Below are 121896 nucleotides of genomic sequence, written 5' to 3'. Positions count from 1 at the left end.
AGGCTGGCAGCTGGCTGAGTGTGCCAGCTCACCGCAGGGTTAGATTTTGGTGTAGGGGGGGACATTCCCTGGCAGGGACTGGCTGTAGGAAGCATCACGCCACACGCACACCCTTTGAGTCACCACTCCTTGGGGTTATGCTTTCTTTTTTCTTCCCCAAGCCCAAAATCATTTACAAGGCAAATTATTACATTCACTCCATTCTGATATACACTGAGTCAGGCTTACATGCTCCTTAGCAAAGCTTGGACCCTTTTCTCCCTCATAGCCGCCTCTCTCTGCTTGCTCAGCCACGGAACAGGTCCACAAAGGCTTCCACTTGCTTGCATCCATCCCAGGCTCTTCAAGCTCATGCAGGGCAGAGGGTTGAGCCCAGCTGTGCTGTAGGGCTGCACTGAGTGAGAAGGCAGAACTCCAGCCCCTGCTGCCGACAGCCAACGAGGCGGCTGCATCGTGCTGCATGACATCTTCTTTGGTGGACTGCAACAAAACCTTAATGTTACTGCAGGCACTGAGTAAAAATTGGGAGTTACAATCATGTTGTATGGCAGCAGGAACTTTGTATTCACTCACAGCTGAGTGCATAATTTTGGTCCAGCCACTTTGTGCACAGCTTGGACTTGGGGCCAGAAAAAAAAAAAAAAAAAAAAAAGGTCCGAGTCCAGCAAGGTCATATAAACTTTGGGTCCATCTTAAGATATGCCCTGATTCCCATCCTCCTCCAGAACTTAGTCTACGTTTGCACCCAAGCGTAAGCAAGCTTGGTCTCATGTTTAACTGTGAGCATAGCATCTCCTAGTTTTTATTGTTTTGTACTGGTCCTCAGCTGGACATCCCACGTGCTGCCTCACTAGAACTGCTTTAACAATATCTCTGGTCTAAGTGTTTGAGCAGACTTTGGGCTGTTCACTAGGAAGGTCACTGGCTACAGTCTCTACCACATCCCGCCCATGCCCGTCTGCTTCAATGCTTAATGCTTACCTGGAATTCTCCGAAGCAGCCAAGGTGGAGGTCTAGTAAAGAAGCAGTTGGGGTTACATGAACACCAGGCTGCACAGTGGGTTTTTTTTAACACTGAAAACTAAAAACGGAGACCAAGGCTGTTTTTGATCAACCAAGAGAACAGATGTTTCAAATCCAATAGTTAAAATCATTGCAATTTAAATTAATGCTCCAATGAAAGTTAATGAAAGATAAACTTATTCTGAATGATACAAAGGAAAAAATGGAGTAATTACTTAGCTAAGATGTAATTTCATTCACTGTTATTAGGTGGATTTAGATTACTCGCTCACTTGAGATTAGAGATTTGAAGTACACAGCTGAAATCCTCTTTCTAATCCAGAATTGCTAAATCCTTGAATATTTCTCCATTATCATGCTTTGCTTTGCATCTATGTTCATGTTTGGGACATAAATTCAGTTCCCTGCGAAATGTTTGTTCTCCTCCACTATACATACTCCCCTATTTTCCTGATAGCAAATACCGCAGATAAACCACCAGCACCAACTCCTCCCAGGTTCCCCAAGGCTCCCAACACTTCATACCTCAGCAGGGTGCTGTAATTACAAACTTCAAAGCAAACGATAATTAATTTCATTGAAACAAAAGACAGAGCAACAACATGAAACCACTTGAAAAAGTGATTTTTTTTTTTTTAAACTTTAAAAAACGTATGCAGAGACAAGCGTTCTTTTTGGACTGCTGCTACCAGAAATTAAATCTAACCCCTGTGCCTTATTGCTCGGTCCTTTTGGCTTTGCCTGGCTGAGAGCTGCTGCTGGGTATGTGGATATAGCAAAGGAAGGAGGGAGGGAGACAGACCTGGTGCTCCAAGAAACAGAAGCAAAGCCTCAGCTGATCAGCTAGGGTGGTCCTGGTGGTGTCAACAGCTATGGCAATTTACGGTAGGGAAGGGCTTGGCCCTTCATTTTTTGGAAGGGGGTTTCTAGACACTGTTCCTAGTCGTTCTCATATTAACTCATTTCCCTCGGTGGTATGGGTACTTGGGGAACACCACGAGGTGCTGCCTGTCTGCCCTCATCATTGTTAGGGGAAGAGGTGAATTAGCTCTGGGTGCTCCTGTGAAGTGGAGTGAACTCTAGATGAGATGGAGTAGCTGGTGATTTCAGTTTGCACAGTCAAGGGGAAAAGCATCATGTCCCCTGATTCTGCTCACTGATGTTCAACCAGTGGATTAATTCAGGATAACAAAATGTCACTTCATGTTCTTTGCCACATCCTAGCAACTGAATCTCACACCAAGACAGGGAGCAAGGAGTTAATGAAGTCTTGTGCTCAGAGACCTGCTGTGGGGGACAGTGTTTAGGCAGCTCTTGAGCTGTGGCACTCACTAGTCTGCCCATTAGTGTTGCTGGAAAAGGCATCCATATTTTCCTATGAAAAGTAAAATAAAAAAGAGAATTGTACAGGGGAAAAAACCCCCATGCTTCACCTACAAAAAAACAGTTTGGTGGAGTTCCACCTCCCAGTTCTTTTGGTTTTTCATGCATTTAAATGGTCAGGGTGCAAAGGGAGTGGTTGGGTGCTGCCCAGAGTTGTAACCACACTAGTTAATTTTTCAGTGTTCAGTCACGTCTGGTTTCTAGCTGTTACCTGCTCTCACTCAACTGATTTTTAACTCACTCGGCATTTTCTGTGCGTGTGAGATGTTTGATTAGATCCCTTATGCTGCGTGTGTGGAAATAAAAGGCCAGCTAAGAACAGACAAGCGATTAGGCATTAGGTGGGGTATAATCCTCCCTAATCACATTTTTAAACCTGGTAGTTGGAGGTAGGATTAGAGTTATTAACATGCGGACACTAAAGCATATAATTTATTTAACAATTACTGGCTCTTTGTGAAGGGGGGTATGCACAAGCTGCAACCTCACACTGGTTCCTCCATCTCGTGCAGGATGAAGCTGCAGTCAGTGACAAAGCTAGCAGATTCGGCTTGCTGTCCGCTGGCAACGGCAGCAAAATAGGGGTTACCTTGGATATAAGCAGAAGCAAAACTGAAATCCCCTCGCAGGACCCCTATGCAGTCCCATAGGAACATACCTGACATCGAGATATTAAGCTGCATAAACATAAACAAATAAAATATCAAAGGTGAAAAAACTTAGCCAATGTTTCTGAGTCATTTCTTCCTGGACACACTGTAATACAAATGTACAATAGTTTAAAAAGCTGCAACTTGTAGGATGAAGAGCAGGAGGCAAAGGCAACAACTGGCAAGTAGTGATGTTGTGCAAGAGCAGCAGGGAAGGGAATTCCAGAGCTCCTGCATCAAACGCTGTCCTAAGCTTGCCATAGTTTTCCCAGCTCAGCTGGGCACTACAGTGTTACACCAGAGATTTACATGCCAGATAGGCATTCTGGTAGTCAACAGATTTGTATTTTAATTGTTGGGTCTATCATGCCAATGTACCTGTCTGCCTTTGGAGAATTAGGGTTTGATCTTGTGATTGTGCTGAGGATGTTTTGGAACAGCAATGGGTTTTTTTTCCCAATTTGTATAAATAAAAACAAAATTCTGTGCCCCAGCCTGTTGCCTGGAATGCATTAACCTACTGAAGGATAGTTCCAAGTTGCTCTATGAAGGATGTCTGGTCTGCTTGGCTGCGGAAGGATAGAATGCCAAAGCGTGGGGCAGCTCAGTCTGATCCCAGTATGTAGATGCATGTGGGAAGTCTCAGGGAAGCCCATCACACAGAGCTCCCTTGTCCGTGCTTTTTGTTTGCCACAGCCCCTGGCAAAGGCTTGGCTCTGAGCCAGTTGCCATCTTCCAGACAAATCTTGGGCATGGTTTGGGATTTACATTAGATCAGGGACCATCTGCAGCAACATTTTTGATGTGCCCGCCCTGTTTTGAAAGCCGGAAGTCTAGTACTCTGGGCGTTGCTCATTCCATGCCAGTCAGCATCTCTGGCTGCAGCTAGTTGGCTTGGTACGTACACCGTGCATTGCTCTGCACTGGTGTCCCAAATGTGCTCACCATGCTGCGTGAAAGAGAAAATGCTACTGCCATGGTCAGGTTTAGACCAGGTTTATACCCTACAGGTTTAGGCCTTGCATGCTCTGCTGGGAGTCTCAGGCCAGGTTTGTAGATCTGAAGCATCCTGAGGTATCTAAAAATTAAGAGGCTCACTTTAGTCAGTGTAGAATAATAGGAACTCTGGGAGGTTATTCATCCCACTCTAAAACAAGCTCTAAAATAGGCCAGTTGAACTGTCCTCTAGGCAGACCTCTTTTCCTTATGGCTGTAGAAAGTTTAGAGTGACTAACTTACACTTTGACATCTAAATTTTAACATTTGGTGCATCCAACCATCTGTCTGCAAGGATAAGGGGCCAGTGGTGGAGATAGCCTCAAGGCACCCCTTAAAAAGACACTACAGACCTAGCCTGTAAATCCCACAAACACCTTTTCTTATATATATTGTAAAGCAAAACCATGTTCCAAATACTCTTTTCTGGGACTGTAAGTACAATGGCACAGCCAGGGAGGTTGACCCTCTTTCTCTGATCTCCCTTCTCTAGGCTTTGTTCTTGCCCCAGACAGTGGCCACATGATGCAGCTCCTGGCTCCGAGCATGGAGCTCTTTCAGGTAATGCACTTTATGAGCAATCTGATGGCCTTGCCCAGGTTTCCAGCTGTAATCGGGCCATGTCACCAATTTGAGTCATATCAGCTGCTGTTAAGTCAGCGTGCTCAAAAAAGGGTAAAAAGTCAGGAGAGGGGAATGGCAGGATCTCTTCATGGTGACAATCTTATCTGTCTGAAATTGTAAATGCCCTGGGATGATTCTCTTGTTCCTCCCCACACCCCCAACGGCCCGCTCGGTGTTTTGCTGAGAAGCAACCTAAGAAGAGAAACTGATGGTCTGTTTCAAAAGAGATGCTTTTTCCAAGCCACTAGCCTTCATTTTTAAATGTATGCAAGTGTAAAATGTCATGGCTTTTCTTCTGGCTTTATCTAGCAGCGGGAGACCATTATCTACTGACACTACCTGTTAAATAAGTGCAAACTACTTGTAACTGCAGCATTGTATGTGCCTGGGGAATTTATGTAAGCCTGAGCTGATGGCAGAGATGGACTTCAGAAAAAAACCCTAGAACACCTTAAAGAGGCAGAGCTGATTAATCAAATCATGTCTTCATCTGAAAATGTTGTACATGTCACTGACACAAATAACCTCTGAGATGATGATTGAAAGAGGATTCACGGGGAAAATATTCTCCCCTATCATTTTGTTAACTTTGTGCATTTGACAGCACATCACTGTGTCTAGACAGTTTCACGGGTAGGCTGACAATCAGCTGTCTGGCACTGACACGTGGTAGGTGAGATGCTACATACGCTTTTCCTTCGGATCGACTAGAGGAGAAATAACAGGAACATCAGCTGAAGGATGAGAAGATAGCAGCCAGGAATGGATAATCAGAAAGAAGCCCAAGCACACGGGCTGTCATTTCTCTGAGCATTACCAGGAGGGGACAATTCATTCCGGGAGCATCAGAGCTGCCAGTGCCCATCAGCAGAGTCATTAGTGTTTGTGCTGGGCATTTTTCTTGGGGGCAGAACGACTCCTGGACTCAAAGCCTGCTCCAGGCATGTCTCTGTTGTGTGTCTTAAGAGTGGACAGAGTTCAGACTGACATTCCCCAACTCTCTTCCTCCCCAGACAGTGTAGTCACCTGTAATGCCGAGTTTGATGCATTGCAAAATTCACCCAGGACCTGGGTAAGCAGCCCGCCCTGAACTCTGTGTTGCTCTGGTTATGGCACTTGCAAACCCTGAGCTATTGAGTTCAATCAAAAGGTTTTCAGCTCTGGTCAAATTATAGACACATCCTGGAAAGGGTTTTCCAGACAATTCTTCTGTTGCCTTTAACTTCAACAGGGCTTTTTTTCTCACTGGTGGGCCAGAGGCAAGCTCAGCTTCATACACAAAATTTAACAGCAGTAATTGCACCCAATTCAAGGCCCTTCAGGGCTTTGCATTGTGATAAAGTCACCCATCAGAACCAGTCTGGGCTTCACAGGGCCAAAACTGTCAGCCTCTGCCCTGCAAAAGCACAAGCATCTATCACCTGTGTTAGCTAAGGAGAAGCCTATGGTTACACTCAACACGATGAAGGTCAAAACTACACACAGAGGGCAGCTGGGTCCTCGAGTTTAAAAATAACTGCCCAAACTTGCCTTAAATCCCCACCATCAGATGTAGCTTTTAAGTTTGATTGAGGCATTTGCATTTGTTCTGCAAAGGAAGACACAATGTCCTTGGAACATCTCTAATGTCATGTCTTGCCAGTGCTTGAGGTGCAAACTGCTTTTTTTTTTTTTTTTTTTTTTTTGGGTGGTGCAGGGGTTGCTTTAATCTTCAAGCCAGTGGACAGGGAGCAAGACATTGCTTCTGAGGGAAGTTACTGTTTGTCTTCACTTGCTGCAGATTACAAATTGCTGCAGATTACTCTTTCTGTAGACTTGGAAAGCAATTTATCTTAGAATGAACACATACAACAGTATTACTGGATATTAGCCTCTCTCATTTGTTTCTTGCTCTTTGCAGACCACTGCTTCTATTTCAGTTGCTGCTTCTATTTATTTGTACATGGTGTGCATCTTTGATGTTTTCTAGGGCTTTCCTCTTTCGTAGCTCTTTCTTGCCCTGTTCCTTGCTGTGACATCTATCAACAGGCTGATTAAGTTCTGAATCTGACTTTTGCAGCCTATGTGCTGTGTTTTCCTTATCTCTGGTGCTTAAAACTATATGATCTGTAATATGTTTGCCTGCAGTTGTGTCAAACCTGCATGAAGAAGCTAACTGAGCTAGACTGCATTTTCAGCTTTTGTTTGGTCACATCTATCAGAAGACATACCTCTCTATTTCCATTTTCACTAGCAATACTACCCTAAAGCATTTAAGATCTCATTATTGTCTGACCTTTCTTCACCTGTAAATGCTAAGGTCTGAAAAATCAGAAGCTTGCCTTGCCTGTGGCTGTAAGCTAGGAGTCTTTTCCTACTGCCATGTTTCATAAATATTGACAAATTACTTTTATAGACCAATCTGCACAGTGCAGTAAATGTAGTCACTCAGATGGGTGGTTTTAAGACAGCTGTCTCAAGGAATCAAGGCTGCACATCTCAACTTTAAGAGCAGGGACTGCGTTTTGGGAAGCAGTGACTTTAAGAAGGATTTACAGGTCACTGTTGAAAACACTGTGAGTATATATTCCCTTTTTACATAGTAGCTGAGAGGAAATGGGGCCTCTGAATGCATAAATAGAAGGCAACTGAATAAAGGCAGAGAAGTGTTCCAACACTGTAACTGTATTAAAGCACTGTTGATGGTTTCAGTGTCCATACTTCAAAAAGGAAGTTGAAAAGATGATTTGGGATAAACATGGAGGTTTGGAAACTCTCCTTGCAGAGAAAGCCGAAAGAAATGCAGTTTAGTTTGTTTATTTAAGCACAACACAGAGGGGCAATTCACTCCCAGTTGCCAAATACACATACGCAATAAAGATTTCTATGTAAAGACATGGGTCTAGCAAAACAAAACCAACAAAAAGGTATAATGAGATCTAATGGCATGAAGATGAAGTTGAACAGATCTCTTACAGATAAGAGAGAAAGGCTCACATTTTCACCACACCAGCTCACCAGGCATTCGGTGCATCTCTCCCACCATAGGTTTGTAATTGGAGTCAAGCTGCCTTTTCCCTGGCCGACATGCAATAGCTCAGAGCTGCAAATGTTACAGGCTCAAAGAAGGATTCTGTGGGGGAAAGTTTTTGGCCTTTGAAATTAATTACATAGAGTAGATGTTTGTAATAAATTTGACGACTCTAGTAAAATGCTGATTTTTTTAACCTCTCAGTGCCTCAAATCCTGCAGCCACAACATGGCATCAGGACAATATCCTCCCAAATACTGGTGAGAAGCCCACCTGTATTGTCACAAAGGCATTTTCTAAGTACAACAGGGCAACCCTTACTTTTGCCAAGAGTCGATTTTCCTTTGCTGAGAGAGGACATCTGCCCAGCACCAGCTTCTTGCACCAGCTTGATCCTAAACTGGGGGAAGACAAAATCAGCTGACTTTTACACCAAGAAGAGGCAGGGATAAATCCTCGCGTTCTTTCCAGCATTCTCTGTAAACACAATGGCTGTCACAGTGTCACGCCAAGGCTGTCCAATGCAAAAAGCTCCTTCTTGTGTCACCCCAGTCGAAGAAATCAGCCTGCCTTCCTGGTAATGTTGGAGTGCCAGGGATGGAGGCTCTAACACAGACTTCCCTGTGGATTACACAGAAATAGCTATCAGTTAGCTTCAAGCGTTGTTAGAAGGATAGAGATTTTTTGCATCAGCTATTCATCACGATAAAATGCCAAGAGCTGAAATAAACAACATGACAGTTTTGTAACGATAAAGTCCCGGTATATTTTTAAAGCCTAATTTTTTATTATGGCAGCATTTTTATTTGGTGATATCTTCACCTGCATAACAGTAATATATGTTTTATATCTCTAAATAAAACCAAGCAAGAAAGGATTTTTCAGGTTCTTTGAATTCTTGCTTTATTTGTTCTGTCCGTCAGAATAACAGTAACTTTTAAAATCATATTGTTGTAAGTCACTAGTTTTTGAAAGCACAAAGAGAATGTTCAAAATCTGTAACTAAAGCTTTGCAAGACCAATAATAGCATAAAGAAAACTTTTACCTCAAAGGATCCTAAGCACTTCTTCAGCTAATACAGACAATATATACAGAGATCACTTCCAATTCGGCTACCAATCTTGCACAGATGGTGTAGAAAACTGGGGTAAATCTCATTGAGACTAATCTATACAAACATATGCTTAATTAGCATAGTGCATCTTACACAGTGTAAAACAGAAACAGACTGTATTGCAATAACTGATCACAGCATAAATTGGTTTATTTTGATCCTTCCTAGGGAGGCACAAACTATTTTTTTTTTATTTTGCAGATTTCACTGTAATGAATTAGTTTCAGCTTGCTGAAAAAAAGCAAACAGAAAAAGGAAATAAGGTGATAGAAAAATTATTCATATCAAGGTTTGCATTTATGCTGAATTTTGTTCCTACGACTGATCCCACCGCCTTCAGATGGCTTACTCACTGCATAGATTTAAACACGTACACAAATCCTTGCTGGACCGAGGCCTACCATTAATTCAGAAACAACGCTATTGTCCCCAGGCCTACTCACAAACTACACTTGTTTATTTAAGTCAATAAAGATATACTTGTGTAAATCTCTTTGTAAACAAGGCTATTTCATTTTAGTGATGGCTTATTTGGGGTTAGCATAAATGTGTTTCTAATCAACTAATCCAAAAGAAAGGATGCAGGCAGATGAATTGGGCAGTATTTGGAGTAATAAGAAAGGACAGAGAGAGAGCCTGACGAACAACAGAAATGCTGACAACATAAATTTTTCTAATCTATAAAAATCAGGAAAACAGATGAAGGAAAAGCCACTTTCAGTGACTACTGACAACTGAAAGCAGACGTCCCATAGCTAGCAGTGAGTGGAGGGGCTATGTCCAAGTGGACTCCCAGGGAGCTCACACGAGGAGCCCCTGCCCCTCTCGAGCTCAGGAGGGAGCAGTGAGGTGCGGCTGGACCTGTGGCAGGTCCTGCAAAAGCATCTCGGACGCTCGGCAGCCTGCTTAACTGCAACCTCCACTGCCAGCCAGGCACAATCAAAAACCATTCCCAGTTCAAGCAGTGTGAGACATCACTGTTCCTCGGCGCTGGCTGACCACACCTAAACTTAGGCGTAAAACTGCGGCTTTGATGTCAGGGGGCTAGTATGAAATTGAGTTCACCGAGCTTATTATATCCATGATTGCATCTGAGCTACCAAGCTCCTCAGATGGACCCAGGTCTTCGGGATTTTCCTGTTGTGAGATCTTACTGCCCGATTGCACGAATGTTCCTGATCCATTTCAGCACAAAGTCAAGCAATTTAATGCAGCAACGGAATTCAAAATTCAAGCGTTTGACTATGCCAAAGCTGTCTCTCCCAGCTCGCTCTGCTTTTGGTTACTCAGGGCAACTGGGTTTATGTGCAAATAGACACTAGGAATTAAGATAAGGTAGTTAAATCATTTACTCCTCAGAATTATACAGTGTAAATGAAGAATGTGAGCAGATATTTAGATATTCTTATGCTATGTATTACTTACAGGAGATGTCGCTTACAAGGATTACTGTCTAACTCCCTTCCATCTGATAAACGTAATGTACTTTGTAACACAAACACTAACCAGTTTGTACTAGGATGGGTCAGAAAGGCATATCTTCGCTTTTCGTGCATTATTTTGAATACTAGTTATTTCTTAAGTCCACTTTGACAAGGGTATAGGACAGACACAGTAGCTTTACATCAAAAGCTGTCAATTCTTTTTGCACTGTGGGACCATTTCCTTTCCATTTTTTTGCTTTGCTTTGAAATCTCCTAACAGCCCAGTCTGAAATGACAGTGATTTATGTAATACTGGAAACATACTTCTGCATTTCAGAAGAAGTAGTGTACAGATTTGAGTTTCAACATTTCAGAGGAAACTCAATACTGGAAAGATAAATAGAAGAGCAGAAATATGAAATGCCTTTTTATGTATTTTGCTGTTACTCCCAGCCTTCAGTCACAGTGTTTTTTAAAGTTTGAGGAGTACTTGGCCCTTTGCACAAATTTAATCTACTACATGATGGTATGACTGAGTAGAAGTTTCTATTTATTTTGGAAATTTTATGCCTTGTGCAACAGCCTTCTTTTCATTTATGATATTGAAGCTCTCCTCCAGTCACTTTAATGTAACGCCTGTTTGGCCAGTACTCCAGCAGTTAGTTGTCTAGAAAATCAACCGACATGCTGCTCATTATGTGATGGGAAAAGCAAAGTGGAGTTTCCTCTTTAACCTTCTTCAGGCTGGCACACGAAGTGATACAGCATGAAGCTGCTTACAAACTTCATGAGATATAAGGAGAAGAGGTTTAAGCCTGTATTTAACACTCTGAGGCTGAGAGAGATATGATCTCAATCTCAGAGATTTTTCATGCTGTTACCTACAAGGGGGGAAGTTTTTCCAAGTGTTGGACTGTTTGCCCCTGTGGCAGGCACTCCTGCAATGAGATGGAAAGGCTGCTTTCATGCCATTTGGCCATGAAGTAATGTGGCATGAAAAGGAATCTGTCCCTTTCATAGTTTCCAGACCCAGCTTCTCTGTGCACCATTCTTTCATAATCTTTTGCAGATTTGTGGAAGATGAAAGTAAGTTTAGAGAAGAAATAACATGCTCAAATGGCATTTACAGTAAGCAGGGAAGAAGCACTGCAGTCACTAATGTAAGAGACAAAGCACTTACTGAAGTATATGCTAGTGCTTCAACAGAACAAGCTACGCAATCTGCGACCATTTAGCAGTGGTTCTCCATGGATTTATGGTCATTTTTGTCATACATTATTTCCTGTCTTGAATGTCCTGGCTCACCTTTTTTATATTGGAACTCTGTTCAAAGCTCTTCCTTTTTCTTTTCTTTTTTTTTCTTTTCTTTTTTTTTTTTTTTCTTTTCCAGTTTAACAGATCATTTTGACATGTGGGTAATAATGACCTCAACACAAAAACTATCTACTCTGCCTCCAAGCCTTGCCTTCCTGGCATTGCACTTCACACTTGTCTCTACCTTCACATAGTGATATCTGATAGTGTCAGGTCATTTAGAAATCCTAGGTGTCTTTGAAGTTATCTGATATTGGTGGTGTATTTCTTTTACCTCTTAGGGATCTGGGCACAGCCTTTGGGAAGTCAACATGTATTCTCTGTGGCATAGCGCAGCCAGCTGCTATTTCATCATGTTTTCTTTAGATCTTAGATTATTTCCCTTGTTCTTTCTAGCAGACAGGTGGCTGTGAAATACCACTGTGCTTTTCCTGTCTCTCTGTACAATAAAGCCATTTTGAGGATGTTGATCCCTCTGACCCATGTTAGCATACCTTGTGAGAGATGCTGATGCTCAGATTCAAACCCAAATGGGACTGTCAACCACCCCTACCCAACCGCTAACATCCAAAATGTGCTGAGCTATGCGGTTTAGTTAATAAGGCCTAGCAATATCCAGCTTTGGTATCAGGGACTGAGTTTTGCTGCTTGTTTTAACAAATGAAGTATTATTTCTGCAGTTGCAGGTGTGTGGCTAGGAGCCCTTTCTAGGCCAATATTAAAGCTGCAGACACACACTGCCTGGCTTCTCTGTGGCAGCCACGCTTCTCAGGTAACTTCTGGGCTCTGTGGTTTGCAGCCCTGATGCTGCTTCCTCCATTTGCTTTATTTCTACTGCTGCTTGCAGTTTCCTTTCCTAAAGAAAGGAGGTTTATGCAAATGTTGGGTTTTTTGTGTTCGGACTCTCCCGCTATAAGCTTGTCAACCTTCTGACCTATTTCAATCAAGCCTAACAGAGATACAGAACTTTTGGAAATACAAGGTCTGTCAAGTTTCAGGGCAAACAGGGGCTGCATTAGAAAAGAAAAACCTTGTTAGTGAGAAGAGAGTGCCGGGGAGAAAGGCAGAGAGAGCTCAGCCCTTATCAGCACTGTTTGGCTTCCTTCGCAGTAAAGAAATGGTGGGCGGCTGGCCAACCGGTGCGCACATAGCCCTGAACCAGCCATAACGTGCTGCTCTGTGCCCAGACGGCAAGGCAGTAAAAGTAGGCTGGGGACATGGAGGGGAGCTTTGGATATATCAGAAGTCAGCCTCACAGATAGAAAAGGAGAGGGGGCTGTGGATTTATTGCAGCAAAGAAGTGAAGGGAACACCTGACACAGATCCACAGAAAAAATTGAGCTTAATTAATTTCTGTCCATAGAAAAAAAAAATCCTCTCTGAATGCAGTGAAACCTCCACAAAGCAAGTGCTGTGCTGGCTGAATAGCCTGTATCTGTTTGCAGGTACAACATGCCTGGAACACCTCTTTATCTTTCAAAAACATGACGGTAATCTGTTAGCAGCTCTGCATTGTCTGCAGCATGTGTCTTATCCATTTTACTTTTGTGTTTATTTCATGACCAGCCTGAATCTCAAACTGATGGCACTGGGGGAAAAAATACAAGAACAAGCCTGAATAAGCTACATGTCTGCTTCCAGCTGGGAAAATTCAAGCACAGACAAGGCAAGAGGGAGATTTCTGTGAATCCGCATCTATCATTCTGTCAGAAGGGCTAAATGATGGGAGGGGTGCCTCACCTGGCTCCTGAGAATACCAAGCCTGTTGAGATGGGACACGTGCCCAAGATGCTGAATCATAACACCTACGTCACCGGTGCAGAAACTGTTTCAGTCTGGAAGAAGAGCGTATCTCTGGAAAGCAAGCTGGTATGTTGGTGAGATGTGACCTCACATGTCATAGAAGTAGCTTGGCAGTCAAGATATACGGAGTGGGGAATAAGGAAAAGAATCAAAAAGTGGAAGCGGAAAAACAGAGTATCTCCAACAGATGTACAGCAAACCAGGAACAGGCCTTTTCACCCAAAGAAATGCCGTTAAACTCCCATCTTGTGGCTTCCCACTTGTGCATCAGAACCTGCAGCGGCAGCACCACAAGGAGCTCTGCAGGCAAAGCAGCCATGAGTTTCGTAGCCAAGAGGTCCCTGGCCGCCCAGTTGTGGGCAACTGGCTCTGATTTACTTGTGGTGAGCCTGGGCATTTACCTCGGTGCAGGAATTTGGTTATATTATTACACCATTACCACACCACAGGTGGTTAAAGCTGCACAGTCTACTGAAGGCAGTTGCTAGAAGAAAAAAAGCCAAACCAACAGGAGGGGGAAATTGTTCTCTGGAAGAGGCGCTGGGTGTGAGGGGGCAGCCCCCAGCAGGCAGGGGGAGGCCAGGCAGCCTACAGGGCAGCCTTCCCTCAGCCTCACACCTCAGGGGCCACCAGGATGGCAGCAGCTCCTCAGGACCCGTCCTGGAGCTGTTGTGCCATCACAGGAGATGGAGCCTTGGGCAGTTTAACTCTGGCTCAGGCTGAGATCAGAGAAGCAGGGCCATGCTGACCGCACTAGGGCTGTGGGGACACAGCGGCCTTGTGTCCCCTGAGGGGCCACCATGGCCTGAGGGAAGGGGCTTCACCCTTTGCCCAAGGAGCATTTAAACTTTGATTTAGTTACGCTTTATTGGCTGCTCGAGGACAGCAGGCGGCGGTATATCCTCGCCGGACCCGCCACAGTGCCTGAGGTAATTTCTGGCGGGAAGGAGCGCACTACTTTTTCTCAGCTCCCACCCGGGACCAGCGCGGAAGGCTACGGCAGTCGTCAGCTGTGAGCGCTCACATTGCCAGTGCGGCTGCGCACCTGCGGGTCACTCAAACCTCCGCTCCGCGTCGCCTTTCCCGATCAACCGCCCCTAGCGGGCGTGTGGAGCCAGGAGTGACAGCCGGCGCGGCTAATGAGCGGCGCCGCCCCGCCCCCGCCGCGCGGGGCACGCAGCACCACCCACCCGGCTTCGGCTCCTTTCGCCTCCCGTCTTTTTTTTTATTTTTCTCGCTGTATTTTTTTTTTCCGCCGCCGGCAGTCGATTGGTGGCTCAATCCGCCAATCGACGGCTCGGGCCGGGCCTCGGCTCCCGTTACCCAATCCTCACCCGACGTTTCTGCAGTGACGGGGGGCCGAGCCAATGTGCCGTCTTCCCACCCACTGCCGGGGGCGGGCAGAATGGGAGCCAATGGGCGCGGGGAGGGCGGGCGCGCAGGGGAAGGCAGCGCTGAGGGAGGAGAGCGGCCGCGCAGCTCGCTGAGGAAGAGGTCGGTCCTGGGGCGGTTTCGGCGGGCGGCCCGGCCGCGCCGCGGGAGGGGAGCACAGGGTGGCCGCTCCTCGGGAAGGGGCGCCCCGCCGGCTGTGTACGGGCTGGGGGGGGCGGGACGGGCCTGGTCCCGGCGGGGGACGGGGGCGCCTCCCCACGCCCTCCTCCCCCTTTGTTGTGGGACGCGGCCGGCGCTGAGGGCGGTGGGCGGCCTCGGTGGGCCCCGGCGGCTTCCCGGGGCTGGGGGGCCGCCTGTGCCGGCGGGGGGGAACGGCCGCGTGGGGCGGGGGGCGGCTCCTGCCGGCCGGTCGCTGGGGCTGCGGGAGGGGAAGCGGGGTTGGGGGGAGGGAGATCGCTGTCACACCCCCCACCCGCCCTCCACGCGCCGCAGTAGCCCCTGACGCGGGGCGGGTAGGGCTGGGAAGGGCCGGCTTGTGCTCTCCGGCCTGTGTATGGGGGGTGACGGGAGGGGGGGACACCCACAAAAGTTCTGCCTCTCCTTCCTGTCCCCCTCCCTCTCTGCCCGGTCTTTTTTTTCTTGCAGAGATTAGGAGTGCAAAACTTCGTGCCGGGGTGGTGGAGAAAGTTAGGAGCAAGTTGCACAGGAGTGTTTAGGATTGCAAGTCTTTGCTTCAGCCAGTGCCCTTTTGTCTGTTCCTCTCCTAGTCCAGAGCCATGGATGTGAAATGCACACTGCCTACACCAGAAATGCGAATTGAGATCAGTGGTTTTCTTCATGGCATTAGTTTTAATGCTGTAGCTATCAATGCATTGTAAGATGTAAACAATCTGTTCAGTGTTTCATCTACCTAGATAAGCACAGGGGAGAAGCTGTGTTGTTATAATAGCAAGTAGTTGGTGTTACTGCACAGTTGTCGAGCTCCTATTTGTAAATTTTTGTGGGGAGTGGAGAGGAAGAGAAGAAGTGTGACACAGTATGGTCTTTCAGTCTTCACTCAGGGGAAATAAAAGGAGAAAAAAAAAAGTGGATGAGTGAAGAGCCCTTGTGATAGTCTTGGAGAGCTGTTGAATTGAACAGCTGGGATTCAGACTGCAGCCTAGTCTCATGTCTTTTTTGTTGTCCGCCACAGTTTTTTGACTAAAAAAATCCCCAACACATGTATGTTGTGTTCTTTTCAAATACTTTAGAAACAAGTGGATGGCATGAAGAAAAAGTTGTTTGCTGGATTTACCAGACAAGTATTTCTGAAAATGCTGCTAGCAAATGCTGCAACCTGTATATATTGCTTGTAGAGCTCATGTTATCACAGTTCATGGTTATAAACGAGACAGATTCCATCTGTAGCAAGAAGTTTATAATGACAGCTTATTAGGAGACCGCACATAACAGCAGGTTTGCCTGTTCTTAAGTGTTCCTCTCTTAGCCTGGAGAGCTGTACTTTCAGACTGATTCATGACATTATTTCTGTGGGGGCTGGACTCTGCAGTGAGAGACTGATTAGTCTTTGCTCTGTTCTCCGGGGGAGGGGGGAACCCACCCTCTTGTTGTTGTTAAGGTGAAAGACTTCTCTTAGCAGAACAGGGTTGCTGTTCAGACTTTCCTATGCTTTATCACCGTGTTGGAGTTCTGCATGGTGCGTGAGTAGATTATTTGTGTGTTTGTTCCGAGTTGTAGCTTTAAAACTTGCAGTGTTTACAAACTAGTGAATGGGGGTGTGTGTAAGAATGTAAGTAAAGAGAATTTTGAAGTCCCTTCCCCCCATTTGCTTAGCACTATCATGATGAAAGGTAGTGTTAGTTACAAATCCCTTTAAAAAGAGTAAGGGGAAGATCTCATTTAAGGTGATTTAAACTTAATTCAAATATGAGTCTAAGCACATATTTAACAATATATTGGGATGTTTAATAGAGTAACCTGGCAGTTGATTGTTGTTCTGCAGTTGTGTGGCTCAGACTAGGACTGCACTGACAGTCAGAGAAGCGAACAAAAGTGTTTGAAGATCCAGTTTTCTTTATGAAAGAAGCTGGGCGGGTGTAATGTAATCTTGGAGAAGAATTTGTCAACTTTCCTGAGGTTCTGTTTGATGATAAAAAGAAGAATGCAATTGAAAAAAATGAGGTTAAAAAAATTGGTCTCTTAACTGATCTGTTCTTTTCCTCCACACAGAATCTAGATTCACAAAATCAGACAAGCTTGAATTACACAGGGAATCTCCAAATGAAAGGCCCTCCTGGGTCCTCCCATCTTCCTGTTCCACTTGATCTTTCAGAAGTGTTGAGCACCAGTTGATATAATTGAGTTTATTAGAGCTCAAAAAAAATCTGCTACTAAGAGGAACCTTAAAAAAACAAAACTTTTTTCCATCTCTCTAATCCATTTCCCACAAGTACTGGGAGAACAGGCTTTGTAGTAGGTTCTGGATAACAATGAATCTGAGCTCTGCTTGAGACTGAAGAGAATTCCTAAGTTTTATTTATATAGAGTACGCAAAGTTTTAATTATTATGAAAAATATTCTAGTGTTTTCAAATTTATTCAATGCTGCCTTAATGGTTGTGCATGTAAATGCCCTGTAATTGAAAGCATCCATTTATGGGCCTGACTTGCTAAGTGAGCTGTAAATTCTGCTTTTCAGATTGGATTTAATGACTTTTATCATAAAGCCATAAACTGGTTGTGAACTGTGCCGAGAGACAAACAATACCTAAGCTTACTTTGCCAAAATATTTGTAATTGTTGATTTGTTAAACTGAATTGCTGCAGGTCATGCGATGGGATTAGTTTTTTGTAATAGAATGGAGAGTACAGGCAGCCCTATGTTCAATACTCTCTGGGCTAGAAGAAATTGGCTACTGCAGAAAACCTTCCTAAACATTGCTCCACTTCTAGCAGAGAAACTGCATTACAAATAGTAAGGCTTTGTTCCTGATGAATTTTTATTATGATGATGCGTCTTTGATGGCCATAGTGTGAAGTAAGACCAAGAAGAGACTGCGAGGGAGAAGTTCCTGAGTCTCCTATCAGTTTAGTCTGGGGCTCGAGCTAGATTTAATTACAATGGAGCAATATGAGCTTACCGTCAGACAATCTGGTGCAGCATCAGCTCTGCTTATCAAGGAGCTGTGGGGGCTGGCCTGTTTGAAGAACATTTAACTTTAGGCCTGTATTGAAAATGAACTTGCAATAACTACTTGTAAATGCAATTGTTTGTGGCTTAACAAAGTGGAGAAGCTGCTGAGCCGTACAAGTAAAAGTAAGAAGGTACCTCATAACCAGTACTGTGACTGTTCCTGTCAAATTTAGCCCAGTATTTATTTTCTAAAGTGACAAAACTGTTATTTGTTACATATGGAAAACTAGTCAAAACAGATGAGGTGAGAAGAACTTAAAAGTGCTGTGGTTTGGAGTGGTTATTTGGTGCTTTTGTGGAGCTATTAAGGCCTTTTAGTTTTAAGGAGCAGTACTGTGAGGTTGTTCATAATAGTAAGTGGAAGAAGTTTCGTGCTTTGCAGAGACAGGTGGATTGGCCGACTGCAGTTGTAGTAATTTTCCTCTTTTGCAATTCTAGGAGAGTTGCTAAAATACGTTGTTCCTATTAGTAGCTTAATCGAAGGTCAGCAAAATTACTCTCTCTTCTTTTTCATGTCTCCAGTTGCATGCCATTTTAGTGTACTATGAATGCCTGTGTGCTAATTTTCTAATAGGACTATAGCTTTTCATTACTACATTTGTCTGTAATTTGCAGCAGTCCTTAGTAATTGAAGAAAAACCCAGCTTCTGAAGCTTTCATAACAATATGATCGTGCTTAATTTAGTCCTGGGTATGAGAAATATGAGTTTTCTCATTTGATTCATTATCAAACTTCACAAAGTGAGTGAGAGGGAAAAAGTGTACTTTCAAAGTGGGTGGGTAATTGTTTTCAGTGAGCTATATAAAGATACTACTGTTATGCAGTTTCAAGATGCATTGCAATACCAGATAATAATAAACTTAATTAATGTGTAAATTGAGTCTCTATGTAGGCATGTTTCAAATTCTCATTCTAAAGCTGACCCAGAGGAAGAATTTTCTTTGCTTCTGCTCCCTCCCCCATGGATCACAAGCAACCTGCCTTGAACTTCATCAGCTCATGTCAAAGCTGAACCAGGACCTTGGCTTTACTTCTTGGAGCTTTGGCCTGTGAGCTGGCCAGATGGAGCTGTGGGCCAGATGGAGCCCCTTGGGAGGGAGCTTGTTAGAGTCACTCCCCACTGCTGGCCTAATTGGCTGAAAAGCTGAACTGGGAGGTGGATCTGAGGGCATTGCTCAGTAGGGCTGGATTCCCCTTCCCCCAACTCTCCACCCCCACCTTCCCCAAAGCAAAAAATCTTAAAACACTCCAAGAACAGTAAGGGAATATCTGAAGCTGTCCTACTCTGACCTGAATATGAGGAGAGAGGGATAGGCACCATCTCACTTTCTCATGTGCTTCTTCTTCAGAAAAGTATGTATGTGGCAGTAGGTTTGAGCTTCTCCAGTATGACAAAACAAGGTGTCTCATATGCATTTGTAGGGGAAGAAAGAATTAGCCCTCCTGGAACCTCAAAAGGCAGTTTTTTGAGGGGTTGCAGGTGCAGTAGAAGTAGTGAAATGTCTTCTCGTGTCTGTTCCACTGAGTGATTTAACTAGAGTGTATTCTATCTGAAAGGGAAAAGACTGGCTTTGATTTTCATTTGAGCTTCATAGAGACTTCAGGTTTCCTGCAAGTTGAGGTTATTAATGTTGGGGAGAACTTTCTCAGATTCTGCTGAGAATAAACTATCTCCTTGTTTGGAACTACACAGGCTAAAGGATCCAGAAGCAGGTCATAAATTAGGTTTGTTTTGCTTCTGTTCAATGCAAGATTAAATACTTATTCTATCGTTTCTCTTAAGTCTTAATGACTTTGGCTTAATGTAGGAGGCATATGCAGTACTGCATAAGCTATGCCCTTTAGAACTTCAACTCTCAGTATTCTTTAACGTAACATAAGGTCTTGATGCTGCCTTAAATAGTCTCTGCTTCAATTAATGATGCCTTATTGTGAGGCCGGTACTATCACAGGGGCACGTGTGGAGGCAAAGCGTGGATAGTCTCTCATCTTCTAAAAGATTTGAAACATTATGCATTTGGTGAAATTGATAAAGAATCTTGTCCAAATTCCAGGATTAATGAAAAAAACATCGCCTTTTAAAATATCACAAAAATGGGAATAAAATAGGGAGGCAATGAGCTTGTAGACTTTCTCTCAAATACCACAAATTATTTTCCTCGATCGTCTTTCCTCAGGAGCTTAACTTCTGTCCTCTTTATTCCAGAAGAGCTCTTGCAAATGAAATTCCTCTAAGCCAGAATACTTCTAGTAAAACCATGAGAGATCAGATTTCTTTATTTCAAGTTTAAGATGAATAAGCAGACTGATATGAAATATGTTGCATAAGGCTTTAGAATAAATTAGCCAGAAATCACTTGATATTTTTGGTAGCACCACTGTGTTTATAGTATGTTCCAGACACTCAGCAAAGGAAAATTTCCCTTGAAGATTTCAGTCTGCTAGCATGTTACCCTTAACGTTTTCTTCATTTCTGTGCTTAGTTATTGCTGGGATCTTGGGCTTAATATTTAATACTTGTTCCAGAGAACCACAGTAGAATGGAATAATAGCAGACATGACTCAAACTGTGACTTTAAAAGTTGCCAACTATGACACTGTTTGACCAGCTATAGAAACATGTGTGCATCAGGAAGCAGAGATACAGTACGGGGGCAGAGATGAATCAAATACCACCAAAATTAGGCAATTTGTGAATTTTCCAGTGTTAATCTGTTGGGAATAACAGCACGTGCACCCTGTGTTCCATCAGTCTAAAGAAACACTCGTACCTCTCTGGGCAACAGTGAGTACTCCTTGAGTGTTCAGAGCTGCAGTTTTAAGGCACAATCCAGAGAAAGTGGAAGGGGATAAAACAGTGGAAGTCTTCTGCTATGTATTGCACTGCTGCCTTGATAGTAATGGTTCAGCTACAGTTGAGCTCAGAAGGTGGTCTTGAAAATCTCCCTGCAATTACTTACAGAGTCTCAGGATGTTGCTGTGTGGTAGTGAAAATCGGGAATAGTACACAGGAAGAAAAAATATCAGATTTGGGCTATGGTGTTGGGGCTCAATAGAAGAGGGTGAGTAAAGGAGAGACAGCACAAAGAATAAGCGATGGCAAAGCATGCTTAAGGTCCTTAAAAACAAAGACCATAAATGAGTACTTAGTCTTTGGAGATGATTGGAGATGATAGACTACAAGGAAATTACAAAAACTGTTGCATGGAAGAAGAGGCATTACATACTTAGTGTGTACTTAACCTGTGGCCATTTTAGTAATGTGGAAATGTTTCTTGCAGTGTTGGCAAAGATTGTTTTCCGGTTGTGTTTAGGGGGGAAAAAGCATTTTATCATTTTTTTTTGTGGATGGAGAAAGTGTACAAGGAAAAAGATCAGAGGACTATTTTTAGCAGGAGGCTAGTGTCAACAGTGACAGGGTGTGAGAGAACAATTCTTTAGGAACAAAGATCAGAATTCCTGGTATCAATTTGAAGGCAAAAGTTACAGGTTATGGAATGGGATTTGCTGGTCAAAACTGAGCTGCAACAGTGACTCCTAAACCCATTAGTATAAAGATGGTATCTGAGACTGTCTGAGGTGGATACAGTTAGAATCCAAAGGAAATGTAGGCCTCCTCACTTTTATTTGAGCTGCTGCCAGGTGTTCAGCAGCAGACATATACTGCCTGCCTTCCATCTCCAAATTCCTCATGAGGTGTAGATTTTTGTCTTTGTACTATTTTAATTATAATGTTGAGAGCTTTTAGGATATGACCAAAAAGATACATGGAAAGATAACTGCAGACTGATAAAATTTTTCTGTGGTCTTTAGGTCAGTCCTTATGCAGTATCTTCAAGTACTTGTAATTTAATTGAAGTAGTAAAGCTTTCAGGCTTGGCGTCTGCCCAGGGAAGCTTCCCAAACTGTATGAGCTGCGTTCAGATGCTTGCTTTGTGACAAAAGGCTGATAGCCCTCTATTTGGGGGAGGCATGTGATTCAAATGTACGGAATCCTGAAGCTTGTGGATGAGATAGAATACAAACAGTTCTTCAGCAGAGCTTGCAGTGGTAGAATATGAGGGGCTTTCTGAAACTAGGAAGAGAATAAATTAAAATAGCTAGAAGTACTTCTTTCAACAGTGGGCAGTTACATTCTGGTGCTGTCTGCCACAAGAGGTTGTGGAGGCAGATTCAGAAAGTGGTTAGATGAATTTGTGGACAGCAGGTCCATAAATGGCTGCTAACGAGAATAGGTAGGAATGTAGCCTTCAGTTTCCTGCTTTAACAGTTTAAGATGCTGAAGAATTACGAGGAGAATGAGCTACAAACTGCCAGGATCATGTGCTTTGAGTAGGGTGTCTTTTGCCACCTTTGGAGACATCTAGCCTAGTGCTAGATGCACCACTCTGACCCAGTAGAGTATTTCTTATTAATTTCTTTATTGCTGCTTTTTTCTTGCATAATGTGCATTTATCCAAATTGCTTATAGTTCAACCTAAACATGCCTTGCAATTTGCAGTGCCTCCTCCAGGCTGGGAGCAGAGTGCCACTTCTGCGTAAATTAAGGTAGCTGAAATATTCTCCCGTGAGTACTCATCACAATCAGCTGAAGTATTAAGCTGAATGAAGTCCTGTCCTACTTGTGTCACATTCTCTCTGCTCACCCTTTGAAAGATATGGGGCCACTACTGGAATAACTTAGTGAAATTCCTGCTGATTCTTCTGGCAAATGCCTGACATGGCAAAACAGTAGCTGGAAGGAAGAAGTTAGTTTAAGCCTCACAGACTTTTAGTCTGCAGCTGTGGTGTATGTTGTGTTGTGTGTGGTTTTTTTTTCAATAGCTGCTAAGCTGCAATAATCATTGTAATAAAGGGCTCTTTAAATTGTCCCTTTGCGGTATTTAGGTTGTTTTTTTAAAAAAATAATTTTCACAGGGATAGCAGGTCAGCCTGTGCTTTTTGACAACTTCTACAGAAGCTGGATGAGCCTATGTCTGTAATGGAACTGGTTAAAACTAAGTGTAATAGCTGGAAATTTCTGATTAGTTAGGTCTGTGCTTACAGTCTTGGAAATGGGACAAGAAAGATTGTTTTTTGCATCTGATTATGTCAGCACAGTATGAGTGTTCAAATATAAAGAAAAACTGAAATGTATGGGGTTTCTGAATTCTTCCCTGCTGTAAGACTTAAATGGCTCAGTGTGGATTTGAAGCAGAAAGGAAAGTCTTAGTTAAAAAAAAAAAAAGCACCAGAGAATATAGATAATGATATATAGATCAGTGTTACGTCTTAAGGGAGAGAATACTGCAAAATTGGACACATCATTACAAGTAGTATTGTAAAGCTGAAAAATTAGATAAAAGCTTTGAGAATATTTAGAGAGCCTCGAAGAACAGGCAATTTACCTTGGTAAATGAGACCCCACTGAAGTGTGTTGTATAAGGCAAACAATTAAAGGAGTATGCTGGGGCATTGAAAGGTGTCAAATTTGAAGCCAAAGAACAGGAAATACGTGTATTATGTGTTAGTGAGCTCCAGGAGAATTGGCGTGTGGATAAGTGATGGTAGTTGTACTTGGTTGCCTACATCTGTCAGCATTGAATGTAATGTTCAGATATTACACCATCAATTGCTAGTGTTTAAAATATGATCTTTGAAGCAAAAGAGGCTATCTTCTTTGATTTGGTTGTCTTGAATTTCTTGTGTATGCCTCTGAAGCATTTAATGCTGGCCTTGCTCAAAAGCTGAAGTCTTTTTATAAAGCTCAGTGACTGCCGTTCCCTCTTTCAGAAATCTAGTGTGAGAATTTCTTAGAACAGCAGAGGCCTTACAAGCCTCCTGTTTCATCTCTGGAGCTAACTCAGTCTACTGTATTAGGGGTCTAATGTGTTTCACTCTCAGGTCTGCAGACAGTTCAGAACATGTGGAAAGGGGAGTGTAAGACTGCTTGATTTGGCTTTGCTGCCAAAATAAATGATCTAAATTAAAGTACGTGCCCAGGTTGCATTTCCAGTGCTGCAGTCAACACTAACACCACTGTTGAAGGCTGGGGCTGGAGTCCTGACTCCGCACTCCTGTAACCCAGCTGACATCTGCCTGAGTACTGAGTAGTACCATGTGTGAGCTGCTGCAACTTCTTAGCCTGAAAGAGAACTTGGCAAAAAGAAGTCCAGCTTGATTTTTACTTGTTATCTAGCTGCAGTGTTTGTGGAAAGGTATTAGCACAGGTGCCGAGGCGCTAGTGGTGCCACAGGAAAGAAAGGAAGGAGACCTGGGCTTCCTGTGGCAGGAAGCTGTTGCAATGGCTTGGCTCCCTATGAAGCTGTACCCTGAGTGTCCTGGTCAGGGTTTAATTTGAAAATGCTGGATATTGAGTTTATTTTTCTTGTGTTTGCTGCAGCCAGGGCTCCAGTATGATGCTTTTGCAGTCTGCAAAACTTGCGGTCTGAAATATTTGGGACAATTCTGTAATAATTTAACATTATTGAAAGAATAAAAGTTCTTTTCATATTGTTGTCTTATGTGAAAATGAATGTTTTGACTTTTTACCAGGGCCTCTACTGATAGGATGAGGAGCAATGGTTTTAAACTGAGAGTAGATTTAGATTGTATATAAGGAGGAAACTTTCTACGATGATGGAGGTAAGGCACTGGAACAGGTTGCCCAGAGAAGCTCTGGATGCCCCATCATTACAGGTGTTCAAAGCCAGGTTGGGTGGGGCTTTGAGCAACCTGGTCTGGTGGAAGGTGTCTCTGCCCACGGCAGGGGGCTGGAACTAGATGATCTTTAAGGTCCCTTCTAACCCAAACCATTCTCTGATTCTCTAATTTAGGATAGATTAGTTTGAATGACTTGCATAAAGTTACAGTGTTAATCTTGAGTCCCTGTTAATTGCAACCTCTGTCTCCTCGATCACAGAAAACTGTAGTTGCTTTGGTCTTATTTTTGAGTGCTCTCAGAAGTTGTTTTATGGACATATAATGTAGTTGAAACAAATGTCATTCCAACTGAATCTTCTGTTTTGTGGAAGTTGAAAAGTTATGATTTAAAGTTACCTGTAGAATGTAATGTACCATTTGATGACTTGTTGGTCCTCTCTGAAACTGCAAAGACATGGAAAGGCATAAATTAGCCCTGAATACTGTAGCCTGAAGTATCCCAAATCAACTATGCTGTTTTGCAGATGGAAAGTTTCAGTAAGATGAAGTTGGTGTATTTTGGATAGAAGTGAGGATGTACAGGATGGAGAGGCATGTAAGCTGCCTTGAAAGCTCAAATAGAGTAGCCTGAAGGTAGTGTTAACTCTTAGCTAAAACAAGGTCTTTTTGGCTGACTGAATCAAGTTACACAGCTTGGAAATATGGCAACTTTCTGTACTTCACATATCCAGTTGCTGCCTCAAAATAAGACTGCTTTTGACTTCAATGCCATACTTCTATCCGTATGACCTTTATGTCCTCAAGCAATTTCTAACAGCTGTCTGCCTGAAATAAGATGGTTGATTCGGGGCCTATGTTTTAATACCTAAAACAAGCCTAATAAAAGCTGCAAAAACAAGGTCTTTTTTTCTAAATGGCTATCATTTCTCTTTTAAATGATTTGAAGTGTGAATTGCAGTGAATGCTGAAATAGCCCAAATTTCAGCACCCTTCTAATCTTTCATTTTATATAAACATCCTGATCATGTAGTTGATCCTGAATTAAAGGCTATCAAAATGAAAAGAGACAATTCTACTACTCAGGTGCCTGCAAACTAAGATTTTAAATAGCCTTTAACAAATTTTGAAAGACTTGATTATTTTAAGTACTGCCAGTTGAGAAGACTCGTTATCTGTAGGCTGTTGAACTCTAGATGGAAAGGTGGCAATAATCTTATTATCAAACTTCTGAGTGAATTTCAAATTGGTGTCCCCAGTGGTACAAAAATTGGTAGTTATGTAAAACATGACAAACAAAATGAAAATAGGCTTCTAAAATGGCTGGCTGTTGAAGACTTCTGTCCAACCATAATGACTAAATGACATTCCAAACACAATTTTGCTTGCAAATTAATTTGGAGATGGGCAGAACATACATCTACGTGTATGCAATTTGTCAATCACTTGTGGAAAAATGTAATAAATGATGAAAACAAGCCAGCCTAGGTGCAAACCTAGACTCAAAATTCTGTTTTCTGGAGTTGACTTTATCCAGGAAGGGCTTAAGGAAAAATTAAATGCCTAATCCAACAGTAGCCTTAGTCTGCACTGTTGATGAGTCTGTAGTGAACATGCATTTGAACTTTATCAAACTACTTCTGAATTGTTACTTGACTTGGCTTTAGGATGCAGTGCCCTGTGTCATTTGGTAATGAAAGGTCCTAAGCAAGGTATTTGTCTCATGTGAAAACTCAGTGCTAATGTGTCTGTTTTGGTTTGTGTTTTTAGGGATCAGACGGGAATCTCTTAATTTATTGCTTGCTGGGTGTTCTGTCTGGTGAAAGTCATGTCATCCATATTGCCATTCACTCCACCAGTTGTGAAGAGACTTCTGGGGTGGAAAAAATCTGCTGGTGGCTCTGGAGGGGCTGGTGGTGGTGAGCAGAATGGTCAGGAGGAAAAGTGGTGTGAAAAAGCAGTGAAAAGCTTGGTCAAGAAGCTAAAGAAAACAGGACAGCTGGATGAGCTTGAGAAGGCAATTACCACTCAGAATTGCAATACAAAATGTGTGACAATACCAAGGTAAGTGCTGTTGTGTTTGAAATGTACAACCACTTAAGAAATGACTAAATGGATGTTTAGGCTATCCTGTGAACAAATGACTAAAAAAATCAGTTGCATGCTTTTGATTCTTCAAAAATTCTTTAAAACCTGTTTTGGTTTTATATAGTGCTTGCTTATGAGTGAATCGCATGCTTTAAAGTCACAATTTCTAATAATATCCTTACATTTCAATTTTCATTACTACATAGATTCCAATTTGTGTGTATTCTGGTGGTGCCTAGCATAGCTCTTAGCTTGTAGCACTGCCTGTGCTTTTATTTAATAACCCTGTCTAGAATCAGAGGGGCATACTTGAACCTACACTTCCACTTAAAAAAAAAAAAAAAGATAGTTTTTCCTTGGTCAACACTTCAGTCACTTAATATTTTCAATTGTATCTGGTAGTTTTACTTAGATTGTACAAGCTGCATCAGTTCTCCCTTTTGAAGGGAAGTTTTATTTTTGGAGGCAGGTTGTCTGAAGACCAGTTTATTTATTGTAATTATTATTTGTTACTGGTTAATGAAAGTGTTTTTTATTTAATAACTTTGAGTATTTCTAGAACTGCTCTTCTGCTCCTGACACGTATATACATGTAGGTGAACGACTTGCATTCTACCCTTTTCACTTTCTCAACTTAATTCATAGCAACTGCTGTGCAAGAGGCAAGGGTTGTGTTTGTAAGTATAATGCAGTCTGCTCTTGATTCATGTTGTACAGAAATCCCACAAAGGTGCCTGTGCAAGCCTGTTATGTGTGACATAAGTATCAAATCACTTCACAGGTGTGTGTTTTCTGTAAAAACGTTAAGAGGATCTGGTGGCATAGGAATATTCTGGGCCCTTAGCCCCTTGACACTTAAAATAATTTCTACGAGAGAGAAACTGCATCTAGTTTATGACCTTAATTTCTGTATTAGCACATTCATCCCAGCTACTTTTAAACTTTGTATTAATCATAGTGCAAAATAGATTTGACTGGTGTCAGTAATGATTTCCATATATCCCATGTGTAATAGCTGATAATGGTTTTAGCATTCTCTTCTGGATTTGACACAGGTTTTGGGGAAAACCATGATTATGCACAGAATGAATGACTACTTTAATTCTGTTCTTTTTTCTGTTCACCTTTTGTTTTTAGTGCTTCCCTCTGCTTCTATTTTCTTCCCTAGAGCAGTCCCAAAATTCTCTGGGTTTCCCTTCTGCTTTCTTCCTTTTGCCAGCTGGAAAACAACCAGAAATGAAATATTGCAGCTTTCTTGTCTTTGTGTATCAATAGACTAAGATTGGAACTTGACATGAGATGGCTATGTGTTTAGCAAGTATTTAACACGATGAAGACTAAAGGCTTAATTGGAAGGAGTTGCATATGACAGAAGCTAAATATGCCGTTCAGAGATTCACTTGATATCAAATGTGTATCTAAGTTTTAGAGCTCTTTTAGAAGCTCTTAGAGGGACTTCCTAGAGTTCTCCTGCAGGAGTACTGGAGCAATAAATATTGCTATTTCAGAAGAATAGTTGTCTAAATTTAATTTTGTATAAATTTAATGTATGAAGAGACAAACAGTATGCTAATATATCATTGTTTTCTTAGCCTACTTTGAGTATATCCTCCTGCTTGCATGACCTATTGTTTTAAAGTCGACATAGTAAACTCTTTAAAACAGAATAAAACAGAATCTGTTGTACTCTGTATAACAACCTCCATGTTGTGAATGGACCAGCAGTTCTTGCTGGGCTGTGAGGTGCTGTTCTCATCTATCTTCCAGTCAACTGTAAAAAGGACTGGACCTTGGTGTTACTTTTCTTCACTACCTTAGGAGTAAGCTGGCAGCTAGAGAGCTTTTCAAGTGATGTTGGCTATTATACAAGATTTAATTTTAAACCAAGAAATGGCTTTGGTATTACAGGATGAGATCATATCAGGGTTGCCAGCAGTGCTATACAGATTTCTTGAGTTTCATAGTTGGCTTTTAGACTGTTGATATTATTTCACTTTGACAGCAGTAGTCTGGGTTCCCAAGAAAGAACAAATGTCAACTCAGTACTGTAATGACTTGTGGAGATTCTTGTTCTTGGATTTAGTAAGCTAATGAAACTGCTGCTTGAGACCCGCTTTAATGAATGTCTTAAAGATCTGCAGATCAGCAGGGATAAATAACAAAATGCTGAATTTGAAACTTTTTTTCCTTCCTAGTCAGCAGGAAGCTTGAGGTGCTAAGCTGCTGAGATGCAGTTCTGATGTGACAGCTGGGCTAACTTTCCAAATGTTTGTGTGTGTGTGCATGGGTTTTTTAACTACCTTTAGATTTACTTACACTGTTTAACTCAGTGTAGATATTAAGTATGGGATGCTTCTGTTTGCCACTGTTGCATTATTCCCTCAGCAGAAGTTTCAGTTGTGGTTTTACAAGTTTCTGGTCCCCTTGGAGATTTTCAGAGAGTTTGATTCAGTAGTTTACTATACTTTTTCATCGTTAAAACCTAAAGCAACTGAACACCTACAAGCTTTTTCTCAAAACTGAGACCAGCTTGGACAAAAGTTGAATTAAATTGACTTTTCAGAAATCCATGTATGCTTTGTCATCGGTAGTCGGGCAGCGATTAGCATTGTATTGTTTCTGTGCTGTTCGTCAAGATGCCTATGTACTAAGTGAGGCTGATAGCGTGTGTACTGTGCAAAAGCAGCTCATGGTACTTAACACAACTTCTTACACAGACTAATAAGAGGTTCTGAGAAAGCAGAAGCAAACAGATGGAGTGGATGTTGGCATCGCACAGCAGCAGGGGTGCTTAGCTCTTCATAAGTGGGTCAGTAATCTAGAGCAGAGGCTAAATAAGTACAGAGGTCCTTTTGACACTAGCCCTCTAAGTAATTTGTAGTTATCTTGCTGAATCCTCCCAGCAAGCCAGTGGGATCCTAATCGCATAATCCCTGTGTATCCTGAAACATGTTGGCACGTAAGTTCACTTTTCTAAAATATGTAATGAATTTGGTAGAATTAAAGATCTTGTCTTTATGCACTTCCTTGCAGTTTTGAGACAAATGGGGCACAAGAAGTAGTCGGTGAAGAAACAACACGAACTTCCCTTCATACAAGGCGTCTTCTAATGGAAGTTTCTTCCTTATTGGCATGGATTGTGCTGATGAAATAAATACTTTGTAACTAGTGATAGCTAAACTCCAAGCCTTTAACAAACCAAACTGTGCCATGGAGGGAGTAGTCAACTGACATGTTATCTTATTTACAGAGTTTCCAGTGGTGACAGTACAGCCTATTAGAATCCAAAGTAGGGAAACACAAACCACTCCTTTCAGTGTCCCGGTATTTTGATGTGATCAGCTGTGTGTTTTTTCTGTCTTAAAAAGAGCATAGATATACTTCATGCTCTTTTCTTGCACCTTTTAAAAAAGACTTACCAAAATGCAGTTGCTTTTGTAAAATGCCTGATAATGTACAACTAGTTACAGAGTTTAGTTGTGGCAGGTTTGGGGTAATGTTGACCTGGGCTGTTGTAGCTCCTATGTTTTCAAAATTTAAAGAAAAGCTAGGGGAAGGGAAGCAGAACTGCGTCCTTCCTGAGCTGTAACTAGATACATCTGTAGTACATGCTGAATTCTGCTTCCATGCCAACATTTGGGTAATGTGTCAACACTGTTAGGTCTTTATCTTATGTGAAGGGTGAGTAGTAACAGAGATGACCTGCCTATACAGAATATTCCTCAGGTACAGTGGTAGTCCTCATTTGTTGGATGTTGTAATCTGTTCAGTCTTCCACAGAAGTCTCCATCTTGCACCGTACTTTTGCCTACCTGTTGTTGAACCCACAGAGCACTGCTGTGCCTCATTTCCTTGCTGGCAGTTTCCCTGTTCCACTGCTGGCACAGTCCACATGATGCAATGCTGAACAGAGGCATATGAGAACACTCAATATACGGGTGCACCTTTTTTTTTCCTTCCAGTATATGCGGAAGCATAAAGAGATACATGACTCCCATCGGACTTGTCATCTCTAGCTTTCAATCGGTTTAGCTTTGCATAGTGACCATATCTTTCATGTGTGCCCTGACAAAGGCTATTTGTAGTTGGGAGTAAGGGGGCCCCTAAAAGAAAGATGTGTCGGTGACAGTATACTTCTGTATTATCTTCCAGATATTTGTGTACTCATCTCAGTACAGTGTAAGTGTTTAATACAGCATCAAAATGACTTCCGGATTGATACCTTAACAAACTTTCTTCTTGAACAGTTACATTTTTTTGTGGACATTAATAGTAGTAGTTATATTACACTTACTATGTAAACTTGCTTTTGATACAGTGTGGAGCAGTACTTAACAGGGCTCAGCTTTAATGGGAGGTCCTGAGTTTCTGCAGAGGAGGTGAATTTTTATCACTGTTTTGCATTAGAGGAAACTACAGCGCAAAATAGCGGTGTTGAATGTTGGTGAAAAGTGATCTGGCAGATACTAGCTGAAGTAAGGTTTTAAAACTAACTTCCTTAAATCCCAATCCAGATATTCTTTGCTGGGGTGCTAGTAACTTGTGAGTGCTGTAGTCTTTGGCAAATTCCAGCAGTTCCTTCCAGTGCAGAGAGGAGGCTAGTACTCCTGTCAAACTCTTGCTTTAGAGCCTGCTGTGCCATTAGAGCTTTATAAGGTATTATCTGAAAAATGTTTTTTCTTGCTTAACAGTCAATATGTATGTAAAAAGATGTAGTGTAAATGTGCCCTCTTTCCTTCTTGCTTAACATGAGGATAGCATCCCTGTGCTGTTTCCAGATTTTCAGAAGCTTATTTTTGCTTTTTCTGCAGCCTCCCAATTCTGACTTAAGTGAGAGAGATAGTGAGAGGGGATCAAATCCTAACATTATTTTTTGAGGAATGTAGCTGATTTGTGGAATTTGTAGTCAACAATTAGATATCTGAAGCACCTGGTTTCTGCTTTAAATATGAGATGAATTCTGTATTTTTGTACCATCCAGAGGTAAAGAAGAAAACCCTGCAATGGGCTCCATGGTTTTGGTAATATGGAGAATTTTGAAGGGAGTGTTGGGAATGCAAAGCAGACAGCTGTAAGTGAAGTGGTTGGCTAGCATTGAAATTAGGAGCTACTTATTGACCAACTTTGCTAACAGCAGTGTTTCTTCGAGCTTGTTAGGATGAAGTAGTAATATTTTAAAGCTGTATCTGTTGTGCATCTTTCACTTCAGCCAGTAGTGAAGGTTGGGAACTTTTGAAACTGCTGTCATGGAACCAGTCATACGCTGATTCTCCTGTGGTAACAACGTGCTGATGGTAATTAAGCTTTACATTCAGAATACCTTTCTAATACTTTTTTCCTTAAGAAAGCAAAAATGTGTGGTAGTGCATATTGACTGCTTCTGAAGCCTGTAATGCTTTTGGGTTGTTTGTTTGTTTTTGTGAAGCAAAAATCTATGTATCCAGGAGTTTCTTTTCCATGTGACTTGTGATGACAGAAGCCTAAAAGGCTGCTCCTGATGTTAAAGTGACTAATGCTATTGACACAACTTCTTTTCTTATACTTGCTTACAGTGTCCAGGACATAAATCCAGTACATCTCATATATATATGTGTGTGTATATATATATTTCTGATGTATTCTATGAGGATTCAGCTACTTAAAACTGCAGAATCTGGTGAAAGTTCATCAAGCACATGAAGATGAAATTCTCTGAAGAAACTATTGATTTCTTTATTATGCTAGTGTTATTCCTTCACTTAGTTGTTTTGCAGCCCTTTCTTCATTCCCTGCAGTGAGTTAGGATATGGTATGCATAAGATAAGCAACTTAGGCACAGCTTATGGCACACATCAAAATTGTTTTCTGAAGGTTGGCTCTCTGTATTAGTTAGTATGAGCCTCCATACATGGAACTTAGTAGTGCTGATCACAGTGTGTACAAAGGATTTAACAGCAGAAATAAAGTGGGGGTGGGGTGGGAAGACCTGTTTAAAGATGGGACAGCTGGCTTGGAACTGCTGTTTGAGAGCAAACAAGCAAGAGTCTTTTAAAATTATGACACCTTGATGCCTTTTTTGTCTCCTGAGTAAAAAATTATGACACCTTGATGCCTTTTTCGTCTCCTGAATAAAAAGTAATTTCTAATTTAGGTGTAAAAGGCATGGTTTTTCTTGAATATAATCCATGCTACCAGTTAGCATGTTTTTTTTAATTCCTTGGAAATATTTGTCAGGAAAGTGATCACACAGCTGCATGCAGTAACCTAGTTTTAAGGATGTTTTTGATCACCAGTAGAGCAGAGTTGTCAAGCTAATGCAGCTTCCAGAATTGTTTTCAGGTGTTAAGATCTTTCCCCAAAATAGGTTACTTCAGAGGACAGCAATACAGAAATTTCTTTGTTCTTTGTCAAGTTAAAACCATAGAAGATAGGAGATTTCAACAATTACACTGTGGGGGAAAGGTTCCTCTGGAAACTGTTTTAGGAGAGTTCCCAACATCTGCTGCTAAGCTCTGAGTGAGTTAGCCAACAGGACAGCAGCAGGGAGTTGGATTGGCACAGTAGATCCTAAAATAACACTGCTATCCAGACAGAGGTGAAGTCTGTTTTCCCAGAAACAGAACTTGGCACTGTTAGTACGAGAGCTGGGATAATTCACTATTCGAGTTGGGGATGGGCATTGATTCTTAATCATAGCTCACAAATTGCAAACTGCTACGTGTAAAGGACATCCTCAAACCATGTAGTATATTTGTCTGAATGCATTCACTTAGATGTAAATTGGTTCTATAAATGTTTGAAGCCTATAGTTGAACATCTTAAGCTTTCTGAAATAAGTATAGATACTTAAAACAGTACATCAGAATACACTAAAGCACTGTTTTTATTGCTGAGATTACAGGAAGAGCGTGCTTGTAAATTGTTTGTTGATAAGCTGACTACTTTTTCTCATGACAGGATTACTGAGGATGAAGCAGAGCCCCCTCTGCTTTTCTCTTGTTGGAATTTCAATAAAAGTTATGCTTTAGAACAAAGCCAAAGAGATCCTTCCTGGAAGTGTGGCAAGAGATAGCTGAGAGTTTGCGGAGTGTTGGCCAAAATTAGCTTCAAAATCCCCTGATCCTTGTGATAGCTGGTGCTGTGCAGACATTGAATGTGTTCCACTGGGAAGACGTGTCTAGCAGGAGGATGAGATTGCCCTTGCTCTTCTCAGTCCCATAAATACAGTGGGACTTGAATGTTGTATCTACATGCCCTGTGAAAGACTAAAGCAAGTACTTGGTGTTTAAGTGCATTGTGCCAGGCTCTGGCCTCTGCAGGGCAGTGAGGACAGAATGATGGTGTGCTTTGCAGTGGCTTCCTGTTGTGTGTGACATCTCTTCGTCTTGGTGTTGGCCTTGTGTGTATGTACTCCTCTGACAGCTTGCTGTGTATTAGTAAATGGTGTTGTGCAGCCTAAATTTCAAGCCTAGGAAACAGCCAGGTAGCTTGCTAGGTGAGTAAAGTCCACCTGCACTGCTTGAACATAAAATGTGAGAAGATGGTCCTGCAAGAGGAACAGTCTGTTGATGAAAGTGGTGAGTGCAAAGCAATTGACTTCAGGGGTGGTTTTATGATATTTTGGAGTGCCTTTTCATGTGTGGAGAGTTTCTTTCAATAACTTCATGATGATAGCTTTCAACTGGTCCATGTTCCATAGTACTGTATTGTGCAGTCTGGGTGAGTGTGTAGAGAGAGAAAAAGAGAGTTCTGTGAGATTGCACTAATTTCCTCGGAGCCTTTCTCAGAGCTGGGGTGGCAGAAGCTGGCACCTGGTTTTCCAAGGCAATCTCCTGCCCAAAGATGAATGGGTCCAGTAGCTCTTAGTTTTCTAAATGTTCAGGATGTTGTGCTTATAGAAAAAAAAGATACTAGCCCTAATTACTTATGTGTAAAGCGACATGTTTGAACACTGGGTTGCAGAGTGCCTTTAGATGCTTGCGTGGACACATAACGGGGAAATAAAAATTCATGTCAAGTTTGACTTCAGGTCTCTATGAAACTATTTCTAAATGAGGTTAGCAATCAGTAAGACAGTATTGGTGACATTACTTGCATCTGTTTCAAAGCTACTCTTATGCATTCTTTTAACTACAAACCTATCTTAAAAATTAGTTTAATTAGTGTTTTATCACAAAACTAAACTTAAAAATGAGAACTGGTGGTCACTCACAAATTTTTCAGTTTCTCTTAAACTGATGAAAGAGAATGAAGTCTGTTCAGACAAACTAATCAAGTAGAAATACCAGCTTGTCTGGCATTAATATTCCTGAATTATATGTATATTTTTAAATGCTTACTCGGGAAAGGAGCTAGATAACTGTACAACTTTTGTTGTGCCTGTCTTCAGAAACTAAGTAAATGCCTTTTTGAATCTCAGTGTGTAAGGAGTGCTTCAGGCATTTCTTACTAAAATTGTTTTGCGAACTGGTCAACCCTGTTGTGAGCTCCTGTTTATTGAGAGGAGCCATTGTGGATGGGTGTGTGACAAGAGCGCAGTGAATGGTCAAAGCAGAGTAAGCCAGGAAGTTAAATAATGTCATTCCCTCTTTCTTTAGCCCTTCCTAGATCCACACTGTAGCCTAAAGTTTGTTTGCTTTCTCCTATTGGATTCATAGCATCAGTTTATTTGGTATGCAGAGTAGGATGCAGGATTAGTAGGAGCATATGATAATGCATTTTTTTTTCCTAGTAGCATATTTTCCTTTCAAACTTAGCAGCAAGACTTTATTCCTGGTATCTGTATAAAGAGTAATACATGTGCATCAGTAGGGCACTGCCCCGACACTGCATATTACAGCAGTTACCTACACTACAGCAAGGCCCTAAGACATTCTTTAGAAGATGAACTTGAAGACTTAAGTTTTCTAGCCTTCTAAGACAGTGTTGATTGAAATGAAGAGTAGTGGTTGTGTTCAAGTGTATTGAGTGAGGTTTTATTAAAAATATTGAAACATAGCTGTTAGCTTGGTTTGTTGCACAGCTGTGGCTGATGTTGAGGACTGAATTGCTCTAACTAAGATTAAATTTTAGTGTAGACGTAGTTCAGTTTACAGCATTTTATAATATTGATGTCATCGTGAAGAAGGAAGTCTTAAGAGTATTCAACAAAGGTACTTAGGGCTGCCAGTTTTAAGCTCCTGCAATTCAGGAAGCTGTGTGACTTACCCGCATAATCTGTTACAGAGTTGGTATGCCAAGCAGAAAGTATGGGCATGTTGTTATTTGAGGTGGGTCAACATGTGAAAATGTGAATGTGCCAAGATAATTTGTCAACAGCAAAATGCTGGATAGCTCAAAGGAGCTTGCCTCTCTAATCAGGAGGAGAAACTGTTGAATTTTGGGAACTATATTATATACAAACTGGAACACTGGATAAGGGCTCAGGGGATGTGCATTCTGGCCTTGGCTCTGCTGCTTTTTCCCAGATAACCTTACAAGTTTTTAATTTGCTCTCATTTTTCAGCCTGTAGATTTGACTTAATTTCTGGAAGGCATGTAAATAATGCCACCTCTTTGCCTCACTGGTATAAGCTGTTATTATTTGGTTAGGGAGTGTAAGTTTAAGGCATTGTTCCCATTGGACTATCAGTGATGTGGAAAGCAAATTTGGGGATGAGTTGTTGGAATTTATCAGAGTTCTTTATTTTCAAGTTACTGTTCCTTCTCATTAGGACTGCCATAATGGTAAGAAGCAGGAAGAGTCAGAATCAAAAATAAGTGTTAAAGCTTGCCTGATTTTTGTATGCCTTTAATTGTCAGGTTAACAACTGATGCTGGGGCAGCTGAATTTTAAGCAAATGGAAAAAATAGCTACTTGCGATTACTTTAGTGACTTACCTGCTCAGTGGATCCCGGTACAAAGCCCTTAACTAGGAAGAATAATATCTGTATCTGATACCTCATGCTACCATTAAGAAGACATGTTGGTCACTCAAGAAAAATAAGTTGTGTTATTTATTGTCAGTACTGAGCCCCAAGTTATCTCATAAATCGTACTTGTTTCTCCTGCAATAAAGGAATTGGGGGGTTTAGGCAGCCCAGGTTAATGCTAAACTATTCCCTGGCATACTGTGGTAATTAGTGTCTTTGTATCAGATCAGCTCTTAGGTGTGGCAAAGATTCCTCTCCTCATTATATTCTTCTTTTGTAGAAGCCAGCCAATTTTATTTTTCTTGGTTCTGCAACAAAACACCTGAGTGCTGTTTTTACTAGTGTGAATGTTTTATGGCAACCAGAGCAATTTTATGGGAAAAACTTCCCAATTGTGTAGCTCAGGTTGTTAGTCTAGGAGGAATTTATAGGGTAAACAACATACTGCAGTTCTTTTACTGCTGCAGCTTTGAACACAAATAGCTAGTTAATGGGCTCCCTACTGATTTAATCTTGCTTGTAATCTACACCTGCTAATTTAATAAAAGTAATTTCCCATGTCTTGTTTACTCCTTGCTTCTGTTCACTTACTCTGACTTGCTTGCAGTGCTGATTGGTGGAAAACTTCTAAAATTTACTGCATACAATGCCGTAGTCTCATCATGAACAGCTTTCATTGGCTTCTGTCATGCTACATTGTTTGAAGCAGACTGGCAGGATACGAGAGAACAATCGGGAGCTGGAGTAAGTTCACATCTCGTTGCATATGCTTCAAAATTGGCAGAAGAACAATGAGATTGGGGAAATCCCCTTGAACAAGTGCTGCACAGTAATCTGACTTCAGCGTCTGTTCAGAAAAGATCCTCCAAATTGTGGCTTTATATTCCAAAATGGACAAATGAGTTTCAGTAGGTTAAGTTTTCATTTGGAGACGTTGCCCATAATTGTAGGTAAAACGACCATTTCTTCAGATACTTGGGTAATACAGGATAGAGAAAAGCCTGATGCAAAAGAAGAAAGCTCTGCATTTTGCTTAAATGCTGAATTTCAAAGTTTGTGTTTAGTTGAACTGATGAGTTACATCCCAGAGCAGTTCTTCACTTCCTCTTGGTTTTGTGGGAGGCTTCAAGTCAAGTTCCTCTGTTGATGTTTGAAATAATTTTTAACTTAGACTGTAGTTCTGAAATTTTGAACACAAAGAAAGGCTGGTGTCAACTGATGTAAAATCTTGCAGCTTCATGGATGGGAAGTTGTTTGAAACAGTGTTTGACTCTCATGTCTTTTGGTTGAAAAAGTCTTTTCTCTTTAATAGGTAACTCCAAATGTTAATTTCATGGACTCCTAATGATGTTTTCCAGGAGTGCCTTATGAACCTTGCAGTGTTTGTGTAAACCTGTGTTTACCTGTGTTTACCTGTGTAACCTTCAACCATCAAAGCTTATTGATACATCTCCCTTTCTGTAGTGTGGGGGGAATTGAATATAAACCTAACAGCCATATCAGGGAAAGAATTCAAGTGTGTCTGTTCTGCTGAGTTCCACAAAAGCTAATAATAAAAATACCTTTTTAGTTCCTTTGTATTTAAATTTTGAGTGTCTATTGTTCTGCTTGTCCCATGTACCCATCTTGCAGTCTGATGACTTGTCTAAGCACAGTTAGTAACCAAAAATGAGTGTTTTGTTGTTCCTTACATGTCTCAATGAGATTAATATAGTAGGAGGGCGGAGGGCCTACTGAAGTGATCGTGCCTCTTGCAAGTTGCATTGGTGGCAGCCGTTTTAAAAATGCTGTGATAGCCTCTTCAATGATAGGAAGACATTTTTACTGGAGCCTGGTATCAGCACATTGGTTCACCATATGGGAGACCTTCAACGTTTTGGCCAGTAACCATATTCTAAGAAGGATTTAAGCAGGTATACTTGCAGTGAGAAGCCGCATAACTGTTTATTGAATGCTAATGTTCCTCAAGCCTTCGAAAATCATCTTTTTGGCTGCAGTAGGACAGAGTGAGCAACTACCACCTCAGCAGAGAGCAGATGGTAGATCAGGGTTGACTTCTGTTAGGTGGATTGCGGAAAGGAAACTCTTGGACCTCCTGGAAAAGTGCTTTGACTGTTAAACAATTGCATGTGAGGCAAGAGTGCTTGTGGGCATTGTCTTTAGATGGGTGTTCTGGGTATGGATCATGAGCAAGATGCTGAAGAATTCAGGACTTGTCCATGATCTTAACATGCCCGTTCTGTCTAGCTCTAGGCAGCAAAGCTCAGGAAATTGATTTTAATTCTTGTTCTAACGGTGTCCCTGCATACTCAGATTTTCTGTCAACAGTATCTAATATGGGGTTCTGTATTCTGTTTTGGGCCTGAGAGCAGAGGCCTGTAGTTAAACACCTTGGCTATTAAGTTGCCTTCTTGATTTTGCCTTTGCTAAACACATAAGGCAATGTAATATCTCAGCAAACACAAAGTTCACTTCAAAAATAGTGCTTTCTTGTATCTGAACAATTAAACTCTTCAAACCTTTTTGTGGCTTCCTTGCTAGCTGTGAATTTTATTTTAATATTTCGCATAAAATCTGGACATCACTCTGTGTGATGGTAATGTCATTGTTTGACTTAGGTTTTGTATTTAATTGTTTAGCAAAACAATGCAACAATCACGGCACAAGGACCATTCAGTTCTCTTCAGTATGTTGCTTGGGAAAGCTTCCTCTATGGCTCAAACCTTAACTTCATTTGAAATATCTTATGGGAAACGCTGCATGCCTTAGTTATATAATACTTTATGTTTCTTTGAATTTTCATATGCCTCATCTTTAGAGATAGTCTCTTGTTTGGGACATGGATCAAGTTCAATGTATTCTTTCACCAGTTTTCTGTTAGGTGTGTGTGGCTTAGGTTGTGGCAGGGGACATTCTGGCTGTAGTGGCTTCCCAGCATAAAGCACTTCATATATCCTGTGTTCATTTGTCTTCCTGGATTTCTTAAGAAGGGTGTATGATTCATAGGAAAAGCTGTCCAGAGGCAGCTTCAGTTTGAAATGAGGTATTAAAAGGTCCTGTATGTGTTGTTCTAAGAGTAATCTTTTTGCCAAGTTAGCATTTTCAAGGAATGTGGACAAGATAAATGTCTTGCAAAGCTAATCCCTCCCCCTCACTACCCCAAATACCCAGTAGTTTGAGAAGGTTAATCAAAATGTCACATGTTTTTTCAGCTGTCCATCAGTTGCAAAATAGCCCACTCATGTGGTAGCATCAGCCGCTAACCCACTTGGCGGATGACGGAGTCCTTGAGAAAAATTTTACTTGGCCCTTGGTAGCTAGCTTTTACCTGTTAGCTTGTGTGAAAAGCTTTTACCTCACCTACTGTGACTAATACTGGTTAGAGAGCTCAAGATAAAGGTCATTTTTAAATGTCTGTCTGGTGCTAGTCCTGTGTCCTGGTTTCAGCTGGGTTGAGTTAATTTTCTTCTTAGTAGCTAGTACAGTGCTGTGTGTTGGCTGTGATGTGAGAACAATGTTGATAGGACAATGATATTCTTAGTTGTTGCTGGGTGATGTTTATACTAAATCAAGGACTTTTCAGTTCCTTGGGCCCTGCTGGCAAGAGGGCTGGGGGAGGCACAGCCGGGACAGGTGACCCGAACCAGCCAAAGAGGTATTCCATACCGTGGGATGTCATGCTGGGTATATAAACTGGGGAAGAAGGAAGGGGGGGACATTTGGCATTATGGTGTTTGTCTTCCTGAGATGCATGATGGAGCCCGGCTTTCCTGGGGATGGCCGAACACCTGCCTGCCCATGGGGAATAGTGAATGAATTCCTTTGCTTTGCTTTGCTTGTGTGTGCAGCTTTTGCTTTACCTATTAAATTGTTATCTCTAACCCTTGAGTTTTATATTCCTTTCCAACCCTCCTCCCCATCCCTCTGGGTGGTGGGGAGTGAGCAAGTGTCTTCGTGGTGCTTGGTTGCTGGTGGTGCTTGGGTACTGGCCGGGGTTAAACCACGACATCCTGAAATGTGTATGCAAAGCTCTGGTTTATGTCTTTTGAAAGTACCATCTTCTAAGAGATTGCTATCTGCTGTTAACAAACTAATTTGTTGTGGATCAGCCGGTATTGTGCTGGAGATGTTTTCCTATAAAGATACTGTGTCCTTTGATACCTCTGATTGTTTTAGGTCTGTTAAGGATGATAGAGAGTTAATCTGTGAAACTGCTTTGGGTGTCATCTTAACTCACTGCATGATATTGCTTACTAATGCAAAACAGAAAAAAGTAACCACGTGGTGTGAAATGAAATTGAGATGAATCTGTTAGGTTCTTCGTTCCTTATGTAACTTGTAAGTGAAAGAAAGGTATTTAACAGCTTGATATTGTTCCCAGTCTGGAAGACCATGCTAGTCATCTGTCTCTGTAGTTGGAGCATTTCAGTGATAATTTAAATATTAGAAATGAATTGCTTGATCAACTGTTCTCATAGGCATGGTGTAATGAGAGTGGAGGACAGATGGTGATTTCTCAGCTAGAATGAGTTGCTGAACATAGTTGCTTCATAGCTGCCTGCTTCATGATGTGGTGCAACATCTCTAGTAGCTACATGGAGCTAATTCTTCTCCTAAATGGATGGTTTTTGACCGTGTGTACCTGGTTATGCTTCCTCTTACTCCAGTAACAGAGTTTTGATCCTGTATTTCTTTCAGGAGGTGGTGGTCCTGTGTTCTCTGGAAAGCTTTTGTCAGAAAGCCTGAAGGCATTTTCCAGTGTGGTGTTCTCAGATGAAATACAGATAACTTGTCTAAGCAAACTAATATTAAAAGATACGTAATGCACATGGTACTTTCAGCTATGGGGGTTTCAAACTTACAAACTTCCATCCCAGTTGAAGTGCTGTATTTATGTTTCTAAAGATACTGTGAGAAGCTGCAATGAAGGTTTTCCAATTGCTGTATTATTTTGGATATAATAATGTAACAAAGGAAAGTAGCATAGGAATTCCAAGTTACCCTTCCAAGAATGCAGTCTTAAAGTACAAACATCCACATCCTCAGAGCTTGTCGGTCCATATGATAATCTGTTTTTCTTTGCGTTTTTTGCATGTTTGTTTCCCCTCCTGCCTGGTTAGTCTCTGAGGAGCTGCTGTTGTGAATGCTGGTGTACACTTGACACCCTCACTAGGTGCAGGGCGTCTAGAAGTCACTTGATTTTGTTGGTGGTTTTTGAACATGTGACTAGGGGGCAGTAAACCTGTGTTGTGGTTCATCTTATCTCCAGTAAGACTGCTTCAGAGTTTGAGAGATACAGATTGCAGCCGCTGAAGGCTGTGGTATGTTGAGAGTAGAGAACTGTAGGACAAGTTTCCCATCAAAGCTGTTAGCTCATGATTTCCGGAGGCTGCTTTTGCATCCTCCCTGTCTTCAGTCTCTGAGCGTAAGACTTGTGGCCAGCTCCCTTGGACTCTTGACTGAAACCAAGCTGTATCGCATGCCTTTTATTTCTCAGTCCTGAACACCATCTCTGTGCTGCTTGACCTTGCTATTTAGAAGTTTACAAGTTTGCAGGCTGCTCACCACCTGACTTTGAGCAGAGTAAAGACTCCTTGATAGGATCTGCATCTGAACAGACCACATGGACAACAAGAAAAGAAATAAATATTTTACTTCTGCTTGGTTTCCATGGCATCCTGGAACAATTGCTCTTGAACTTTGACGTGCTATCCTTCCAGCATCTCCTAGCATCGAGAGAAAAATAAAGGTAACACTGTTGGCTGCTTTATTTTGTCTGACAGCACTGGGCTAGCATGTCAGGATTTGGGAGAAGGGAGGAGGATAAAGTGCTTTGAAGAGGCCTGCCTTATATCTGTATTTTTGCCTTTGTAGGCAGTTTGTCGCACATGTGACCAAGAAGTGTGCCTTTAGAAAAGGCAACAGAAGCCTATACTGTTCATCAAGATGACTTGTTGACCTGGTGTTCTGCAAAACTGGAAGAAACTAGCTACTGGCCCTGAAATGAGCAATGAGTGGCTCAGGTCTTAGGCTATAACAGAGTATCTTTCATACCTCACGTTCCACTTTCGAGTTCCCTGTGGACATCCCTAAAGTTTAAGCTGGAGTAAATTGGACTTGTTCAATGACTTTTTTTCTTTTCCCACAGTGTTAGGGAGGTTAATTGTATCCTGTCTCCCCTGCTTTTCTGGCTGTTTTGATGTGTTACTTTTTTAGCATACATCCATTTATAAGGAAGTTTACTTAAGTAATTTTCCTCAGTTCAGATGCTGCATTTTCTATTTGATGTAATGCTTTTGAATGTACTGTATAAAATTCTATGTAAACTTTATTCGTAAAAGGATCCTGATTATGAGAAGTTGTGTAATGGTTCCTGGTTTAAATTCCACTAAATATGTACATGCATAAACATTTCTTTCTTGGATGTACCATTCCTGAATGTGTATGTAGGGAGGAGGGAGGCATGCAGAGAAAGTACAGTTACTGCTTTGAGCAAGTAATCTTCAAGCATATGCAACACACAGAAAAAAGGTCTGGGTTTGGATTCTGGGAGAGAGAGAAAAACAAGCTTTTTTTGTTATATGTGTAAGACCATTTGCTTAAATAAGAGTTTGGGGACACTTGGGGAACCACGCATAACTGTGGGAGCTGAATGCCCCAGCTGCCAGTTTTACTATTGTTTTGTTGAGTTTGTGCTGAGAGAGAAACCTGTGCTTTCAGTTCTGTAAGAGCTTTCTTTTCTGGAGACCAGGGCTCTTTTAGACATTACTTAATATCCTTTTCCTAGACTTAACAGGCTCTGTTTCCCCTCTGAAGAATGGGAGAATCTGTTAGCAGACTAACTACCAACCTGTACTTAAAACTTGTAAATACCCATTCACTCTGGTTGCTAATACTAGCCTTTTACAGAACTTTCTAGGGGTCTCCTTTTCTGCCCCAGTGTTTGTCACAGAATGGTCTCCATGGAAGAACCTTGTCCAGCTCCTCTGAAGGATGAGTACCACTGCAGATCTGTGTAAACAATTTTTAAGAAGAATTCACACTCGTGCTTTTTGTTCAGCCTTGGTTAAGATACTAGCTCATCCCTCTAGCAGGTGCTTGAAAGAAAAATCATTATTTCATACTGAATTACTGAATTTTTACATTTTCTGTTACAAGAAAATGAGATCAGGACCTCTACATTACTTCACATCATTCACATGCAGGAATGAGCTGCTGTAGCTTTGAGTTGTGCTATTTGATGAATGTGTATGCCTAGTTATGTACACTTAAATGAGTAGATGATATTTTGTCACTGCAATATGGAATGATGGAGATGCAAGTAAAAAGATCGGTCAGTTCTGCAGGCATGCCAAATGATGTAAGATTTGAAGAAGAGTACAATAGATATCTCATGGAAATAACTTTAATATTTGCATTATTACTGCAAATCTCTTTAATGTTTTCTAAGCGAGCATAGTGCAAATAACCTTTTTACTGTCATCCCCAGTATGGGGAAGAGAAACCACGAGCAACATACATTTTGGTAGTTGAGGTATTTAGGCCAGCCACACTACATTTTACACTAAACTTTTGTTCAGACAGCTGGCTATACAGCTAGCTGAGGTGCTGTTTGCAAAGACAGGTGATAAAATTAACATTGCTGCTGTCTGGTACATAGACATTTTAGGTTGTAATAGGGAGAAATGCTAATTGCCAGTATATAGATAGGACTGTCAGGTCAGAATATGAAGGCAACTACACATTTGAAACTCAGAATTAAAGAAATCATGATAGAGCAGATTTGGTAGGAACTGTCATTTCTGCTGAATATGATACTGTATGTAAGCCAATGAACTATTTTAATTGTGGACTTTTTCACCTGTATTACACCTAAGCCTTTCAAATCAGTCTTTCGTATTACTGTTGTCTTCAAGACCCTCTCTGAGCTAGTTCCAAAGGTTTGGTATATTTCCCTCCAAGCTGTTTTTGATCCTCAGTTGCATCAGGAAGAAGGTAGCTGGTGTCAAAGGAAGGATTCTGTTCTTTCATCCATCGAGTGATTCTTTTCTCAGAGCTAGTATCAGTGGAGCGTAATGGGACAGTATCTTCACAGGAGTGCAGCTTCAGTCTAGCTACACCAGTGATGAACCAGAGCCTTAGCCAATATAGCGGTGTTCCTGCTTAGTATGTTGCTGCCTGAAGTCTTGGGTCTAAGATCTTACATAGCAGGACTTTTTTTATTTTTTAATTACTGTGCAAGGTGCAGATCTTCAGTCTGCAGACTTTAACCTGTCTACTCAATTTTACAGAAACAGCCATGAGCAATGTTAAAGCAATGGCATTTGCCCATTTGTTATGAGGAAATGGGATTCCATAAAGGCAATGGTCATTTCTTACTGTGCGAACTCCATTTTGGATAGCTTGGTGTAGCTCTTGAAGAAAATTCTGCACCGCTGTTCTGCCCCTTTGACAAATTATCAGGCGAGGCATTAAATTCTGTAAATGTTAGGCTGGTGTAAAGGTGTTTGCATGACTGTGCTAAGTAACTTCTCTAGTTCAAGTGAAAACCTGATCATCTTTTCTGTTGTTGTTACATTCTTCTTGTTTAGTCTTTGTGTGAAAATGTGAGTGAAAACAAATGTCAGGCTCGCATTTTTAGGGAAGGCTTTGCATGAGAATTCTAGAATTTGAAAACTGAAGTGGGATATGAGAATGAAAGTTAAAATGATAAATGAGGTACTATCACAGTTTACTGAAATTATTTCTCATTTCAGTCACAGCTCCAGCACTACAAATGCCTCAGAAAATGTAGGGGGAAGACAAATTAGATTCAGTGGAAGAAAGGCTTGTGATTATAAGACGCAGGAGAAAGACAAATGGAGAAGATTACTTCGCACATGTACTTGCAAATTTGGTAGTGGCTGTAGGTTCTGAAAGATGTGAAAGATTCAGGAATAATCTAGATGTTCAGTGTAATACTTCACAAATAAGCAAGTAAAATGTCCAAGACCATTCTGTAATGATTCCTGTATAATACAGGCTTTGACTACCATGAAGGTATTTGTATTTCAGGTTTTATTTGTCATCTTGCTAGTGCTGGCACTTCAGGTGAAGAGGAAGCTGTCAACTGAATTCTGTTTTAGCTCCTTTAGAGCTGTTCCACTTTGCAAGACTTTGAAGAAGAAAGTGCAGTTGCAGTTATGTATGAATTGTGACAGTATTTAACAACTTCTGTATAGACTTTTTGGTACTTCATATGTAAATATCTGTGAAGTGGTTCTGCCTGCTTTCCTCTGATGTCATACTTGTTGCGAGCGCTTCATTTAGTACAAGAAATACCTAGAGCACACAGCGTTGCCAATACCGTAAACAGTCTTAGTAGTGGGATAGTTGTTTTGCTCATTCTGTCTCAGTAAAAACCAGTAATAAATTCATAGTAGCAACAACATGTAATATACAGATATCAGCCTAAGCATGTGTTACTGTTTTGGTGCATGTAGGGTACTGCTTAAAGCTCTTGCTGGCTTTGGGTTCTTTCAGCTATAGCCTCAAATAAAACAGCATCTCTATAAAACAGTATCAATGAGACCTACCAGCTTTATCCCTCATATCTTCTACCTTGCAAATGCACTTGGGGAAAGTATGGGGATGACTTGGAGTATGTGCAGCACAGTGCCATGTGTAGGCACCAGCTTGTTTGATGCTGTGGTCATGGCTGTTTGGACAGTACTTGCACATACTTGCTTGGATCTGTACATCAGTACATCTGGCTTTTAACTGTGCTGGGAAGCTGAACAAAATGAAGCAACCTAGGTCGAGTACCAACCTGAGGTAATTTTCTTAGTTGGCATATGGACATCAGTGAGGAGACTGTGGATTGTTCTGTGTAGCTGCATGTCCAGCTGCTGAAATTTTTAGTTCAGAATTACTGCTGCTGCAAGCCAGGTTGCAAACGGATTTCTACATTCACTAAGATCAGATTGTACTGGCACAGACCTAATATTAATATGCTGATTGGCAGTGTTTATCTTGTCCTGTTCAGCCTTATCCTGTTCCCTTTTTTACCTAGATGGATCTGCATACTTTACCACTTAATCATATTGTGATTATGAAAATCTCTTTTTGGGCAGGGTGTCCCGTTTGAGATGACATCCATCTGTATTTTTGAACTCCTGAATGTGCCTATAATATATTACTTCAAGCTGTTTCATCCCATGTAGTTTATATCTCGCTATTACAGAATTTGATATGGACTTGATATTGGATTCCTCCAACAGGGCTATAACAAATTAAAGCAAGCAATCATATTGCTTACTTAAGAGTGTGGCACAGACCATGTTTGTCAGTGTTCATTCTTCATGGGCAGATCAATAATTCATCTGTATTTGAACTGGGACTTGATTAGTCCAGTTTTGTAGTAGACTTACAGATACTATTATTCCACTAAGATAGTTTGTGCTGTTGATGTTGATTGGGAACATCATCTGTGATACGTAGACTAGGCAATACAAATATTTTTTTGTTATCTTTGATATTTAGGCTTTTCCTGTGTCCGCATTTTTTCTCATGTGTCAGTATTTTGTGTCTTGCTGAAGAAAGGCAGTTTTGGCACTTTGTCTCAAAATTGTGAAGCATTACTAGAGCTCTTTGCTGTTTAGGTAATTTCTTGCCCAGAGTAGAGTTTTTTTGGAACTCAGATTTTCCTGTTAAAGGAAATGATGAAATGGAAGAAGTGAAGGCATACTGTGTGCTGTTGCATGCTGATAGACACATTAAAGATTCTTCTTGCCAGAATTGTACAGTATCATCTGAGATGTTGCTCCTTATACGCAGATGAAAAGTCATGTTGAAATGCCAACCCTTGCAACCCTTTCCACTTAGGGGAAGGCTCTGACTTTGGGAAGCTTTGATTCTACCCAGTAATATAACTTGTCTGACCCTTTCTTCACCACATCAGCCCTCTGGTCAGTCCTGGGATATAGGAATTGCAGGACTGAGTTGTCCCAGGTTTAGTGTGTGGTAGCTTAACTAGACATCTGCTAGACTTTGACTTTTCCCTGAAAATCACTGGGTCTCAAAAAGTTGTTATTTCTTGCAGCTATCCTTTAAGCATTTCTCCTTTCTCTGGGAAACAGTTTTCTTTTGTTAGAACTTCAGAACACCTGGGAAACTGAACCAACTTGATGCTTTATATCCCTGAAGACCCTTATAATAAATTATTTTGTGGGGTCTTCAAAAGCAACAACCTAGTATTCAAGCAAGCTTGCTCTGAAGAGTGCTATAGTCCACAGAACATGGTGATTTGCTAATCTAAGCTAGTGTTGAAAAGATAGAAATATTAGCTTTTGTATAGTTGACCTCATTTCTGTCAACGGACAGATTGTTTTGAGAACAGCAATGAAAGTGCTCCTTGGAATGAAACTGTCTGCTCTGGTGGGAGGAAGTATATTAGCTTGAAGCTTGTATTTTGGAGTATATTTGTGCTGTCTACACAGGAAAGATTTAAGTACAGCTTAGATGCAGGAGCCAAATTGTATTTTGGAAACAGTGATGGCTTACCAGGCTGCAGTATACAGCAAGCTGTAAACCAAAACCCTCTCTTTTTTACTTCTTTGGTAAAACATGAAGCCCAAAGTGTGCTTCTAGGCTTTGGTTTGAGGGCAGTCTGCTTTCTAAAGGTGAAATGGTGATATGTGTTGGCTGCCTCCCTCCTAATAAATCAAATGTGCCTGGGAACATTCCCAGGCACCATGGCCAACTGGCTCAGGGCTGTCTTGTCCATAAACTCTTAGCTAGCAGGGCAGCATGGCTACATCTGAACTGCCCAGTGCGAGTGGTCCCAATGGTGTGCGACTCAAACCTGGGAATTGTGTGGGAGAACAGTAATTGGCATGGCCTAGTGCTGGGGAATGTCCTAGCAGCTTTCTAGCATACATAATCGTGTTCCAGGGCCCAGGAATGTTTCCAGACAAGACTTAACTTATGAGTACAGATGTTAGTCCCTGATTCTTATAAATTCTTCATGGACTAAGGCATAGAAGGACTCCTTACATCACAAGGGATTTAGGATGTTTCAGAAAGGCAGGTTTAGGAGAGAATGCCTGCTATTTTTTTTCAAGGTGTTCATTCTGTACTACTAAAATGTCTGTACCTCCTGTCTCCCTTCCTGTCTCCCTTTTAGATGGTTTTGGTGGTTGTTAAAACATCTTTCAGAATGCTGTCACCTTCTTTACAACCACCACCTTTCTGGGATGAGTAGGTGTGTGTGCCCTCTGTCAGGCTGTTGCTTGCATATGAATGAACATACTGTGGCCTTTCATGGAAGTGCTATGTACGAAGTATGCTTTTTATGGTTGTGAGAAATTTCGTTCTGATTTGGTGTGTGTGTGTGTGTGAATACCAAGAACCTTAGTTTATCGACCGGGTGATGTGGTGGGGGGACAGTCTTGCATCTTTTAGGCAGTGGATCTTTTATGTGATCTAGGGAGTGGGGAGGCCACTTCATTTCCGCAGATGTTTCTTCCTGTGAACAGTAATATTTTCCTGCAGGCACTTCTGTTTTTGACTGTAGATTATTCGAGTTGGAGTATAGTCATAGCTTAGATGAGCCACTATAACACTGATATTAATCCCAGCTCTAAGCAGGGATACATCCTGGAAGACAGCTTATCATTTAAGCTGCTGAATATTGCAGCAGGTTTGCTCTAACTGGTCACTTTTTTCTGTACGTCATGGCCTGCCCTCCCTCCACAGCATCCAGTTTCATAGCAAGCTATGTCTCTGTCACACAGTCACTTCAGGATACTGTTTGTCTTTCCGTAGCTTGTGAAATACTCTGTCAGCTTTGATAGTTTGAATATTTATAAAGAGGTTAGCAATAAAAAATACTGTTCTGTTCAGCATGCTTTGTCAAGGGCTATGAAATTTTACTTCTGCATGTGCTTTCTTAAAAGTCTTGTGAAGCAAACACGTGGCATGTCATCCTTACACCAGTAATGCACCCCACAATTTTGGGAACATGTAATCTGTGTGACAGCATCAGCTTTGGAGTGCTGCTTTGTACAAAGGATCTATTGCTCAAAGGTAGTAAGCTGTCAGAGCTGACTATGTCAATTAATATGCAGCAGGCTTTGTGTCTGCTGATTGTTCTTGTAATTTAATGTGCATGATGATCTGTCTTACCAGCAGTAGTGATGCCTATTTAAGGACACAGTACAGTTCAGGGCTGCTGCCTGGTGTCCCGCAGGCTGCCCCTGTGTCTTTGGGGCAATTATTTCAATCCTTAGGCAGCTTCTGGCAGCCCACCATCCTGGAGGCGTCTTAAGAATATGAAAAAGAGAGGTCGCAGGCTCACTAACGTGGGGATGGTCAGTATTGCTCTTTGGCCCACTCTTTCTGGAGAGCTGTGATGCTGCCTGCATCTGAGGTGGATGTAACTTGTTGAGGACAGTTGGCTTTCTTGCAGAGCTGGATGTATGTCAGTGAATGGGCCTTTGCCTGTCTGTTGCTCTCTAGTAGACAAAAAGTCTGCTAGTACAAGATTTTGCTTGTGTCATAATCAGTAAAATGTCAAAGGCCATATTTTATTCAACATTTTTATTTTTGATAAATGCAGGCTGCTGCCAAAAATTCTACTCTCACTCCTCCTTTGTAGTGCTTGGGTAGCTCCGCAGTAAGTAGAACAACTGATCTGGCTGAAAAGTAATTCTGAAAACACAAATTTTGAGCCACATAGGTTCTGTGGTCAGATAGCCAGTTTATTGATTTGGGTTGCTCCTTGATTGCATGGATGTTTCAGCTTCCATGGGATGGCATTAGAAATGAGGCATGTGGACTGGCAAGAAGGGAGGAAGAACCATTCATTCCCTTCATCAATAGGCCATACTTGTTTTATTAAATTCACTGTGGAATTGAGGTGGCTGTCAGCCCTGAAAGTGGTTTTATGTACAGTGCTGTGCTGTCTCCTGTTTTGTTTCATAACACTGATGAATTTTCCCTGTGTAGGGAAGAGAAGAATACTTACCTCGCTTCTCTTCCCATAAGTGTTCAGTCCAAATTTGTGAGTATATCAGCTAAGCTTAATAGTTTAGATTTAAATTGCAATGCCTATTTAAAACCAGGAGTTTCATGAACTTGGATTTTTCTTTCTGTTTTTCAGAAAGAACTTTTCAAGAGGTCATAATTTTTAAAGGTTATGTAGCAGCCAGTCAAACTTCAGGCTTTGCAATTAGGAAGTAGGTATGGAAATTGCTTGGGAACTAAGTTCTCTTCCTTTCTGAGGCGCAAAGTCTAGCTGAGTGTTACTTATATAAAAGAAACAGTCAGTTTTCAGTGGTCACAGAGCAAGTCTCTGATAGACGTGAGCTTGATTTATGCTTCTGAAAGCCTGCTGCCCGTTTACAAGCCCATGCTGTTTTCTTGCATTGCTTAAATTTACTGCTGCATTTAGTTCATGCCTTTGACTGAAGGCTCCTTTTTCATTACTGTTGTGATCTTGTCATTGAACCAGTTTGGTAAAGAGTTAGTTGTCTTTTCTCTCCTCCTGCTTGATTTAGCAATTAAAAGTTTTGTTATTATGTAGTCAGGTCTTAAAATGCTACATGGTAAAACTGATGAACATGATATTTTTTGTACAATGGAAAAGAATATTTACTACTTTAAGCAAGGAGGGTACAGAAACAGTGAGAAGTATCAGCTACATGTGCTTTTTTTCAGAGTTAGAACTTTTCTGTTTTGGGAAAAGCAGCAAATCAGTGTGTGTGTGTGGAATGATGTTAATGCTGAAGTGGTTGTACCTGAAAGTTAGATTGTGATGTTCAGTTTCAGATACACATGGCCTTTGTTTGAAGTCTTAGGGATGCTTATGTTTAAAACCAAACCAAACAAAAAAAACCCCAACTCAGCAACTACCCTTTAAAATTGAATTTTCTGAGAGCTAGGCTGAGGAAGTTTTGCCTGTTTTAAGGAACATTACAACTGTATTGACTTCTTAAAACCAGAGAACTTGTTCACCTTTTAAAAACATCATTTACCTTGAATCACATGTTCCATTTTGATAGCCTCCTTCATATAGAAAATATAGCATGAGATGTCAGTTTAAATGCAAGTCTAACAATGCTCTATCTTCTATGTGAAAGGAAGTATTCTGTACATTATTCCATGTTTGACATCATGGTGTTTTGAATAACCATATTCCATATTCATATCAATTTTTTGTTTTTGTTTTCAATTTATGCACAGCACTTGCTCTGAAATTTGGGGACTGAGTACACCAAACACGATAGATCAGTGGGATACAACAGGCCTTTACAGCTTCTCTGAACAAACCAGGTGAATATTCTGCCCTCTCTCGCATCATAGAAATCTTGTGGGAGGGATTGGCTTTGGAGGGTCTGTAATGGGATGCTTTAGCTGTAAAATAGACTAAAATGCTTCATAGGCCTCTCATGGTACAGCATTTTAAAATATTTGCTTGCCAGTGTAGAAATCCAAGTGTGTTCAGCTGATGTTTTGACCAATGAAACTCTTAATTCTGGAATATTCCTTTTTTATGCCAGTGCTAATGAAAGAGTGGGAAGACTTGTTAAATGCAAGCTCTAATGTGATTTGGTATTTATATTAACAAACTTGGGAAACTTAATTCTTTAGACCTAATCTTACAAAGTGTTTAAACTGCTTTGTATGCCACAAGCTTTCAGTTAAATCTTGCTAATTGGCTCAGATACGAGCTACTAAAGAATTGTTCGTAAATTCTTCAGTAGTTTAATGGTGGACAAATTCTAAACAGGGTCTTTATTTTTTCATGTCACATTACTTGATTTGTGTATTGAGGTTTGTCTCCCATCCCATAACAATCATAAACATCTGCATTTGTGTAAGCATATGCAGTCTGTCTTAAAACTAGCAAAACGTTTTCAGCTGGTAGCAAGGCAGATGAAGTCAAGAAGATAAACTGTACAGCCCTTACAAGATGTGCATTCATGCTTTTTGCATTACAGTTACACTGCCATGTGGATCGCTTGGGCAGCTGACTGCTTATAGGCTTATTTGCAGTCCTTCTGTGGGAATTCTTATGTTTAAAGCCATAAAGCATCCATGCCACAGCAAAGCCTTGAGGTTTAGCAGTGGAAGGGACTGTTAAAGTGTGTGATTATTTTTTTTTCTTTTAAACCAACTGTCTTCTACATTAAAAAAAAAAAAGTATATGAAGCAATCATTCGTAATACTTGGTTGGAGGTAAAGTGGCTTTTAATGAACTCTAAATTCACTGGCAATAATTTGAGCAACTCAAAAATAAGTTAAGACACTGCTTGATACCAACATTTTTATCACATTTGAAGCTTTTTAACAAGAGTATAAATGTCACTAGCAGTGTCAATCCATTGAATTCTGAGAATACACGAACTACCCATCCCATGCGTGTACACTGTTGCTTGAGTGATTAAGACGACAGCATGCAGTCTGTAAATACTTCTCAACATCTTTCCCCTATAGATCTCTCGATGGCCGTCTACAGGTATCTCATCGTAAAGGATTACCGCATGTTATTTACTGTCGGTTGTGGCGCTGGCCAGATCTTCACAGTCACCATGAACTTAAAGCAATTGAAAACTGTGAATATGCTTTTAATCTTAAAAAGGATGAAGTATGTGTAAACCCTTACCACTACCAGAGAGTGGAGACACCAGGTAGGAAGACTGCTTCTGACTTTGTATAGCTGTACATACTTGTTCCAGCATAGCATTTTAAACGAAAAAGAGAAATGTGTTGCTTTCTCTTGCCAAAAGTACAAGACTCTTGGAGATAAAGCTTTTGAGAATACCATCTCCTGAAAGTTTTTAATAGTAAAATTACTGAAAAATGTCTACAAATGTGTTGAACACAACAAATGCATTGATAAACACTTCTAGTACTGCTAGCAGTTTCCAGCGGGCTAAGTATGGTCCAGATGGAAAAGGAGAATAGAGATGACTTACCTTTGCTAATGTGGAATAGCCTTACTTGGGAGGCACCTCAGGAGTCTGTTCTTCCAGTAACTAGTAGTACAGTTGTAGTGTGAGCAGTACTGAGATTCAGAAAATTTCAAAACATCTGCAAAAATTGTTAGATGGTTTAGATGTTTGGTTTTTCTTTTTCTTTTAGCTCACAGTAACATGTATTGTGAGGATCTTACTAATGCTTTGAATTTTGCTTTTCCAGTCTTGCCTCCTGTACTAGTGCCACGGCACACTGAGATTCTAACGGAGCTTCCACCTCTTGATGACTATACCCATTCCATTCCTGAAAACACTAACTTCCCAGCTGGAATTGAACCACAGAGCAATTACATACCAGGTATTTTCTTAACTCCCACTGTAAACAGTACATTTAACATTGCACCACTGGAACAAAGATGGTAATTTCATACTCCTAAGTGATTAAATTAATTAAAAGATACCAATAAATTAAGGCTTGTTGATTTAATGTCTTAATTCCAATGGAAACACCTGAATACTGTTGTTTGCAGAGCATGGTCCTGTGTGAAACCATGTTGCTGTGGTTTCACAATAGCTTACTTGGTTTCAGTAGCTTATTTAAGATTCAGAATGCTAACAAGTACAAAGTAGACATTCACCTTATGCTTTAAGCCTGTTTTACAAACATACAGTGGTTGCCAGATGCTTTGTTGTAATTGAGTAGTAAACTGCTGCTCAGTCTAACCATGTGTAGTATGTGGAGTAAATTGTAGGTTGCAAAACAGTAACTTAAAAAGTGTTTTGATCTGGAGTTCACAATTGATCAAGGGTTCCTTTGTGTACTTGTTACTGTTGTGTGCATATAGTTCTGTCTTTTTAGTATGAAGGACAGCCTAACAATATTGAACTCTTAAAAAATTCTTCCTCCCCCCTCTTTTCCCCTTCCTCACCCCAAAACAAATACCAAGACTAATCTGCTATGGTGCACCCGAAAGCCTGTACTGTTATTGAAACATAAAATTAGAGACCTTTGTTTCCTGCCCCAACTTCCTGTTTCCTGTCTGTTCAGGAAGTTGCCTAGAGTACAAAACCAAGTGAAGCTGAAGTTTTCTCATAGATGTTTAATGCAGCTATGTTACGAACAAGCTGAAAATTCAGATCTGGACTCTCTTGAAGAGTAAGATGACTGCCTTGAAAGTGAGATATATGCAATGTACAAATTGTATCTACATGTCTTAAACGGAATGTTGCTTGTGTTTTCCTTAAATATATCAAAGAATTGAAACGGCACAAAAAAAAATTTCAGTTAATTTGTTCTCATCTTTTAATTTGTGCCACATTTGTTGCCACCTAAGGATAGCAGATCTTTACAAGAGCAATTTCAGGCGCTAGAAGTCGGTGTTGTTTTCTTATGTATACTTTTTTGATTCCATCTAAGGGTGTTTGATAGCATCTGCAAACAAAATTCTGGAAGGCCACCCTTTTAAAATCCAGTGCTATGGAATGAGCTAAAGTGACTAGGTAGTTATTTGCAGGAATTCTGTTCAAGGTGGTTGCAGGTATTCATGTGATCTTCCAACGTTTATGCGGCCAACCACATCTTGCCTCTTCTCTGTCGCTGACACACTCCTGTTGTATTCATGTCATGATATCTTACTTTATTTGACCTTGTTAACTTAATCTTGAATACTTAGCTAGGTTCTGATAAATTTTGTGCATCTTGACAGCCTGCTTCAGAGAACAGTTTTCTTTCGCGGTAGGCTAGACTCACAACTGTGGTAGCTTCAAACTGCCATACTGTCAGAGTACTTGGTCTACAGAGAGGTTGGTTTCACCTGTGGCAGGGAAGATGGCCATCATAAAGGTGCAGGAAAGCCTTTAGGGGAGCTGTATGTTCCCTTTCAGGTTACAGAGGCACTGAGCTGCATTGTCCAAACTTCAGGCAGCATTCAAGCTCTGCTAAGATTTTTTTAGTGCTGTGCTTGAGCATTTATTTGCAGCTGTGGTGGTGTTCAACCTCTGACCCTAAAACAGTATTAATAGTGCTAGGTGGAGGAAATAATCTCTGTTCAGACAGAGACTAGATATGGAAAATAATCTGTGCCAAAGAGCCTAGATTAGCAACTGGAAATTGGACGTGTGGGTTGGATTGGTAATGGTTATTGGCCTTTTAGCATGGCTGTGGGCTTCATTATAATGAATGATTTGGCAATGGGTGGAGTCCTCTTTATCACAATGAATTCTACAAAAATGTTCAAAACAAGTATGTTTTTTGTCACCATACTCCTTGCTAGTAAAGGTTTCCCTTCACTTTCCTTTTAAATTCTCACTTTAATTTTGAGATCTATATTTAGCACACTAGTTTTACAGAATGAACCAAAGATATGATTCTTCCAGTTCATTTTTATTTAATCAACTGAGTTAATCTAGTTTCCTCTCAACGACTTCCTTCTGATCTTATTATATTGCTGTAAATCTCAGGCATGATATTTGATGTTAACTTTTAAGCGAAAGGCTTTATCTTTAAATTTCTGCTGTTTGGTAATGTAATTAAATATGTTTAATCCCTCGGATGTATTAGAGACAATTCTAAGATGATTGTAGAGATAGTTAGCTTCAAACACTTTCAATAAAGAAATCCAGGTTTTGCCTTTAATTTATAGGAAAGGGCATTTGCCCAGTTCAAAGAAAACTGTTTCCTGAAAGACTATTGGTTAACTCGTTATCAGGATTACAAAGTACATCTTGAATGGAGAAAAGTTACATCCATACTGTCCTGGGCTTTTAAGATATTTCTGTGGAGTTAAACACAGGTTTTGGTATCGGAATGCTTCGAACTTGTTACTGACTTTACTTTGATCTGTGAAACTCCCATCTTTAAAGAAAGCTAGATAAAAGACTAAATGATAGTTTTAATAGAGCTTGGAAGTAACAATAATAACAATTATAGAGCTTGTGCAGCATAACTAGATAATACAGTTATCATTAATGAGTGAGATCAACTGTTGGGCGTTGAAGAAAAATGGCTTTGGGGACTGAACTGAAAAATAACCTTTAAGTGTAGCAACTTCTATAAGGCGTGGGGGGGTATCTGATCTGATGATTATACTACATAAAAACAGCTTAGGGGTTTTTTTGGTAGAAGTCACCAGATGGTTTTTTTCATTTGTAATTCTACTAAATGTGAAAGCTGTTGATCACAATTGCAAAATTGTTACTCATTGTAGTGAAAGTGTCTTGTCTTAAATGGAACAAACAAGGATTATCTGTTAATTATATAACATGTTTGAGCAATTGACTGGCATACCAGCGATGATACATTTTACATAGACAATAAGGCAGGTAATGCATTTGAAGTCCTACTGGAAGGAAGAAGGGACAGCAAAATGAAATTCTCATTCACTGTTCATGTATCATATGGAGCTCATGAAGACTTACAGACAGAAACCCCAAATGCTAAATCTTACAAATTTATCCAGTCATTGAACCAATAGGTGGATTATTTTTTTAATATATTTTTTTAACAGAAACACCACCTCCAGGATATATCAGCGAAGATGGAGAAACAAGTGACCAGCAGTTGAACCAAAGCATGGATACAGGTAACGCTTTTTTTCACTGGGATTGCTACTTGTGATCCCTCTGCACAGCGGCATGAATTCAGCCCAAACAGTGATGCCAGTAGCCCTCTGTATAACCTGGTGTTTTCTGTTTATAATATCACTTTCAATCTTTTGTGAACAAAAGAATTTTTTGCTAGGGGACTGCTTTTAAGACATTCTGTGCCATATTAAGTACATTTCTTTGGTTTTCTAACAAAGGCACACAGGTCTAAGTCTTCATCAGAAAGCCTTAAAATAGATTTTAATAGCTGACTGGTTTCAACCTACGCCTAAGTTTACCTTCTGGAAATGGCTTCATTGAAGCAAAATGTCAGTTGGCCTAAACAAGTTAGAGAAATGGTGCATTTTGAGATCCTGTCTCTTAACTCTTGACAGCCTTAGCGCTTCTGCCATGTTTCAAATTAATTATTACATGAAAGGCTGTATTGAAAGAGTAGTAAGGCATTTGTGCCTTTGTATCGAAGGGTTTCTAGATTATCTGGTTGGCCTTAGACTTAGGCAGAGCACAGCTGATGTGCTGGATAAGAACCTCCTGCTATGTGCTGGTAGACTTGAGTGTGTTTAGTTAGCTAATGTTAACCTTTTTCAGTTAATTGGAATCAACTGCTAGTTTCTGTAAGAACTGCAATATTTTCCTGCTATATGACAATAGGCACCTTAATTAAAAAAGCCTGACATTGGCAGTCATTGTAGGAATGTTCCTGTGCAAAGCCTTTCTGTGTGTCGCCTACTAGTGCAGAAATTGTGTTGGATAGTTCACGTTTTTCTGCAGTTTTTCCTTCCTTCTTCCAGGAAAGAAAAAATTCTTCAAATGAGGAAATCCAGTTTGCTCTTTTCTAGAGAGAAATCCTCTCCCTTGAGAATATAAGCAGTATCTTGCTTGGTGTTGTCCACCTTTTCTTAGCTGTTTTTCACTGAATTTGGGAAGAAATCACTACCCTTCTCACTGGAGAAGTACATAAATAAAGTTAGGTTTGCAGAGTGTGCATGAAGTGAGAGCTCTGCCAAATACAACACTAAGGTGTTAATTGAGTCTTTATGAGGAGGCACAGGTTCCCAGGAGTCTGAAAAATTAAATGTAATCTTAATTCAGAATAAGTATGTGACATGCTGGAAAACTGGTTGTAGGATTTATAAGATTTCTCATTCCAGAGAATTTTAATGTAAACCTATATTGAGATAATGGTTATACCTAGCCATCTAAATAATGAGAATAATTTGCTCTGAAACAATCTGTATTGCTTCAACAGGATCTCCAGCAGAGCTGTCTCCTAGTACTCTCTCCCCAGTTAATCATAGCCTGGGTAAGCTGGAAATACTTTTAATTGTTTCTGTGTGTGCGATGACCCTTCGTTATATATAATGACATTAAAAATGAGAATATACTTTAAAATTAAAGAGCTCTATTAGGAGGAGACTCTTGGGTTGGCTTGCTGATAATAAACATAACAGGGCTGGGTTAATAACTTGTTAATAACTATTTCTGTAACTGTTGAGCTTCTAGCAAAGAGAAAGAATAATATGGTTGTGTGTCCAGGAATAGCAATTATAAATCCTTTAAAGGACATTAGCATTAATATCCTATCCATAGTGCTGCCCAGACTTGCAGTCTCCCATGTACGTGTGTGCTGCTGGTCTTCTCATGTACTGTTTCACCTGTAACCACAACACAATTGTTGCTCCCACAGTAGTCGCCCACCTGCTTTGATCAGGTGCCATTGCTGTGTCTCTATAAATGCCTCAGGAAGATCAGATTCCCTTGGGTTTGTTTAAGGAATGGTGGCAGGATGTGACAGGAAAGTGCTGTTCAGAACACTGAGTAAGTAATTAGAGTAGGTAAAGAGGGGAAGCAGGGCAGGAAAAGCTGAAGATGCACAGGGAAGATACTGAGCTTTTGTAGGGGAGAGCTTAGAACTGCCTTTAGATAAAGAGACAGTGGAAGATCTAGTGTAATCAAGAGATCATAATTTTCATATTAATATTTTTTCCTGTGTGCAGTTCATATTTGATAGTTTAATGTTGCCAAAATGTTGGCAAATTACAGAAAGGCAACAGAAATGTCTCAATATCTGGCACCCATGGCAACATTAGCTTAATCATTTTGCTGAGCAAAATGCAAGTACTGAACTAAATGAGCTGTGGTCAGATTAGATCACCCCTTCTTCCCCTCTCCTTTGCTTGTGTGGAATATTGAATTCCATTCTGTTTACTTAGGTAGGTAAAAATGACAGCAAGCAAAATACAATTTGAGTAGTTGCAGGAGACTGCCACTGTTGTTTCTGAAAGAGACTAATATCCATGCAGCTATTCAGCCTCAAATTCCATATTAAGCTTGTTTTTTAAAATTTTTTTTAGACTTGCAACCAGTTACTTACTCGGAGCCTGCATTTTGGTGTTCAATAGCATATTATGAATTGAATCAAAGAGTGGGAGAAACCTTCCATGCATCACAGCCTTCCCTGACCGTAGATGGCTTTACAGATCCATCAAATTCAGAACGATTTTGTCTAGGTCTGCTTTCCAATGTAAACAGAAATGCTACAGTGGAAATGACAAGGCGACACATAGGTAAAAATCTCTGATCTTTTAACTATTTAATTTCACTTTAGCCCATAAAATTTTCTGGAATGATCCAGGTAGGATGGGCAAATCTGTGTGTGGGGTTCTTTTCAGCCTTGCGCAGCCAGCCATTGAACTTCTCTCATTAGGCTTGCTGAGGAGATCTTGGTGTCTCTTGTTAAGGACAGAAGTGGAAAGACACAGAGGTCACCACTTCTGAAATGAGGGAAAAATGTAGCAGCCACTGCTAGCGCAGCCAGTTGCAATTGGGAAGAGATGTATTGATTGCTGAAGCTGAGAGGAGCTGCCTTTCCTCAATCAGTAGTCACCAAGTTGGTGGCAGCAGCAGTCACACAGGTGTCAGGCTGCTAGTGGCACAGGAGGAAGCCACTCAACTGTATGGGATTTCTGTTGCTCACATTGCTGTTTTCTGCCTCCTGGAAAAAGATGATGCACCAAAGCATCCCAAGGGGCAGGTTTTTGGCTTTTAGGCTCCTTGTTGGACCATTCTGACTTGGGTAGCATTTATATTTAGAGTTGCTTTTAACTGAAACTTAAGCTTTAATTACAAATTTTAACATGTGGCTTATTCTAAGATGCAGGATGGACGTTGCTATTACTTGAATTCTTTTCTGAAAGCTGCCATTGAGCTAACACACTGTTTTGACATGATTAAGATTTTCTTTGTAATAGTAAAGATTATTATTTTCCACAATGCAGCATCTTGGCTTTAAATTCTTCAATAAACTACTTTTTTTCTTTCTGCATTCTTTTACTTAGCAACATTCATGAGAATTTATTTTTACTTTTTTTTACTAAAGAAGTTCAGCCTCTTTAGTGTAGAACCTTCTTACTCTTTCGATGCCAAATCCAAATGCTTTCCTAATAAAATTTTAGATATGCAGAAACCCAGGCTATACTTGTGCTGGCTGATCAAAATGGTCAATGATGAGAAAAAGCAAAAATGTGAGCTGCTCTATAAAGAAACTGAAAGCTCCTTAGATTTTGTTTGAAAAATAGTTCTAAAGAAAAAGGAGAAGAGAAACTGGCCTTCAGAGGACCTGTGAATCATAAACAGTTTTCTTTGAGAGATCAATTGTACATCACTTACCATACTTCTGCTAGTAATAAACCATGCATGCAGATATTTTTTTTTCCACTTGGAGGGAGAACAAGATCACAATTTAAAAGTGAACAATAGGATTTCTTATGGGTATTTTTTGGTAATAGGGTAAATGAACTGCTGTTGTTTTTGTCAAAGTAGTACTGAGAAGGGATATGCAGTGGGTTGTGAAATAGTGTGGGTGGGTGTAAGTGGAGAGTGTTGAAGTGGTATCCTTGTGTTTTCCTTTTTAGCCAAAGTCGCCTGTGCCACTTCACATGCAACACTTTATTAGCACAAGTTTTAATTCTGTTGAATCTAATCTTATTTCAATTTTGGTATTTCTTTTGGTGAAAAAGTTATTTGGTAATGGACACTGCTCCCTGACTTGGATTTGGTTACAAGCCATTACATGGCTAGAAAACTCTGTCTCATTCTCGACCAAAACTTATTCTGCTTCTCCTTCAAATACTGTGTGTTCGTGGGAGAAAAATGCAAGTTAATTGTGTTCTGCTCCTGCTACAGCTGTCAGGTCAGCAGTGTGGTCCTGTAGATAATTGATTTCTGTTTCTGTTGTAAAGAAAAACCTTGGCCTTCTGAAACAAAATACTTCCTTGTTTTTTAATCTGCTTGGGTCATATCATAACTATATATATATAACTAGATAACTAGAGTCCTTTTGAATTTTGCTACAGGAAGAGGAGTACGTCTCTATTACATTGGTGGAGAAGTTTTTGCTGAGTGCCTAAGCGATAGCGCGATTTTTGTTCAGAGCCCCAACTGTAATCAAAGATATGGCTGGCATCCTGCAACTGTGTGTAAAATTCCACCAGGTTAGTAGCCTACCAAAGGTCTTGTGTAAAAATACCCAGTGAATGTATTCGATAGATGACATTCGTTTTCCTTTTGATAGTTTCTTTGTAGTCTCGGGCTTCTGTGTAGCAAACACAAGTATTTATTGATTGTACCCTTTTGACTTTTTTTTTCTTTATAGGATGCAATCTAAAAATCTTTAATAACCAAGAATTTGCTGCTCTTCTGGCTCAATCTGTGAATCAGGGTTTTGAAGCAGTTTATCAGCTTACTAGAATGTGTACCATAAGAATGAGTTTTGTTAAAGGATGGGGAGCTGAATACAGGTAAGAAAAAAACCTGCTTTTAAATTTAAAGCTAATAATTTTTCTTCTTTCACTAATACACTATTTTTCTGGCTTGAAGGCCATATATACAGACTTCTTACTGCTATTGTATTGTATTCAACTTGCCATCTGCGAGTTGAACCCATATTTTACTCTTTCTCCCCCTCAGCTATGGACGTCCTAATTCATAAAGACCAGTAAACTGATTTTGGTATTGCATTGAAGCCAGCTGTTGAGCAAGGAATGTTGTCACAGTTCCGTTTCCTTGCTCAGTCCTCTTGCTTATTGTGGTGAAATCACTGACAACATCTAGAAAGTTCAGTTTGCTATGAGATTATTTGTTGTTTCTTAGACATACAGTCGTTTCTGTCTCTGTCCTGTTCTATATGGAGTATAAGGAGTTTGTTAGGTTGTGGTGTGGGATGCAGTTGATAGTACTCGACAGAAAGAACTGGAGTCAGTTGGAGTACGTCCGGCAGAATAAAACAGCTGGAGAACACACATTTAAGGGATGGCAAATATTTTGGAACTTGTAGTGGAAAAAACTTTGGAGAAGTAAGATGACTGTGTTTATGTAATAAAACCGCTAAAAACAGTTTTTTGAGTGGAAAAAATAGTCTTTTATCTGTTTTTGAATAGATTCCAATTGTATTGTCTATTAGCACAAACTAAGAGCTTATAGTTGAGGACAGTGCCTATTTTTAATGTAGTATGGGAACTTGGGAAGGAAAGGAATTGACTTCTAACTGAGCGGTATTAAAGATTTAATTTATTTTGGAGAGCTAGACATGTGGTTTTAAACAAGTCCCATAAGCCTCTCTAGAAATTGTCCACTGAAAGAATGAAGGCTGATGTATCAATACCCTTTTGCAATACATAATGATTTCCAAAAAAACCTATGTAATTTCTGTAGTTGAATAATGGCATATAGGTTCCACTGTGAATCCTGGGGGTTTGATTATTTTATCTGCTCTGGGAATACATATATGTAAATAGCAGCATCAGTATGTAGGGGAGGCTTCTCAGTGAAATGGAGCCAGTTTTGTAAAAGCCTAGTTAGATGAAATGAGATATTTGAGTAATGGAATAAACTGGTAGCTCTTTGTTAGCAAGAGGTACGCAAGAAAGAATTTGGCTCAAGTTTAAAGAACTGTTGGATTTGGCTTAAAAGGAGTATGTATACACTTACGCATAATTAAATACAACATTCAAATCGGAACAGAAGAAAGGCTTAATCAGTCAGATGATATGGAGACAACTTGAAGTGAATGGAGTGTAAGTGCTGGGTTGAAACAGTGGGGGGAGGCTTGTGGTAAAGTTATTTCTGGGGAGGGAGAATGTTGGTTGTTAGTGTGTAAACTTAACAATCCTATGTTCAGAGATCATAGGATTGAAAAAGCTGCAATGGAAATGCTGCCAGAACAGCACAGAGACTGATTCCTGACATAATGCTGATCTAGTTTCTTTGCATCTCTGTTGAAGATGATGCTAATAAATTATTGATGGACAAAACTTGTAAGTTATGCTCCAGTTGTGATTAAAGCAAGAAGAGGTTGCTCCTGCAAACAAACTTGAATTTAAATGAATGTAGTCTGAGTTGTCAAAATAGACCAGGAAGCACTGTAAAATCTGTCATTCCAGTTAAAACTTCCATGCTTCATTGTTATGTCAAAAACATTTCTTACAGAATAGGCTTTGGCAAAGTCAAAGCGTTACTTACATTTTAGGCATATGGCATATGTTCGTAAATGTGCAGGTAAGGCAAGGTGGTACATTTATAAGCTCGGTAGGCAAAAGAGCTTATAGCATTTTGCTCGCTATGTGTTGGCTTGAACTGAGGATGGTGGTAGGAGTTCAGATCAGCAGTCGAGTGTTCATGTTAGCACAGGAACTATCCAAGTCTGGGATCATCTTCTGAAGGAAGTTAAGTAGAGGTAATTACAGCAAAGAGACTTAGTGATAAATGAACTGGAAATCCATGGGTAGAATAGGCAGAGTTTTAGCTTTGAGACTGATGCTAAGTGGCTGTCACTATTTTATCAACTTTTGCCAGCGTAGTGCAAAGCCAGGGTTGTTGAACAGAACCAGTTATAAAATTTTGAGGAAATGTGTTGTGGAACACATTGTTGGGGAGTTGACAGCAGTGGAATAATGAACTTCCTTCGTCGGGAGAGGATTCAAGACTAAATGGAATTGTTTCCTGTGGTTTAGATTGTTCTTCTGTTGGGTCATTTTGTTTTGGCATAGGTGTTCAGGGCTAAGATAACAAATTTTTTTGAGTGCTGAGAGAACGCAGACCCCAGCTGCTTTCTTCTACTAGAAAATGTGAAACCACAGACACCTTCTTGAAATCCATTCTCTCACTGGCTTAACTTTTCTGCCTTTTCAGTTCCTCTGTTTATATAAACAGATTACCTTAAAGCGAAGGGTTGCAGTGCCCACAATAAAAGTGATGGGGCTGGGTTTGTGTCTGACTAATCTGCTGCTTTTGAATCTTAATGCCTCTTTGCTTTGACTTCAGGATAGATAGAATTACTAGGAAAAACTGGCTTAGCAACAGTAGTCTTGCTTGTCTAGTTTGGGAAAACTCCCATGCCTGCAGTGGGTACGGTGAAATAACAGGATTTCTCAGACAGAGTATGTCCAATACTGATTTCTCGACTTTGGATGAGAGGGAAGAATTTTGAATAACAGATCTCTGAAACAAGGATATATGGGAGAGTGAAGGCAGCTTTTATGGTTGTCAGCGCTTCAGCTTTACTGAGGCTTTCTATGTGGTGTTTAAGTAAGGGCATCTATTGTGGGAAACTATGGGCAAGTTTATATAGAAGGCAAGGGAAACAGTTTTTACTTAAATTAATCGTGTGAGGGTGTTACAATACAGAACACATGTAGAGGCTTAAGATTACAGGAAATCAGAGAAAGGTTGGTGTTCCTTTGAGATAGCATCGGTTAGCACAGTATAACCACACGCTGTGTTTTGACACTGTGTTTCTGACAAGATCTAGCAGTTTTCTTATACTTTCATCTTGTCAATTGCTTCAAAAAGCCAGACTTTCTGATCACCGTAGTACTGTGCTGTTTGGCCATGCTGACAGTGCAGAGCCAAGTGTTTCTATTCCATACGTCTCAGCGGTTGTCTACAAAATTCAAACTCAGTTATGCATACAGACTCTTTGAAGGTTGAGATACAGCTGCACACAGTGATCTGTGATGTGAACACAGCATTGGTTGGACAATCTTCACTTTTTGATTTCTTTTTAGAAGTAAGACTCTTGGTGTGGTACTTGAAGCAAATGCTGCAGTTCTTATCTTACTCTCCAGAGCAGCATATTCTCAATGTATTATGGAAAAGCATGTAATAATTCATGTGTCTTACAGATACGGAGTGTTTGGGGGTTTTTTTGTTGGGGTTCCACCCCCACCCCCCTACCCCCATTTTCTTCAAACACTGTCTGAAAAAAGGTATATAGAAGAAGATAATTAACAGTTATGGTAATGGTTGCAGATTTTGATCTTTGTGTAGTAGATATGGATGGAATCATATTTGATCATATGATGGAGACCTTCATAGCAGTCAAAGCTGCTTTCTGACTTTCCTATTCTCTATTTTCTAGGCGGCAAACAGTAACAAGCACTCCTTGTTGGATTGAACTTCATCTGAATGGACCTCTACAATGGTTGGACAAAGTATTGACTCAGATGGGCTCCCCTTCAGTACGCTGCTCCAGCATGTCGTAAAACTCCTTCCTCCGTTACCAGTGGGCTAAATACAGAGTCCAATCAACAGACTTAATATAACATCTCGTCTGTCGTAGTATTTGTGTGTGGTCCCCATGAACTGTTTACTATCCAAAAAGGTTTTTAAAAAAAGAAAGAAAAACAGCACTTGAGGTCTCATCAATTAAAGCACCTTGTGGATTCTGTTTCCTATACTCTGATACTAGATGAAAATTTAGTGTATAGAAATGCCTTCTTCAGAACGAAGAAGGGACAGTTCTAAAGACTCTTAATGGTGTTTTTATTGGGTATATAATTGAGTGTCCTAATGGTTTATCAATAACATGAATAGCTAAGTATATGTACAGGTAATGTATCATGATCTCAAATATCACAGTATTGTGCTGTTCTACATTTTAGTTCCCATAAATAGTTGTTTGTTTTTTTGATTGGGGCAAATCACTCATAAAATTCCAAGACTCTACTCCTTTATTCTTTTGTATTTTTTTATATAAGCAGGTTTTCGAGTTGTCCTAAACATAACAAGCAGACTTTCCTTGTAGAAAAGCTTAACTTTTTGCTGCCTTCTTAAAGAAAATCCCTCCATTGGAAGGGAAAGAAATGTCTTGAGATTCATCTGTGAAATCTTAAGACACTTTATATACCTAATGGGGCCTAAAATGAATTCATATTATAAATTCTGAGTATCCATCACACTAGGAGTCTACTTTTCCCTACCCATCTGAGTTGATGCATCTGTTGCCAGCAGTATTGCTGGCATTGATTTAGTTTGGGACATTTTTTGTACCTTGAATCATTGATATCAGTGATTTTTCTCATGGAATGAGAATCTACTGTAGCATTGGATACTGGATTAAGTACACAAGGTTATTGGCTTACCCCTTACATCTCTATTTTTTCACTAAACAGATGTCACTAAAAATCATGGGGTTTAGTTTTTGGAGCCAAATACCTTGAAAAATCCTTTCCCAGGGTAAACTAGACTCTTTCTTACAGGTTTTAAGTAGATGCAGCTTCCTAACATATTTCAGTAACAATTTAAATTTCTGATCTGAGTGGCTTTGTGTAGCTTACTTGCATACCAGATCATACGCATTCATTATGTCATAATGGGCCTTGTTATTAAAAGTAGTTGCTTCTGCAAAACCTCTAGGATAGTGGTCGCTGAGGTATGACCAGCGAAGGAGGACTTCTAGGTTCTTCGTGACAGTGCATGTTATTGTGAACCCTTGGACACTACAGCTGCACCATATTAAAAATATTCTGAAATATATTCTAAAAATAAGTCTGGGTTGGGGAAGGGTTGGGAAACTGTATAGAAGGGTTATTCTGACTTGAAAAATATACATCTTACTAACAATCTTGTGATCTAGCTGTCTGTCATTCTTTTGTTATTGTGGCAGTAGCAGGATTGCCTTTGTCTGTTTTTCCCATTGTTTCATCCATTACACTAGTACTGTACTTTGTAAGTACAGCTAGTGATCTTAGCTTTGAGAACAAAAATGTGGCCAGTGTTACAGCTTTTAATCGGTTGACTGAATTGATGATAGTGATGGATATTTTTATGCCATAATGACTAGGGCATAGAAGCAATACCAAAAATCAAGCCTTGAAAAAGCGGGCCAGACACCTTTAAAAAATTGGCAAAGCAGTTACCAGTTTGTGCTAGTTTTACCAGTAGACTAATGTATTGGTAGAACTTGTGAACCTAAGAAATAAGCTTCATGCGTGTTGCATTTGCCTAATATGTGAATACACTAATAAAAGTTTTAATTCTCATGGTGGTTGTTTTTTTTTAATTGCTGTATATATTTTCTGTTGAAGGTTAGGAATTAGTCCAACCCACCCAAATAAATGGCACAAGTGTCCTGCATGTTGTGGCTGGAAAGATATAGATGTTAAATCACTTCTTACACAGCTGTTGTGGAGGTTCTGGATCTGTGTGTGTTTTAGCAATGCAGACTTCTACTCTAGCTCAGGTTTATTAAAGCACTTGCTTTTTTCCCTGCTGTGATCAAATTACATCCTGCTAGCTCAGATGTTTACTTTCACCTGTGAAACACTTAGATAAGAGAGACTTGTTTGGGTGAAAGATTCCACTGCATTTATTGAGCAGGTTGCAACTTGAATGGATTGGGTGATCTAATTCTGTAGTCGTCTTACTGTGGATTTCTATATGTGTTCTTTCAGCTATGGCAATATTACTTGCTTTGCCTTGAACATTGGTAATAACCTTGGCTGTACCCTTTTTTGGCGTGTACACTACCTGGAAGTGCAGGGACACTGCAGGCATTATCTGTGGACCTGTGGTGCTGCCTGCATGCAAGGCTATCTCAGCCTGTGTAGAAGTCACTTTTTTTTTTTTTTTCACTTCTGTTAGTACCACTAAAATATTCTCTCCTGCCATTACTGTTTCAGCCACAGCTTAGTGGAACAAGAGAACTTACCTGCATTCAAAGTGTTTGCTTGCATGTATTTCATTTAAATGCCCTTGGCAGTGCTTGAGTAGCTTTAACCTATTGTCGTTTCTTAATCTGGTGCCTTTCTGTCTTACCCCACTGTTGTTCTGCTCTTCCTCAAAATCTCACCCGTGCCAGCTCAAGGATCTTAATGCACAATGCCTGTGGTGTGTAAGGAACATGACTTTGTCCCTCTTCTATTCTGCCAGTCAAAGTACTGATGTCCAAAGTACAAATTAAAAGTGAATTATTTTTTTCACTGAGGCTGCTTTGTTAGAGAAAATACTTACCAAGCAGGGAGGACTCAGCTTGGAGATACTTTTAGGTATGGGTAGCCAGCTGCTTATCTGTATCATGAAGCTGGAAAAACTCTGTATGTAACTGTTGCCTTAAGTTTGGACTGGGATTCCATGTGCCTGGGTTCTGATCTATCTCTTGTCACTAGCCCCGTCTGAGCTTGATTTTCATAGTCCTGCCAACGCCAAGTAATTAAAAAACAGGTAGTTGATGTAAACATCTGAGCCAAAAAATATTTGAGTAGCCTTTTAGCAGCTTTGGATGCACTGAGCTGATGTTTCAGAACCCTTCCCCCTCCAAAGGAAAACCCAGCTTCATTTAGAAGTTGTTTCAGGGCTGAGGCTTTGAGAACAGTGTCAGATGCCTGGACTCCTGCACCTTTAAATTGTGAGAATTGATAGTGGAGCATCATCTCTGTGTGTTTTCCCCTTTTTGTGCATGTTTCCCATCTAGATGGTAAACTCACTCAACAGGAATTTTCTGCTGTTAACTTTAGCATCTTGCACGGAGTCTTTTGGCTTCCAGGTGCTGTTATACAAATCTAGAACGTGGTAAGAGCTGTGGTGTTTTCTTGTTCTTTTTCAGGATGTTGTGCTTAATCAGAACTTGACCTCCTTGCGACTGACTGCAGGCATGCAGTGTAGATAGTTTAACTTCAAGCTCCCTGTACAATCAGCAAGGAGAGGAATTTGGAGCTCTGGATTGCTCTGTGGTAAAGAGTCTAGACTGTGGGCTGAGGTGTCCGATTTAAAAGTACGCACAAATATCTACCTTAAAAGGTTCTTGGGTGCTGTCAGAGTAGTCAGCTTAGATGTTTAGGAATAATGGCTTTAAACTAATTTACACAGGAAAAAAAAAAAAAGAAATGACAACTACCATGCTTCACGAAGCTCTTTATTTTCATGTGTCCAACTTGACTTTTCATGTTGAAGTGGGAGGGTGTGAAGTTTGGGGGTTTGATAATCATCTGTAGCTCTAAATTGTTGGCAGAGTGAACTAAGTGTTTTGTTTTAACCTTCAAACTTGTCATACTTCATTGTGGTTACAGCTTTTTTTAGCATTGCAAACTGAAATTTTATTGCAGCTGGGTTTTGAGTTAAAATATTGTGAAATACAGGATTTCACTATACTCCACCCACACAGTGTTTTACTTGAGTATGAAGCAGTGCTCCTTTTACCAAAACAAGTTTGACTGTAACCTAATTTTGGGGATGCTGAAGCTTAAATACCAGCTCTGAAGAGTCAGTGAGGTACTGTCTTTGTTAAAAGAATTACATGTATAGCAAGTAACATGCAAGCTGTATTACAAAGTGCTTCTGAAAGGACCGGCTCGGGGAGTTAAGTTGCAACTGGTCTGGAAGTTTATTACTATGAAGAAAATATTAATGAAATGTCTGTTTTCCTGACCACTTAAGCTTGGCTAGTAAATAACTATCATGAACTGTATTAAAGGAGGCCATTTAAATATAACCTTCAGTTATGCTGGTCCTTTTTCCATCTCTTGGGTAAAAATTCCTCATAAGTAAGGTTGCAGTTTCTTCTCTTGGGAAAACACAGTTTGTGGAGTAAGTTTCTAGTGCTACATTGTCACAGCTACAAAAAGTAGAATCAAAGCTTCAAAGCTGAGAACAGTCTTTGATGTTACATTAGCTGTTGTTTCATTAACTGTAATCAGGATGAAATCTAGTCAGTTGGCAGAAGAAAAATGAATGACAATGGATATGTAATATCAGACCTCGATGCTCTTGATCCTTTTTCCTCGTGTAGAAGATGTAGTCAGAATGAGTTGAGTAGAGCCTAGTTGCTTGTCCTGTTCCTTTTGGAATACGATCCAAAGTGTCAATGGACATGGGTGCTCCAGCCCTGCTGTGTTTTACTTTTAATTTGCAACAGTGGAAGTCCAAACAAAGCTGCTGTTGCTTTTGATTTTTCTATTAACAGCATCTAGCTACTTGCTTGTCTAAAGCTGTAGTAAGGTACTGTAAAAAAACTTAAGCATGCTTTGTGACTTAATTGAGCTTATGAGAAATGTGTACCTGCTACCATTTGATTTTTAGAACTTATCTTTGCTTTAAAGTCTTACTTGCCTTTTCATTTTGAAGTAGAGTTCCAAGACCAGCTGTTGTGTCACCAAGCGTAGAAGATTATTAAACTTAGGTTGCCAGCAATTGCAGTTTATCGTTGGCTGAAGAGATGGGTGCTGTCCATCAGTTCTTTGAGAGGAGTTGTCTGGGCAGGTGGTCACCTTTGATCAAGGGGTAGCTACACAGGGAGGCTGGAGCCTCAAGCACATGGCCAGTTTACAGGGAAGCTGGAGTAGAGGCAGGTCGAGCTGTATAGCCATAGTCTGGACCAGGGAATTGCAGATGCCCCAGGGTTATTTGCCATATGCTCCGAACTCGTCTGAGATATGAAACAGTTGGAGAGGGAATAGCATACAGGTAAGCTTCGGTTGTCTAAATGCATGAATTACTTTGAAATATAGCTAATGCATAATGAATTCAAAAACATTTCAGAAGTCCTGTCTCTTCTGCTTATGTTGCACGTCCTTGAAGAGTTGATCACAAAATAATGAATTCACAAAGTGAAGCTGAGAAAAAGATGTGCTTATGCTGTTAAGATTGGGGGGGGGGGGGGGGGGGGGCGGGGCGCTGTTATTCAGCATGGATTCCCCAGGGCTTTTAGAGCTGGGTGTTGGTGGGGTTTTTTTCTTGTGGAATCACTAATGGAGCCTGTGGTTAAACATAAAATAAAATTCCTCAAGCAACAGAGGCTCCTCAGAAAGAGTAAGATTTCATCCTGGTGAAGCTCTGAGAAGAGCAAAATTTATCTTGCCATGAAACAGTGTCAGGCACTGCTGAGATCTGGGAGCTGGAGGAAATGCGAGTTAACGGTTTGTGGAGGACTGTGTACTGACAGAAGGGATGTTAGTTCAGGTACAGGTCCTAATGAATTTTTTTTATGGACCTGAGCTAAGTTGCGTACAGATAGTCGTGCTGTGAGTCTGTGCTGTGCTTCCTCATGTGCTTGGTCCCAAAGCCAGCAAAAGCAGATGAAGCTTGAGCTTGTCTGTGCTACAAGTATAGATGGTAAAAGCTCAGCCAGGTCCACTTGAGGGCTGAATGAATGCTTGCTACCTAGCCTGCTGTCTAATAGTGAAGGGATTTCAGAATTTGTTGCCATGTATTTTTGTAAGCAGTCGGATGAATAGCAAAGAGCATTGAGGTAGAGGAGGGTCTGTCAAAATAAAAAAATAATTTGTAGTAGGGGACAAATGAAATTGTTGTTTGGATGAGGAACTGTCCTGCAGCCGAGGAGCTAAGCGGTCTCAGCTGTACAGGAGGGCTGTTGGGCACTGAGGCAGGCTGTGGGTTGGGAAGAACTGTGGTTGCTCTGGAGAGCATCCACCTCCAGACTGGACATGCTTAACAGTATGTTAACAGGTTCCTGGTTTGCAGAAGAGATGTATGCACAGCTCTGAGGTGTACCTTCATACGCCAACATAAACCTCCTCTCCTATTTTTGTAGTTAAGCTTTGGAAACGATAACATTAATTTAGGAACAATAATCCCCTTCTCTAGAAGTACCTTATCTTTTCTTTTACAGCTTCAGAAGTCTGAGAGTCCAATGGGAGGAAAAGCCACAGCTGTTAGCAACGATGATGTTGGTACTGATGTGAGGGAAAATATAACATACTCAGACTTTGAGGTTTGTGCAGTGTGTGAAATGAAAATGAGCAAAGAGCCAGGGCTGAGAATTACTGAGGTTTAGTAGAATGGGAAAAGTGGAGCTGAAAAAAATGGAAGAGTGGCTTATGCTCAGCTTTGGCAGTGACATGCTCACAAAAGCATCCTTACTGGTTACCTTGAACGCTCTTTAGATGTATCAGCTAGTTAAAGATCATAGTTTTCCTTTTGTTACAGCACTGAAAGACTTGTTGGAGCACAGGAGTTGGCTTAATGGGAATTTTGCTGAGGGGAGCACAAATCTAGCTTCGCATCTCTGTCATCTCGACAGGACAGGCTCAACACGGGTCCTTTTAGAAGCAGCTTGAGTTAGAGACTGAAGAACTGACACAATTTGTCCTGTAGCCTGGTGCTGGATGGAAGAGACTGTTACCTGACCATGAGAAGAAACAGTCTTACAAATAAATAAAGAGTAAAAAAAAGCCCACAGCCTCTGTGTGAAAAGGTTTGCTGTAATACCTACATGATTGACTTTGAAGCAGATGATTTTGCTTTTTCTTTAATGAGAATGCTTGGACAATCCTTGGGAGTGTTGAAGTGTTCGTTAGCAAATAGTACATCTCATCCTGTGGAGTGAAGGTGTTTCGTTGTGGGGTTTGGGAGGGGGGATTTTTTTTTTTTTTTTTTTATTTAGGGACTTAGAAGGAGAGTCTGACTTGCTGAAACTCTGCAAGACTTCTTTGTCTACTGGTTTTGTTCTAAAAACTCTTAAATCCAAAGTTAGTGGATTTTTGCATGACAAACAACAGCCATGCTTATTAAATGTGGAGAAAACACTATTCTCTTCTGAAGAGGGGTGCTAAAAAGGATATTTTTTTCCCCAAATGTTTGTTTGCTAATAGCAGGAATTTGTATTAGAAGCAGGGAGGAAAAAAACAGCTTCAAAGTTCCTACTTAAAAAAGGAGGGGGTGGGCTAGGAAAGGAATTAGTGTGCAAGTAACAGTCTAAATATTTAGTGTTTGGATTTGAGAGCACTGGGTTGAAACTTGCCTGGCTGATGGACCAAAGCCTAGTTGAAGTTAAGCTTGAAGAGGCTTAATTTCAAGTGTAGGACACCTGATCACAAACGTGTTATATTTTTAGTTTACTGTGTCAACAGACACCTCTTTTTTTTTTTTTTTTTTGTAGTTTTGTTTAGCTGACAAACAGTATGGCAAAGAAGCCCTATCTCCAGCAGACACTTGAAAACCGGTCAGCCATCAGTTGAATTGTTAATTATATGTGGTGTAAGAAATTAACTTGGGACATCTGGGAAGGCGGTTCTGACCTTGGTACCCCATCCCAAGGGTGCAAGCTACGGCTCAGTAGTCCCATTTCTCATGTGTGCGTTCACACGTACCCTCTTGGACCTTATTTCTAATCATCCAGTTTAAATCATGTGGGACTAACAGGATGCTTTGCTGCTGTAGTAATACCATAATTAGATGGTAATGATCATAACTTGTGTGTAGCCTCTGAGCTCTACCTGCCATCAGTAGATCTGTGGGCAGTTTGAGCAGACACTATTTGGAGTCAAAATCCTTGAGTGTTGTTTTTGTTAGAGAACGAAAAGGTGGCTGTTGTGGGTTTTGTTTGTTACCCGGTGTTTCCCCCAGGCTGGCTCTGAGAGCAGAGACACTTAAATGAGCAGAAAGAATGTTTTATCATGACATTGGGAGGATGAGCAGAATTGTAGGAAGTTGAAGCTCTGACCTAGGGTAAAGCAAAGTTGCTTCTCACCCTGCCCTTCCCTGGTGAAATGTGTCAAATGTCTGGTGCTGTCAAAAGATCTGTGTATGTTTAGAAGAACTAATGTGCTGTTAATTAGCACTGCAGTAGGTAGCACTGGCCACACTAATTGCTCACGGTGGGACTGTTGCATCCAAGTGGGTGGCTAACAAAATACTGACAGATGGCAACGGATTAACTGACTTTTTTTTGACTGCAGTTCAGATGCTGGCTTGAGGAGCTCTGGTCTGCTTGCAGAGGCTGCTGTAGGCTAAATTCGCTAGGACCCTGTCAAAAGCCAGCTTAATGATTTAGGTAGGTATTGAAATGCCTTTGTTTCTTAAATTTTAGACCCTATCATTGAAAGACAACTAGTTAAGAAAACATGTGGCTGGATTAGAATAACGGGGAGGCAGGGAGGTATTGATGGACTTCTTCCCATGGCATGGGGTGTTGAGGTGGCTGTTCCAGTTCAACCCAGAATTTATTTATCAGATGCTAATACTGGTGTGTCTGCAGCCATGGAGCTCTGGCTATGAGACTTGTCCCCAGCTGTGACCGAGGCAGTTCCAAAACAAATGATTTCCAAGATGTGCCTTTTGAGGTATACAGGAGCTATTCCTCTTTGGTGTTTTTGAATGTCCTGTGCTCTAGCTGGTGTTGAGGAAATCTGGCCTTTCACTGAGCAGTCTGGGATCTTTTTTCTATTTTGTGTCCTTGTTATACATGTGGTGAAGCCAATGTCAACTCCATCACACGTCCTTTAGAGCATCTTTCCCACAGAGAGAGCTAATTAAGTGTGAAGATTAAAAAGGGATGAAATATTGATAACTGAATATGCTAAAGGTAACATGATTGTAATTTCAGGAGTTAAAAAAAACAGATATTTTCTTGGTGTCACTGCCTTAAAAGGTGCTTACATGGGTTGTTTTATACAGCAGAGGCACCAGATTCTCTCCATGCGGGCGTCAAAACCTCCACAGCTATGGAGCAGAGGGAAAATGATCTGTTAAAATTTTGTGTGGAGGAGTGCCAAAGGAGGCAAAGTTAGGGTATGATGAACAGTATCTATGCACAGATGGAAGATAACTACAGCCAGTGGGTAGTATTTTATGCTCTTGTTTTGCTGGAGGCCTCAGGTACTACTTGTGTGTGTACTTCCACTAAGTTTAAACTCTTTGGGAATTTCTTGGTTGCCATTACCTGATGATGCATTTGTGGAACCAGCATTAAAACGCACATCTTCCTGCCTTCCAGCCTCGGGCTGATCTCGCTAAGCTGCAATTTTTTTGGGGGGGGGTACCGCCACTGGCAGCCTGTATCTGTCATGGAAAGACATTTATAGTCATGGAAACTTGGAAGTGACTTATATGTGACTACAGAAATGTGCTTTTGCTTTGTGTCCCCCTTCCTTTGGCTGTGGAGTTGGTCTGCTTTCAGCTCGGTGAGACCCATCAGGGTGTCTCTCGTCCTTGGTTAACAAGACAGTGGTGGGGATATGGTGACCGGACTGTACTTCAAGATGGGATTGGCCTTCTGACCGGCTGAAATAGGAAAGTATCTTCTTCAAAGAGACAAAATAATGAGAAACAGGTGTTGATATTTATGAACCTAGTTCTACATCAGTTGACTGACTATTTTTGTTCTTAGTAGTCTTGGAATTTGCAGATATGACACTACAACGAGCCGTCCTTGCTCATTGTAAGGGTGAAACTACTTTGCACAAGGCCCGAGGACCCTCACTGACCTTGATTCCTTACGTAAGACAAGCTTGTTTGACCTTGGGCATCAACCCAGGGCATGTTTCCAAAGCAATCTGATCAACAGTCTGTGTACTTCTCACCTCACAGAGAAGGTGGGTGAGAATGACCAGTGACACATGCTGTTTCACTGCCTAGCAGGGTTTTAAATATAACCCGGTGCTTCTAAGAGTGAAGAAGTTTAAAAGAATAAAATGACAAAAGCAGATTAGCACTTTGGCTTTAGCGTTGCATTGAGAATAACTCAATCCTTTGAAAATTATTACTCTTTAAAAAAAAAAAAATGTAGCTTTGATTACGATATTTTAAGGAAGTTGAATTACCAAGAAGGCCTTTGTTGAACAGTGCTTGATGATAGTTTTCAATCTACACAAGAGAAGTAACCAAATTTGTTAGATTTGGACTAAAAAAAAATAAATAATAATGAAAGAGCCAGGCACTTCTGACAGAGTTGAAATGTCACATGGAAAAGTGTTGATTACATGGGACTGTCGAATAGAAGCAGAGCAGACAATTTGGTTCCTTGGTCATTTTTCCAGCCAGGTAACCTCCCTGAGATTGTCACCCCCACGTGTCTCCAGCTATGTCAAAACTAAATTTTTCCAACAAGTCTGCTACTGTACATTTCTGCCTCTGAATTTTCCTTTCTCGTATAACATGAAAGTCTTCCCCCTACAGCGTGGCCATTCAGTTCTGGAGGTCCTCCAGCCGTTGTTAGATCTGGCACAATAACCTCTGTTTGGATGTGAACATTTCTCTTTCTCAAAGCTGTTGGATTAAGTTCAGGCTACCTCTGCACCCCTTCATGGTTTTAACTTCTCCCTACTTCCTAACAACAGGACTGTCGTGTCTCCCACAGATTGTCTGTGCTGTGCTGTTATTTAACTCTGGCCTCATTATCTTACAGCTTAGGGAAGTGGTTTCTGTGTCATTGGGAGGTCATTTTCCCCTCTCAAAACGATTTGTACAAAGCCTAGGACAGCTAAAATCTGGGAAAAGGCCACAAAAACATATTTTGATGACATCCTACAGTGCTTGCAGGTAAGACCTTGTGGTCTTGGGTGGGTGCCAAGCTTGAGTGGAATCATGTGTTTTTGTGAGAATGGAGTTTGTGAGAGCATCTTGTGACTCCCTGGCAAGACAGCCTTGATTCTATGGGCAAGGTTTCCACTATGCTGAACTTGAGTCGGCCATTGATGTCCCAGCCAGCCACCGTGGTCAGATAGTGTATCGCTCTTGGGCACATGGTCTTTGTTCTTCACATGAGATTTCATATATAAGCTTTGCTTCAGGTGTTCCCAGATGGGGCTCCACTCTCTTTACTCTCCTGCCAGACTTTCCCACAACAACCTGGTCACCATTCATGCTGCGGCAAGACTAGTTCGGTGGTTGGGAACAAAAGCCTGTCTCTCCCCAGGTTAGTGTTAGCAAACAGCATCTTTTCGGGTTGGAGTAGCTCATACAGGCAACATTAGTAGCCTTGGTGTAGTCGTGGTAGACACAGGAATTTCACATTCATGCCCTAAAGCTCTGGGCTCTTTTAAAAGGCGTTCATGCAAAGCGTTCTGGTCTGTCAACCACAGTTTGCTGTATCAAAAAGATTACCTTTTCCTCTGTCAGGCAGTCCCGATTTCCCTGTGGGTTTGGTGTGAAGACAACAGGATTTGCTTGTCTCGGCAGCTCCCCTCCTGCTTGTCCTTGAACTCTCTAGGAGATTGAGTGGCGTTTCACTTCCCCTCCCCCCCCCCCCCCCCCCCCCTCCCCCCCCAGGTAGGAGATCTATTTTGAAATTAGTTCAAAGGCATGTGATGTGGGGTTAGCCCAATGTAAATAACCCCAGCCTGCTTATTTCCCATGTGACCAAGGAATGCTGGTGTTCCTGGTTTTGCCCAGGTTCATGCCCAGGGTCTTTCTGAGATGTTGCACATTTGCGTGGCGGAGATCTCCTGGAGCTGATTCCCTGAGCTTCACTATTTCTCTGAAGCTCTGAAGAAGAGGATGATGCTGTGATGATTCTGGTCAGTGAAGCATTTTGGAGGGAATCTTCATATCACAGTCTTCATCCAGCAGTCTGGTAAAAGTTACTGAGGTCCCCAAGATCCATCTGGGATGATCCTTGACCTCCTGAGCCAGAGATTTGCCCACTTGATTCATCCTGAATCTAAGATGCTGTTCCTCACAGCTAGGATGTCCTACAGGTCTCCTAGCTTGCTAACTCTTCCCCTGTAGTACCGGAGATCAGAGACAGTGAAGGGAGGTCTCCTAGGAGCAGCTCTCCCCTCTCTGTTACAGCTTCTATTCTGGGATACCTGGTGGAGCCAGCAGCCTGGGTTTCCCCTTCAGCTCTTTTAAGAACCATTTTGTCCCTGTGCCTGGTTGTGGGTTGGACATCTGTTTCCTTCATCTGCTTGCTCAACCTGTGGTGGGAGGACGGAGGGAACCTGACTCCTCATGGCTGCCATGATTTAGCTCTCAAGGGAAGAGTGTTCCTTCAGAACCTATCTGTGTTTTTGTCTAAGGCTGTGTCTAATTCAACCAAGAGATAAATCTTGTTTCCTTCCCCAAGTCTCACACCTCTGTGGCGCTCTCTTTCACACCCTTCATGTCAGGAACGTTCTCCCAATTGACAGTCTTTCTGGTGGATCATTGGCGACTGTGGCTACAAGGTAGGAATTGGGTAACTCCAAGCAAATTCGAGGAGGGTGTGTTGAGGCTTGCTGCCGTGTTGCCCAAGTGTCTCCACCACCAGGTCCTCTTGTTCAAGTTGAAGGAGCTGAGGTGCCTCCTTCTCTCCCATGCACCATGGGTCGTCTTCCATATCTTCTCCAAGCGGCATCTCATCTCTGAAGTCCTGAGGGCAGTTGCAGTGTTGGGCTGAGCAGCTTCGTGGTTGCATTTTGGTGGGGAGGGCTGACCCTCTGCCCTTTGAATTAATGACATAGGGAAATTGCTGGGGTTAGATGGGGATTGTCACTTGAAGGTAAGATCCAGCATGGGTGAAAAGCAACTGTACGCAGGGAGCATGCTGGTCAGCTCGCTGCCACTTGCTTGCATGGGGTCTGCTGGAGCTGTATTTCTGTATCTGAGAGGAAAATGAAAGGGGTGTGATGGACCTTCATCCACCTGTGCACTGGGGCGTGGGTAGCTCTGGTGCTGGTCCAGGCTCCACAGAAGTCACCGCACCATTTCCACACCTCCAATGCTGCTGTTGCAGGGAGACGCGGAGCTTGTAATGCAAACCCTCTGCATGGCCCATGAACAAATCTATAAAATATTACAAAGAACATATTTTTTCTCATGTAGTGACATGAGGCAATTCAGTTAAACAGTAACAGAGGTGGGGAAACCCCCCCAGGAAATAGTTTGAGAAAACACTTCCAGATTACCGAGTACTAAAGGCCACCACACACACCAGGAACTTATGGAAATGATGCACACCAAAAAACTCTCTGTGAAAGGTATCTGGGTCATGTTTGGTTATTTTACTATGATTATGGCCAACTGTTCTTGGTATTTAAATCACATTTAATGGGGAGAAAAAATTGTGGTAGCTCCAAGCCATGAAAATTCAGATTTTATTTTATTTTTTTTAAAAAAAGCAAGCACACAGCAAAACTTGAAATGAAAAAGCTAATGAAACCTATATCCTGCAGCACATGCACTGAAACTTTATAATCATGAAAGAAAATATTCTTAAGTAAGCTAATACTCACTGAATGAGCAGGACTTTCTATCATCCATTCTGGTAGGGTTTGATCCACGCTGTATTTCAGGCGGTCGGGAAGATAATGAGATTTTTATGTCAAATGATATTTTTCATATGTATTACTTAAAGCAATTCATTCCAGACATCAAAAGTCCAGCTTCTAAGTTGCTGCATCAGGTTTATAATACGCAGTGGTTTTATACTAGCTGTAAGGATCTGGCCCCCAAAATTTGTAGGTTTTTGGGGTTTGGTTTGGTTCGGGGGTTTTTTCCCACAGATAAATGTTAATCTAACAGGCAGGGCTTTCATTTCAAGTGGAAGGGTAAATATGTGGATGTTTCCTGGGAAATTTACTACACTGGAAAAAAAAAAAAAAAGAAACCTTGAAATGCACGGGCATTATTGGCGTTATGTTATAGATGGGAGAAGCCATCAAACATTGGCTAAATGCTAGTTAGGAGGCATCATTTTTAAAGTTCTTGTCAGCTGGGACAAAGCTCCCCATGGCCTTGACAAGCCATAACAGCCCGCAGAGAGATGTACGTGTGTCAGAGCGCATCAAAACACCCCGGCTCCAATGGCAGGGAAAGTAAATTAAAGGAACAGGTTTGATCATAAACCTCCTGGAAAATATGAGGATATTAAAGCCGGCTGGATAATTAGCGTAATTACATCACAGTGAATGCAAAGGAGATCATCTTAAGGGATATTGTATTGTGGGAGTTCGGCTTCAACTGGTAGTGCATGTTGAACGACAGACTAATGGACTGCTCCGGGGAACGGAGCAGTAAAATCTTGTTATGAATTTGTTTATCAAGAATGCAGAGATAGGAAGGAATAGCGATGGCAGTTAACTGGCTGAATTATTGCTTTTTTAACCTTGCTTTCTGCTGATAGTCTTTTGTCAAAGCCTGAGCATCCTATTTATTTTAGGGGCAGACAGGAAAAATAGGAGCTGATGGAGGACTTTCAGGCCACGAGCCCTTTGTATGCCTGGAAAGGAGGAGCCGGTTTCTGTGGCTGCTTCTCTCTTTCTCCTGTTGCCTTTGCCACACTCTGCTTGTGGCCCAGCAGAGGTGCTGCTGGTGCTTCGAGAAGTGGTTCTGGCTCCTGCACTGTGGTCACTTTACTTTCCTAGCTCCTCCTTTTCCACCAAGATGGGAAGAGAAGTGCTTGGACAACTCAGAGATGATTAAAATCTACTGGGAAAAATTAAGCTACCTTCTTCAATATCCTCATTTGCTGCTTTGGGCTCTTTCTGCCTAGCTTGAGAAGTCTCCTGCGGTTTTTCAGTTTGCACAATTGTGCCCGCGTAGTCATCGTTCCCGGCTCTCCCCTCCCACGGCCTTTTGAACCCACTCACCAGTTTAAGTCGTGTTTAAAGAGAAGACTCAGTCTTGTCTTGTCTTCTAGGGCCACCTAGAAGGAAGATCTGCACCACTACCTTGCTCCAAAGTGAGCTCGGTATTTCTGTTCTGTTTGGTCTGGCACTGGTGGACCAGTACCTACTGGCCAGCCTGGGAGCAAGTGTGCAGCATGGCAAGAGGAGACGCTATGGGTGGGAAAACTCTCCTCGGTGACTTCCCCAGCGATGGAAAGGGTTGAAATTCAACAGAAGATCTGGGAATAAAGCGCCAGAGGTGGATGTTTGGAGGTGATGGGGAAGCAGCACATATAGCACTGGTCTTGTACAACCCTGTGCGAGGTGACTGGATGAGTTGGCATCGGTGTTGCCAAGTACTGTACAAAAGTAACGCACTGACCTGAGTTATAGGTGGTGCAAAACATCATACTGCTTCAGCACCAAACATCTTGGCAGCATCCTGGCTCTCAGCAGGGTCTGGTTGGTTGACTCCTCCATCAAACTGCCAAAGATTTTCTGCACAGGTATGTTCTGCCCAAATTTCATTACTGAGATAATACTCTGGGCTTTTGGTGCTGCTGCTGTGGCATGAAAAATAGTGATTTATACCTTTTAAATTAGCTACTCTTTTCCACAAGAAGTGCCAAACAATGCCAAAACCCTTTACAAACGCTGTAGTTTGGAGCAATTCTCAAAAGTCATGTGGCATGTCATGAAGAAGATGCATTTGTGGTATCGGATAGGAGCGGTCCTTGTCTGGGGCAGCTTTTGGCTGCTGGATGATTATGTCAGCAAAGCTGGCCGGGAAATTAAATGTGCACTGCTTTTCTTTCTCTGTCTGCAGCTTCACTTCCAGTGCATTCAGCACCAAAAGATCTCCAAAACGCTGTGGTGCCCTGCTCAAGACGAACCCTGCCCTGTGTCATCTTGGGCATCCACGCTGGAGAACTCCTGAGCAAACGCGTGCAGGAAATCTGGCCCTGGGGTCGTGCCAAGGTGGGTGCTGGTGCTAAGTCCTGTCACTGCTTAAAATCTTGCCTCTGCGGGCGTGGGATTTACAAGGGAGGTACTGGGAGCAATAAATAATGCCAGTCTCCCAGATGGAGTCGGATCCAGACCACTACCTTAGACACAAGACCAAGACCCAACAGTGCTGCCTGCTGGGTCTGGCCAGCTTGTTGTGGTCTCCAAAATCAGCTTGCCCTTGAGAAAGGGGAAAACAGCAGAGATCTTCCTATGTCTCCAGGATCCCATGGCTTTGCCTGCATGACTAAAGGCCGGGGAATCTCCTGCCCGTGGCCTAGATGGTTAAACCAAGGGAAAACACACGGGTTTGCTGCTTTAACCTGAACAAAATCAAACATCCACCTGATGGCAGCAGAGAACGGGGAATGGGGAGAGCCCGGGCTGGCTGTCCAGCGCACCAGGGACTTGCGAAATGTGGAGCGTGGGTTGGTGGGGTGGCCTTCCCGTGGCAAAAGCCGATGTCCAGTGTCCTGGGGAGAGCTCCCCAACGGCATCTCTGTGCCCTCCTGGAGAGGAAAAGGCTGCACAGGGTTTGGGTACCACTTTTGGGGATGCCATGATGCAACGAGCAGCATGAAGAGCCCCGTGCGCTTGGAGGGTGGCTTCTGCCAAGCATCAGCATTTCCAAAAACCAGGTGGTGAGGGCTGGATGACCATGGTTGCTCCTGCAAGTGGTGCTGGATCCGGCCACAGTCCCTTCAGCCACCGGCACTACTTCTGGTGGTGGCTGGAGGTGTCAGAGTGACAGCGGGACATGGATGTAATGGAGAACCTGGGAGTTTACTATGGGGTATTCAAGTGTGAGAGCTCCTGAAGCAAAAATGGGGAGGTGTTTTGCAAGAACAGAAGTACCCACTAGCAAGAGAAACGTTGGTACCAAAACATGTCTCAGGGAAAGGGGTGAGACACACCAGTGACCGCGGTTTGGAGCAGGCGCCTTTCTGCTTAACACAAACAGCATTTTCTGACCGTCCCACCAGCATCTCCCCAGGGCTTGCTGGAACAGGCAAGGACGTGGATCTTCCCATGTGCCATGGAGTTGCAGCCATCCACAGCACGTTGCGTTAGAGGAAACCAGGGATAACTTTCTTAAGTGAAACTCCTGTTGAGGAATAACCCCACTTCTATGATTTTTAGCATTGCTTCTGCCACACTTCTTGGGTCACAGGAAGGGGATTTAAGAAAATGTAAGGAATGCTTCAAAGGAACCCTCTCAAAGCAAAATAACTTTTTCTATTCAAAATATTTTTTACTTAAAATTCAACTGTTGAGCAAAAAACTTTTAAATGCTCCAGTTGAGAAAGAAGTTTGTCTGCCAGTTTAACTTTTAAACTTATTAATACTTTTTGCTTTTATACTTCCTGTTACGTAATCTTTTGTAATTGCTAGAGAATGGAAAAATCTGCTGTTTATCTGCAGTGATGGCTGTTGTCACTGCTACCCTGTGGCATATTTGGCGCTAGACAAATAGATACTGTGGTGAGAAGTGAAATGAAGTTACATGAAAAAGAATGATGGGGGAAGCACAGGAAAATATTTCTTTTTGCTTAGAATAATTTTTCTCTCCTCTTACCCTGTGCAGATCCCACATGCAGAAATGGCATCAAGGCAGTAACGGGAAGGTGGGAGCTTCATCTAGCATAGGAAAGGTCTCTGGGGCAGGGGCTGCCCCAAGCCTGCCCTGCCTGGCCCCTTCCCACATGACATGCTGTGATGGCAGCAGGAGGTCTCGTATGGGAATCGGCAGCATCTCCACCAGCCTGTTCTGTAAGTGCCTTGATCTCTGAAATGACTGTGCAGAGACGTAAGGAAAGGTAAAAAGCATCCACTGGGTACCACACTGCTCAATGTGAAGCCCCTCCTGCCCCTTTCCTCCCCCAGTCCCCTTAGGATGTCCCTGCCATTGCTACCGCGTCACCAGCCAGGATAGAGATGCTTTGGGCTAGTGCCATGAAAAGAGTGCCACCTGGACCCAAAGCCCCTTCCAAAACCAGCCAGAGGGTAGAAGCTTGTCGTCATCCCAATGGCAGATGCTGTGTCCACACCCTGCTGCCTGGGCTCTCCTTCCAGTGCCTTTCAAAGGACCAAAGAGAAAAAACAAGGAGGAAAAAACCCCACCATAATATTTTGAAAGATATTGCATGCTGGCAGAGTAACACAGATGTTTTTTGAACTGGAAAAACTAAATTCGAATGGGAATGACTGCTGATGTTAGCCTTAAAGAGCTGGCTGGTCTTTGCAGGATTACTGGCCCATTTATGAGAAGAATTGGAAAACAGTACTTATATCCATGTGACCTTTCATTGACCAAGTAATCAGAGCAACAGCACATCAATGATTTGGTGTCAGGTGAAAAGCTGCTGACACCACTAGATCGAGGCTCAGGGAACACGGCAGTGATGGGCTGGAGGGCAGCCTTCCTTGAAGACCAAGGAAAGCCGAACAAGTTGATTTCAAAGATAACCTCATTCTGCATTCAAAGCAAACCTTTAGCTAATAATATTAAATGCTAACAAAAGAGGCTATGGTCAGTTACGAGTAATAAACTATTAATTAGAGCTTTGTCATAAATGACTCTTGAACTTTGAGCCAAGACAATAAGCAATTGGGGATCCTTTGTTTCCATGCTCTTGACTCCAGCAGTGTCAAGTGTTGGATACAGGTAAGTTATGTTGTTCTCCCCCTTTGGGAAAGGTGATGCCTGGTAATTTGAGGCTATTTGGCAACTTAGAAACTAATTAGTTTAAAATTAAATTTTCCACTCTGCCAGATCAAGCACAATAAGACAGGTCTTAAGACACAAGAAACCACTTTGGAAAGGAGTAAAGGGAGAATGGGCACATGAAAGAGCTGGCACACACTTCGGGCAGATCCCGCCACCTTAATTAAGTGGAACAGAAAACTGTCCCCCTGCTCCTGCAGACCTGAGCTGGTGTCAGCGCACATGGGGTCTCACAGCCCTGAATGTTGCCAGGGGTGGGGGAGGCCCCTGTGGTCCCCTGATGTCCCCAAATCCTCCCCATCTACCTCCTTCCCATGGGCTGGTCTCTGCCAACCTATATGTTCTGATTCCTTTTCACCCTGCTCCATGGTGCTGGGACTCATCTGATGCATGCAGCAAACCGGAAGGAGAAAACAAGCTCAACTACCCAACTGAAGGCCATTTAAAAATTAAAAAAATAAAGATAAAAAAAATTAAGATTTTTAAAATAATTAAATTAATTGTGGGCTGAACTGATGGGCTTGCAAGACAGCACTGTACCTGTTACGTCTCATCGCTGATCGGACTGAAAGTCTGCCTGTGAAGGGTAGTGGTCCAAATCCTATCTCTTCCCTTACCTTGGGATTTCCTTCATTGTGCTGCTTGCCTGCAAAGACCCTCTTTGAACCAGTTGCTCCCTGCTCCCAAGGTCCTGGCCAGCTCAGGTTTTCTGGGAGGGCATTTGTGGGCTCCTCCCCACCCCATGGCCATCCCAGGGCTGAGTACAGCCAAGAACTTCCACGTTCTTGTTCCAAGTTCAGTACAGCCAAGTCTTCCCTTCTTGGCCAAACACATGGTCATGGGACATGCTCCAACACGCATGGATAGAGTTTGTGATGTCTGTGATGAGGAAGGTGAGGTCTGCCTGTGGGATGCGCTTCACTGACTAGAGCCTCTCCACAGCATCCAAACTCTGGAAATATTTGCAGGATTTGGCTCCAGTTGAGTAAGTCCTGCCAGGTCGGAATCCCCTCTTGAGTGTGATCAAGTTGCAATTAATCTGGGTTCCTACAGAAAGTTCTTTTTAAAATAAACCAAACCCCCCCTTCTGAATGCCCTCCAAATATACATTTAAATACACAAAACTAGAAAGGGTTATGTTAACATTGCCAAAAGCCCTTCCCTGCTCCCCCAAGAGCCCCAAGCCCCCACTCTAAGCCAGCTCTGCCCTGCAGTTCCTCTTCCTTGTGGTTAGTGCCGCTGAACGCTGGAGAAACTGTAATTGTTCATAAGCAAAGTAGCACTTCCCAAAGTACAGTATTTGCTTAATGGATCGTTAAACCAATATAAATAACACTGAAGCATGCATGGAAGCAACGAGGATTTAAATGTAATTACACAGGGAAAGTTGGAGCATGACTGTCCGTTCTCTGAGGCTGCAGTGCAGCATGAGTAGCATCTCTGAAGTAAGGGAATTAAATCGAGCTCAGGAAGGGTTTGACTCTCCAAAGCGTTGCTTTGGGTTTCTGCATTTCTTTTCTGCTTATAGAGAAAATTTGGGGATGGGCTCTGACCATTTTACTTTGTTCCTGGAATAATTTCCTCTGTAACAATTCCATCAAGATCAGTGAAATTAAATTAAAAAACAAAACAAAACAACAAACAAAAAAAGACCACTTCAGCTGCTGTGGATGCTGCTGGAAGTGAATCAAGATGTCACACCGTTTGAGGCCAGTTTTGGAGAACATTTCAGAGTTGTCCTTGTGTATACTCCATCTATAGATTCAGGCTCTAAAGGGGAACTCAATGATAGTTTCACTGGGGCTTTGCCCCACCATCCCTGCCTCCAGCCTGGAAACTCCCAACCCTGAGGACATCCACCCACCTTTTTATTTATTATGGACTTTGCATCGTGCAGAGGTAATGCAGGTTTATTTGGGAAAGCTGCTCAAGCCATAAAATAACGTAACGTTAAAAAATTAAATCTACATAATGAAAGCCAAATTCTGCTGCCGGGAAGGTCTATGCAATATGAGCGAAGTGTGCATGGGAGCACAGCTTGATATTTGGCATTTGCAGCACAAAATGCATATTCACACCACACCTGGTAGCAAATAAGTTTTCACATCTCTTTTCCCAGGTTCTAGCCAGCCTGGCATCAGTGAGCGTGAACTTGGCGTTGGGCTGATTTTGGCTATTGCTCTCTGGAAGCTGCACCGTGGTCACCTGGGGACAGGGTGTCCTGATCTTACGGTCACCGACCTAGCGCTGAGAAAGTCAAAGCTCCCAGGGGAAGGTCACAGGATGCTCAAAGAGGTGAGTATTTCTATTTTATCAGCTAATGGTTGCATGTCACTGGGTTACAGCTGAAGTATTGTTGGATTAAATTAATCTGTGCTATTAAAGCAAGTGAGACCAGGGAGGAAGCACCATAGGACGCTGATGGGATTATTTGCAACCAAAGCACCAAGTCAAGGATGGTTTTGACTTATGCAGCTTGTCTCTTAACTTCTTTTTGCTGCATGGGAAAGTAATTTACTTCTCTGAAAATGCCTGTCATCAACCCTAGTGCAACCTCGCTGGCTGGTACAGACACGTAATCAATGAAAGTTTGTTATTCTCTTCATTATTACTTAAGTTAGAACAAAGAAATTTGCCAATAATAAAAGATACTGCACAAGAGAGCATCAATTGTGCTAATAATTTCAATGCTCTGCATACAGCAGGAGCAGAGATGCATTTGGGAGCTCCTAATATCCAAAATACGACTGTAATCTGAACTGTGCAAAAGACATAGCATCTTCAGTGTCTTCATCTTCCTAACCATGAGTTTTAAAATAAAACACTGGGAATCCCTTGCAGAGGAAGGGTCAATCCAGTCCTCACATGCCTCCACCACGAGGATGTGAGGTCTTCATGCACACCGCATCCAGGCACCCCATGCACTGGAGAGGAGGTTATGTTCCCATTTTCACGTTGAGCAGAACCTTGGGCTCTCCACTGTGTTTTAGTATCTAAGAGTCATGGGTTTCATCCTTTCTGTATTTCCATGGGTGTTGCAGATGGAGTAAGAGAGAAGCAGCGATACGTTTTCTGATGGAAAAAGGGAGATTTAACAAAGTTTGATAGTAAATGCGACAGCGGTTTAACGAGGTTTGACGTCAAGGTGCACTTGATTATTTACTGCACAGAGGATGGGGTCAGACAGAACTGTCAGGGAGACCCTCCTGTTGGGCCATGAGGTTCAGAGGGGACCCCCCCGCGTTCTAAACCCCTTCCCGGAGGGAGTTCAGGTGCAGCTGGATCCAGGCTTAGTCCCAGACTTGGTCGACAGTTTATGTCTGTAAAGGGTTATTTGTGCGCCATCGATCCCTTCTATCACTTTGGTAAGATTTCCCAGTTTAGCATGCCGTTAATCACCTACCGAGGGTCTGTAGCGGCAAGGCAAGGGCTCTCTCAGCCTCCAGGAGCCCCCCTGGGAGGGTCCCTGCTCAAGGGGAGCCCCTGGGGTGCAGCCCGCTGCCTGCAGGGGGGCTCCGCGGGCCTGGGCTGCCGCTCGTTCGGGCGTCGGGGAGCTGGCTCACGGTCGCGTTTGCCTTCCGACTGCAGAAATCACTTTCTTTTAAACTTGGTTTGAGTTGGCCTTGCCCTGCGCTGCGGTGAGGTGGGCACCTTGCTCCAGTTAGCCCTTGGCTATCCTGCTGTTATCTTTCTCCCCTGAAACCACTTTGAATCCAATGCAGCCGTCACGGCTAGATGCACCCATTACAGCCACCACCGGTGGTTATCACTTGGGTAGGGCTGTGGGAAATAAAGGTCGGGGGGGAGCACACCATCACAGCGGGTCCCCATGTTGAGGTGTTGTGGGGAGGAGGTGACCCCAAGGAGCCATGTAGCTCTCCGGCTCTTGCTGCAAGCCCCTGGCCATGTTTTGGCATGCAGCTCCGCACGCTTTAGGCAATGTCTATGAAACCCTGGCCCATCTAATGTGTCCAGACCACTAAGCTCTATTTTTTCTATTTTCTAAGCAGTTGGATGGCCAGAGGGACCTATCCACCCTCCTTGCATCTCCTCAGCCACCCCAACCCCAGCTCTGGAGCCCAGCGCTGTGTTTTCCTGAGCCAGCACCATCCAAGTGATGCTACCAGTGATCCCAGGTTAAGCCCAGGCAGGCTGGGACACCCAAGGGTGCCCCGGGTGCAGCATTTCCCCCATCTTTCCCTGGGATGGGAGAGGTGACAGCTCTTCCACCTTCCTGGACCTGGAGAGGGCAGCAGAGAAAAGCAGAGCATCCTCGGCTGCTAGCGCCTGGATGGAGCAGGAGCAGCTGCGTTTCAGTATCCAAACACACTTCTCTGTGAGGAGGGTAATTTAGAGCAATTACACCGATTATTATTGCTTTTCTAATTAGTGCTTTTCCTACAGAATTAGCTGAGTGTTTATTAGGAGCCGCTTGTTGCCAATAGCTTAACTGCTTCAGTACCAGTTTTTATCAAACATTAGAGGGCTTAATTTTTTTTTCCCCTATGTGTAACTGGTTTTGTTATCTGGTTTCACATAAAAGCCCCAATTAAATATTCATTTTGCTTTGTTACATATGGCATTAAATTTTCATGAGCTGTATGTTCTTCTTGAAATTTGGGGGGGGGGGTGGTGGTGGTGAGGAGAGGGGCGAAGTAACCAGCGCTGTCTTAAAAGCAGGGGTACACTCACATGTATTTGCTTTAGTGTTAGAGAGGGAACTGAAAAAAAGAAGAAAAAAAGAAAAAGAAAACAATAGGAAAAGCCTTTTTCTCATGTACTATAGAGATTCAGCTTTAAACCCATCAGCTTAGGGGAAAAAATTGCGAGGCAGGTGGAGTTTCGGTCCCTACCCTCTTGCATTGCGGCACAAGGCTGTGGCATCAAGGCTGATCCTAGGGGAAAAAAGATTTCCTTGAGGACTGAGAAGACAATTTTCACTCTCAGCCCTTTTTCCACCTTCCTTAGTACCTTTGAGCAAGTTTCTTGGGCCCGTAGCCCATGCGGTCCGTCCTCTGTGCAGTCAAGGTATAAACTTGTACTCTGGGGAAGGGGTTACCTTGTAGTGATGCTGAGGAAAAATGCTGGGATCCATGGTGGCTTGATCAGGGGAATAAAAAAAATTAGCAACAAAATAAAAAAAAAAAATAGCCACAACATTAACAACAATTAAATCCTTACCCTCCTCTCTGCTGAGGGGTATGGATTTAAAGAGCTTGCATTTACCTTCCCAGGTGCATGAAATTTTAATTTGCCAGCGTTTGGTTTGTACCTGCAGCTGTAGCGCCGGCTGACGCGCCAGCGTTCCCGAGCACAAGGGGTTTTACCTGGCTTGGCTGATCTGCAGCGGGAGCACGGCTTTGGGGCTTCCGCGGAGGAAAGGTCCAGCAAAGCCGAGTGGTTGTGGCCCCACGGGGTTTCACGGCATCCCAGCGGGGAGCTGCCGGGGAGGCTCCAGGTTTTCCCCCCAGCTTCAGTCTGGGGACATCCCAAATGCATTTCCTGGAGGAGCAGCAAAAAAGTTTATATGGAAAGCATGAGTTTCTAAAACTTATGTTGTACTGCAAAGCGAAAAGGGAGGAAATGCAAAATTCTGACTTTGTTTTTTAAGTCATTTTTTAAGCCAGGAAATTTAAATTATAACAGCAAAGACAAAACTGCATTTGAAGCAAATGTCTTTCAATATCTCCTATAAAAAACCAATTAAATACTTTCCCTGAAAATACAACTTGTTCTTAAGACACCTTAGAGGTTTGGGGCTGGGCTGGATTTGGTTTTTTCTTTTTGTTATTATTATTATTATTATTGTTATTGTTTTTTATCAAGGAGGAAGTATGTTTTTGGTCAATTATTCAACTTTCTCAATTCCTTTAATCAGTTCTCAAGTGATCTCATGACTTTGATAGAAATGGAGCATGCTCTTCTGTGCATAAAGCGCAGAAAACTATAACCCTTCCCACCTGTATTTGGAATTTAAAAAGGGAACAAAAATTGAAAGATGAGGGAAAAGTGTTATTTTCCATTTTTCTTCCCCTTCCCTGGCTTTCAGAGGGCAGATGGGGGTGGTGGAACATGGAAAGCCAGGACAGAGCTGTCACCTTTTTCCTCCTCCTCCCCTCAAAACTAGAGGAAATAACACAGTTGTTTTCAATAAGCCTGTAGTAAGAATATTTCTGAGGACTTTAGCAATAATATAGTGAGTTTTAACACAGGATACAGAGGAATTCACGTGTCTCAGCAGCAGGTGATGGGATGAGCGTGTGGGCTCTAGCTTGCCAACAGAGGGATAGAAATTATTATCCGTAATAAAAAAAGTTTCTAACTGGCAGCATTGCTGCTAACTCTGGGTAGCACAGTCATGCCTGGCCGCCTGTCATGAGCTCGAAGAGCTGCCTCAAGCAAGGGAATGCGTTTATGTGCCTATTTTAAGGTAAAACAGGCTCAAAATGCTTGCCTGACTTAGGCAAACCAAATGTCCTGTGTGTTTCTGGTTGTGTTTGGTATGGCTCTGATTTTATAGATATAACACAATACAAGTGAAATTATCTCTAATGTTTTTAAGGATGTTTTTCTCCACAGTATTAGGGCTTGCAGAATAACTCCTTGACGAAACATTGACCAGAACATCAAATCCTTCAAATTATGTCCTACTTATGGGTTTCCAAAAGCGAGCTTTAGAATAAATTCCCAGGGATAAGTAGGATGGGAAATACACAGGCTAATATGTGTACACGCATTGCAAGCAACGCTGTTGCAACTGCTCAAACCGAGGAAGGTGGCAAGATAAATGAAATTCATAGTCAATAGATCATTTCTTATCCTCCTCTTGGGGCAAGGAGTTCAGGTTTTGTTTGGGTTGGAATTTTTTTCTTTTTTTTCCCCTTTATTCAGCAGTGATTTCTCTGCAGCTGTCCCTGAATGTGAGAGTAGGAGTGGGGAGACCTTGGGGTACCAATGGGACCATCCTGCCCTTCCCAAGGTCTCCAGGACATCCATGCCACTTGGGGATGATCTCCTCTGAGGCACCAGAAATTCTGGGTTTGGGTAATGTAATAAATGTTGATCTCTTGTTTGTTTGTTTGTGGTTGGTTTTTTTTTCCCCAACATGAATTATTAATTCCTTTCTTTGTTTTAAATGGCAAATTTTAAAATAAGCTTAATTGTGAAGAAGCTGTGGGGCATATTAGTGGTGAATGAAAGTTGGAGGAGGGAGAAGAGAAATCATTCCCTTGTTAAAAGGTGCACTTGGGGGTGAACAAACCCATTCATTAAATAGCATCAAATTAAACACATTTTGTCTAGAAAAAAGTGACTCAAAAATTTAGAGGTAAAGCACCACTGTAAGTTAATCTAAATGCAACATTTACATTTCTACATAGTATTTTGACACTATCCAAAGTTAATTCGAAAATGTGAAGCCCTTGCACCCACTGCTTTCTTGGAAAAAAGTTAAGTAAAACAATTAGGGTTAAATAAAACATTCCCTTTATTGAAAGTAAATGTTCTTAACTTTAAAAGAAAAAATAAAAAAAAACTTTGCTTATGGGTTAGACAACCTGTTTTTCTCCAAAGTTTTGCAGGGGTTAGAAACAAGGGAGGATGGTTCACCTTGATCCATGGGACAGTGGACGGTTGGTGGGGAGGACATTGAGTGCTCTGGGCAGGATGGGCACAGTGGTGGCTCCGCTCTGCGCCAACGTCTGTGGAAAAGGGATTTTGATGCCCAAACTTTCTCTCCCTGTTGGTTTAAGTATGGCTTTTTTTGGGGTACGAGCACAGATGCATCGTGCTTTGAGAGTTTGTAGAGTTTTGGCATTGAATTTTTTCTCTCATATAGCATGCATCCACCTTTAGCTTAATTCTTGGAAAATTATCCTAATGTCATCCTCACCCTTCCAAGCCTGTTCCCATTAAAAGATGAAAGGTCTTTTCTAGACAAGCCATTTCCCAGGGCAATTTGTGCAGCCCTTGCAGGTTTTCCTTGAGAAGGTGAGACAGATGAGACTGTAGCACTACAAAAAGGTACAGGAGGTGCCTTTGATTCCCTGAGATAAAGGGGATTTCATTGAAAACTGGGGGGTTTGGATTGTGGAAAAGCTAGCTGCCAATTTTCTGCCTCTTAACATTGTTTAAGTCTCTTCAGAGTTTTGTTCCAGATAGGGGAAAACACAAGCTCTGCCCAGGGATGAGTTCATCGCTCTGCGAAGCCGGTCATCCCATTTGTTTCATCGGTTTCCATTCAGTTAGGTGAGTAACAATTTGAAAAGTAATTCTGGGCACTTTGCCATGCAAATGGCTCCAGCTTTCCCATTGCTGTTGCAAATATAAGGACCCAGGGTCTGCTGGGCCCAAGAGAGCTGCTTGTGTGCTAGCCCACGGTGCTGCCCACCCTGCTGCACCCCAAATTTGGTTCACTTCAGCAGATTTTGGAGCCGCCAGCAGGATCAAGGTGCTGAATTTAGTGTTTTCTCCATTGACTGTCGTTCCCTTGAAATCCTTTATCTCACACCGTATCTTCCTGTGACTCTAAAGGGGGTTGTGTGGGGAGAAGAGGGGACAGAAAAATTACATTCTGCCTAGCAAAAGCAAAAACCCCACAGCTCCGTTTCATCTGTTAAAAAGTGGGAGGGGTTTAAAACTTAAAAACAAAATTAAAATATCATCTTGGGAGTGGTTTTAAACTTAAAAAAAAAAAATCATTTATGAAAGGAAAACAAAATATTTGGAATCAACCAAATGCTGCGTATCTAACCACAATTTCTCTGAGTTACAAATTCAAGGAAAGGCTTCTGCTTTAGACTGAAGCCTGAAAGGAGATCAGCTAGCCTAGGTCTGTGCCCTGTACTCCCAGCCAGTTCTTTTTTTCTTTTCCTAAGCACTAACGTGAGCAGGTGCTCGCTGCCCTTCGGCTGCTCCACTGCACCGAGTGGGAGCCGGTGTCGCTGAATCGCAAAGCGCGGCCGTGCAGCGTGTGAGGCTGCATCGTACATAGGGGTCTCCAAGAACCAGCTTTTTGAGTAAATTCCCGGGGATCAGTGGGATGGAATAAATACACAGGCTAATATGTGTACGCACATGGTGAGCAAAACTGTTTTCCTAACAGTTTAAATAGTGCAAGGCAGGCAGGGATAAATTGTGATCGTTGCAGTTCATCTTCACCCACGATGCTCCGGTGCTGCCAGGAGGACCTGCTCCATGGTGTTTTTGGTAGCCAAACGGGTACCAAGGAGGGGTTTGCTGCTGGGATGGTGGGATAAATCAGCCCAGCAAGATGGTGCTGGGACAGTGCTGGTGTGAAAGGGGACAACTAATGAGGGCTGTGCCTCGTTTGGAAAATGAACCTGTGGGTATTGGGGCTTTTTGGAGAAAGTGGCCAGTTTTGGATGGGTATTGCTGATTTTCTGGCCACAAGCCAGCTTGTGGCTGTGACATAGTAACTTGCAAATAGTGCCTTGCTTGCAGGACTCAAAACTTTCCGGGAAAAATTTGGTAGAAGAGCAATTAACTACAAATCTAGGTCAACCCCATCTTCACCCCAGAGCTAATGAGGGCTGTCTGGTGGATCTCCTTTTCTTGCTTTCCCAAAATAGCTTTCCCCATGTGGAAATGCGTCCCTTACTTGGGAGGAACCATGACACCTTTCCCTCTGGTGACAGCCACCCCGCAGGGATACCAGGTGTGAGGAGCATCTTGTCCCCTGGAAACCCCCACTTTCAGAGGCTGGTATGCAATTACCCAAAGCTGGAAAACAGCCAGGGATGGTGAAGGATCCATAAAAAACAGCATGGGCCACCTCTTAACTGTACCAGCCCCACTGGGAGAGACAACCGCAGCTAGGCAAGGGCACTGGACCCTGATCCTCCAGCGTGAAGATCAGACTGTGTCTCTGTAGGGCTTGGGTTGGAGGTTGGAAATCGAGCCGCGTTTCCTGGCCCGTAGCTTGATGGCATGGAAACAGAAACGCCCCAGCAGGCTAAGAACAGGCTCTTCCACCTAAAGGATGAAAAGGAGGAAAAAAAAGAGAGAGAGAGAGAAAGAGCTGCTGCCATTGAATAATTGATGAGTTTCAGACCAATCAATGCGACAGCAGAGCAGGGCTAATTAAAGGTTTCTAAGGAATCCCTGTAGTAATTTACTTGAATGTAAGAAGTTCATTCTCTCTCTCCCTTTTTATCCCCTCCCTGTTCCCAGGAATTCCAGTTTTAGGCTTCGGCGGTCTCTAACCACCGCTCACTTTTCCCCTCCAGGGGGGTGTTTGCTATGGAAATATGCAATTAATATTGCAGCGATCGTAATTGCTAATTATTAAAACAATGCTACCCCCTTTTTCATGGCCTACTTTCTTGCTCAAAATCATTTAAATAACAGGGAAAAGAAAAAAAGAAAAAAAAAAAAAAAAAAAGCCTAGACAGGCTGGCTGGGGCTCAGCTGAGCCAGGACGAAGCGCTGAGCGTGGCTGGGTTTGGCTGTAATTCGGTGCGTTCCTGCCACATCTGCCTGAAAACTGAGGGCAAGGTGCTGCTGCCGGTGGGTGCCCCTGGCCGTAACCTCGAGCCATGCCGAAAAAATGCTCCGTGATGCTGGAGCAACCCTAACCCATGTAGTGATCGGGGTATCTGGACAGTCCGCCTGTGTTTCTGAAGCAGACGCTGTGGGGGCATCCTGGTGCTGACTGCTGCAATGAAATATTCATAGTCGGTGATGAGGAATTAACTGTCGGAGGTGTAGGCTGTCAAGGGAAAGGTGAATCAGGCAAGGGAGAGGTGCTCAGTGTGAGGGACCTGGTCTGGAGAGGAGATGCAAACCGCTTTCATGCCTGGCCAGGACCTGCTATCCCAAAGGAATACAGAGCTTTTGGATAGCCCAGATGTTGGGATCCTGAGGGAGCAGAGGAGAGCATGGCCAGCTCGTGGTGCTTCCCACAGGAGTTAAAAACCCAAAGCCATACCCTGATGGGCAAGAGCCAAAATGTGTGGGGCTGAGCTGGGAGAGGAGCCCTGGGGCTGGCTCTGGTTGCTCCCCATGCTTTGCATCCCAACCCTTTCCTGATCCATTACTTGAGTCACGTCATAGGGGAGCTGGACGAGGATGGGATGGGATGGAGGGGAGCACACACATGGTGTCATATGAGGTTGCATGGATTTGGGCATGAGTGAGAGGCTGTGGCAAGAGCTGCTGGTGGAGGAAGCCCTCATGGAGACCTCCATGCCTGTGGCAGTTGCGAAAGCACGGGACTTAAATAACAGACCGCACTTACAAACAGCGCAACCAAGATGTGCAGAGCACTGGTGGGTTTCATTGTCCATGTCAATGTGGAGCAAAAGAAAGGGTGAAAAACCTGCTCCTGAGGGTGCTGGCAGTGTGTCGCTCAGTTTGTGCACCGAGCATCAGACTGCAGGAATCTGGAGAGGATCTGCCGGGGGTTTCTGGAAGCAATGTATGTGGAAATAAGGCTGAAAAAAACCCCAAGTCCCCTTGTGTGTTGAGGCTAGTAAAGCAGCCATTTTCTCCTGCACATAAATGAAAGCAAAAATTGGCAGGGTTATAATAAAACATGAAAGGCTTATGTGTAAGCTAGGAAGCAAAGCTTTGAATGGGTTCCTGGTGGTCTCAGGTGGTTGAAGGTGTAGCTATAATACAGCAAGCAATTAGAAACAGGTCTGCTATTAACTGGCTGGCTTCGCTGGCTGCTTTGATGGACCTGACCTTTCCCTCCCAGCCTGTCCTGGAGCAGGCAACAGGTTGGAGACTGCCTGGCCCTCACCCCTCCGCGTTAAGCACAGGTTTCGGTCCCACGTATCGGAGCTTTTGCTGCCAGAGGGGGAAGGTTCGGGGTCTGTAGAGGTGATGGTGTGACGGCTGAACGCTGCCTCTGATTGCAGAGTGTAGGCAGTACGAACCTGGGATTGGGAAGGCAGGAGGGATGGGCTGAGCTCCCCATCCTCCCTGCAAGAGCCAAAAAAACCCCTGGTGCATCTGGGATGTTCTTAGGAACTTTTTTTTTTTTCTTTCTCTCGTAAATGCTTCACCTCTAAAAATCCCTATTTATTTTGTAACACTGTCAAAGGTTCATTACAGGTGTTACCAGCTGATTTGCCTGGAATTGCTCCCATTCTCCTGATTTGCTGATTTTTTATTTTTAAAGGACTTGAACTAAGTAATTTTTTCCTGCAGCTCAGGAAGCTGCCTGGAACTTACCTGATCTAGTTTCAAATCCACCACTGATCCTGCTGGGATTTGAACTGATAATTTGAAGCAAAGCTCTGCTGCTTTCCTTAGGTGTGTGCTGCTTTCCACCGCCACCGTCCTGTTGGGTCACCCGTGACGAGCAGGGACAGCGGTCAGGGGGTGGTTGACTTCTGCGGAGGGAGAAGGGCAATTGCAGGCCCCAGTTTGGATGGGCAAATTGGTTTTGGACTGGGCATGGCAGAGGTGTGAGAGCTGCCTCTGAGACAGCTCCGGCCAGGTGGCTCCTACCTCCATGTTGATGTTCACCACACCTGAAGCGGCATCTTTTAGGCCTGAATAAAAACAAAATACAGAGGCAGAAGCATCTGCCAGGAGTCACTCAAGGCTTCTGAGAAGCCAGGAGGGTAACAGAGTCTGCTTCACATCTTTTCTTAACCTTGTGCTAGTCAGAGCTTTGACCAACATAGCTTCCAAATCAGTTCCCCTCACCTGGTATCTTCCTTCACCTTCAGCACAACCTCAGCTGCAGCTCGCTCTGCATCTGCAGCTTCAGGGAATGTCCATAGTCAGTTATTTAAAATAATTCCCAGTGTTGGTGCTTTCAGGCTTGAGTATGCCTCCAAAACGCTGTTGAGAAGATCCACACCAGGCTCCTAGTGCTGTGTCTAACTTGTCTCCTTCTCAACCAAACCACTACATCTTCATCCACAGTTGGTGGGTGAGAAGTTCGGATTTGCCCCAACTTCTGAGCATCTTGGAGCCCATTGCTGGTTTTTGGGAGGAATTCGAAGCACAGATGAGACCATCCCCACCTCAGTGTGAGCCAGCAGGCTACGGGGACCATGTGTGCCAGGAACCAGCTCTGCTCTTGGAGAGGAGCAGATGGTTGAACAAACTAGAATGTTAATCCAGCCAAATTATGACAACATGTTTGAAGATGTTAACATTCAAATTCAAATGTTTGCCCTCTTGGATGAACTAGGTGGGATAAGGGTGTTTGTTGATTAAAAGGTGGGGAGAAGGAAAAACAAAACAAAACTTAAGAAAAAGGTGGTTGTGTCACAGCACTGGAAGGTTTTTCACTGCCTGTAATCAGGTGCGAAGGGAAGAGGGATGAACCTCACATGATAAAAGAGCAGCCCGTGCGCGCCTCCTGCTAGCCTCCTGGGATGGATGGAGCATCCCCAAAGGAGAGGAACTAGTTAAAACCGCAGCTCCTGTGTAGCAGCAGGATCCGCTGCGCGAGTGGTGAAAGATTGGTGGGCTGTAATGATGTGCACGGGCTGTATGGAAATGCCCACCAGCCCTCGGCAGCGGCCACGGCACAGACGGGGGGACGCGGCACCGAGAGGCAGAGGGAGCGTTATTGATGCGCTCGCCTCGGGGAGGGAAGCGGATAATGGATGTGGGATGTTGGCCGTGCTTTGTCATCAAACGAGGGGCCTGAAAGATGGTGCACTGGAATATTATCAGTCATTCCTTGATCAAGATGTAATGCTCTCAGGGTCCTTCTCTTTTTTTCTCTTTCTCTCCCGCCGCACCGGTGAATGCTTTTATTTCTCACTCTTTGACCTTTTTGTTCCAGCCTTTGGGATGCTCGGATCTGTTCCCCTTTTAGCCAAGAGCGCATCGCCCTCCCCTGTCGTCTTCCCTCCCTTCCCCCAAGCCTGAAGTACTGGTGTGAACTCGAGGAAATAATCTTTCCCAATCTGCGTGGCCTCATCTTGAAAAGGCCTCTTGCTTTTTATTCCCCTCCACCACACTGTTAATAGATTATGTGTATGCATACACATACTTAAGTTTTATTTCTACGGTACTATAGGTAAGAATAGTGCTTCATAGACAAATAAAAAGGTCAGTCCCTGCTTTGAGATTGCCATAACACAGCAAGAGATGTCAAATAAGGGGGTTTATTACATCTCACCTGTGTTTAGGCAAATCAAACAATTGCATTTTTTACAGCCCTGTGTAATGGCCTGATGCAACCAAATGAGACCTCTCTCCCGGGGAGTTTAAGCAGCATATTAGCTTTATCACTTGATGACCCATAAAATGGTTGTGCACCCCTTAATGATTACCTGACTTACTCAGCACAGCTCTGCAGGGAGGATATTTAAACATTTTTTGCATTATCAATTTCATAATGTCATAGTTCTAGTCATCAGCCTTTTAAAGGTGGTGGCTTTCCTTTTCATCTTTGTATGGGGTTAGTAAACTAGGGAAGGTGGGAATGGGAAGATAAAAATCAGGTTTCTCCATGTCTTGCAGGTGAAACTAGAATTTGGAGCATCTTCTCTTCCATCCTGTTTCCTCTGATGGCATTTCAGTGCATGAGAAACGTGGTAGTTGTGAACCTAATTGTGATGATGGGCAGAGTAAGTGGAGAAATATTCCCTCCCACGGGAAGCGGCACAGCATCAGTGTGTGCTGCAGAGTGGTGTTAAGACACAGTACAGAAAAGCAGCCAGAGTAAATCCTGCACGTCATTGCTGCAGGCTGCACGTGGCCTGAGAGCCCCAGCTCCTGGGCTGTTCTTCTGGGCTGTGGAGCACTTCATCCACCTTCCCACTCTGCAACCAATTTCTGTGCGTTTATCATCATCTCTTTGCTAATTATCTGTAAGCATGAGGTGCCACGCCACCACCTTCATGTGTCTCAGTATCTTGACTAGGGTTCATTTGCAGAAATGCCAGCTTAGAGGCTGCTCCCTGGTAATGGCTGTCCACAAGTGGAGCAGGTGCTGAGAAAACCCTCCCCAGCATCCCATTAATTCACCTCTCATAAATGAGAAGCATCGTTTTTCTGTGGCTGACAGAGGAATTTGTAATTAGAGGAACTCCCTGGGTTGGCATTAGAAGGAGCATTTCAAAACACTTATGGACAAACATCTCCTCCATTCCGTTTGGGGTCATTTCTCTGTTCTTGAGAATTACTCACACTCTGCATATTCCCAGATAAAGTGTGTGATAACAGCACCAGCGTTTGTATGTAGATGAATTCCAGTAAACTCCAGCTGGAAAAGTAGAGAAAAGTGATGCAAAAGGAATGGGCTTCAGAGCAGCTTTTGAGAGAGCAACAATAACTGGGGGGGAACGAGATCCAAACCCCAGGGCCTTGGAACAAGAATTTCTACCGACAATGTGTTTGAGCATCTTGGTTTTGGGGAGCTGCTTTGTGTGTACAACAGTTTGGAGAAAAGATACTTTTTCATTTTGTTAAAAATTTCAAGGTTTCAAAACTCACATTTTACCAAGATTGGATGAAAAGCCAGTATTTTGGTACCTATTTTCAATCAGATTTTGGAAAAAAGTCTGACAACTATTTCATTGGAAAAAAAAAAAAAAACATCCTACACTTAAATTTGGGGGTATCCTACTGAAAAGATGCCATGAAATAAAGTATGTCTCAAGATAAATTGAAAATAATTGAAATGACACCTCAATATTCTAAAAGGTTTTTCCATTTCTGTATAAAAAATCTTCTAGCAATCGGTATAGACATGAGAAACTCTTTGGTATGGCCAGAAGTGCGTGCTTCTGTGGCATATCTTCTAATGACAAATGTGTAGACCATTCTGCTTTTTAGGTAGGCACCATAGACCCTGCTGCCCTCCAGGGAATTATTTCCTCTGGTGTGGGCTTCTCAAAGGTAAACCCCACCGGTTCTGTGGCCTGGGAGTTGCCCTCGTTTGTCCTGGTCACCACGCTTTTGTGGGCAAGAGCTGAACTACAGTCTGCAGAGCCTGGAGCTGAAATCAAGTGAAAACAGAGGTGTTCGATCACATCTGAGATGCCTCAACGCACCCAACGTGATCACCAGCTGCTGCGCAAAAGATGTGTCTCCTGGAGGTCATGACTTCGTCCTGCTATCCCCTTAGAGATGTGTTGGACAGTCTTAAGGCATCTTATTGGAACTTCATTCCCATACCCTTTGCAGTTTGGCCGAGAGCAGCTGTCCAGCCTCTCTTGGTTGGAGGACGCATTGAGACTCATTAAGATTCCATCCCGCTGACCTGCATCATTGTGGGGCTGATGAGATGTCTGAGCATCAAGGCTACCTAAAGCTCCTGCACCATCTTTCCAATGGACCCAAATGTCACCAGCCTTGAAACTGGGTCCAAAATCACACCATCTTTGGGCTGCAGAGGTTAATAGTAGAGGCTGTCCTGTCAGCCTCTCAGCACAGCATCTCCCTCTGTCCACGGCTTGAGGACCACCAGGTGCCAGGTACGAAGGCTAATCTTCCTATCTGTGGAAAATTTTAAGGGGATGGGGTGAGCTATCTTTTCTTCAATAATTCTGCACACACCTCCCTATTTTTACTGATTTTCTTTCATCAATCACACTGAAACTTCATCAGTCTCTGTGGGAATTCAGTAAACAGATTTCACAAAGGGTGTGCGTGGCACAGTGATAGATCATCTATCCTGAAGAATGCACACTGAGCATCTCAGTAGTAAGATTTACTCCCAGGAGCATCCCCCAGAGATAGATCTCAGGCCTTAGTTAAAGACCACTGTCTCTATTCATTAGCTTGTCACTGGTTCCAGCACTGGTTTGATCTATAGGTGGTTGTGTAGGGAGCAGAGCTTAGTGACTGGAGGAGGAGAGCACTTTGGGGTTCTGTCACTGACTACATGGACTCACCTTGGGGCAAGTCATTTGCTCCTAGGTCATGTAAAATACATTAGCACTTCAAACTTTTTGACGCAGATGGGAGATGGTGGGGGTTTTGGGGGATGTAGACCCTCATGTCGCATAATCGGTGTGTACTTCACTTCCAGGTCCTGAGGTTAAATCTGCTGGAGATAGAGTGGGTGGGAAGGCTGCAGGGTCTCACAGGAGCTGTAAGAGAAGGCATCATTTGGTGGCATCTAGAGCAACATTGGGACACTGCTGTCCATTGGAACAATGTGCCTTGGGGCAGCTGTGGGGAAGGGATTTATAGGGAAAAGGGGTTTGGCAATTATGTGCTGAGGGTCCCATTTTACTTGGAGATGTTCTGCAGGTTAGGAGGAGGGGAGATGTTAGCTACTACTCTATTTAATGACCTTTCTCAAAATCCTTTCTAACGAGCAAGGCAGTCTTCTTTGCATTTCTAACTTTATTTGGTAGGTAGTTGAACTAGATCATTGTAGGTCCCTTCCAATGGAAATGTTCGGTTATTGTTAGAATTGATCCTATCTATCATTTTCATGTTTGTTAAATTCACAGGAAACAAACAATCCATCCAGCCATCCTAATTTTTCCTTCCCTGGAAAAATTCAAAGGGCTGAAGACTGCTATCTGGAAGTCACCAGCTGGAAAATACTCAGCTGAGTAAGGGCTAAACCGAGGTAGGTGGCATTGACTCATTCCTAATTTGCTCACGATAACACATGTTCTCTTCTCATATGCACCAAAGGCTGAAGCTTCCTTGCCTTTTTCCATTTATTGCTGCTCCACCAAAAGCGCCTGTTGCCTTAGAAATTGCTCACATCATTTTTCAGCTTGCTTTTGGATGTCAAACCAAACAAAAGTCCAGGCTTCTGAGACAAATGTGCCTTCTTAAGCAATTTTTTTGTTAGTCTTCAGTCTGCAACTTCACTCAAATGCTTCCTAAATCAGGACTCTGCTTCGGCTTTGACAATTCTTCAGTGGTTTCTGGGACCTCTAGCGAATAATGCAGCTGGCTGGTGGGGGGTCTGCTGAGGGTGTTAGTTTGTGGGAACACATTCCTAACTATTCTGGTCTATAAATACTGAGCCTAATGCCATGAGACATGCATCAGTGAGTTCACTTGCAGCATATTGGCATTTTAGGTTTTGACAATCCCATTTAACCATCTATATTGATTGCAGGTTTGGGTATATACAAAGGAACCTTTTCAGGGGGAATTTGAATTATATTGGAGCAGAAGGAAAGCACCAGATCACTTGAACGCACTTTGATATTTAATTGGCAATCCTGGGATAGTGTAACTTCAATTAAAGTGAAGTCATCCCACGTACCTGACTACTGACCTGAGTTCCCACCTGAGCATGACAATGTTTGACAATGAGCATGGAGAGCATGCAGTAAAACAAGCCCGAGGTATCGGGTCTCCTTAAGGCACCCTTTCCTTTTGTTTTTTCTTTATCATTATTTTTTCCCCTGTGGTGGCTTTACCCACCTGTAATTGCAATAGAAAGAAGGAGCCAGGAGATATTTCTTTGCAGACGAGACAGTGGTTGTGTTATTATGGTGTATTATGTTACTTTCCATTAGACCAAAAACTTTTCATCTCTAACCCTAGGAGGTGACCTACAGTAAATACAGTGTCATATTTAGCTTTTGTAAATAGCTTAGCTCTCATTAATGTTTTATAGTGGGGTAAATATCACGTTCTCTCCACTTATTTACATCCGCACGGCATCACAGAAGACTTGTTGGTATTAAATATTAATTGTAAGCTTCAGTGAATCTATGCTTTTGTCAAGAGTGCACTGGGCCACACATCTTTTTTGGCCTCACACGTCGAGAAACCGCATGATCTTCTGCAGAAAGAACTGGAAGTGCATTATCAGTGTTTTTAACCAAACCGCCCCTCAGCCTGGTGGCTGCAGCTTCCAGCCCTTTCGCTCAGCTGGGAGGATGGGGAAGTCATGGGCAGAGATGTACATGGCTGACCCACCACTTTGACCTTAGTCTATATATCTTTTGCATCCCAGGGCAAGTCCCTGTGGAAGGATTTTGGAGATTTATGAAGGCCAGAATGGATCAGCCAGTCTCGGTCCAGTGACCCCCTTGATTGAGCCAAGAACTTGTGTCTGCCTGAAGTATGTCTTCCAGGGAAGCAACCACACTTTTGGCTGGAAGACATCAATCAATGGGGAATCCACCATGTCCCTTGGTACGGTGCTATTACTTGATGCATGGTTAATTAATTTTAGAATTACCAATTATTTCTAATGCCATGCTATGATTTTCCTGGCTTTCACTTCCAGCCATGGATTTACGTTGTGCCTTTCCTGGTAGATTTTCAGACCTTGCCTAGTACTTTGGACTTTCTGCCTGGGAAGAGCAGGTTCTTGATCTCCTGAGGGAGGGTAATAGTTTGTCTCTTTCGATATGCTAAATGCATGGAGCTCTTGCTCTCAGTCAGATGTTTTCTCCAGTTACAAATTGTCTGTGGCACTAAATTGTGGCACTTGTTTTTGTATCTCAGTCAATTTTTGCATCTCATCTATTTTAGAGCAGGGAGTTGTACTCAATACTCCGGGGTCAGTCTCTCCTTGGTGCATGAAATACATCCCCCTTGAGGCTGCTCATTCAGTATTGAGTCTTCTTCCAGAGTGACCATAATTCATTGAAAGCTTTGGTTGTAAAGGATTATCTTTGGTGTTGTTTTTTTTTTAATCAAATCCATAGGTTTTCATAGATAGGTCTTTGAGAAACTACTTCAAAGTGAGACACAACTTTGGACATGAATGAGAGGTGCTATTATTATTGTCTATGAGCACAGTTTATGTTTCCCCCTCAAATTTCAGAATAACTTTTCTCAGGCAGTGAGCATTTCTGATATTGCTGATTCACATGCTCTGTGTACCCAATTAAATTTGCACTGAGGTGGCATTTCAGACATGAGAGTAGGGATGCACAGAGCCGTCAGCATCTCTGGTGGCTGGTTGCTATGTGTCAGCATGTGGTGTTTGTTACTTCAGCAGCTTTTCACTGACCTAACATTCATTGAGTTCATGTTCACCCATACTGGTGCACCTCTGTTGCCTTCCCTCACGCCTCTGCCAAATTATAGAAATGTGGGAGAGCAGAAAATAGGCAAATTGGGCTAAGGAGGTTAAAGAGCAGCTCTCAGTGGAGGGAGCAAAGACTTTATGCCTTTGAGGTATTCATTTGTAAATAATCCTCCAGAACGCTTCATCTGAGAGATGACTTCTCCCTTTTCCTGCCTGTTGCTGGTGCCGGTTGGGGTCACCGTTTATGCTCTGGCTGGTATCGGAAAGGTGGTTACTTAGGCAAGGAGGAAGGCTAGTGTAATGGAGTTTAACAGCATTGATTTTACACGGAAGGCTCATTCTGCACTTAAACCCCTCCTTTCCCCATGAATACCTTATTTAAATGGTCGGTATATAATTTTTTAATGAGATGTTCCCTAATCCATCCGACCAAAGACTAGGAAGACTATGACTATACAAGAGGGCCAAAAAGCTTCTGGTTTTGTTAACTGTCTGATTTTCTGATTCATTGACTTTGGTGGCCTTTATTTGGCAAGAGATTCTTTTCTGCCCCACCTGACCCCAACCCATTAAAAAGATTGGAGAAACCAGAGCAGTTGCTGGTGCATGCTGGAGTTTGTAAAGAGTAGCAGCCTGGTTATTTTTAATCAACGCAAATCAAGTTTTGAAGCATCCATTATGTCCTGGTCCAGGGACAAAGTAAACTACATTACAAAACACTTAAGCCCTTTAAAATTTCCTGACCTCTGAAATCTCTTACGACCTAGTTGCAGCTTCACAATGTCTAGCGCTAATCTCTCCATTAAAGCCTTTTCACCTATTTCCTAAACTGCTGCACAATGTATGTATTTAGACAAAACCAGCAGCTTTCAGACCCATTAAAGGCTCAAGCCAAAAGTAAAGATGATTTTCTTATGGCTGAGGATGTCTGACAGCCCAGGGGGGTTGGACAACACCATGTTCTTCATCTGACCCTTATTTAAGATAACCTGTGAGTGTCAGGATTATGATGCTAAGATTACTGTGGTATTTAAATATTATGTTATTAGTCAAATATTGGCATGTATAAGCCCAAGATAATTTGGCTGAGGGGAGGGGAGAGGGGAAGAGAGGAATTCACTGCCAAGGCTCGGATTTAAGCTGTTAGATTCAGCTCACAACTGAGTCTTTAAAAACATGCTCTTCCCCCTTATAAACTGCCATTTGTATTTACAGCACCAAATTAAATCTTTCCCCTCCAGCGCGGTGATCTCAACATGCTTTCTTTTCATTTACTAATCGGCAAATGACCTTTCTAATTAAATCAAGTGTGTTCCATTTGTGGGAGGGTGCGTGAAATCTGCCTCGTCACTTGGAGGGAAGGAGAACCCGAAGTCTGTGTAATTCTCCCCAACTTTTTAAATTCCTGAAGCTCCCAGGACTCTTACAAAGGACAGGCAAGAAAGCCCAGGGACTTTTCTCTCCTAAGGAAGAGCTCGGCTGCCTGCTAAGCAGAGGGTTCGCTTTGCTGAGAAGGGGTGGGATGTAAAATCCAAATTAAGGGTCTCTTTCAGACTCATCCTGATCCTTCAGCCTTCCCACAGGAAGAGCAAGGATCCACACGAGGTCAGAGGTGTCACCTCTATGAATCTCCTTCTCCATGGAATGCGCAGAGTGATTAGTCTAGCTCTCAGGAGCGCAGTCACTGATGTTCGAAGGTAAGTGGGATGGTTTCTACCTCGGCACACACACACAGTTCACCTGCTTTGCAAAATACCTGTTGTGCAAACACAATCCCATTTGTTCTACAGGTTCATGAGATAACGAGCCCATGGGTGCACAGGCTCTACTGTGCCTGCATCACCTTCCCCTGTGGAGAAGTGGGACCTGCGCAAACCCCTGAGAATTTTGCAAACTTCAGTGCAGCTCATGTAGCTTAGACACCATCCTTAGGGGTGGCCCTAGTTTAGATGCATCATCTGTAGGAGCCTTGGGTTCCTTCTCTTAAAAACCAGGGTGGTTGCAAAGCCCCTCAAGATCTACATGTGCAAAATGCAAGGACTGGAGCAAGTTATTTTGGAGCAGCAGACACGGGGAGGCACGGCGGACAGAAGGGAGTTTCCCGCGGGAAGCCACTGGCGTTGCCTGCACTGCCTGAGGTTGTGTTGTTCGCCTTCCCTTAATCTCCCGCTTTTTACTGGAGTTTTGTTAGTTGTCATTCTTCACAGCACTGTGGTCTCAGGATCCAGTTAAGCAAACCCTGCATTATCCACACTACCTAACAGTGTGACATCTGTGAATGGCTTTCTAATTACTCAAATAAATCAGCATGATTGGAAATTCTTGAGATTTTATTGGGAAGGAAATTTATAGTAATTAAACCCAATTAATTTTGGATTTCTGTTAATCCAAAGATGGTTTCAGAAGATTTGGGTTCGACCTGCATTGTCTCCAGGAGGTGATGTGGGTGAAAGAATGAGAAATTAATTTATTTTGGACAATATAATAATAATAGGAGAATTTTTCAAATGAGTTTGTTATGCATCTTGCATCAATTGCAGAGGCTCTTGTCTGGCATCTAAAAATATCGTTTGGGGCTTTTACTAAAGATTCAAACAGACTGAAAGGAATCTTTTTTAATCAAAATAAAGAACCCTTTTTAATTACTCAGACTCCTTCACAGTTGGAGGTAATAATTGTCTTACGTTCTTAAGTAGTGCTGTTATTAGCCTGCCCTGGGGCTCTTCTATTTTCCAGAAGTTAGCATCGCTCTCTGTTGAACGCCAGGATAGAGTGTGCGATAGCTTAAATATTTCTATATCTTCGATGCTGGGAATGACACAGATTGAACCTAGCCTCTTCCTTTGGTGCTGCCACTCCCAAAACGTCTGTACACACCAAGAGGAGCCTGGGAGCAGCGGTTAACACCAAGGGATCGTAAGCCCGTGTGCTGCAGAAACTCATGTTTCCAGGTCCACCTGTAAGACCACTGTCTGTTGTATTTATTTTTTTCAAGCACTTTTTTGTTGTTGCATTAGAGTGGGGGATTTTGGCAAATAATTGTCAATCAAGTGACTAAATGTTTTCCCTCTCTGGTTTTTGCTATGTGTTTTAAACCTTCCCTCCACCACTGATGGATGGGGATGGAGAGCATCCAGGCAGTGCTGTGGCCCTCCAAGTGAAGGTTTGCAGACTGTGCTGCAGGATCATCAGGATGGGAGTAAACATTTTATGGGGAAAAAAAGAAGAATTTATGGGACCAAGGACTGCTTCTTCACAAAGACCTGCTTGATGCCCACTAGAAACCTGGCTTTTAATAACTAACATCGAATTAACAGCTCCTGATGGAGGGAGAGTATTGCAGACCCTGAGAAAGGCTTTTGAATATTTGTGCTAGATGTTTGTCTCTTCCTCATGTTCTTGGTACTGGAGATTGCTCCTGCATCCATCTATTTTTTGTCAAACCACTATTCAGTTGATACTTTTGGTGCCTGTTGGTTTTTTGTGGCTTCTTCCAATGCTGAGCAGTATGACGGTGCTCTTGAAAGTCAGTGAGAACAGAATGAGCCAGCAAGCCTTTATCCCTACCATGCACCAGAACACATAACATAGGTATAACATTGACGGCTTTGGATTCTGTCACTTTGTCAGCTGTAAACTTTTTATGCACCACTACTCCTGATCAAGCACTCCTGCCCCTTCCTCTGTAGGTGAAAAAATGAGGTGAAGTAAAATGAGGCTCACCCCAAACTGCTCAGAGAAGAGGCTGGGTGCCCAGCCAAGGCATCCTGACCCCCATGGTACTGCTGTGAAGTGACCAGCTCTCCAGTTTGGTGCCTCCTGGCTTATGCAGTCTATCTCCTGTAGGCTGCCTTACAATTACAGAGTAATTTTGCTTGGAAGGAACTAAATGTGTTTCATTGCTATGAGAAGGGAAGCACCCAGGACTGGCAAGGAAAATTAATCCATCATGTACAGCAAGACCTATAGACTACAAGGTCTGCTGAGAGAGGGAAAGAAAGAAGAAAGAAGAAAAAGAGAAAGAGCAAGTGGACTGACCATGCGGATGTTCCCTCTGTGATTGCAGGTATTTGCCAACCATCTTTGGTTGGGAGGTAGTTGCACTGCCCAGCTGCATGCCAGGCTGAAACAGTGATGTTTCCATATTTCCCACCAAAAGCCAAGAAAAGCCTTGTGCCATATTACTGGGAAGAAGAAACTACTTTGGAAGACACCCCAGACTTCACATGTACCGGCAACTGGTGTAACGGCTGCATTGCAAACCCTCGGTACAGCCAAGCAACTACCTTCCACTGAAGCAACTTCACAGGGCTTGAAATACTGAATTTTCAGTATCTCTGGCTCTAACCGAAGCAATGTCTGGGTGAAGACCCAGCAGGCAAAGATTTAAGCTGCTTTCATGTTCCAGGTACTTTCTGCTGAAGAAGCCCCGTATCGGAGGGCTGTGGCTTTCTGCCTGTGAGTTTAGACTGCTTTTGTGCTAATGCATTTATATTGTGATTGTGAAAAGCCTTTTTTAAAGAGGAAGGTAAATCTTACCCAAATCTGATAATCATTTTTTAAAATTGCTGCTGAGATTTATGTAAAAAAAAAAAAAAAGAGGGAAAAAAAAATAAAAAGGAAAAACAACCGCCCTACTGCATCAAAGACAGAAATAATGGCTTGTAAGTACTTAAAAGCTTATGGATAGGAAACTTAAAATACTGGTCGGATTCAAACCAAATCCTATCAGATTTTCTTGGTTCTCATAAACCTTTAATCAGCTCCCATGGGGCATTTTTGCTAACCATAAAACAAGTGATTAGAAGACACATGAACTACTGGAATTATGACAGCAAGATGGGCTTTGACTTTAGTCTGACTTAAGAATGGGAATTTAAGATGCCGTTGCAGTGATAGTGGTGGGTGGCTGCCCTGGGAGGGAGCACAGCACACCATCATTTCTATCACGAAAAGCCAGACTGGTGGCAGGACCCTCACTGATTGTGCCTCAGCCCTATGAGGGGTTTTTAGAGTCCGGGCATCCTCCTTGATGAAATCCCAGCGCATTCTGTGTGGGATGCGTGTGCAAGGCACTGGGCTCTGGTACCTACTGGTGCTAATGGGGCACAGGAATGGGGCAACCCGGGGGGGAAACAGCACTGTATTTTCAGCAGAAAGCTGGGATGGTACTAATTGCAGAGGCAACGTGGCACTTTTCACCGACCTTTTCTACGAAATGATGTCTGGTTGGCAAGGGTAGGGTTAGCCCGAGGGTGCCTGGTGGCATCCTGCCCCATCCAGGTCCTAGTACGTGCTCTGATGCCAGCCTGTGAGCTTGGCCCAGCTGCTTTCCATCTCAGGGCTTTGTTGGTTTGAAACACCCGTTTTCTGGAGCATGAATTCCCTCTGATGAGACAGGGCTTTGGAGTCAGATGCAATTCAGTCAGGATCTCTGGGTGCTTCTGTCATAGAAATAATATCTGCTGGGGCACAGTTGCTGAGACAAGAAGAGATTTTGAATTAGGCTGGAAACAGCTCTTTTGCTCCTTTATGGGAGAAGAGAAATATTTTATAATGTATGTGTAAAGGTCCCAGACTTCAGCAGGATAGAAATATGCTATAAATAAGCATAGAAATTACCAGGATGTTAGGCATAAGCTGGCCTTTCACTCTATTAAATGTTACTGACAAACATGTGATTGACATGCGAATTTGTATTTCTGTCATTCAAAAAATGCTTTATTTGGAAAAAGCAGTGGCTAGAGAGAGATGGATGGGTCTTTGTAGGACACTGCATGTTTGGGATGGGGGTCCATGAGATGGAGGACTGTTCCAAGGGTTTTTTTAGTAACTGGTTGTGAAGTCTCCATGAGATGCCTGCAACTGGAGCAGAAGCAGATTTGCGTTATAATAGCCTGGAGTCCCACAGGTGTATCACCAAGCTGCTCGTTGAGCCTGTTCTGGAAGGACCCTCATGGCTCTAGAAGATGCGTTGGTTGGCCAGCTGGGAAAATTCTAGTTTGAAGACTCCATCCAATGAGCTAGGGTGATTCCTGGTGGACGCTTGACCACGAGGACGTATACACTCCTTGCAGGCATCAAGGGGCTGCAAGTCTTGGGACAGGCAGCATCTCTTGTGTATCCCTCAGTGCTTGTCACCATTGTCCCATGGCAAACCCTGCAGGCAGCTGTATGACTTGCACAGAAAATCTGGGGCTTTATCCTGGGTCCTGCTGCTTTGACATGAACCTACAGAGTCCTCAGACACCTGAATGGGCATCAGAGAAAGCATGGGGTGATGGTGCAGCCTCTGATATAAGAAATGGAAGATGGTAACCAGCCTGAACCCATCACCCGGGGCAGGTACTCGAAAAGGAGATGCTGTCAGATTTTTCCATGAAGGATATTTTGTTTTGTAAATGACTTTGGTTCTGAAACTACGTAATTTCTCATAGTGTTTAAGAAACATTGCCTGTCCTATCTTTTTAGTTGGGTGAATACACAAGGCTGGTATTTTAAAGGACAAAGGGGTTTAGGATGTACAGACCTGTACCTTTGGTTGGGTAATTTCAGATTAGGGCAAACTGCTGATCTTTTAACTGATACCACTGCAATTTAAAAATTACCTCACAAAACACATTTGTTCTTTGTACGTGGCTATGATAAAAATTCCACTTAAATAAAAAAGGCCAACATAATATCTCTGCTAGGATCCCAGCAAACAACTCGAGCCTATTACCAAAAACCTAACAACATAGTCATTTTAGCACACCGTGCTAAAATAATTTCGATAATTCTGTATATATGACACTATTTTATCCAGCTACTAGGAAACTGCACAAATAACTTAGTTCAATGTCTCTGGTCTTTTCCAAATTCCGCAGGAACTTTCCTGAGTGTATCTGGGAGGATTATGTAGGTTTACGTTACGCTAGCTACCGCAGCGCTCTTTACTGTAAGATAAATTTGTAATTCCTAATGCTGTAATGTCCGCAGGAGGATTATTGTGTGTTAATGTGATTGGACTGTATACTGGCTGGAACAATACAGAAATGATAAAGAGCCTGATACTGTGAGTTACAAAATACAGAATTACTGGTACCAATGAACTCCTGGAAAAATACCAAACTCTACAAGCATTACTTAGAGCAAAGGACTAAGCTAAGAGCACCGGAAACACGAGGTTCATATTCAGACCAAGGACGAGCTCAGATGCTTCCCTGTATTGGGTGTTTGTCCTTAGGAGTCTGGTTTGGCCAGGCAGAAGAGGTCATCTTTGTTGTGGCCATCAGCTGGGTCTAGTTTCCCAGAGAGGTGCCCGATGGCCCATCCCTGGGAACATCCAAGGCCAGGCTGGACGGGCTCTGAGCAACCTGATCCAGCTGAAGGTGTCCCTGCCCATGGCAGGGGGCTGGGCTGGAGGGACTTTGAGGGTCCCTTCCCACACAAACCGTTCTGTGATTCTGAGCACAGACAAAATTTGGGAGCTACTGGGACCCTTCCCATGGTAGGACCCTTTGAGGTACCAGGATGTGGTCTGCAGCCTTCTTGAGTCAAAAATGGGACTGCAATTTAAAAAACAGCCCTCTGCACTGTGCCACCCACTTTGCACATAAAGGGATGACGGGTTGCTCCTTGCCAGCCCTTCGCATCGTGTGGCTCTGCTTTCACCGCGGGGGACATGGGCCATCGACTTGAGCTGCTCTGCGAGACCTCGTGTCAATTCTCAGCCTCCCTTCTGGTTTATTTTTTTTTCTCCCCAGGGTTCGCAGACATTTCTTGGATTTTCTAAGCAGTGCCGGTCTCATCACTGGATAGGAACCAGCTAAGGAGACTGCAGCAGTGACAACCATACAAGTCACTAGAACACGTGCTGTTCTCCGTCAGGGCGAGTGATCTCCTTCCAGCCTGGCATTGCTTTGGAGACCCAGGGTCAGTGACCTGAGCAAGACCAGCTGCTTGGACGTGGTCCCTCTGCTCCAGGTGGGTGGGTAAGAGTGGAGTATCATTGCTAGCATCCTTCGTGGAGGTGCTGTGGCCAGGCTGGAGCATGACCATCCAGGCACACTCCATGAATGTTTTGGGAAATGTGCTGTGTCAGTGTGCCCCGTTATTCCCAAGGCACGGGAAATCTGTATGTTACCCAGAAAATACAGCCCAGTTGCGCAGGAGCCTCCCAGGTAAGAAACAAGACCTCCACTGGGAGCCCAAAACTAAGGCGCCACATGCATTTTCTGGGAAATCGGAGGGAAAAAAATCCCCTCCTCGTATTTTCCTGTGGCCACACAGCGATGGCTCGCATGGAAATACTTTGGTCGTTTGGACTGGAGTCTTCAACTCACAATGACTTTTAACAGGCAACATCTGACAGTACCAAAGCCCTTTGCAGCCCTGGGTGAAATTATGATAACAAGAGAAAAAAGCTATTACTGCCACCATGCTTTCATTATGCAAATGATATTAAGATAGGCTGTGCAGATCGCCTGTGGCTATGCTATAATCTCCATGCAGTGATTATAATGTGTCAAACTTAGTCATTTTGATTATGACATGTTAATTACATGCCATCCTCATGCAGACATGAATATTACTCGCAGTCAAACAAAACACAAATTGGGGGCATTGTTTTTTGTTGTTGTTGTTGTTTCATCTTTTTTTGGTTGGTTTGTTTGAAATTTTGTTGATTAAATGGATTAAAAGATAAAGAGATATGTAACATTGCAAACTCATTAAACATTGGCTAAGTCGTCCCTGGCTGCCTGGGTGGAGAGGGGGGCTTCCATCACAAAACCAGTCTGTAGCTTTGCTCTTTTTCCTTTTTTTTTTTTTTTCGTCCCAGCAGGGGCGGCATTTTAAAAATATATAGTTTATAAACTAGAGAGTTGTGTAGGGTTGAAGAGCATTGGATCTGTTAACTCTTTCTGGTGTTTATCAGAAGAGGGTGCAGATGGCTGGGGCGTCCCCAGTCTCCATCGTGGTGCAGTGCTAATGGGTCACTCTGCTCTGGATGTTTCCCATCATCATCCCCATCCTCAGGTAACTGAATTTCACAGGTTTGTTTAATTAATAAACAAAAACAAAAAAACAAACACAAACAGAAAAAAAACAAAAAAAAAGCATTCCAAAGTTTTCTGAGGACAAGCCCTTCTTTCCTGCAGCCCCACCCTCGCCCTATGGCAGATACTCCTTAATACTCCTACAAGAAGAACAGATTTTTTTTCCTTATGTTTTCCAGCAAAAACATGTTTTAAAATATTGCTATTCTGAATGTCTCTCGCTGTAAAAAATACAGTTTCAGGGGAGGTGGTTCAATACAATGTTTTCCCATGATGAAATATACCATTAAATATAGAAACAGATCAGATATCTGCTCTTCCCACCGAGATTCCCTGGGATGAGATATCTAGGTAAGAGGCTGAATTACTGAGACACCTCAGTAGGTATGGGAGGGGAGGAAAATGAAAAAGACACCTTGCAAGGGAACAACACTTAGCTAGGCTTATAAAAAGCTGGGACTGCAACTTGCCTGATTAATTTGGGAAAATAAGCCTCACCAAAAGTGTTTTGCAAATTCATCAGATTTCCTTCTTTAGCCCTCACTGATACTTAAAAATAAGATATTAGCATCAAAGCTAAGACTTTGGTATAGGTAATTGAACACTTTGAGTTACTCATTCATTATCGGGGATCTCTGCTAGCATTGTCTCCTCTGAGTTACAAAAAAAAAAAGAAAAGAAAAAGAAAAAGAAAAAAAAAGAGTTAATGGCGATCAAATTCAAATGTGCACGGTAGACCGTTTGCAGCTCAAATTTGCATGGCGCCGGGTGGGACAGGACTGAGATAAGGGAAAGAGCTGAAGGATATCCAAACATCAAGGAAGAAGCTTACAATTTGTAATCACTGCACCCAAAAGCAAAGTCTTTGGAGTCTGGAGAAAAGTCCTAGCAAAACTTTTCCCCCTGCTGCTGCTACACAGGCATGTTGGAGGTAACAGCACCACTGGAGCGACCTGCCATTGTGGTGATGAGCGCAGCAGGGCTGACCTAGTTTTTGGGTGGAATTTGGGACACCTGGGCTGTGGACTGACCTTCCCTGTGATGGCTGATTTTCAACTTCATACCACAGTCACTGTTTTGGCAGCTCGTAGGCAAGTTGGGTGTTTGCCTTTTAATGTGTGAAATAAATTTTAAATAAAATAAAAGGCATCCCCCTAAACATTGTGTTTTTACAGAGGGACATTTCAAGGCAAGTTTTACACAGGTTCAGCCCAGAGGGAAATTAAACTCTACATGTAAATGGAGATTACACACAAAGGAATCCATTACTTTCAATATTTCTCAGCAGGAGGGTTCAGAGTTATTTAAATAAGTTTAGATATTAAACCTAAAGTAGCCATTAAAGGAATGTGGATTTGTTTGCCTAGTTTTTATATAATTTTTTTTTTCCAGCTGACTGAAAAATCCATTGCTTGCATGATGGTGAATACTTTTAATGCATAAAAATATCGAAGAATTTTCAATATAATACTTCCTTTGAATTTTTAAGCACCAAATTACAGAATACTTATTATAGGAAAATGTCTTCTTTAGGAGAGATTAAACTGCAGACATTTTCCTTACTTTTTTTCCCTTTTCCATCTATTCTTTAGAAGAGAGCTAATATAAACACTGACATTAAACCATATTGGCTATGTAAGGCACTTTGATTGTCATTGAGATTATTTTAAAAGTTATTTAGGTCCCCGTGTTACATCTTTGCAACTGCATGGAAAATGTTTCACCATGTTTCTCTTTGCAACATTTCTTTGGGGATTCATAAATATTGATTGTACCGTAAAAAATTGATGGAATCTTGAAACAGACTGCAGTCTTGGTAGCTGGGGAATTTACTCAATTTTTCTCAATAGCTGCAGTCTATAAAAAGAGGAGATTTTGCAAATTGTTTCTCACCTTGTCTTTTTAGTATTTAATAGCTCTCAATTCTGTAGCCTTCTGAACCATGCACCGGGTGCGTTTTCCATCAAAACTGTATCAGGCCTATTCAAAGGGAATTAAAAGGCAAGGTGTGACCAAGGGGTTAAACTGCCGCCACGGCTGGCAAGCCTGACTTTCATTACTGGTGGCAGTGTAGAGCTATACTACTGCTTTTTGTGATAAACTTCTGCTAAAAAAAATAATAGGTCTTTATAAGTTAACGGATGTATGCGGGTGGGCAGGGGGTGGGGGGGGGTGGGGGGAGGGGAACCCGAAGCCAGAGATTTTTTTCTCTTGGTTTAAAAATAAAATTAAAAAAAAAAAAAAAAAAAAAAAAAAGAAAATGTTTCCTTGGATGGCAAGGAATCCTTCAGCACTTTAATAGTAAGTGCAGGATATTCTTCTTTGACACGGAAAAGTTTTAACTCCATTCACCCAGGACTGGCAGTGAAGGAGATGCCCCTGGCAAAGCCCTGAGATAAGCCTGCGGCTGAACCCCAACCCGTCCCGTCCCATCCCACCGCACCAGCTCCAGCCCATCCTTGCTGGAGCATTCGCTAAATGCTGGGATAGTTTGGTAAGTGTTATAAAAAGGACCTGTTCATTCCCTTTCAAGGCTCTGGTGGGAGTTTCCATGCTCCTTAGCCAGCCACAGGCACAGCGAGCTTGGAGGCAGCAGCGACTTCTCATGGGCTTGGTCCTGGCTGTGCCGGGCAGTCATGGGTGGTGACAGTGATTCCCTCTTCCCCAGCTGTAAATATAGATTTCCCTTTGGATTATTTAGCTTTCTCAAGAAAAACACCAATGTACACCGCAGGGCAGGTAGGGCTGTGTGCAGGCAGCAGTACCTTTGCTTTGCTTCTAATTCAGTTAGTGAGCATCCCATGAATAAATGGGAATAGAAGGGGCAATGAAAGATTACTGTGATGCTGGTGGGCTTTGATTTTGCTCATTCCTGCTGGGGGCAACCGTGGGATTTTTTTGTGAGATGATGCCTGGGTGTGCTGTGGAGCCATGTTTTGCTGGAAAGCTGCTCCGAAGCTCTGCCTGGGAGTTGGCTTTTTGCAAAGGCTCTGGCAGTGGGGCTCAGTTGCACATCCAAGAGCCATCCTGCCCTTTTCTATCACTCTATTAGGTCAGACCTAAAATCATTGTGAAAATCTGGACAATAGATCACCCAAGCAGAGCAACAAGCAGTGGGCAAGAATGGAGTGAAAATAACCAGCCCCTTGTGTTGGGAGAAATAACTCAGAAAAGCATTTTATGTGCTGCCACCTCTGTAGCATGCATCCAGCACTGGGGCTGTCGTGTATTTAATTTGGCTCCCATACAACAGCCAACAATAAGCAACTGTGCTGGTGATGGGAGAAAACGTTCTAGTTAACCAAGAAGCTCATAAAATCTCTTTTTAAGTAGGCAGTTAGATGTCCAGAAGAAAGGTCCACACAAAGGTTCCATCCAGGTGTCCACAAGACATGTACTTATCCATGACATGGATTTTCATGTGCCAGGACTCCACTTTGCTACCTGTTACAGACTGCAGTGTGGATTAGGCTTTCAGCCAGTGCTCAATAGGAATAATAAGCAATAACAGGAACGATGCCCATGTGACAATGGATGCTTTTCCTGTCAGCTTTGAAACCCACTCACTGCCATTAGAAAAGCCTGAAGAGTTTTTTATAACCTTCACCCAGTACATGCTCTGTAAAGAAAGCAGCCAATGCTATCAAGACTGTCTTTCCTCAGAGTCTTTGCTGCTCCTCTTGGAGTGTAACATCCATTAACATTAACATTAATGGCCATACAAGCTATGGAAAAAGCCTGCACAGAAGCTGGGCATGCTGCAGTAATGGATGGTGAGGTCCATTTTATGTACTTGATACTTTAAGTTTTTATTCTTACAAATCGGAGTAGGAAACCCAATGGCTGGAACCAAACAGCAGAGCCAAGCTGCTGCTGCTGCCTTCAGCATGAGCACGGTTGGCAATAGGACTGTAATTATGGGGGTTAAGTGGGGCTCGTGGTGGACCACCATAGGCATGTGGCCAGTACTTGGGCTAGGGCTGGCCAGTACATGACTTGGACTGCACATGTTTAGGTCCTGTTCATGGTTTTCCCATCCACAGGTCATTTCTTGCTGGGCTGGGAGTCGGTGCGTGGTCTCTTTGCAAAGCCATGCCTTCATGAGAGCTTGCACCATTATATCTGTTCATGTCATGCTGCTGTGCTTTAGAATGGCCAAAGAAGCTGAAAGCCTGAAAGTCAGTGAAGGAAGTTGGGACAAGAAGGGAGAGGATGTTACTGCAGGGCTCTGTGGCCCCTATATTTCATCACAAGAAATACAGAAGCAAGGTTTCCTTGGAGAGTATCCGAGAGTGGTGCATTAGCACCAGTGCCTCCTTGGCTCCAAACCTGACAGCACCCAACTTCTCAGGATGAGGTTACCTTATCAGGAAGCAGCAGCAGTAAAGGCCAAATCCTGCCCACATCTGGTAAGAAATGGAGAAGATGATGCCCCAAAAAGATGCAAAGTTGGGGATACACAAGGTATCGGAGAACTGGGAACTGATCGTGTACAGTTACCTTAAAGAACCGACACAAACTCTAGGGGAAATTGCTGAAATGGTATATTACTGTTGTAACTCCTGTTTTTCTTGCAGAAATGTTTGTCTCCTACACTGCCAGGGTGGAGGCTTGAGCATGGGCATCCCTAAATCTTCCAGCTCCTTAACCTGCACATGAGTACGAGCCATCATGTCTTGGGGATGGCATCTGTGAACAACAAACATTTTTGCTGCTGCTGCAGCCAGGAAGCTGCATCCCTTTCCAGTCACTGAATCAAGACCAGGACTGATGGTTTGAAAGGCTGTGGGTGATAACACTCAAGGCTCCTTTTGTACAGCCCCAGTTCCTTTCATTGCCACCAAACCGGGATAACCTGATAGCGTAATTTAGCAGAATTTCTTTGGGTTTGAATCTGGGTGATGCTCGGTTCGTTGCTCAGTTCTGTAGCGCTGAGTGGTTTATTTCCTTCAAGACCCGAAGCTCCATTTAGGGACTGAAATACATCCTGATTTAATTTTTTTTCCTAGAGATAGCAGAAACGTCTTCCTCAAAAAATCCTTGGATTTGCTTTGCCCAATCTGCCAATCAGTTAAAATCAGAAGTTAACACAGTTTTGCAGCTTACCTTAGCTTGCTTTACCCAAGTTAAATGGTTCTAATTTTGATATATTTTCTGCTGAGACCCAGACTGAGTTTTCCCATCACTTAGTCTCCTCTCATCACACTTCCTTGAAGGAGAAATAGGGATCATTGGAGAAAGAGGTTGTGCCAGACATCATTTGTGCTTGAGGAGATGGCAGCCACCCCACTGAACTCAGTAAAAAAATTTGACCATTGCAGGGCTTCATCCAGATAAGTCTTAGGTAGTGGTGAAGTCCCACAGATTGTCTAAGGAACTGTTAAGTAGGCTGATAAAGAAAAGCATGAAGGGTAAGAAATATTTGACTATTTAGCCTGGATTTCTGTGGATTTAAAATTATTCTGAAGGTCCAGATTTTCTGGGTTTGTGGTTTTTTGGGGGTTTTTTTTGGCATTGCTCCATAGAAAACCAGGCCCTCGGCTCCCAAACTTTGGCACGAAAAGGCTGTACTGCCACAAGAACTGCAAGTCGGTGGGAATCATGGCAGCAGTGTTGCTATCAGGTCAGCTCCACCTGAGTGTAGCAGATGGAGAGATGGGAAAGACATTGAATACAGGGATTAGAAGAAGAAATAATCCATGGCAGCTCCTATAGGAATGCCCCTCAAACACAGTTTAAACAATGTGATCCTGGGGAATGGGACCATTCCAGTGACTTGTGGAGGCAGCATGAATCATGGAGAGCAAAGTGCAGGTGTGATGGTCCCCAGATCACAACCCAAACTTGGCGTTCCAGCCTTCCCACCTGGACACCAGCCTCCTCCCAAGCTCCAGTCAAAGTCCCAATCTTCATTTCCTGGATCTTCTCTCCTGCGAGGTGGGAGACTGGGATTGGAGCAGAGACAGTCTTTTTGCTCAGCACAGCACTTGTACTTTGATTTTTGGGTGTATGATGATAGGCACACGGATGGTCTCTCCCTCTATTGGATCCCCCCCTCCCAACCTTGGTGATGAGGGTGATCCTCAACATTTAATGTTATGCTAATCCCTGCCTCACTTGGAACCTGGCCAGTTCATTTTCATGCTACACTGCTCATTTCCAGCTCCTAATGTATTTTTAAAGTTGCATTAAATAAAGAATGGATGTAAAAATCAAATTAATCACTGGACACTCCATGCTACTTAATTTTAAGGCTCCCATTCCACCAGTATTTCTTGTAAGCACAACAAGCTGCAGAGTGCCAGGATGGCCGTATTGCTTTTAAATGTGTTGATTAGAGACAAATATAAAATGGGGATACATGTTGGAACATTGATTTGCAATATTGTTTGGAGCTGTTCTTTGCACGTAGCAGTTTGCTTCCCTAAGTTACACAAAGCATCTATGACCTTAGGTACAACCCCAAAACTGAGCCACTCCATTTGCTGCCGTGGGAAGGGGACCCCCTATTGCTCTGCAAGCTGGGTTTGCCAGCACAGCAGCGTCTGTGCTGCTGCCCCAGCCCATCCACCTCATTTTACATCCCATCCAATGATCAGAAGGAAAGAACCACATCAACAGAGTGGAACGGTGTGCATGATGCTCTTCAGCTACAACCTTTCAGGCAGACCCTGATAAATCCTCTTCTTTGAGGGAGATAGTTCAAAGCATGGAAGAAGATGTGCTGAAAAGATGCACTTCTCCCTGTGCTGGTTAGGAGGCAAGACAAAAACATCTTGGGTGACAGGTGATGGGATTGAAAATACACTTTATGTTAAACTTAGGGGGTTCTATGATTGCTAAATTGGGACGAACTGTGGCATTCAATCTCCTTTAGACAGAAAGATACTCTGATCTTCTATTTTTCCCAAGAACTTGTGACGCTTTAAAATATTTTTTTCTTTGTCGTGTGTTTAATCGCTACAAAATTCCAGTATTGCATTTTTAGAGGTAGCCAGACAGTCGGAATTTGCCAAAAAGATGAGTTAGTTTCACTATGCATATAATTTTCAAGGATGAATGTATCTCTTTGGTGGGAAAACTGTCATAGGTAACATCGCATGCCAAGTCACAGCTTTTTTTTCTTCCATTCAGCTCAAATCTGTAGCTAAAACCAGTTCTGCCAGACATCAGTGGGGAGAGCCTCTCTTCTCCTCTCACAGAGCCCCATGCTTTTTGCATTTTCTATTTCAGCTAATTGCACCTTGGTGTTCCTCTATGTGATTTTTTTTTTTTTAAACACTGCTGGGGTTTTGCCACTGCTGGGTGCTGAGGGTCTTTTTGCAGGCCCTCTTGTGCATAAAGGACAGCCACAAAAGGTTCGTCCTTCACACAGATATTTCTCTGTTTCCACGGGCTTTTTCCACTTTACCAGGGTGTGGAAGGACCGACCCAGCACCCAGACCTTTCTGCAAAGGAGCAGCAGCGGGGGAATCCCAACGCATCCTCCCTTACAGACACCAAGGAGGGGGAGGATGCTTCAGTATTTCAAAAGAATCCGAGAGCATAGTGGCCAACCAGGGCCTTTGAAACCCTTAGAAGTTTATTTTTATTATTATGTTCTATTATTTTTTTACATCTTATTTATTTTGTTATACTTGCAAGAAGGGGAAGGACGGAGCCTTTAGATTCTGATGGTAAAAACGGGCGAAGCGATGGCACGGAAGGGGTTACACCTGCACAGCCATTCTTCATGGTGCAACTTCTTCCAGGACCCACACAAAAACTTATTAAGTGGCTGCCTGTCACCTCTCCTTAATAAATAAGAATCTCTTTTCAGCCTCTTTGTCTCCTTCACCTCTGGGGCCGGCGTCCTGTAAACACACTGCCAATTAAACCTCACGTCTAGCAAGGCCACAACTAATGAAAAGCAATAGAGAATTCACTGCCTTTTAATGAGGAAAACATTGCTTTTTACAGGGAACAATTTATTGGGCCAATTCCCCCCGTCCATCACCCTGGGGAACCGCTGCCTTTTTTACCCCCTGTTTGTTACTTTGTCAAGCGCGTGTAAAATTGCCCGCTGAACACAGAGGTGAAGGCTCTGACTCAATTTACGGTGTGACATCTCTGATCTTGCTCCCCGGATCAGTAAGCGATCCTGGCAATGATATGCATGGAAATTAATTACTGTGCCCGCCAGCGATACAGCAGGCCCCTGCCGTTGATAATAGATCAGTTTGCGGGAGTTTGTTAGAGGGGCGGTCGCGTCTGCTCCTGTTTGCTCACACGCAGATAATGTCGGTGGAGTGCGAACCACCGACACCATTGCCCGCGTGGCCGTGGGAGGGGGGTGGGCTCCTGGCAAGGGAGCACAAGGGCTGCCAGCGCGCCCCTGGAAAAGGCAAAACAGGAAAAAGGACAGCAAAGTGGTGTTTTTTTGTTTACTTTTTTTTGAGAGCAAAAAGGCAGCGTTAACGCCGTAGGAGGAGTGTGGTATTTAAACAAGGGAAACTTTCACCGAGCCTAGACTATTAAAGGGA

General features: G+C 42.4%; 1 protein-coding gene and 1 long non-coding RNA gene across 3 annotated transcripts; both read left to right on the top strand.

Annotated features, from left to right (window-relative positions):
* Positions 1-14760: 14760 nt before the first annotated feature.
* Positions 14761-67425, top strand: SMAD2 (SMAD family member 2). 2 transcript variants are annotated; one of them, XM_056324778.1, is made up of 11 exons: positions 14761-14836; positions 26337-26630; positions 51768-51857; positions 53022-53215; positions 53727-53861; positions 57010-57084; positions 58356-58409; positions 59461-59673; positions 61462-61599; positions 61761-61905; positions 65523-67425. In XM_056324778.1, the coding sequence occupies exons 2-11, from the start codon at positions 26395-26397 to the stop codon at positions 65644-65646; spliced, it is 1404 nt and encodes a 467-aa protein (XP_056180753.1). In that variant the 5' UTR covers positions 14761-14836; positions 26337-26394; the 3' UTR covers positions 65647-67425. The 2 variants fall into 2 exon arrangements, with proteins under 2 accessions (XP_056180753.1, XP_056180754.1); XM_056324779.1 differs by lacking the exon at positions 51768-51857.
* Positions 67426-81532: 14107 nt separating this feature from the next.
* LOC130142228 (uncharacterized) lies at positions 81533-86702 on the top strand. The gene is made up of 3 exons (XR_008819332.1): positions 81533-81681; positions 83294-83478; positions 86553-86702. It is a non-coding gene; the product is annotated as an uncharacterized LOC130142228 (long non-coding RNA).
* The last annotated feature ends 35194 nt before the right edge of the window (positions 86703-121896 follow it).

This window comes from Falco biarmicus, chromosome Z, assembly GCF_023638135.1.
Source record: "Falco biarmicus isolate bFalBia1 chromosome Z, bFalBia1.pri, whole genome shotgun sequence".
Lineage (NCBI taxonomy): Eukaryota > Metazoa > Chordata > Aves > Falconiformes > Falconidae > Falco > Falco biarmicus.
This window is presented reverse-complemented; position numbering and strand designations above follow the sequence as displayed.

What these genes read in the sequence shown, in the direction of transcription:
- SMAD2 (XM_056324778.1), top strand. Translation starts at nt 26,395, where the DNA reads ATGTCATCCATATTGCCATTCACTCCACCAGTTGTGAAGAGACTTCTG. An exon ending in CCCAGTTAATCATAGCCTGG is followed by an intron (nt 58,410 to 59,460) that starts GTAAGCTGGAAA and finishes AATTTTTTTTAG; the next exon opens with ACTTGCAACCAGTTACTTAC. An exon ending in AATGACAAGGCGACACATAG is followed by an intron (nt 59,674 to 61,461) that starts GTAAAAATCTCT and finishes ATTTTGCTACAG; the next exon opens with GAAGAGGAGTACGTCTCTAT.